Raw genomic sequence first — 137463 nt, forward strand, 5'->3', positions numbered from 1 at the left:
TCCAACGGTCCCTCCTTCCACCGGCCCCAACCTCCCTCCCTGCGTCCCTCAAATGGCTCTACCTCCACCTGCGCTCCCACCCCCGTCCCCCTCAACGGGTTCCCCCTTGCGCACCCCTCCTCCCTCACCCCTGACTTCCCCCTCATGGCTCTACCTCCCTCCCCGACGGCCCCATCCTCCCACCTACCTACCGGTCCCTTCCCTCTCCTCCCCATCCCCCGCCAACGGTCCGTCCCCTTCCCCCCCGCGCGACCCCAACGGTCGCCCGCACCCTCGCGCCTCCCAGTCCCCACGCGACGCGGCTCCAATCGGATTTCCCGGCGCCGGCTGCAGACGGCGTTTCCTCTTTCGCCTTTTCCGAGACAGGAGGTGGAGGAGAAAAACAAGTCTCCACACGGGGCATGACGACAGGGGCGGGAGAGCGGAACACCCGGCCCGCCAAGAACACCACGGCCCTTGCTCCTCACGACCGTCCTGCCAGAAAACCAGGCTCGTATACACCGCCGAACCCACCAGAAACACCACGGTAGCATTCGCCACCCCCGCCAGGAACCCGGTCCCCCACCCGGACGCCGCCATTACATACCGTTACACTCCTCCCGTGGGCCAGGGAAGAAGGGAAATACCGACAGTGGGATTTAACTCGAGGTAAGGCCCTGTGTGACTTGTCTTCATGATCATTGTCCCAACTTATTATTGTTGCAATGTGTTATATTACTATACTTCAACAGAAGTGGTAAATAATACAATCGGAAATAACGGCATGTAATGATGAACGGCATGCTGATATGATTTCGTTCCACAATCATAATTGCTATTTTATCCTCACATGGCTCTCAATTGCCATACTTTACGGTAAACTGTTTGTTTTCCCCCCGGGGTTTGACAGGAATATGATCCCGTTATTCCTGTCGCTGCGTTTGGCGGCGGCGACATCTCGCTGGTCCCGCCCCATGCCGATATCTATTTGTGAACCCATCACATCAGAGGCGGGTCCCAGCGCCAGTACTCATCCCTGATTCCTTGGTCCGCCTGTCACTTGTCCGAAAGGGCAGCTACACTGGCATTTTTTCACAGCGGAAAATAAGTTTCTGAAGTTTACTCGGGGATTAAAAACTTGAGGTAAAGGGGTAATCTTCAGTCTTCGATCGCCAGCCTGGAACATTGACGAAATTAAGGTCTCTAACAACTGCGTGGACAATATTTCTCGGCAAGACATTGACCGCTGGGGGAGAGGTTTGTAGAAGCTTTAAGTAATTGGTTAAAAATAACATTTCGTTTAGAGTTTGTTCATAAACCAAAGATTTGTGACGGGATTGGGCAATTTTAAGTAATTAAAATTTCAACAATATTTGCCATAAGGGGAAGCGGTTTGGCGACTGTATTACAAATAACAGTTCGCGGTGTTCGGTGGAAATGTTCAATATAATTGAATTATTTCGTTTCCTACGGTTTAATTCTGAGTGTACTGGTTCAGTCAGGGAAACTACGTAGCTTCAAAAAAATGTTTTTTTATTGGTGGGAATATAAATCAAAATCCTGCGTTCGCCAACTGAGATGCTGATTAAAAATATGTGAAGAATGTTTAATTGTCATATATTCTGGCAAGTGAACAATGAAATTCTTACTTGCTGCAGTGTAACAAGCCCGTTACACTGCAAAACACACAGATAAATATAATCAACAAATCAATAAAATAATAACAAATTATTGGTAAACAGTAAAAACGACGGTCGCCAAAAATGCTGGAGAAACTCAGCGGGTGAGGCAGCATCTATGGAGCGAAGGAAATAGGCAGCGTTTCGGGTCGAAATCCTAAAACGCCCTTCTCTAAGACAATTATCATTCTGATGAGAACAGCCTTACGATTTATGGGTACATATTATTGCTGTACAAGGGATATGAATTTCAGTGAATCAAGAATCGCGGAACCACCCAAGTGTGGTCGTCTTCGCTTTAATTCAAGTGCTGGAAACGCTTCATTGTAGTCTTTCAAATACAAGGCAGGGGCTTAATATTTTATGTTGGCAACATATTCACGCAAGGAGAGATATATGTATTTAGTTGAAAAACGTTTTGAAGCGTGTTTATGTGTACTATAGCCAGTGGAATGCTTTCCAAATAAGTCATCCGAGGATAATTGGAAGTCAGTTGGTGGAGCTCTTGCGCTTGATCTGGTGAACCACACATGATTTACTCGCATTACGCCACGAAGTGTCATCCTTTCCGTTGTGTTTAACCCCATTTTCCTGTGTCTGTTGTGCAGGAATATATTTCCTAGCGTTCTTGGATTGTTCTGCGTTTTCTGGGAAACCTTGCACACTCACCATGGTAGAATCTCGCTGTAGGTAGAGAAAGGGAACCCTACCCTACCCGAAACGTCCTTTGTCCATTTTCCTCCACGGATGCTGCTCGACCTTCTGAGTTCCACCAGCGGGTTGTTTTTTTTCTGATAGAGAAAATTACTTTGTATATGAGGTGGGAGAGTAGATACACAGTGAGGGTTTTCTATCGGTGGAGAAAGAGGAATAGTCGAAGTTTCATGTGGAGACCCTGCTTCAGGCCTCGCATTGAAGAACTTGTATCAGTCATCTCCTTCTGATGACCTAAATGTTAACCGTTTCTCGTTCTAGAGATGCTGCCTGACTTGCTGAGTTTAAAAAAAAAAAAAAAAATGTTTGTTGTTGTTACAATATTAGATATTGATTATTTAAAAATACACTAAATAACATTGTAATATGAATCCTCATAATCTCTCCCCACCCCTGTAAAAACTAAATATAGGTTGGAATGATATTGAAAAAGGTTAGTTGCTGAACTCACTTGGAGATGAAGGTGTTATACATTAATTGTTGATGTGGAGCACGGATGAAAATGGTAACATTTATCTAAGCATCAGTTAATTGTATTTTATTCTTTTGACAGATTTCTAATGTCCTGGGACTGGATTTGAGGAGTAAGCACTTTGGTTATTTCAAGATTCCTCCTACATCCATTCATAATAAATTTATTTTACGCTGGGAGAAAAGCGTCTGCAATTCCAGATACAGGATAGAAGACCCATTTACACGAGAAGGGAAAACAATGGAGAACATTTTGCTGGTAATCATATTGATTGCTTTGGGATCACAAAATCAAATAGGTAAATTGATGTTAAATATCTATTATCAGTAACCTGAGCAAACATTTAAAAAATGTACAAGTACCAAATCATTGATTGTTCATGAAACAAACAGGAATCAATTTGATGTAACTTCTTTTCAAATTTCTCAGTTTTTGCCATTTGAAGCTACCTCCAATTGAGAAAAAAAGTACAAAGAGCAGACTTACAAACTTTCTGCTCGAGATGCAAGGAACTACAGATGCTGCATTTGGTTGGGACCCTTCTTCAGACTCCAGTCTGAAGAATGTCCCGACCTGAAATGTTATCTGTCCATTCCCTCCTCAAATGCTGCCTGACTTACTGAGTTCCTCCAGCGCTTTCTTTTTTTTATACCAATTTTCAAGCATGGTTTGATAATAATTTATTTAAATTTTTTGGTTGAGGAATCTAAGGCTGAGAGAAATCATGCACCAAACTTAAAAAGATAGATAATTAGAATGATTTGTCTATCAGCATGTTCTTTGTTGTAATGTCAATATAGTCATTATTTAAAATGCATTTTTTCAAGAGATCATTTGTATATGTTTGCTTTTTTTTTGGCATTTGCTCTTTAGGTTCGAATCAAACAGCATGGAAACAGGCCCATTCAGCCCAACTTGTCCTTGCCAACCAAGATGCCACTTTGAAGCTAGTCTCATTTGGCTGTGTTTGGCCCATATACCTCCACAACCTTTCTGTCCACGTACCTATCCAAACGTTTTTTAAAGTTTACTAGCCCAAGTGGGACCTGTTGCCCATTTCCCCCAATGCAATAATCCACCATTCACCCGTTCCCCCGAAGCAAACCGCTTCCCCCAAAAAATTTCCCCATAGATTCCTATTAATCTTTCTTCTCTCACCTTAAACCTATTCTCTCTAGTTCTTGATTTACCTGGTAAAAATACTTTATACATTCACTTTCTATTCCATCAAAAAATCAAATGTAACAGCAGATAGACACAAAATGCTGGAGTAACCCAGCGGAACAGGCAGCATCTCTGGATATAAGGAATGGGTGATGTTTCGAATCGAGACCCTTCTTCAGACCTAATGGGCATTATCCCATTCCCTATCCCCGAACTCCATCTCTTACTGACCCTATTCCCGAGCTCTATCTCTTACTTTGTAGGGTACGTTGAACAATCCCTGTTCCAGGCGTACACTAGCCCTATCCCCGAACTCTATCTCTTAGCCTGCAACAAATGTAACAGCAGGTCAACCAAGCGCAATGTCTCACAAGTCCCCATTCCTGCTCAATCCCCTATCCCATGATTTCCTTAACATCTAATAATTTCAGTACCAGCCATGGCTAACTTTCAGTCATCATGGTCCTGTATGCTTGACCTCTAATTTTGAGATTGATCGTGACCAGATTTTTCCATCCAAAGGAAAGAGACTTGTGGCATCTAACTATATCAATTCCTTTATGTATTGAGCACCTATCAGTTTTTAAAATTTAGTGACTTTGGAATTTAGAGGAATCTGGCAATATATTTTATGATTCTTAACTGTTACGTTGGTATTTTTTTAAATGTTAAAGATCTGACTTAAGTTTGAATGCAGTTGAAGAGGGAGGTGATTCCTTGCCCTAACGGCTGGGAATGTTCATTTTTATTCAATGAAATCGAGTTTATTGTCACATCCACAATTACGATGAGGTTTAGGTTCAATGAAAATCCTGCTTGTAGAAGCATCACATGCACATGACTCGGATAACACAAAATATAAATTATACAGAAGATTAAGCAAGTAACCTCAGCTGCACGACAATCCTATGCTGTGATGTTTAAGAAGGAACTGCAGATGCTGGAAAATCGAAGGTAGACAAAAATGCTGGAGAAACATGGCAGGTGAGGCAGCATCTAGTTCAGTCTGAAGAAGGGTTTCGACCCAAAACGTTGCCTATTTCCTTCGCTCCATAGTTGCTGCCTCACCCGCTGTGTTTCTCCAGCATTTTTGTCTAATCCTATACTGTGATATTGCTTCGTTGCTGGAGGTAGTGTCTTGCAGCTGAAATATTAAACTTGGGTCCTGGTGCTGATGGATGGACATAAGTAATCCCATGATGAGTTCGGGAATTCTTGATAATTCCCTCCCCAAATATAAATCATATGATCACAAAACTTAATACTTTTGTCAGACCTTGACGTTATGTTTCCATCATTGGTGATCATTTCTGCCATTTTAGTGAAGTTTTCTTTTTTTCAGTCAATGTTACATTTATTTCTTGCACCTGATTCCCCTGAATGTCTTTTTCGTTAAGAATGGCATGATCTTTTAAATTCAGTTTCATAACTTGCTCTATTAGAATTTGATTTGATACTTCTTGAACTGTTATATTATTTCATGCTTATTCCCATTGTATAATATCTAATATCGATTTCCATAATGAATATCTGAGCACAAAAAGTAACCAATACTTATTATGAAATATTGTTTACACCATTTTTTTGTTACTGTACCCTGTTACATACCCAGCAGTATGAATATTGATTTCTCAAACTTCAAGTAACCCTGGCATCCCTTCTCTCCCCCACCCAATTTGTTGTACTCAGTTCAAAGTCGTCTTTTTGAGTTTCATTGTCTGTAACCCGTTTTCACTTAGTCCTTTATCATCGTTACATTTTTGCATATCTCTCATTAATTTGTTCTATATCACCGTCAATATCTCTCGTTTCCCTTTCCCCTCTGAAGAAAGGTCTCAAACCGAAACGTCACCTATTCCTTTTCTCCAGAGATGCTGTCTGAACCGCTGAGTCACTCCAGCTTTTTGTGTCTAACTTCGTTTTAAACCGGCGTCTGCTGTTCCTTCCTACACACTATACCCTGTTTAATCAGTGAAGAATTAAACATGCTGGAAGCGCCACAGTTAGTAGGACATGGTAAAAACTTGGTTATCTGGTGTATAATCATGTCTGGTAACTGGCATGTCTGTGGCAAGTACTGCATCTACAGAGTTAATTAGTTGATGGAGGAGTGTAATTAGCCACATATTTAAATGAACAGCACCTGTCACTTGGGGTATGTGCCCGATTATAGTGCTTTTACTGTACATGTCGCCTGCATTCCACAGAACCATGATTTAGTTGTTTAGGAACGAACTGCAAATATTGCTTTACACCAAAGATAGACACAAAATGCTGGAGTAAATCAGTTGTTTAGGAACGAACTGCAAATACTGCTTTACACCGAAGATAGACACAAAATGCTGGAGTAAATCAGCGGGTCAGGCAGCATCTTTGGTGAAAAGGTCTGCAGAAGGATCTCGACCCAAAACGTCACTTATTCCTTTTCACCAGAGATGCCGCCTGACCCGCTGACTTACCCCAGCATTTTGTGTCTACCATGAATTCGTTTTTTTCCCTCAGTTTTAAAAAGATAATAATAGCCATTTTAAGAAATCGGTTACTATTGCATTTTAAATGGCTGAATCAAACATACCAGGAAACATTGAGTTTGAGTAGTTAGGAAGAAATGGTTATGGGAGCCTCAACATTCATTCCACACTCCATGTACGATGTTAGCTGATATCAGCCCAGACTTAGTAATGGCAACAAAGGTGGATTTAATTTCATTACCTTATAGTTCCTGATCATTATCTGGTGTCCCAAACAGAAGTGCATCTATATTTGTAATGAGTGAGGGCAAGATTAGGCATGAGCTATTCAGTAACATTCTGTCAGACAGTGACTTAGATAGGAAATCCAAGAGAGAGTTGGGTGCTTTTGGAACTAGACCACAGCAGAGGTAAATATTGGGTAAGAAAAGGAAAGGGGGAAATTGGTGTGTATAGAAAAGTATTATTGCCTAAAAATAGAACTGGTTAACTTAAGCTTTCTTAGTATAAACATTAACACGCCAAACTCTATCATGATCTGTTGAAATGTCCTGGCTCACCTGCATGACAGAACCACAAAATGCAGGACAAATAAATCTGTGATTATCACAGTTTCACTCTGTTCATTATTTTCAGAAAAATTTGGGGAAATGCTATTGATAGTGGTGTAACGGGGCACATGTTTGCCAGGAACCTGCCTCTCTGATGCTTAACTTAGTCTCATCAGAAAATACTCATAGCTGAATATTGGTTACTATGGAATAAAGTAATTAAATAATGGCTTTACGAGTCCTCTGCATTAATTCCAGACCTTCATAATATCTCATAGCATCAAGTGAATTAGGGGAATGGAAACTTCCTGCTCATTGGCCCCTATTGCTCTCACTCGGCTGTTGAATTTATACTCTTGCAGTTGAATACCATTTAAGAGTAGCATTGAAAGTAGCAGTGACACAATATGCATGATGTAGGGGACTTCAGTGTGAATTTAAGTTAGCACCATGGCAGACCTGACTGACTGCACACTGAAGGACATAGCTCTCAGCATTTGCGGTAGGTGGTGAAAGAATAAACATTGTCTGTCATTAACAATGTATGTACTGCTCATACATCTATCCATAAAAATATTGAGAATAATAACTGCTACTTAGTCTTTATGGAGTGTGACAGCTCTAGCCTGGATCTATTAGTTGAATGCTGTGGGCCTACAGTAGTAGCAGCATTGCATTTCACCAACACTTGTAATTTGTAGTCTGGCATTTCCTTCATTTTGCCATCACTTTCAAGCTGAGGAAGCAATCTTAACTCAATGAGAAATGTTGAGGAGCATGGTAGGAGCAGCATTGGCTGCATCTGGTGAAGTTAAAACATAAATGACTTTTTAGTAAACACAAAGTCAATGGGCAAAAACTATCCTGCAAATGGTGCCTCATATCAAAGCATTGCACTTCTGACGCAGGCCTGGCCGTGAACAATTTAGCACTCCAGGGACACTCCTGTGCTCAACCACAATGGCAAAGATTAAGCTGAGCATTTGCAATGATTTTCAGCCAAAGGTGTAAAATGGAGATCAATTCTAGCCTCCTCCTAAATTCTCTGCCATCAGTCGGCCTTCAACCAGTATGCATCACTCTGCTTGATATCAATTAATGGCTGAGATCTAATGCAGCAAAGGACCACGTAAATTCAAAGGTGTGGTGGTCTGCATTGAGCTGTATTTCGAGCTATGTGGTTGTAGTAAAACCACCACATTAGTATTAATCTAGCAATATGAGAAATTTTCCATGCAATCTTGCACACAAAATGCAAGACAAATAAATCTGTGATTATGACAGTTTCACTCTGTTCATTATTTTCAGAAAAATTATGGGAAATGCTATTGATAGTGGTGTTTGCCAGGAACCTGCTTCTCTGATGCGTAGCTTAGTTTCTTCAGAAAATACTCGTGCCTGAATATTGTCTCATTCATGCTGAGATATTGCCAATGGAATTAAATATGGTGCGAATATTAACAAACATTCCCATTTCTGGCTTAACATGCCAGAAAGGTCATTGTTGATGTGGATGAAGATATTTTTATGCCAGAACCAATTAGATTACAGCTTGAGTATTGTGTTCAGTAAACATTTGATTTCAATGGAGGCAGAAGGAGGAAGTCAACGATGTCAGGACCAGAAACTTGTAGATAGGAGGAAAAATTGGGGAACAATTTATCTTTGGAACAAATGCAGCTGAGGAAAGATGTTATTGAACTGTATTTCAGTTGAACTGTATAGCAGTGTGAGCTGCAAGGAGGATGCTATGAGGCTGCAGGGTGACTTGGATAGGTTGGGTGAGTATAATGTGGATAAATGTGAGGTTATCCATTTTGGTGGCAAGAACAGGAAGTCAGATTATTATTTAAATGGTGTTAGATTAGGAAAAGAGGAGGTGCAATTTGTACATCAGTCACTGAAAGTAGGCATGCAGGTACAGCATGCAGTGAAGAAAGCTAATGGCATGTTGGCCTTCATTGCAAGAGGATTTGAGTTTAGAAGCAAGGAGGTCATACTGCAGTTGTTCAGGGCCCTGATGAGACCGCGCCTGGAGTATTGTGTGCAATTTTGGTCTCATAATTTGAGGAAGGACATTATTGCTATTGAGGGAGTGCAGCGTAGGTTCACCAGATTAATTCCCGGGTTGGCGGGACTGACATATGATGAAACAATGGGTCGACTGGTCTTGTATTCACTGGAATTTAGAAGGATGTAAGGGGATCTTGTTGAATCATATAAAATTCTTAAATTATTGGACAGGCTAGATGCAGGAAATATGTACCCGATATTGGGGGAGTCCAGAACCAGGGGTCACAGTTTAAGAATAAGTGGAGGTCATTTAGGACTGAGTTGAGGAAAAACCTTTTTCACCCAGAGATTTATGAATCTGTGGAATTCTCTGCCACAGAAGGCAGTGGAGGCCAATTCACTGGATGTTTTCAAGAGAGTTAGATTTAGATCTTAGGGCTAAAGGAATCAAGGGATATGGGGGAAAAGCAGGGGTACAGGGTACTGATTTTAGATGATCAGCCATGACCATATCAAATGGCGGTGCTGGCTCAAAGGACTGACTGGCCTACTCCTGCACCTATTTTTCAATGTATCTATGCGTCTATGAGGTCCTGGATGGTATAAATAAGAAGGATTTTTTCCCTCGACCAGAGTCAGTTTGAGTATTTAGTGGAAGGATTAGCAGAGAGGAGAAGAAAAATAGTTCCATCTAGATTGATAGGAGTCTGGACTTTGCTGCTTAAAGAGACAAAAAACCCTGATCACATGAAAAAGCAATTGGAGCTGTGGTTTGGCTATACATCGTTTAGAAGGCTTGATTAGATGGTCTGGGTTGTAGCGATTGGCATGGACAGGCTGAGTCTAGTGGCCTCCTGTGACTAGGGTTACCAACTGTCCTGTATTAGCCGAGACATCCCGTATATTGGGCTAAATTGGTCTGTCTCGTATAGCATTAAAATGGGGTATCTAGCCCACCAAGGGTGTTTGATGGTTGGTGCAGCTTTTTATGCCCCATATTTCTATCAATTCCCCCAGAATTCTCCAATTTTAGGTAACTTCCACAAAGACCTCTCCCCGCCCCATCCCCCTTTCTACACAAAGTCAGTTATCTAGTTCCACACTGCTCAACTTGTATCCCTCTCAGGATCACAACAGTTTCTATCCAACAGTCAACCTTTCAGGGAACTCCTTGCCTTAGATCATCTGTTGCCGGCCCTGAGTTGTCCTGGATTTTCTTTGTTTCCAATTTTCGCCCCCACTTTCCCTACTACAATTAGTGACAGGAAGGGTTCTGACCTGAAATGTCACCTATCCATTTTCTCCAGAGGTGCTGCTTGATGTGCTGATTTACTCCAGCATTTTGTGTCTATCTTTGGTATAAACCAGTTCCTTTTTCTAACATTAGTATTTGATTGGCGCTTTTCTATTATCCTAAATATTCACTATCACTGGAGCACAGTGACCACAGCGTTTACCATCTATAAAATGAATGGCACCTATCAGCTAAGGCTTTCCAACTTCTAGACCTACTCTTCTAGAAGGAGAAGTTCAGCAAGCACATATCATCACCTGCAAGTTCTTCAAGTGCATTCTAGTCTAACTTGAAATTTCTGCTTTCATTTGTTTGTGAGCATCAAGTTTTATTAGCACTCCCTGCTGCCATTAGGTTTATATTCCCCCCACCCACCCCCTTAACTGTTCTGTTAAAATACATTACATCGAACTTCACAAATTACATCTGTCACTAGTTTGCTCATTTTACGAGTGTGTCTATGTCCTTGTTGGTCTGTCTGTCTTGCTGCAGTCACTTAGCACCAGGGATGTGCAGTCAGGGGAGGCAGGGAGGCAGAGCCTCACCTGTCATACTCCCAATGAAAATAGCTGTTAAGAAAAGTAAAGAAAAAATAATAAAATAAAATAAATGTAAAGATGTTTCCACTGATCTGTGTTATAAATGTCATTTCTATATGAATCTAATCATTTTTTGTAGTAAAAAACGCAAATTTGCACAGCTCCGCTGCAAATACATAAAGAGAAGTGAGACAGCGGCGAGCTGAGCCTCCCCTCTGATTGCGCAACCCCTTCGAAACTGCATGGAGCGCGGGCAATAAGCATGTGCCTGTTATATCTCTATGTATGTCACCAAAGTAATGTGTGTAAACCCCTTCATTACATGTCCTTACCTTCCATAGTCCAGGTAACGTATTTCACATATAAAGATATTAAATTTGTGCTCGCTGGTCTCGCATAAAACTGCATTGAAAAAGCTCCAGGGGAGGCAGCGATCACGTCTGCCTCACAAGGGGGCATGTCTTGAGCCCAGTGGAGGAAGAGCGAGCGTCAATTACGTAGGCTCAGCCCACGTAATTGACGATACCTCACTCTCTCTCCACGTTAGCTAGCTTCAGCAGCGGCGGCGCTGACCAAAGATCATGGAACGGAACAAGATACGCCACTTGGGAAACATAGAAACATAGAAACATAGAAATTAGGTGCAGGAGTAGGCCATTCGGCCCTTCGAGCCTGCACCGCCATTCAATATGATCATGGCTGATCATCCAACTCAGTATCCTGTACCTGCCTTCTCTCCATACCCCCTGATCCTTCTCTCTGGAAGGTAGACTTTACATTAGAAAGTTATTAGATTAAAAAAAAATAATTATACTTATCACAATAATAAAGTCATCAATTTTTGTACTTCTGTACATTTTTGTTTAGCTCATGTAAGGCAGGAGTCTCCAAAATATGGCCCGCGGGACACATAAGGCCCACCACCTGATTTTTCAAGCTCAGATTCGAGTCTGGGAGCGGGGCGACCCGGGGCTGCTCTTAGTGTTGTTACCGGTTAGATCCCTCGAATTGTCAGAGCCGAGACATCACATGGCTGCCGTGAAGAAAGGTGCAATGGTGCGGTGGAGGGTTCGGCGCGGGTCAGAACGGCTGCGGGTTATAACATGCCATCGTTCCTCTCTCCCTTCTCTCTCTCTCTCTCTCTCCCCATCTCTCTCTCTCTCTCTCTATCTCTCTCACTCTCCCCATTCTCTCTCTCCCCATTCTCTCTCTCTCCCCATTCTCTCTCTCCCTTCCCATTCTCTCTCTCTCTCCCCATTCTCTCTCTCCCCATTCTCTCTCTCTCCTTCTCTCTCTCTCTCCCCATTCTCTCTCTCCCCCATTCTCTCTCTCCCCTCTCTCTCTCTCCCCATTCTCTCTCTCTCTCCCCTCTCTCCTCTCTCTCTCTCCCCATTCTCTCTCTCTCTCTCCCCATCTCTCTCTCTCTCTCCCCATCCTCTCTCTCCCCATCCTCTCTCTCCCCGTTCTCTCTCCCTCTCCCCGTTCTCTCTCCCTCTCCCCGTTCTCTCTCCCTCTCCCTCCCCGTTCTCTCTCCCTCTCCCGTTTCTCTCTCCCTCTCCCCGTTCTCTCTCTCTCTCTCCCCGTTTCTCGCTCTCTCTCTCCCCGTTTCTCTCTCTCCTCTCCCCGTTCTCGCTCTCTCCCTCCCCGTTCTCTCTCTCTCCCTCCTCTCTCTCTCCCACTCTCCCTCTTCTCTCTCTCTCTTCTGCCCTCTCTCTCTCCCCGTCTCTCTCTCTCTCCCTCTCTCTCTCTCCCTCTCCTTCTCTCTCTCCTCTCTCTCTCTCTCTCTCTCTCTCTCTCTCTCTCTCTCTCTCTCTCTCTCCCTCTCTCTCTCTCTCCCCGTCTCTCTCTCTCTCCCTCTCTCTCTCTCTCTCTCTCTCTCTCTCTCTCTCTCTCTCTCTCTCTCTCTCTTTCTCTCTCTCTCTCTCTCTCCCCTCTCTCTCTCTCTCTCTCTCCCGTTCTCTCTCTCTCTCTCCCCGTTCTCTCTCTCTCCCCATCTCTCTCTCTCTCCCCATTCTCTCTCTCTTCCCATTCTCTCTCTCTTTTCCCATTCTCTCTCTCTTCCCATTCTCTCTTCCCATTCTCCCTCTCCCTCTCCCTTCTCTCTCTCTCCCTCCCTTCTCTATATCCCTCCCTCCCAGCCACGGCTCCACCACTCTCTCTCCTCGGGGAGACGCGGTGATCAATACAGGGAGGGCCGGGCCAGCCATTGACCTCACCGCACGTCACTGCTTAGCACTATTTTCACTGCTTGCCACACTTCTAGGTTTAGTATCATGGCTAACTTTTAAATGTTATACCCTATGTATAAATTACTTTGATATTGCAACACATTAAAAAAAAACTCGTAGTCCTTTCGCTGATCCTTAAAAAATACAGCTGTCCACCATTCTCAAATCTGGAAAGCAAACACTTCCACAACTCATCATTTTCTGTTCTTGAGTTATTTTTTTTAGTCTAAGCTGGCACTTATCTTCCTATTACAGAAATTTCAATTAAAATTAATTTTGCTACCCTTTCAATATTGCAATCAGCGTTTCAATTACTTTGTAGGGGAAACCTAGGCTTATTCAGCACTTGTAATATCACAGCCAACTAACATGCGCTAAGGAAGATAAGAATCTTTCTGTTTAGCAAGTTGGGAGACATTTTGGTGCTGCTTGTTGCCAGCCAGTCTCGCCTTGTGTTTTTGTGTTTTATATTTACACATCATGTTGCGGTTCACACCCTGGTGTCTTGTTTAATGCCACCGTCAGCACTGCCCACTTATTCGATAGCTGTTTGATATTGGCGCTAAATCACTTTGTTTAAAACATAGTTGCGGTCATCCTTTGCTTATGTTCTTGTTTCTTTTTCAAGTTCAAGTTCAAGTTCACATTTATTTTCATATACACCAATTAAGGTACAGTGATATTTGAGTTACCATACAGCCATACAAGTAAAAAGAACGCAAAGCACAATAAATTTAACATAAACATCCACCACAGTGGAATCAACATTCCTCGCTGTGATGGAAGGCAATATTCAGTCATCTTCCTCCTTTGTTTTTAATCGGATTTATAAAAATTCTGTTTTTTTAATACTTTATTCATTCCTTAAACATGCCTTTTTATTAGTAGAAATAAAATTAAATGATTAAGGTAGATATTGGCAATGATTGCACCTGTTTGTGAAGCATAAAACAGCACAGTGCAAGCCAAGTTAAAAGTGAGAAGCATGCACTTCATTTGAAACACACTGTGTGGGAATCATTTAGTATAGCATTCTCTGCTTTACTATGAAGCCTTGCATAAAGTAATGTTGCCATTTATTTTCTTTTGTAGAATTATTTACATCATGATTTTTGCATGTTTTTCCTTTAATTTTTAATTGTCTCTTTTGTTGGTGATGGATGTTTTACAGGTACTCGCCAGGTTATGAATGGGTTCTGTTCTTCACAAACATCCATAAGTTGATTTTGTCCATGTCAGAAAATACATAAAATCATTTGATATGGTAACCATAGCTCCACCGTGTTCTAATGAATAGCGTTACGACTGAATAAGCCACTGGAGACTGAAGCTGGTGGATGTAAAAGAATAATTGCTATACCTTTAGAGCACAGAGGATCTGTCCACTTGATCCTGTTTGCCTTTTGCCTAACTTCTTAATTACACATTTGATGAAGATGGGTGTGGGGGCAGATGTTGTGGGTGAATCCCTTCAGTGTATTAAGATGTATGGTAATAGTTATAATTAGGAAATAATAACTTTATAATAATAGCTTTATTTATAAAGCGCTTTTAGACAACATCAGTTACCACAAAGTGTTGTACATGGGAAGTCAACAAAAAGTTATTACAAACTACTAAAACCATTAAGACGACAGGACTATAAAAACAGTAAAAATTAAAAGACATTAAAAGCACTAAAACAGGAACAAAGTCTCAGCCAGTGTCGAAAGCCAGTGAATAAAAGTGAGTTTTTAGGGAGGATTTAAAGATGGACAGTGAAGGGGCCTGTCTGATCTGCAGCGACAAGGTGTTCCAGAGTGCCGGGGCAGCAACAGAAAAGGCTCTATCCCCTCTGAGCTTCCGCTTAGACCTTGGTACCTCAAGGAGCAGCTGATCTCCTGACCACCGGGCAGGAGCATATAGGTGGAGCAGCTCAGAGAGGTAAGGCGGGGCGAGGCCATTCAATGATTTAAAAACAAATAAAATAATTTTAAAATGAAGTCGAAAGTGCACTGGGAGCCAGTGAAGGGAGGCCAAAATTGGCGTAATGTGCTCCCTCTTTCGAGTTCCGGTTAAAAGGCGAGCGGCAGCATTTTGGACCAACTGGAGACGAGCCAACGAAGCTCGTGAGACTCCAGATTAGAGTGCGTCACAGTAATCCAGCCGAGATGAAATAAAGGCATGGATTACTGTTTCAAAATGCTGCCGCTCGAGAATGGGCTTCACCTTTGCCAGCTTCCTTAGGTGAAAGAAGCTGGACTTAACCACTGCGCCTATTTGTTTATCTAATTTAAAATCACCGTCCATCATAAAACCCAGGTTTAAAACTGTTGGCTTTACGAACACTGCCAGTGGACCCAAGTCAACAAAGGGAGGTTCACGGCAGCCATTAGGTCCGAACAAAATCACTTCTGTCTTTTTTTCGTTAAGTCCCAGAAAGTTTAAGGCCATCCAGGACTTAATGTCCTCAAGACAAGATAGAAGTGATTTTAGGGAATAATTATCTTCTTTCCTGAGTGGCATATACAACTGGCTATCATCCGCGTAAAAGTGAAAGGAGATGCCATGCCTTCTTAAAATTGAGCCCAGTGGAAGTAGATAAAGGGAGAAAAGCAGGGGCCCTAAAATTGAGCCCTGTGGAACCCCATATGCCAAGGGAGCAGAGGAGGATTCAAAGCCACCAAGGCTTACACGCATGGTTCTATCTGCCAGATAGGACCTGAACCATCCCAGGGCACTGCCACAGATGCCCACTTGTTGCTGTAATCGGGAAATTAATATTCCATGGTCCACAGTGTCGAAGGCGGCAGATAGGTCCAGCAAGACAAGAACCACATAATTACCGGAGTCGTTTGCCAGGAGGATGTCGTTAGAGACCCTTAGCAAAGCCCACTCTGTGCTATGCATATGCATTTAAATATGCATTTAAATTTTGACAGATCTATAGAACATACCAAAGCACAATTTTTAGAATATTTTGCAATTACACAGTTCAATTATATGAAACCGGTAAAATAGTAAACTGTTCAAAGATACTATAAAGGAAAATAGTAGGCCCCCCTTGGTCATTAGTGATATAACACTTAAACAAAAGATCTGGAAATCTGAAATAATAACAGTTGCTTATTGAAGCATTTGTTATTTCAGTCCTCATCTCTTTATAACAAATTATTTTGATCTCTTCACTCTTGAAAACTTCTCAGGTTTTGGAAGGCATGTAAATCATTGCTGAGAGAAAAACCTTTGATATTTGAAATACAGTAAATTTTAAACCGTGGAAGACTTCAACAAACACTGCTGTATTTGTACACATGCATCAGCAATGACGTTTTGCTTGAATGAGCTTGATTTTTTTCATTACAATTCCTGTGTAACTTTGTGAACCAAGAATAGTAGTGTCGTTATTCTATGTCCCTCACAGAAGCTATTGCTTGAACCGGGCTCTTCCCTCTCAACTGTCATCCCTGTTGATCTTCCCTCTCCTGCTTTACCACATTTCAGCACAACTTAATATTTATAGCTCTGTTTGTTCAAAACAGAATGGAGAGATGGACAGTGAATGAAAGGTATAAATTGATAAGTGTTTGGAAAGAGCAAATGGAATAAAAACGCTTCTAGAAGACTGATAATAGCTTAGTTTAGAGGTAGGGTGTGGAAACAGTCCTTCGGCCCACTGAGTCCATGCCGAACAGCGATCCCCAGACACTAACACTATCCTACATGCGTCACAAACAATTTACAATTATACAAAGCCAATTAGCCTCCAAACCTGAACGTCTTTGGAGTGTGGGAGGAAACTGGAGATCCCGGAGAAAAACCATGCAGGTCATGGGGAGAACATGGGGAGAACATACGAACTTCGTACAGATAAGTACCCATGGTCAGGATGAAATCAGGGAGGTTCCTGGTGCTGTAAGGCTGTATATTGAGTATATCATATTTGCATGTACAAGTGCTAAATGCCCTGACTTCCTCTTCTCTGAAAAGTTCGATCAGTAATTATAATTTCTGCCGTTGCTACCCAAATTCAGACAAAACATTTAATACGAATAGAAAATCATTATTTACTCCAGGTAACTCCCCGGGAACTAACAGTATATATTTGCAGATCAAGTACCCTCCAAGTCAAATATTTATTTCATATGCACAAGTATGGTGAGGTACAGGTGCAATGAACATTTTGCTTGCAGCACCATCACAGGCACATAGACTCAGTTAACACAAAACATGATTTATATATACATTATGCAAAATGGCGAAAAGGAAAAAGACTGCAAAAGAAAGATATTAGTGTGAAAACACAATTACAAAACACGTCCATGATAGTACAAAAGGTCGTCCATGGTCTTCCATTATTGAGCTACGATTAGGTGCAGGAAGGCTCAAGAATCTGTTGGTTATAGGAAAATAGCTGATCTTGGATCTGGTGATGTGAGACTTCAAATATCTGTATCTTCAGCCCAATGGTTATTGATAGATGCCTGCTTCATGAAACAATGCCTCATATGGATGCTTTTGATGGTTGGGAGAGCTGTGCCCTTGATGGACTGGGCTGAGTGTACTACTCTCCACAGGCTCTTGAGTTATTGTGTGTTGGAATTGCTATTTTAAGCCACGTTGCATTTAATCAGAACACTTTCTACAGAAGTACAATGTTTCTGTAGATGTTTGCCAGGGTACTTCATAGCATGTCAAATCTTTTTAAATTCCAAGAAAGCAGGGGCACTGGCATGTCTTCTTTATGATTACATCTGCGTACTGGGCCTCGGCCAGATCATCTGAGATGTTAATGCAGGAATTTGAAGTTGTTTACTCTCTCCGCCGCGGACCCACCAGTGAAACCTGGCATATGGTCTTTTGACTGTCTCTTTTTGAAGTCAGTGATTAGTTATTTATATACAAATATTTGTGAAAAAGTACACTGTATTTGTACATACGGATTTAAAATGTTAAAATCATAAAATTAAAATGGATTCAATACATCATGTCGTGATTTTAGAGGGTGCATCAGGGCAGGAAGGGATAGATCTGACCTTCTGTTTGTCTTTGATTAGAACTTGTTTATGTTAAAAGCATTACCAGATATTGAAAGTTGATGATTTGATCCCTAGAGGAAATATATCTGAAAAATGATTGTACACGTCAGTCCTTGGATTGAAAGCTTTTATTCAATTGTTGAGTCCTGATGTCTTCAGTGACTTTGCCCGCAGGATCTTATTATGGCTTGTTTTTTATTTTCATTAAACAACACCAAATAATAAAATTACCTTATTCATTATAATGGCACCAAATAAATTGAAATACAGCCTACCCTCGTTATTACGGACCTCTTTATCACGGATTTTGCTTATAGTGGACGGACCATCCCCATAGTAATCAGACACAACTGTGTCTTTGACACTGCAGAGGCCAAATAAATTAGCTACATAGACAATAGGTGCAGGAATGGGCCATTTGGCCCTTCGAGGCAGCACCACCATTCAAGGTGATTATGGCTGATCATCCACAATCAGCACCCCGTCCCTGCCTTCTCCACATATCCCTTGATTCCACTAGCCCTAAGAGCTCTATCTAACTCTCTTTTGAATGCATGCAGTGAATCGGCCTCCACTGCCTTCTGAGACAGAGAATTCCACAAATTCACAACTCTGTGTGAAAAAGTTTTTCCTTATTTCAGTTCAAAATGGCCTACCCCTAATTCTTAAACTGTGGCCCCTGGTTCTGGACTCCCCCAACATCGGGAACATGTTTCCTGCATCTAGCGTGTCCAATTCCTTAATAATTTTATATGGTTCTGTATGATCCCCTCTCATCCTAAATTCCAGTGAATACAAACCCAGTTGCTCCATTCTTTCATTATATGATAGTCCCGCCATCTTGGGAATTAACCTTGTGAACCTACGCTACACTCCCTCAAAAGCAAGAATGTCCTTCCTCAAATTAGGGGATGAAAACTGCACACAATACTCCAGGTGTGGTCTCACCAGGGCCCTGTACAACTGCAGAAGGACCTCTTTGCTCCTATACTCAACTCCTCTCGTTATGAAGGCCAATTTGCCATTAGCTTTCTTCACTGCCTGCTGTACCTGCATGCTTACTTTCAGTGACTGATGTACAAGGACACCCAGGTCTCATTGTACTTCCCCTTTTCCTAACCTGATACCATTCAGATATTAATCTGCTTTCCTGTTCTTGCCAATAAAGTGGACAACCTCACATTTATCCACATTATACTGCATCTGCCATGTATCTGTCCACTCACCCAACCTGTCCAAGTCACCCTGCAACCTCATAGCATCCTCTTCAAAGTTCACACTGCCACCCAGCTTTGTGTCATCTGCTAATTTTCTAATGTTACTTTTAATTCCTTCATCTAAATCATGAATGTATATTGTAAATAGCTGCCGTCCCAGCACCAATCCTTGCGGCACCCCACTAGTCGCTGCCTGCCATTCTGAAAAGGACCCGTTAATCCCTACTCTTTGTTTCCTGTCTGCCAACTAATTTTCTATCCATGTCAATACCCTACCCCCAATACCATGTACTATAATTTTGCCCACTTATCTCCCGTGTGGGACCTTATCAAAGGCTTTCTGAAAGTCCAGTTACGCTACATCCACTAGCTCTCCCTTATCCATTTTACTTGTTACATCCTCAAAAATTTCCAGAAGATTTGTCAAGCATGATTTCTCCTTCGTGAATCCATGCTGACTTGGACCGATCCTGTTACTGCTATCCAAATGCGCCACTATTTCATCGTTAATAATTGACTCTAGCATCTTCCCCACCACTGATGTCAGGCTAACTGGCCTATAATTCCCTGCTCTCTCTCCCTCCTTTCTTGAAAAGTGGGATAACATTAGCCACCCTCCCAATCCACAGGAACTGATCCAGAATCTATAGAACATTGGAAATGCGTCCATGATTTTGAGAGCCACCTCTTTGAGTACCCTGGGATGCAGACCATCAGGCCCTGGGGATTTATCAGCCTTCATTCCCATCAGTCTACCCAACACCATTCCCTGACTAATGTGAATTTCCTTCAGTTCCTCCATCATCCAAGGACCTCTGTCCCCTAGTACATCTGTGAGATTGTTTGTGTCTTCTTTAGTGAAGACAAACCAAAGTACATTTTCAACTCGTCTGCCATTTCCTTTTGCCCCCATAATAAATTCACCTCTTTCTGTCTTCAAGGGACACAAAAGCAATTGTTTTGATCGACACTTAACTCTATTAAACAATGTAACAAACAGCTTTTAGTATCTTTTTGTAATAACAAAGATACATTTTTAGCTGTTAAAACGAAATTTGTACACTCAGCAGATTACTCAGCGTCTTTGGAAGAAGAAACAAAGTTAAAGTTTAAGGTCGATGTTTTTCACCCTGAATTCTGGGCGGGCAATTGGCCAAGGGAATCTCACTCAGAGCAGGACAAGGTTTCTTCACCCCACAACCCCAACTCCTCAGACCTCCCATTTTGTTCTCAATCTCTCCTAAGTGCAGGAATCAGCTGCAGGCACAACAGTTATTGCCTTTCCCCAGCTGTGCTGGACAAGGTGTTGCTGGGCGACCTTCTTGGGTTGCTGCACTCTGTGTGGCGAGGGAGGTCCCATTGGGCTCTCAGTGATGGGGCTCCAGGATTCTGACCCAGTGCCGGGGCAGTGATGTCAATGGGGGGAAAAACCCTTGCTCGATTATAGCAGACAATCTGCACTCTCCTATAGCAGACAATATTCCACTCTCCTATGGTCCATTACAACTCTTTACAATTTCTTGTGGTCTTGGGCAGAGTTGTTCTCAAACCGTGCTGAGATGCAACTCGATAGTATGCTTTCTATGGTGGGAGTGAGTTGGGAGGGGTGGGTGGAAGTATTGATTTTCTATTAATGAACCATATTATGGTTGTCAAAGTTGATATGCTGCCATATTGATCAGGCATGTTTCGATTTTACATCATTCAGCTTTTATCATATTGAATGTGATTTCTTAGTTTAATTTAATGTCTAACTATTGTGTTTTGGATTAAATATTACTTTGTGTGTAATAGGTGCTGCTCCAATTGAATGTAAAATTGAAAAAGTTGGAGTAAACCATCCTGTCACCATCTCACAAGTGGTACGATATTGCGTGTGCCGTGGCAACTCCACCACCAATGAAAATGTATACTTCTTTGATTCGATTGTTCCTCCCAGCGGATTCCCTCAGGTAGTTGATATATTTAAATAATTGCATTAAATTCTTTAGAATTATTGAATATTGCGGGGAATATGGGTAGTTCTGTTATCACATGTATTTCCATAACCCAAATTAGATATAATGCGATTGATGAATTATGGAACACTATTTGCATTACACGGGCTGAATTACCGGTAGTTAAAACACGATTTTGACCGTGATCTGGGAAACCAGTTAAAAGATATATTGGGAATTGAGAAGTAGAAAAAAGCTGCCTTGGGGTGAAAAACAACAGATTAGGGAAGAAAAGACTGTTTTGATGTAACCTCCCTGCAATAACCTCCCCAATTGTGCAATGATACTTAAACAATGTAACATACAGGCTTTAGAATTTTTAACCTGGAGTAACAAAAATAAACTTCTAGTTATTAACAATTCATTTATTTTTGAAAATCTTGTGGGGGTGCGGGGGGGGAATGTTATTGTGAGGTCTGAAGTTCTCCACCCCTCCTTTTCCCATTGACACAACAGGACTTTATAACACAATTTTCCATAATGGAAGATTTCTTATGAATTCAACTATCATGTTATACAGAACTACATATATTTTGTCAGATAGGTGCTTTGCCAAAAAGACACACTTATTTTGGACTCAATTTTGGTCCAAATTGATGAGCTGGCTGCAGGCACTAAGTTACACAATAGCATCACTGATTGGAAGTAATTTTAATGAAGCAATACATGCCAGTTCCACTAAGATTCTTGAAATTGAGAGAGTGCACCAGATTAATTCCCGGGATAGCAGGACTGACATATGATGAAAGAATGAATCGACTGGGCTTATATTCACTGGAATCTAGGATAAGAGGGGATCTTATAGAAACATATAAAATTCTTAAGGGATTGGACAGGTGAGATGCAGGAAACATGTTCTCGATGTTGGGGGAGTCCAGAACCAGGGGTCACAGTTTAAGAATAAGGGGTAGGCCATTTAGTACTGAGATGAGGAAAACCCTTTTCACCCAGAGAGGTGAATCTGTGGAATTCTCTGCCACAGAAGGCAGTGGAGGCCAATTCACTGGGTGTATTCAAGAGAGAGTTAGATATAGCTCTTAGGGTTAACAGAATCAAGGGATATGGGGAGAAAGCAGGAGCAGGGTACTGATTTTGGATGATCAGCCATGATCATATTGAATGGTGGCTCGAAGGGCCAAATGGCCTACTCCTGCACCTATTTTTCTATGTTTCTAAGAAACAAATTTGTAGTGTCCTGGCCGAAGCTCACTCAAATGTAGCATTATAACAGCCTCCGACCCAGAGTGGTGCTCATGCACTTGAACTTCATTCCAGTTTAAGATTTTGCCAAGAATGGCAAAAGAAAAATCCCTATCTGAAAGTGCATTTTAAAGGTATTGAGATCTGTTCATTAGAGTGTTTTTCATAAGTGAACCATTTGAAAATAGGTTTACTAAATATTAGATGAAAAGGGACTCGGCTTGTACTCGCTAGAATTTAGAAGATTGAGGGGGGGTCTTAGAGAAACTTACAAAATTCTTAAGGGGTTGGACAGGCTAGATGCAGGAAGATTGTTCCCGATGTTGGGGAAGTCCAGAACAAGGGGTCACAGTTTAAGGATAAGGGGGAAATCTTTTAGGACCGAGATGAGAAAAACATTTTTCGCACAGAGAGTGGTGAATCTCTGGAATTCTCTGCCACAGAAGGTAGTTGAGGCCAGTTCATTGGCTATATTTAAGAGGGAGTTAGATGTGGCCCTTGTGGCTAAAGGTATCAGGGGGTATGGAGAGATGGCAGGTACAGGATACTGAGTTGGATGATCAGCCATGATCATATTGAATGGCGGTGCAGGCTCGAAGGGCCGAATGGCCTGCTCCTGCATCTATTTTCGATGTTTCTATGACATTCCAATTTAATGTTGAACATTCATATCACAAAATATAATACTGACCAGTTGGCTGCAGGTACAATTTCATAGCATGGTAACTTTGGTTTAAACATAGCCCAATTAGATATCTTGCACTTAACTTTTTTGACACTGCAGAAAAATGTAGATCTCATCAATACTTTAATTTTTACACCTACACTTTAAGACTCATACTCAAAAGGAAAATTAGGTCACAGAATCAATATGGAATTATCAAATCAGCACCTGCATCAAGTCAAAGTACCCTTTGAAGAGAGGAAGAGAGGACTAATGTATTCCAAATAGTTTATGCTTGGTCATTTTTTAAAAATAGTCTGCTTAGTTTCCTTTTTGTTACCATAATTTTTAAAATGAATTGGATACATAAAGATATCCTAGTATTCATGTTACATTGTGTAAAAACAGATCAGCTAGACAGATCTTAAAATATACCAAGGCTGTGGTAATGGTCAACGTCTGGCAAGCACATAGCTGGCAGAGAGCCCAATGTAGAATGGAGCCGTCCTTATTAAAATGGAACCAAAGAATTACGGGAAATCAGTTTACATAATCGCAGTCAATTAAAATAAAATGTCCAAACAGAAAACAATTATATCTACAAGAAACACAAGCAAAATTAGAAACTGTGACCTATTTTATTTGTTTATTTTATTTTATTGACCCAGTTTTAGATGCGATTTGATCAAAAGAGAATGCTTTTCGATAAGAAATTATACCACTATTCCAAAATGACTAGTTTTAGATTAACTGTATTATTTTAAACTATGATTTGGCATAAAATGTATTAATTAACAAAACAAAAATAACTATTTACAGAAGAAAGCTATTTAATCAGATGTAAAACAAGAAATAAAAAAATATATACATTTTATGAAATGAATATTGAATGGCAGAAACGCTAAGTAGGATTTATTTGTTAGTATAGTTTTCCTGCTTTTTCATACTTGTGTGAGTAGACATTGCACACATTTTACACCACTATTTAAAAATTGCACACTTTTATGAGATATTCAATTAAACTCCATAAGTTTTAAGATTGTTTTGAATCGGGATAGATCTGGCTGAAGGGGAAGGGAGCTTAATTGGGGAAAAGCAAATGCAATTACGCAGGAGCTAGAGAGGGTAGATTGGGAATAGTTGTTATTGGGCAAGTCCACAATGACATATAGGAGTCCTTTAAAGGCCATCTGATCAAAGTGCAGGATTAACACGCTTCAGTAAGGAGGAGGGGTAAAGATGTCAAGGTAAGGGAACCATGGATGGCGAAGGAGGTTGCAAACATGTTCAAGAAGTAAAATGAAGCATATGCCAGGTTTAAGAAGGTGGCATTGGATTATGAGTAATATAAAGCGAAAGAACTCAAGCAACAACAAAATATACAATAACTGGACTAAGTGGGACGCGTTGGGTCCCATGTTCACACGGGAGGGCTGGTCCCCCAACACAATATTCTACCTCTCCACCAATTCCAATATTGGTGGCCAGTGAGGGGGGGGAGGGGGCTTTCTGGAGTGCTAGTATGAGTATTGTGGGCTGAAGGGACTGGTTTCCAGAGGGCTAGTATGGTTATTGTGGGCCAAGAGGATTCTTGGGGTGACAGCTCAGTCACTCAAGCCAGATGTGCTGGCAGCTCACTCACGGCTGGTGGGCTAGCAGTTGACACACGGCTATTCCTTGAAATTCCATTTCAACCAGGGTGCAGGGCCACCAAACTCAAGTGCAGTTTCATACCATTTAATGCAGGGTGCAAGGCCACCACATTCAAATGCAGTTTCATACCACTTCAAGCAGGGTGAAACCACCATAAAACCCACACAAAACACCACATAAACACCACACTCACAGTTCAGTAGACATTCAGTGTGTTCAGTTGATTCACAGCTCAGATAGTCGTGACCTCTCCCTCCCCCATCTTGCAGAGACTGAGTCACACCCACACTTCCGGATTTTATAATCCCTCCCACCTCTCACCGGAAGGGGCGTGGCCTTCATGCCGTGATTGACAGGAGAGAGATTCTCAACATTTTTTTTAAACACTAATAGCACTTTTATTTTTCATTGATGGAAAGAATCCTCTGCACCTGATGAGCGGAGGGGGACTGAGTAAGATGGCCAAAAACCACAGCCGTAAGTGGCAGCGTTTTATCTAAAATCAATGTAGAGTGCAAACAGGAAGTTGTCAAGTAACAACCATTTGCAGTGCAGCATTTCAAAGCAGTTACCACCACCAACAACCATTTGCAGTGCAGCATTTCAAAGCAGTTACCACCACCAACAACCATTTGCAGTGCAGCATTTCAAAGCAATTACCACCACCAACAACCATTTACAGTGCAGCATTTCAAAGCCATTTTATTTTCATTTTCAAACCACATTAAGGGTACTCACAGTTGAGTAGACATGTGCTCAGTGTTATTCACAGCTCAGAGAGACGTGACCCTCTCGCTTCCTCCATCTTGCAGAGACTGAGTGAGGCACAACACTTCTGGGTTTTATAGTCCCCCCTCCCACCAGCAGGGGTAGCAGAGAGAATGTCAACATTTTTTAAACATTAATAACTCTTTTATTTTTTATCGATGGAGAAAATCCTCTTGTCCTGCGCAGCGGAGGGGGACTCTGAGTAAGATGGCCAAAAATCACAGCCGTAAGTGGCAGTGTTTATTCAAAAATTATGAAACAGAAAAACAGGAAGTGGTCAAGATCTTACTTTTAGTAATATAGATATAATAAATCATCAATTATACTAGGTAACCTGACCATGATAACAAGCCAAAGTATGCAGTGTGACCTTTTGAAAGCCCATATTTGTAGGATCTTTCTATCTTACAGTATGTTCACATTTTCCCCCTAGGGTATGGGTAATACATTCCAGGAACTATTTTAAATGACATTTGTTTAAAATTGGCTTCTGAGTAACAAATATTGTTTAGCGGACTTGCCGAGGTAGCGTAGGTATAAATAGAGGCAATTCAACCTTCATGTCCTGAATTACTGTCGACCTCATTGGAGACCCTCAGACTTTACTGGCTTTATCTTGCACTAAAATTATTCATGTTATTCCCATTATTATGTATCCGTACACTACGAATGTCTTGATTGTAATCATGTATTGTTTTTCTGCTGACTGGAAAAGTTTTTCAGTGTACCTTGGTACACATAACAATAAACTAAACTCATTAACTCATAACTCAATTATTGATTTAATCACATGGTTTATTTGAACGTAGTTGGAACCAATAATAATTTGAAATATTTAAATAGTAAAGTAAGCCAAAGACATTTTTTAAGGCTGACAATTCAACTCAGAATTTGTATAAAAAGGAAACCATGATAGTTACATTGTATTTAAGAGGCTGATGCAATAGCTGGACCTTAATAGAGTAAGCTACCGTAAATAAAACAATATGTAATCTAGTCTAACTCCAGAAAATTGTTTATTCATTGTTCAGTTCCATTTACAAAAAGGTTGGAAGTGGAGATATTATATTGAATTCATTCGTTTAAATACAATCAAAAAGTGTAATGCATGAAACTGATTCAGATTTATCATTAAACTTATTGGATATTGTTTCCCATATTAAATAACTGTTAATGAACAGTAACCATTAATCAATGAAGAATTGATATTATTCATTAAATTAGACAGATGAAAACAGTTGTTGGGGTTCCTCTTGACAACTTGTTTTTAGAACATTGCAAGTACTACACATATAAAAGAAAACTGAGGTAAAGCCATTAAAGCATTATACTGATATTTCCTTTTTTTGTTGCTGAATGTGAATTTTCAATTTTTGCAGCACCTCACTTTTATTTTCATAAAGCCATGTACGGAAATTGTTCATTTTATACTTAAAACACTGTTGATTAAATGTTACATACTTCAACTAGCTATTTGTTATTTATCCTTCCAGATAGCATTGACTGTGCAGCCCATTAGTGTCAACAAGACAATGATCCTTTTTCTTAATAGTAACCAAGCTGTATTTTGGAATTTGAGTTCTATCAATATGCCATTTATAGCCCGTGTAAGTATTATATAGTTATTCATTTATATGTTGTTAATTACCATAATAACAGCATTTAGTCCTGCAAAGAAAGATATTTTTTAATGTCATGTATTTACGTTATTTTCTCAGAATAGTCTGATTAATTTGAACACTCATATTTACAGTTTTGTAAGTAATCCTTTGTTCATGATATTTTTGCTACACATGCACTTTCAGATTTATGAGAGACTTCCTCATTGCTTAGTCAGTTTCTGTCCCAGCAGATTATTACTGTGCACAGTGTTGGTCAGAATGCTACTTGCATAATTAATGTATTTAGCCTGTCAGCATTACTCATTAAATATTTAAAATTGGTCAGAAAGTATGAATATAAAAATGTGTAGCAAGTGTCAAAATTTCCTTCATTTCTTACTTGTTGGTGAAGAATTATATATTTGTAATGCAATCTCAGTTGTTCATCGAGTTTAATGATGGTCAACTGAGATAGCAATTAAGAGTTGCACAAAATGTGTAGATTCCGCACTAGAGCAACCAGGTCCTCTGGGCTGTACAATATGAACTCCAGTGGCATAATCTATATATAACTAAAACTCTGATCTTGTTATCTTCCGGTTTGTGCGGTCTTTCTATTTGCGCAAAAATGGTTCGCGATAGCGCTATGATTTTTTGCCAGTTCACTCACCATTCTCCTATGCTGTGATTGCACCGTTTCTTTCTGATCGGTTGAATGTCGTAAAAGTTAGCGAGGTTTAAAAAAATCTTAAAAAACGCGTATGCGCAAATCGATCTCTCCTCCTGCCGTTCAGCGACGCGTGGATTAGTCTCTTCTCCAGTCACTCACCGGGACGGTCCCCCCTACACCATCGCGTCTTTACTGGAGCGGAGGATGGCCGGCGGAGGATTCCAACCGGACACAATTTTCAGAGGTACACGAAGCAGCCCAGCATGGAGCAGCCCAGCATCGGAGACCCAGCGTCGGAGACCCTCCCGGCCCAGCCCAGCATGGGAGACCCATCCCAGCCCAACCCAGCCCAGCATGGGAGACCAGCCCAGCGTCGGAGACCCATCCCAGCCCAGCGTCGGAGACCCATCCCAGCCCAGCGTCGAAGACCCAGCCCAGCCTGTAGTTGGAGATGTCGCCAAACGGAAAGCGGAGACTCTGATCCCGGCGGAGGAGAACGACCAGCGACCACTGTGAGTCCTCATCGCACCGCCAATTCCACCCACTACCCCTCTGGTCCCCCTCGCAAGCTCCTCCCCCCTCCCCCGTAATACCCCCCCCCCCTTGCCCATGGCTCTTCCCTCCTCTTTTCTCCGAGCTCACTCCCCCCCCCCTTCGCCTCCCCGCCCACACACCCCTCTCCCCCCACAACTCCCCACACGCCCCCTCCTCCCACACAACACCACCCCCCCCGCCCAGCCCCACACATCCCCAACCCCTCTGCTGCCAACCCCCCAAGCTGACAATTTTAAATTTTGTCTTTGTGCCTGTCTCAACTACTTTCTATGGCAGCTTGTATACACGCCACCCTCTGTGTGAAAAAGTTTTCCCGCGGGTTCTTATTAAAACTTTCCCCTTTCACCTTAACCCAATGCCCTCTAATTCTAGACATGTTAAAGCATGTAAGTTTAGTTAATCTAGTTTACGACATGTAACCCAATAGATTGCCTACAAGCTACTAAATATGGGGATATCATTGGATATCAATTTCGTCCAGTTATTTTATACTTGAAGAGTATATTTGTTCTCCATCAACCTCAATCCCACGCCAGCTATAAGATTGCAACAATGGTGAGGGAAATTCCTAGCATGAAATAATATTCATGCCGTTGTGATTAATGTTTGTCATGAAAGGCGGTGACAAACTAAATCAATTATTCTGGTTCAAAATCACATTTGTGATCCAAAGTAATTCAGATCATATAACCCACAAAATACGCTTGGTCTTTCGGGCCAAATGTATATTCAATATTTTACTGTGTAGATTTGGGGTGATTGAGTGGAGGATTTTAGTAATGGGCCTATTTCAACAGTGTGCATCAAATTGTGAATATGGCATAAATCAGCTGCGATATCAGCAGGAGTGGTCTGGAAGTTATGAAGTTTGGGATGAGAGAGTATTTCAAGCATGGGTAGATTGTTGGGAGTTTAGCTGAAATTGGTGACCGATTTGTGGCACAATTTCCTTGAAAAATCCTGCAAGAACTCTTCTGCCATGCCTCCTTTGGTGTCCTGTGAAAGATTTTCCTGACAATGTCCTCACCTCCCGTTGCCAAGCCAGCAGGACTACCTTCAAAATAGCCATGTTGAAGAGCAATAAATTTAAAGTACTGTAGTGGGCAGTGTTTACCAAGCATCTTTGGGAGCTGATTTGCATTGGACACCTCAACTAAGCCACAAGTTGTTGCATACCTCCGACTAATTCACACACTGTGCATCGTTAAGACCAGAGGCTGGCCATTTGTTGGGATTTTTGTTTAGCACTGAAGGATAAGAGGAGGTAGAGAGGCAGAGACTGGCAAGGTTGTCTGTTTGTGTGTGTATAAAAGTGAGTGGGTGTGTGTGAGAGCGAGAGAGAGCGCAAGAGAGAGAGAGAAAGAGAATACAAGAGATAGGGGTTGGTGTGGCATTTGGAATGCAGGCATATAAAGAGAATGAACAGGTTGGAAAAAATACTATGTATCAAAGCTTGGTTTGAGTGTAGACTGGCCACGGGTCGGGTCGGGTCAGTCAGGCGCCAGGCTCCAATTCTATACTAAACAGACTTCATGTTGAAACCGCCCTGTTCCGTCGGTTGCTGAAGTTATGCCTTAATCAGACATATTAAATAGAACATTAAATAGATTTTGCCCAGTGATTTCTGACACCTATTCATGGTGTGTATATTCCTTTTCCTTGACTACAGATTGGCTGGCATGATGGATGCCTGAACCAGAGCATGGAAATGCTCATTAAAAATTTCATTAAGTTCAGTATACACTAGTTTTTCAGTTTGTGGTGTTTAAAATAACAAGATAGGATTTCAAGGTCTTGGGAAACATTTCATAGAAACCTGAGGGGCAACTTTTTCACAATAGGATGGTAGGTTTCTAGAACGAGCTGCCAGAGGAATAGATTGAGACACATACAGTAACAACATTTCAAAGACATTTGGACAGGTATATGGATATGAAAGGCATATGGGTTAAATGCAGGCAAATGGGACAACATTAAATTGGGCATCTTGGTTGGAATGAACGAGTTGGAATAAAGGCCGTATAACTCTTATTACATTGCATATTAAAATCACAAATGAATGCTTTAAACTGAATATAGAGCTTAAAATAGAATACTGATTAACAACTATTTTTGTGTACTTTAATGAAGAATATTGGCAATTTATTTTGTAAGTAATTTTAATATAGAAAACAATGTAGGAAGTTGTGTTGCAGAAGCAATCTCCTTAATATCCCTTACGTTAATTATTTTGTTATGACTTTGGATTATTAAAGGGCCTTAAAGTGGTTAGATTGTGAGCTGCTGATGCACAAAAGTTGAAAAGGTTATGCGTCCTGTCCTAGGAAGACGTTTGGCTCCAAACTATTCAGCTCAGAGTCTGGGTTCCATTATGAAAATAATCATGTTTTTTCTAATTGTGCCCAATAATAAATTGTCAGTTGTTGATTAAACAGTATTCTTTTCATATGACTTAATACAAATATTCCACATTGACTAATGCCTTCACAAGGACCAGCATTCACTGTCTGCTCTATGGTTTAGTTGAACTCCCAATCTGCAGTTCTAATTCCTTCAGTGTTGCAGTTCTAATTCCTTTAGTGCTGACATACACAGTGTACAGGGTATGTATGGTTAGATGTTGTGGGAGTACAATAAATATTTTACAGGTTTAAATTATGAACTTCGGAATTAAACCGATTAACGGACTGGGTGATGGGTGGGGAGAGAAATGAAGCAGGTATATCACTTTTTTTTCCTTCTGTTTTTGTCTTTTTATTTCTTTACGTTTTTCCTATTTCTTTTACTTACTCACTCTTCGACTACACTCATTTGGTAGTTTAGGGGTTCTATTCTTACACATTCACTTTCTCTTTCGTTCTCTTTCTTTCTTTCTCTTTTTCTATTTCATCTTTGCTAAAACTAAAATTGAAGCTGTACAATAAATGTATTATGTCATATATTGCGGTTTATACGTTTGTACACTGCTTCTAATAAAAATATTTAAAAAATAATAATAATAATAAATTATGAAATTTCTATCATAGTCTCGAGAGGTAATAACTTAGAAATTCTAGTACTGGTTGTGCTAGATGGGTGTTGGAGTGGGTTTGTTAATAACCGTTTTTGCTATGGGGCTGCGTTGCACATTTCAAAGGGCAATACATGACCACCCCCATGGAGCCAGATAACCTCTAATGGGAAACATTAGATAAGGACTGGGCCTGAGGCCATGTTGTAAATGATGGTAAATGGTCAGAGGGCAGAAGAAGATATCTCCATAATGTTGGTGCTTGGAGAGAAACCTTCATCAAAGGCTTATTAGGGTCAAACAAATCAGGGGACTACGGCGGGTCTGGGTGGGGAAATTTCCATCAAGGCTTGAGCTGAGCAGAATGTCTAGTGGGTGGAAAACATTTGGAGGAGAGGGGCAGAGGGTTGGGATAAGGCAGAGAGAGAGTGTCCACTTGAGAAATGATCCCTATAGCACTCTACCATTGCAATAAAAGGGTGGCACAGTGACGCAGCAGTAGAGTTGCTGCCTCACAGCAGCAGACACTTGGGTTCGATCCTTACCATGGGTGCTGTCTGTAGAGTTTGTACGTTCTCCCCGTGACCAGCGTGGGTTTTTTTCCGGGTGCTTCCGTTTCCTCCCACACTCCAAAAGACGTAGGTTAATTGGGTTGGTATAAATGTAAATTGTCCCCAGTGTGTGTAGGATAGTGTTAATGTGCAGGGATCTCTGATCGGTGCACTTGGTGGGCTGAAGGTCCTCTTTGCATGCTGTATCTCTAAAATTAAAAGATAATAAAATAATAAAAATAAACTAACTAAACCTCCCTCTAAGCCAATATATTACCCCGTATGCCATGATTTTGTATGATTTTTGTTACTTTTTGATTAGCACTGTCTCGAGTGTATTTTGGAAATTTAAATAGGCTACCTCCTGGTTCCCCCTTTAACCATCATGCTAGTTAACTCCTCAAAAAACCACAAAGTTTGTCAAGCATTATTTCCCTCTACATGGCCGTTTAAGGTACTAGGATATTTGAACAGCTGAAGATGATGGAATCCAGTGCCATGATAGTAAAGGTTGTATTTTCTGTAGCACCACGTGCAGGTTGTGTTGTTACTGCCTGTACTGTGTGCATGTACTGCCATCATGTGTTGGATCATGCCTGTATCTGCAAATGTTCAAGTGGTATTTGAGGGCTCGCTGGTGCAGACCAATTGTAACCATGCCTAGTTTTAAAGTGAAATGACACAATGTGCTGGAGTAATTCAACCGATTAAATCAGTTTGAGGAAGGGTCCCAATGTCACCTATCCACGTTCTCCAGAGATCCTGACCCCCTGTATTACACCAGCATTTTGTGTCCTTTCGGTGTGTGAAGAAGGGCTCTCTGGTGCATCCTGCGAGTCGGGGTGAGGTTGGAAGCTGGGGCTCTATAAACGGTCGGGAAGATGGTGCAAGCCGGGGATGTGTCGGCAGGTCCGCCCGCTATGTTTGACATCTGTTTTAAGGGGGGGTTCTTAAAATAAGGGTTTACTTTATTGACTGTGGAACAGTTAGGAGGGAAGATTGAGAGCATAGTTGATTATTTCACAACCGGAAAGAGCGCTCATCATTCACAATGCCATCTGTGGCCGCCCAGGGATTTTCAACTGAGCTCTCGTAATTTTGTCTGGATTATAGGGATGAGCGGACCATCAATTGCTGGAAGCTTGGTGTTCAACCTGTACTGGAATTTCACTTATAAATAGTGTAACAATTTGTTCCATTTGACCGCACCGAAAATAACCGTTGCTACTTAATCCATTTCTGAAATAAGAGTACTATTACAAAACGCATGTCATTTTAAAACGGTGAAATTGTTACAAATAAGTTTGATTATAAATGTGCAAGAAGGAACTGCAGATGCTGGTTTAAACCGAAGATAGACATAAAATGCTGGAGTAACTCAGCGGGACAGGCAGCATCTCAGGATAGAAGGAATGGATGACGTTTCGGCTCGAGACCCTTCTTCAGACTCTTTATTGATTTATCGATTATAAATGTGATTTATAGCCATTCTACTCATCCAAGCATTTCTTTATACAGTACCCAAACCATTCCATTGCATCACCTGGCAAACGAAAGACAAATTCAAATTCAGCTCATCAATTGAATCAATATAAAGGAACTTGCACTTCATTCACTACTTTTGCTAAGCCTGAAAATGTTGAAGCAATCATCATAAAAGTGAAAGAAGGTAAATGCGTACAGCTAATTTGATATTGTGCACATTTTTTTCTGTTAGCTAGAAATTTAAAAGCATAATGTCATATCAAGGATAAAATAAAGCTCCAGGGATTTGGATTTCTTTTTTAATACTTAAATTATATATCGACTTGGTGCATTTATAAATACTTACAAATCTTTGGAAAATCCTTGGAGGCTTTGGAAAGAGTGCAGAGGAAGTTTACCCGAATGATGCCTGGATTATTTAGTATTAGTTAGAAAGAGGTTGGACAGAGTTGGATTGCTTTCTCTGAATACCAGAGGGTGAGGGGGGACCTGATAGAAGATTACGAGCGGCATAGATAGGGTAAAGAGTCAGAACTTTGGTCCCAGAGTGGAAATATCAAATACTGGAGGGCATAACATTAAGGTGAAAGGGGCAAAGCTTAAAGGAGATGTGTGGGGCAAGTTTTTTTACACAAGGTAGTGGGTGCCTGGCACACACTGCTGTGGTGGTGGTGAAGTAGCATTTAAGATATGCACATGGATATGCAGGGAATGGAGGGATATGGATTATGATGCAAGCAGATTAGAGTTGCAGGCATCATATTCGGCACAGACATTCTGTTCCTGTGGTATACTGTTCTATGGCATCTTCAAAGACTGGCCTTGATAATAGTTCATGATCTGTATTAACCGATGCTGTGGAATTGTCAGATTTTCTGTTTTTAGTAATTTTTTAAATAAGCTTTTTGCATTTATAGTGTTATGTCCTTAAAAATTGCTCTGATTTGAAAAAAAATAGCCTACTTTTTTGTTTGATGTTGGTTTTTCCAACTTTTTCTGAATTTCAGATTTTTGGCATTTGTTCTTTAATTTTCATGGTCTCCATCATGCAGTGAGCTGAGTGATTAATACGCTGTAAGTGTCCATGATTTCAGGATCCATCAAGGAAAAATTTAATGAAACATTTAGGTTTGAATGGTTTGAAGAATTCTAATGGAAAAATATTTACACTGTAGGTTAAGGCCAATGTTTATTATTCTCATGTGTACTGTGTTTTCCATGCTAGCCAAACCGATCAGATATAATATGCCTAAATACAAATAAGTCAAACTTAAGTATATTAGATGGAGCAAAGGGTAACATACAGAGTTGTAGTTCTTAGCATTGTAGTGCATCAGTTCCATGTACAAAGTCCAATTTTGACTTGATTCTCCACTCTCAATAGAAAGCCATAGACTTCAGGAAATTGGGGCATCAATCGTTGTCCTAACTTTATAATAATTCATTGAAGCTTGGTATCTTTGCTGGCGTATAGGAATAAAAATGTACCCATCACAAACTGTCATGTATCATTATTGGGACGAATTAGGAAGAGGGTAACGTAAATAAATAACAATTTCTGTTTCCTTTCAGATTTTCAAATCAAAAGCTTATAACTTCTTTATTTTCAAATTAACTTGATTTTCAGTGAGAAATGTTTTAAAGACTTTTATGTCCAGTGTTATAGTTAGTGCTGAAACTTCCGAGGCTTAATCTGAATCTACTTATTTTTTAAACTTTTTTTAAAAAGGTGAAATGCTCTTTCCTAAATGTGAACAACAGCCTCCTATTAATACTGAATACTATAAAGATTATGAACTACTCCATCAAAATTTGCATGGTTGTGTGACATCTGATCAACATGCCACTTCTCAACTCCACATCATTATGGTAGCTGCATCAAGGTACAGAATTCACCTCTTGTTTTTGCTTGCCTCTTCTTTGTACATTTTCTGTACCGATGTGAAACAAATATTGCCTTGTATATAAGTGAAAAGTAATTGTAATGAATATCTAAAGCCAGATATCCAAGTAAGTTGATTGTAATTAGTGGAATCTGCAAAGAAATATGATTTAAGAATATATTTTTTATTTTAATAAGTTTTCACTTTTTTTTGGTACTGACCCACCAACAAAACGTGGAAATAAAGGATTATTTATAATGTTCACAATTTTGAGAATCCATTAAATAGTTAAAGTGAATAAAATGTCAGATTGTATGGAATCTTCCAATCTGACTGGTGTATATATAATTTTTTGTAATAAATAACAGACATATAATTAAAAAATTATAATATCAAAATAACACTGTGGTGTTCAGGTCTGGAGGTTTAACTGACATCTTCCTTCAACAACTGGTTACCTAAAGGAGCAACGTATCCTATTTATTTTCTCAAATTTTTTTCTAATTGTCTCAAAAATGCATGATTGCATCAATGTGAATATCAAATTGTGGTATGTCAATTTGTACATTATCTGATTTGGTTTTAAAGAATTTATTCAAGTATCATTTTTTATCCATCTAATTCTGAATGTACCTGTTTGTTACGAGTTCACTGGTTATTAACCTCCATATTTCTGAGCTCCTCTTCCAATAACCTGCTCTACTACATTTAAAACAGTTACAAGATTTTTGCAATTTGATGGCCTATTTTGGGTGTCATTCTAAAGAATTGTTGTACCTCTTCTACCTACCCCTTTCTATATAAGGGTGATTGTAAAGAAGTGAATCTCACACACTTGTAACTTTAATTAACTCTTTAATAAACACACAGATTAAACATGATCCAGCACTAACTGCACGCAGTCTGTCACCGTGCTGGAGAGAGAGAGAGATAGGAAGAGAGAGTGTTATTATACTTGATAACTAAGGCGTGGTTAGTGGTACTGAGGTAGCTACATTATTGGTTGCATGCATAAACTATCTACATCCTTCCCCTTAGAAATCAGAAATGAAATAGAGCCATGGCAGTGTGATTATATATAAAATATAAGAGTCTAAACAAAGTCACCATAGCGGACAGGCGGCTTAACAATGCGACCCGAACGCATGCATACAACACCTCCCCCCGAGGTTGTTGCAGGTGGAGCAGGAGGAAACTCGGTCCTTGATATATTTGGCCTTACCAGGCCAGTAGAATTGTCCCTGAGCGTGAGAAATAGTGGCATCGACCCCAGGATGACCGCTATGGGCTGCGTTGTAGTAGAGATCATACAGAGAGGCCGGAACCACGACCTTGTGGCCATTGACGATAACACCATCTTGGAGCACCAGCTCATCGCGGACGAGAAAGAACGGTTGGGCACCCGATGGCAAAGTTGTCCGTTTGTCGGGCCAGCTGCGCTTGATGACAGCTGCGAGCTGCTGCAACGCAGTGTCAGCGGCGGTGTGTTCGATCAGGCACTGAAGTTGCCTGGTTGGGACGATGTTGACGTTCAGCACCAAGAGGTCTTCTTGCTCGTAGGAGTGGCGGTCACAGGTGGCCCGTGGGGCACGAGATAGAGTATCGGCCACATGCATTTCAGTGCCCTTTTTGTAAACCAGATGGAAATCAAAACGTTGGAGCTGCAGCATCATGCGCTGCAGTTTGGCAGGGGCAACATGTATGGGCTTGCTAAGAATTGTCACTAGTAGCTGGTGGTCGGTCTCGACCGTGAATCTGCTGCCAAAAAGGAAATCTTTAAACTTGGAACAAGCAAACACAACCGCGAGGAGTTCCTTCTGGATTTGAGCATACCGTTGCTCCATGTCGGTCATGGTTCGCGAGGCATACGAAATAGGTAACAGCGATCCGTCATCAAAGAGCTGCAGGCAAGCAGCACCGAGTCCAAAACGGGAGGCATCACAGGTAACAACAATGGGACAGCGCAGGTCAAAGAATTTAAGTGTCGGGGTGCTGGTCAGCTTAGATTTCAGAAATTCGAAAGCCTGTTGGTGTTGTGGGAACCAGGACCAGGCAGTGTTTTTTTTAGTTAGTTGCCTCGGGGGCGAGCTCAGCTCGCTGAGATTAGGAATAAACTTACCGAGGTAATTGACCATGCCCAGGAAACGTTGCAGGCCGAGGACATCGGTTGGGGCTGGCATCTCGGAAATTGCAGCAGTCTTCTGCGGGTCAGGCTTTAGTCCATCAGAAGTGAAGATGTGTCCGACGTAAGGCACTTCAGAGATGCAAAATCTGCACTTTTTTATGTTCAGTTTTAAATTGATCTGCCAAGCCCGGTCCAGGACCCGACGCAGGTTTTTGTCATGTTCGGCGGCATTCTCCCCGTAGACTAGGATATCATCCACGATGATGGCGCACGGCATGCCAGCGAACAGCTGTTCCATGGACCTCTGGAACACCTCGCTGGCAGAGTTGATTCCGAATAGCATCCGCAGGAATTTGAATCTGCCATAGGGAGTAGCAAATGTGAGATCGGAGGAGCGTTTGTCGAGTGGTATTTGCCAGAAGGAACTTTTGGCATCGAGGACGGAGAAAACCGTGGCCTGGCCGACTTGAGCCGCAACATTTTCCACGGTTCTCATTGGGTAGTGTGGTCGCCTAATTGCAAGGTTCAGGTCCTTTGGGTTGATGCATACTCTTATCTCATTCTTGTCCTTTTTTAGCATGGCAACCATGGTGGAGACCCACTCGGTGGGCTCGCTAACTGCCTCCAGCACTACCATCGCGACCATGCTCTTCAGCATCGATTCAACCTTGTCCTTCATAGCGAGGGATACTCTGTGTGGTGCACGGACCACAGGCACCACCTTTGGGTCGGTGGCAATCTTGTAGACGAAAGGCAGTTTGCCCAGCTCATTATCAAACAGGTCCGGGTACTCAGATATCGGATCCAACATCACCCGCACCTCATGGACAGTGCGGTCGAACGAGACTAGTCCCAGGTCCTGGCATGCCTGGTTGCCCAACAAAGTCACACAATCAGAGTCGAGAACATAGAACGTGAGAGCCCGCGATGACCTCTGCAGCACACAATTGAAAATGGCCTTGCCCACTGGTTTCAGCACCTCGCCCCCGTAAGCATGTAAAGTCGAATGGTCAGCACTTAGTTGCTCATTATGCCTAATCTTTCTGAACAGGCTTGTTGACATAACATTGACCTTCGCCCCCGTGTCGAGCTTAGCAGAGAAGGTCGAATTGATGACAGTAACGAGGACCGAAGGATCCGTGCGTCGAGCAGGTGCGTGTAGGAGTGTGAAAACACTGGCATCTCCTTGAGAACTAATTGGCAGTGTCGAGAGAGGACTGGGAACCAAACTCGCTATCAACTTGCACCAAGTTGTTTAGAACTTGTCTAGAAGCTTGGGGAAGTTTCCCACGGGAGCGGCAGACAGCCGAGAAATGGTTCAATTTATTGCAGAAATTGCAGGATTTTCCGTAAACTGGGCACTGCGACTGCATTGAATGCACATAACCGCAATTAGGGCATTTTTTAACGCCTAGGCCGCCGGGGACGTAGATGGCCCGTGACATGCGTCTGGTGTTAACTATGTTAGGACGTTGAGACCAGTTAAATGAATCGATTTATTATTATATAAATAATATAGATATAGGCCCCGAACTCGGGTGGACTATGAGGGGGAGAACTGGATATTTTTACTGCCTTCCCTCACAGTGAATTCTGCTGTGGGGGGACGTTTCATGTTGATTTCTATAGTGTACTGTTCTATGTCTTTTTTTCTTTTTCTCTTTTTTGTTTTGTATGGATTTATTGACATTTGATCTGTTCAATTAATTTAATCAATCTCTGTAAAGCACTTTGGTTCAAATACTTGTTTTGTTGAAAAGTGCTATATAAATAAACATTATTATTATATTATTATTATCAGACCCCCGCTGTCCAAACAGCGGGTCGATGACTTCGGCTAACCTGCATGCGTGCATGGCTTCGGTTAGAGTAAGATCAGGTTTCCTTAGTAGCTCCGATCGTAATTTCTGATCGAGCATCCCCGTCACTAGAATGTCTCTAGTAAGCTGTTCAGTCATATTGTCAAATGGGTACCTTTGAGCGAGGTAACGCAGATCAGCAATAAAACATTCAACAGGCTCATCATGCTGCTGCTTTCTCGTAAAAAACTTGGCTCACTCTAAAATGCGGTTAGAGGGCAGGTCACAAAGCTCATCGAATTTTCGCAACAGACATACCGGGTCGTCGGCAGACTCAGCGGGTACTTGGACCTGATCATGTTCATCCCGGACCGCGGGACTGTAGGTGAAGGTTTGTGCTCTCCTCATGGCATCAGGACCAGCAAGATTTAGAAAAAGGGAAGCTTTAACGGCATCAGGATCGTTGCGATGAGCAATGTTCATGTAGTGGGTAAAATCCATCTCAAAAGTCGCCCAGCGCTCCGCTATGTCTGCATCAAAGACCAGGGGCGCGGGTTTGCGGCATGAGGATGCCATGGTGACACAAAGAGAGTAAAACTCCGACAAAGAAACAAACTCAAGAAATAAAACCCGATAAACAGGAGGCGCGAGAATTAACTTGCCGACACCATGTAAAGAAGTGAATCTCACACACTTGTAACTTTACTTAACTCTTTAATAAACACACAGATTAAACATGATCCAGCACGAACTGCACGCAGTCTGTCACCGTGCTGGAGAGAGAGAGAGATAGGAAGAGAGAGTGTTATTATACTTGATAACTAAGGCGTGGTTAGTGTTACTGAGGTAGCTACATTATTGGTTGCATTCATAAACCATCTACAGTGATAAACTGCAATTTGGGTCGGCATATTTAGTTAATTATAACTGGTAGGTGTTGTATTATGTAAGCTAATTGGTGCTACTGTCGTTTTTTCTCCTGCTTTTGAAAATTTGTGTAACTGCACCAGTCACAATTTTCATATAATTCCCATACTTTCCCAAATGTACCATTTTACTTTAAGCAATGTTGAATTATATTTTCTGGTCTCCATGTGTTCCTGCAATTTCTTGCATTGTTTCTCACAGTAATCCTTAAATTAGACATCTGCAGATTTTTATTTCTGAACCTAAATACACCACAATGAGTTTATTAAATATTAGTTTAGACCAAAACAATGAATCATTAGCAAAAATATCTATTGTTGCTTGTTGGAGTGCAGCAATTATGTAATCAGGACATGTTCACATTTAGATTCTATGATTAAATAGAACTATTTCATTCAAATATTTTTATTAATGACAAATATGACAAATGACAAATATTTCTCAAAATTTAAATAAATATTAAACTTACATTCCAATTTCTCTCATCATCAAAATATAAAATTCCTTTAGATGACCAGATTTATTATTTACTTGTATCTCTGCTTCAGCTTCAAATTTAAATTTGAATAAAATATTGGAAGACAAGATATGCTAAAATTTTGTATATTTGGACACACTGATTTTGTAGCTCTGTTACAATTTTTCTATTTTACAGTTAAAAATATAGTGCCTTGCATTGATGCAATGTTATACTTTTTTCTTGATAAAATTAGGGACGCAACAATGAAGCCTTTTAACATGGACGTAAAGTTTACGCATGTAAATAATTGCCATGAATGCAAAATCATGCTGGTTATACAGAGCACACAGCCCTTGACCTTGAACATCATCGGAGAAGTTCCCTTGTTAAAACTTAAGGTAACAAATCAATATCAGAATCCTATATCACCTAAGTTACCATAACTATTTAGATCACTTTAGGGAGAATTTCATTAACTATTCAATAGTATTTCATGTGCTAAGCATTGGTGCAACTATGTTTTGTAGTCTTTATTAGCACTGCCTAAAGTAGGATGTTGATGCAAAGAAAATGTTACGGATGCTAAAACTCTGAAATATGTACAGAATATGTTGAATATATTAAGATTCATAGACTCGTAGGTGTTGGGTGCCACTTCCCTGCCAAATTAATTTACACCCTCCTGTGTAGCTCTAGCAGATCTCCTCGTCAGGATATTGATCTCCTTCCAGTCAGGTGCAACTAACTCATCCTTCTTGTGCAGGTCACCTCTACCCCAACAGATATCACAAAGGTCTGAGAACCTGAATCCCTCGGGCCTCCAGGAGCTCTTCAGCCATACATTAATTTGCCTTTTTCTCCTATTCCTACCTTCACCAGTGCATGGCACAATGAGTTATTCCATTGTTGTCAGACAAATCTGTATTCTAAAATAACATAATAGCTCAGCACAGAAGGAATCCATTTGGACTATTAGCTGTTTCAAAGAACAATCCTGATATTGCTACTCTTTCCTGATATTCCTGTGGTGTGTTTAGTTTGGACTATGAATTCTAACTGTTTTTCCAAAAAATATTAAGTAAACTGCTCCATTCTCTCCAACTCTATACCTATCTAAATCCAAGGCAATACAAGATTCTCGTGTCAGCAGTGCAGAAGATATCACCTGGATATTTTCATCTCCTGAGACATCTCTATTTTCACAAGATGATACAATTCAAATTAGAGTAAATAATAATATTTGTGAGGAGAAAATTACAATAAGAGCTGGAACAGTTCTGCCCAAATTCATACCATTTGATCGTTTATCAATAATTATGCTTAAAACTTTCAAATATGGTGCATCAGTATTGTTCCGGGATGTGAAATGTGTTAATAATAAGACCATCATGCTAAATGTATCATTCACATTTGCTTAATAAAGTGTATTATATTTGTTTAATGCTGGATTAAACCATACTTATTGCTTGAAAAAATACAAAAAATAGAGTGGTGACATGGATAATGGAATTTGAGTGTTCAGGTTATTCTGAATTAAATGACAATAATGTATAATTTCTTAGGTATCTCATGAAACTAAAGGAATATCACCACAATTGGTAGAAATTAATCCTAATCTCCCGAAAACTCCACAAGACCTATTGAAATGGGCCAAAGACCATGAGTTTCCTGCTACGTCTTTAACAGAGATTCCATTGGTTGATAAGATTGAAGTTAAAATTAACCTTAATGGTAAGTGGAACAAGAGTTTAAAAATAGCCATTCAAAATATTAGTTAAATATTTATGTTGGCGTGTACATGATGATGTTGAAGAATAAAAATAGGATATGCTGGAAACATTTAGCAGATCAGGTGACTCTAGAAGGGGAAACAGTTAGCGTTTCAGGTCCAGGACCCTTCAATAGAAATATTTAGAACCTGGAGTGGTATGGCTAAGTAAATTTGGTAAAGATGTCAGAAACCTGGAATGGAAACTGAGGCGTTTGCTGGAGTGGCATTACAGGTGCAAAAAGTGTTCATTGAAGATATTAGTGAGTCTGGCATTGTTTGTCCAGCATGCTCCGAGCGTGAAATTAAATTGTATGTTTGTAATACTAATTAATTTTACAGATTGAATAAGGAAAACTGATTTATAGCGACAGAGGTGTTGGTATGCAGAAGGTACAAATTTCAGAAAGTTAGCAAAGGAAATAGAGATGAAAAGCAAAAATCTGCAAATGCAAGAAATCAAGTCAGAAAAGGCTGGAAATTTCAGTCTGTATGGAAAGAGAAAGAGTTATAGTGTTTCAGATCACTGATTTGAATGAGACGAGTTGTGATCTTGTTTGTGATGCAGTTTCCTGATGAGAGGGTTGAGTTTGTGTTAAGGTGAAAGTGAGTTCAAAGCAGACATTCAGAAAGGAATAATTCCTCAGATGATTATAGGATTGGCAAGATTACTTTGGGCAGATGTTGGGGTACTCAATCTAGTTGAATAGTCTTTCAGAGAGTTGGCACAGGATTTATGAGTTGAATGGTTCCCATTGTGCTGCAGAATTTTATGATAAAAATATCTGTTCCATTGTTGAAATGACAATATCTTAAAAAAAATTGATTTAAAAGTATATTTGGAAAAATAGGAATATCATCCGACAGTCCACAAAATCTGCCAGTCCGGCATCATCAAATTTCAAAGCATGCTGGATTAATAAAGTAAAACACAAAGTGCTGGAGGAATTCAACAGTCAGGCAGCATATGTGGAAGGAATAGACAGGCAAAGGTTTGCGGTCGGGTCCCTTCTTGAAACTGGAGTAAGAGTGAGAAATCTGGAAGAGTGAGATGAGGGTGAGGCATATGATAGGTGGATACAAGTGTCAGAGGTTGCCATAGACTTGAAATCACGGTTGATCGCTTGGGATCTTGTAGAATGGTTTCACCTAGAGATTGGTTGGAATAAGAACTCTACTTACCACATGCGCTACTTGATGAGAACAAGTAGAAGCATGAGAAAAAAAAAGAATAACGTGTGCCATGTGTAAACATTCTGTTTATGTATGGAGTTACAAACTTAAAATCAATTCAAATTTTAATATGAAGAGCCTGAAATGTTATCTGTTAATTCCATCCGCAGAGGTTGCCTGACCCACTTCTTGCATTCTGTTTTTTGCAGTTTCTTGTGTCTCAAATTTTAAGTTGCTTACAAAATATATTTTGTATTCTCTTCAAATCTCATGATGGTCTCCACAAATATAGATGAAATCACATTTATTTTAAGGTGCATCACTGGATCTTAGGAATCTCCCATATGATGTTATTGTAATCTTTTGGTTTTGGTTTGTCAAAAAATTAGAAATTAATTTTGCATTTAATGTAATAAATGTAGAATTTGGTTTTGAAATCAATGCAAAGTAATATTCTGAAATAGTCCCAACAAAGCCTTCTAATGTGATGAAAAGCAGTCTAAAATAGATTGTAATTGTCAAACACTAATTTAATGGTGCTCATACAGTTGTTGAACATTGTCATTCCGTGAGAACATTGTTATGCATGTGAAGTATAATTTTTTCTTATTCTATTGAAAATATAGACTTTCTTTTGAAAAAATGTAATTGACTATGTGCTATATTTGTTTCTTCAGTAAACGTTGATCATATTTCAACTTTGCAACCGGAGTCCCCAAGTAAATTTATGAAATCCGTTAGCTGCGGAGAAATGGGGATGGAAATCACTGTTAGTAAATTTAAGAAGGTAAGATGGAAAGATTCAGATTTTGTACCCCTGGGGCACAAAGTCACTGAAATCTCAGTTTCTGGCCCAACTTGAATGACATTAGCAAGAAGCAGAAACTCGGAAGAGCTCCTTTCTTCAGCTCACTAGTTGTATGAGAGCAGATATTGGTATGACTGTATGGCAAATGAAATTACTCGTATATTGCAAAACATACTTGGCTAATATATTATGATTATGATTATTATGATAGTTGGGCAGTTCCCAAATTAACATGAGGAGAGAAGCAGCCAACCAACCTGAGCCATGAAATATCTGACAAAAGTATTTGTGTTTTTTTCTTTTAACATGCATTAGTGTTCCTCATAGATTGGTACAATAGTGCAGAAATTCACACTCTGGAATGTATGCCTCAGCCACTTTGTGTAAATATTGCAGATATTATCTTGCAGGAGACCTAAGACCTTGCATTGCTTGCTTAAGAAACCTCGTGCCTGAAATAAGTGATAGGCAGCTCATCATTTACAAATCTACAAAAATTGCAGGAGTTGGTTGTGTAAGACATTGATTGTATTCTACCTAAGAGAGTTTGCATCTATAGTCGGACCATATTTCAGCTATTATTAACTTTCATACAAGAAGGTTTTGTAATGTAAGCTCTTCCATTCATTGGTCATCAGTTCAAAATACAGTAATCACATGGTACAATCTGAAGACTTTGTTGAATGTGATCTGAACTGTTGCTGATTGTTAAAGTCACTAAACTCTGGCACATACATTTATATTTGAATTTGTTTACTTTTTCCTCTCCTTTCAGAATTCAATTCTGGAAATCTCGCTATTGGATGACAAATGTAAGGGAAGCAGTAATGGAACGCACTTCTATCTAAAATACTTTCTTTACACTGAATGTAAAACCACAGAAAGTAGTCATAATTACACTAACAAGGTATGAATAATCTCTCTTACACAAAATATTTCCAAGTCAAGTTAATATTAAGACTGGCATAGGACTTTGTCACATTTTTATCCGATTAATTGTACGGGCACAAATCAAATCTATTTTAGAAAAGATTGTAATAATTTTGAATGTTATAAGTTAAATGATTTTTACATGATATAGTAATTCTCTTACCATATTTTATGTATTTGAATTGTATGCAAATCCCCTGGGGAAGATATATGTTTAATACCTGAGGTAATCTGAGAATATCTATCAATTACGAATGCATTAATGAATAGCATTCAAGCATGAACTAGTACGTTTATAACCATATGAACAATCAGACGGTTTATGGAAAGAACAGTGGGGGGAAAAAGTGAATAAGTGAATGTTTTTTTAATAGTTAAATGCTAGTATTAATTGCCTGGTGATTGTGTTTAGCGTTGACCTGAGAGACAATGCTATTTGTACATTTAGCAGCAATTAGTAGCAATTAATAATTATTTACTGGTTTAATGATGGTTTTGCATGTAATACCATTTCATCAGAACACTTTCCAAATAATTCTGTTGAGTAATGTTCAATCAATTGGGCGTGAAATGGGTGAGAGCAGTGAAACAACTGATAACATGATAATAGTTCAGTTACAATGCAAACCAATGTCCTTGCCAACTAGGAGCATCTTTGTTCAGTTCTGCATGTCATGAAGTAGGTGCCAAGAAAATTGGAACTGTAAACAGGAGTAGTTGGTATGGCCCCTATTCCACCATTTGATAAGATCATGATGGATATCCACCCAATGCACTTTTCTACTCACTCCCCAGTTTCCATTTTGGGTAAAATGTATAATTTGCAAAGTTGAATAAATTTATCAACTAGGTATTTAAAGGTTTACACTTCTGTGAATAAAGAAAAAATTCCTCAGCTCAGTCTTACATGACTGATCTTTATTCTGAGACAACAGCCTCCAAAGCACAGTGTCTTTTACTAGGGCAGGGGAATCAAGAATTAGAAAACATGGGTTTAAGATGAGAGGGGAAGAATTTAATAGGAACCTGAGAGGCAACTATTTCACTCAGAGGATGGTGGGTATATGGAATGAGCTGCCAAAGGAGGTAGTTGAGAAAGGTACAATAATAACATTTAAAATACATTTAGACAAGTACATGGATAGGAAAGGTTTAAAGGGATATGGGCCAATTGTGGGCAAATGGCATGAGCTAAGAAGGGACTTCTTAGTCGACATGGACAAGTTAGACTGATGGGCCTTTTTCAGTGCTGTATGACACTAATTACAGGAGCTCCAAATTGAGTGAGCAGCCTCCTTGTATGCTTTCAAGTAATCATCTTCCAATTCTTACATTTCAATGTGATCACTTCTTATTCCCCCAAATTCCAGTACCAAACGTAATCAATGTTTGCTGTTTCTTTTATTGTTTACCATGTGTTGACTTTTTGTGTTCACAAGTTGATACAAAATCCTTCTGCATATCAACGTTTACTAGTTTCTTACCATGTCATAAAATATTCTGCTTTTCATTCTATGTAATGTCACATTTACCCCATGTGAACTCCATGTGCCATTTCCTGCTCTTTTGTTCAGGTTGTCTAATATTTGTGAACTTTTTGCAAACTTTCTTAAAGCTCACTTCCCCTGGTGGTTCTGTAACATCGGCAAAATTAGATAATAACGTTAACTGTGCCCAATCACAATATCTAAGACCTCTATTTCCATCCTGTTAAAAGATTCCAGCATATTTCTGATAACTGTGTTATCAGATTTATCGTTTCATTCTTCTGATTATGCTGTAGTTCCTTCCTAAATCGGTGGTGTTTTTTTTTTTGTTTCCTATCTGCTGTGATTTCCAGAATTATAGTTTTCTAATAAATGATGAGATTCCATATTTGCTCTACAGGAGGAAAAACAAAAAGACAAAAAAAAATCCCATATTGCAACATCACCTTTGAAAGGTGTCTTCAATGTTAGTCTCAATGAAATGGTAATCTTTCAATTAGCCAATCAATTATAGATTACTACAGGTGGAAACACTCAAGTCTGGCACCCTTAGCTCGACAAAAAATCCAGACCACAAAAATTGCCCCTGATCCTCATACTTTGAGCAGGAGCATCGTTCTTTGTAATACTATGGTACTTTGTAATACTAGGGTAAGAGTTCCAAGAACGTTAAGTAGGAAACTCTGTCGTCCAAGATCGCCAAAGTTGCACAGATCGGTTGATTAGCTATAGATTAATAAAGATCTGACATAATTTTGGATTTTTGCTAGATCTTAGTTAGTTAATTAGTATTGATCTATATAATGGATTCAAAGTTGGCCAACCACAGGAGTTGCCGGACCACAGAATACTGGACTAAAGCAGCAATTGGTTTGGCTTCAGTTGACTTTTACCCAATCTCCCCCAACCGCCTCCTCCCCCGCCATGATCAAGTAATCCCTGAATGACTTGAGCAGGGTGTTAGGAGATTGTCAAAGCTTGTTGAACAGTGTGTAAGATGTTGGTGCTGGCAAAAGTTGACTAATATATGGGAGAGAAAAAGAACTGTCATATAAATCAAAATACATAAGTAAATATAGCAACCTCACTGACCTGATGCTTATTTTTATTTGGAATAATTAAAACCAGAAAATCAACTAATAAACTATTGTTTTCTACACAGCTAAAGATAAAGCTTAGCAATGGAGTTGAAATAAGTCATGATGTAAGTAATCTTTTGAACACATTTTTCCGATTAAATTAAATTGTTTGAAACAGCAGCTTTTACATTTTCAAAGTCAATCAAAACACTCATTGCGTAGCATAAACATTGTTCAAAATCCTTAGTTCTATGTGCATATTAGACGATTGTTATACCATCAACAAAAAATAATGACAAAAAATACCTGCCACCTGAATGCTCCTCTGCTTTGAAAATGAAAGGTATAGATGGTATATAGAAAGCTACAGATGCTGGAAATCTGAAACAAAAAAACCCACAGAAAATGCAGGAAATTCTCTGCAAACCAGGCAGCATCTGCGGTAAAAGGAACAAAGTGAACGTTTTAAGTCCGAGACTTCCTGTCAGATAATTCTAAAGTCTTGCCTCATGCATCCCGTATAAGTCAACCACAGAAAAATATACTGCACTGTAATCTGTGGGGGCAGCTATTACTTAAGTATCACATATTTCCACTCAAAAGGACACAGTGTTGGAGCCAGGCAGCATCTCTGGAGAACATGAAACTGAGAACACTCATGCTGCCTGACCCGCTGAGATATTCCAGCACTTTGTGTCTTCTTTAGTGTAAATATGTGCTAGTTATTTGTTGTTTTCATGAAAAATTGATTAATAAGTTGTAGAATATTGTGTATTCAAGTGGAACATGATAGCAGTCATTAAACAGATGGCTGGAAAATTGTGCTATATTTGGCATGTATTCTTATACCAAAAATTGTTAAATAGAAATGAACTTCTAATTAAAAATAAGTTTCCATTCATTGTGATTTATCATACAATATTTTCTAAACAGATACTTTGTCCTCGTGTACAAACAATTTGTGATATCCTCAAGCTGAACAATGTAAATAATGGAAGACAAATTAGAATTCACGAGCTTCCTGACTTTAAAAAGCCATCTGTAAAGCTTTACAGTTGCACAACTGTCTATGGAGAGGTATGATGACTAACTTCTATGAATTTGTATTGTGACTGGCTGCTCTTATCTGTTAAACAAATCTTAATATACAAAATGTGTGTTAACTGATTGTTCTATACAACATGGACCTTCCTTTGCCTTTATTGCACCGTTACTTCTTTTCAAGGTATTAAATTGTCTTTGAAGCATTTTGAAATATACTGAGAGTAATAACATAGTTTAAAAATGCAGACATTTTTAATAGAAAGTGCAAGATTTAATCAATTTATGGAATCTTGAATCTTTACTAAAATGTTCACTGAAAGGGGCATCATCAAAATGTTATATAAACTCACAGTACTCTTATTATCCTTACAATATAGTGTGCTGTCTTAATAGCCCACTTTCTGCCTCAACCATTATGCTGCTTTGACTGACAACTTCTAGTGATTTCCCCTTGCAAAAGATAATGGTAGGTGAGATTTTTCCAGTTAAAATAAATTTATAACATGTTATGATCCCCAATGCTTACATAAGAGTATAAGACAGCACACTATATTGTATGGATAACAAGAGTACTGTGGGTTTATATAACATTTTGATGGACGCCCCTTCCAGTGAACATTTTAGAAAAGATTCAAGATTTATTCCATATGACTGACAACTTCTTGTGATTTCTATTTGCAAAAGACAGGTAAGTGAGATTATTTCCGTGTTATTACTGATGAGCCCGGTCGGAGGAGAACAGGGTAGAAACAAAACCTATTTTGAATGCTATTCAGAGATTTTTCCAGTTAAAATACATTTATAAGTAAATCTTGCATTTATATTTCCAAAATATGTTGCTCAGCCTTTCATGTCTAATCCACGGTTTAATATGGTCACAATTGATCTGATTTGTAACTTCTTCTCTACATTCCTGTCTGCTCTGTGTAATCTTGCAGTATGTACGAAGATTGCACAACTATGGCCTGTCCCACTTGAGTGACCTAATCCGCGAGTTCTGGTGAGTTTGCTCTCGACTCATACTCGCAGCATGGTAGACACAAGGTCATAGGAGGTCTTCGTAACTCTCCTTCATGCTCGAGGGTGGTGTCCGCGTACTCGAGGCCTCAGCTAGGTCGCGGCGGTTTTTTCAATAAGTTAAAAAATGCCCACGAGTAAAATAAGGTCGCCATGGAAAAAAATCGATACTATTTTTACTCGTATGTTTAGTCGTAGTATGTCGGCATCTTAGTCTTAGGTAATTGAGGGTAGTCGAAGGTAGTCGTAGATAGTCTTCATCATAGTCGAAGGGAGGTCGAAGGAGGTCGTCTTCACTCTCCACTATTCGGTGTCCAATTTTCCCGAAGTTAGTCGTAGCTAGTCGTAGCTAGTCTTCAACATAGTCGAAGGAGGTCTTCAACATGTCTTTTTTTTTTAACTCTTCTAAACTTGCCAATTAGATCGCCCAAGTGGGACAACCCCTTTAAGCTTTAGCAAGAAAGAATTTCATTGTTCTGGTCCTGGTGCATTGTACATTAAACACTCTTGACTGCAGAAGATGATTCACGTATCAAATAGGACAGAGGCAAGTGATTATTCAAATTTACAATGCCTCAGAACAAAAGACTTCCTTGGTATTCCACCACCCTTTGTAATACTCTTTTAAACATTAGGTGTTTGTAGAGAATTGATTATGGTTTATCCTTGCTAGGGGTTCTAAATTAAAAATGATAAAATATGAAAGCCTCTTTTGTTTTACCATAAAAAAACTTTTCAGTATAATATACCACACAACTTTAATAATAATTTCATATTTTTACAGGTTTCAGTTGCCTCACTGACCCCGGGGATGTTTAAACAAATACAACATAACTGCTCCCTCATCCCGAAATTTACTACTAGTTCTGGACAAAAAGGTCTCAGACTTCATGACATGCCCTTGACCCTTACTAATCTGAAGCCAGATCAAGCCATGTGTGGTCAATCCGAAATCTTGTACAACCGCTTCCAGTTCACTTTCCATAATGTCTGGAGCCCTGTCGTTGAGGATGTAGTCATGGAATGCGATACAGGTTATTGCATTGAACCAGTAAGTTGCTGATACATCATTTTTAGAAGTAGTCATAGTGCACGGAAACAGGTCCTTCACACTAACTTGCCTATGCTGAACAAGATGACCCATCTACGCGAGTCTCACTTCCCTGCTTTTGTCTTTCTCAACCTTCCTATCCATGTACTTGGCCAAATGGTATAGTACCTGCCTCAACTACCTCCTCTGGCAGCTTATTCCATATAGCTAGCAGCCTCTATGTGGAAAACATTGTCTCTCGGATTCCTGTTGAATCTTGTTCCTTTCACCGTAAGCCTATGTCCCCTAGTTCTTCATTTCCCTACTCTAGGTAGGTGACTCTGAGCATTTACCCTATCCATTCCCCTCATGATCTTATACATCTCCACAAGATTACCATTCATACCTCCTGCGCTCCAAGGAATGAAGTCCTAGCCTGCCGAACCTCTCCCTCCTCTTTTATCCCCACCTCTACCTCTCCTGTAGCAACTGTACTCTGGAACTAGTAGCTGCCAGTCATGTTTCTCTCTTAGTTATGTTTCCAAACCGGCCACAACATCCCAATCGCACATACCTATCCGGACGCCGCTGAGTTAATCCGCCTTAAAATAAATGCGATTCAATCCTCCAGTTCTTCCCCACTCCCTGCCATGTTCCTGCCTATTCTGTCCACTGAACGTTCTTTCATCACCTTCCATTCTGAATGCCAAACTCTCACCTGTCTCGGCCCTGCATTGGATCCTGCCCCTTTCCAATTGAGTTTAAACCCACCCATTCATCCCAATGGTCCAAAAATCTGAATTCTCTCCCCCTGCATCAAATCCTCAGCCATGTATTCATCTATCCTATTTTGCTGTTCCTATCCTCACTAACATAGATATATAGATATAGATATGCCATTTATTGCCACTATACACGTACAATGAAATTAAAAGCAGCTCGTACTCAGTGCATACATATAATTTAGTACAAAAAACAAGAAACAGAAAACAAAAAACAAAAGGGAGAGGGGGGGGGGATAGGTGTACAATTCTGCGGCGCTATATACATATCTATAAAGGCAAAATGGTGAAGGAGATGTTTAAAGATTATCTTAAATATTAAAAATGTTTTTGAAAAATGTTAAAAATTACAGTTACAATACACATTACAGATCCAAAATTCATTACGTGGATATAATAGATGGAAGTCCGGGTGTTGGGCTGTGAAGTCAGTGCATGTGTGAATTAAGAGTAGTTATAATTTTCGAAAAACAACTATTCCTGAGTCTATTTGTCCTAGATTTGATGCACCTATAGCGCCTTCCAGAGGGCAGCAGGCCGAACAGTCTAAACGCAGGATGGGAGCTGTCCTTGATGATATTCTTTGCCCTGCTAAGGCAGCGGGAGGTGTAAATATCCATCAGGGAGGGGAGAGGGAAGCCAATGATCTTCTGTGCTGTCCTAGTTACCCTATGAAGCCTCTCCCTGTCTGCCATGGTGCAGCTGCCGTACCATGCTGTAATGCAGTATGTCAGCAGGCTCTCGATGGACGAGCGGTAGAAGGTCAGCAGCAGGTTAGAGTCCAGGTTGTGCTTCCTGAGGACCCTCAGGAAGTGCAGCCGCTGCTGAGCCTTCTTGATGACCGCTGTCGCGTTGTCTGTCCAGGAGATATCAGCAGAGATAAGGACGCCGAGAAACCGGAAGGTGTTGACCATCTCCACACACTCGCCGTTGATATGTAGGGGGACTAAGTCGGTGCTGTGCCTCCTGAAGTCGACAATGAGCTATTTTGTTTTCCTGGTGTTCAGAGCCAGATTGTTTTCTGAGCACCAGGTTGTCAACTTCAGGACTTCCTCTCTGTAGGCTGCCTCGTCTCATGTGACAACAAGAGTAATCTGGAGATCACTACCTTAGAGGTCCTGCTTTTAAACCTTTTACCGAACTCCCTATAATCATTTTACAGGACTTCATTACTTTTCCGACTCATGTCATTTGTGCCAACATGCACAACGACTTCTATTCTACCAGTAACTGTGCTAACATCATCAAATTTGCTGTTGGTGTTATTATTTATTATTTCTTTAGCATCCCTGAGGATGGTAAAGAAATGGACACAATTACAACTTCTAAAAGATATATTTGGGCAGATATATGGAAAGGAAAGGTTTAGAATATGTCAGCATGGACAAAATGGGTCAAAGATGGAAGATGGTTCCTACTGTACACCTCTATGATTCAGTAACATATTTCTGATTTATTTTTGTTCAATTGCATCCCTTTTAGGTATTTAATTAAAATAAGAAAATATCTTGAAAGAAACATCGAGTTTTCTGATAAATAATTAGTAAAACAGAATGAAAATACTAGATTAAATTATGTCACTCTGACAGCTTTGCAACTGTTTTGTCCAGCCAAATTAGATCAGAACTTTGATGTACAAAATGTTTTTTGTATTAAATGTCACTGCTTAAATATTTCCTGTGAATGTCGAGGGTAACAAAAAATGTAAATACAGTTTAACAGCATGAGGGAATTTTTGTACAAAACCACTTACTGAGACATGCAAAAAGTAAAGCCAAGATCTTGTTTTTTTCAGAACAAATGCCATTTCGTGGGGAAAATATCTAAAGCTTTGAAAATAGATAACAATAATCCAAAACAACTTGGTAAGTTGAACTTTTTGATGATGAGCATTTGCTATTATTGCGAGTCTATTTATTATTAAGCTATTTAATATTATTATTTTATTAGTTCTTTATTTTGAACAGCAGCATTACCCATTTAATTTGTCATGAAAGATAAAATAAAACTATTATAATAGAGGGTAAACTGACACATGAGGCACATGTGTCTCATTGTTCAGATTTAATGGAATGGTCTGATTACCCTCCTCGGATGTATGGAGGGTAACCAGAGAAAAGTTCTTAAGTGGGTACAATTCTTCAAATCAAAAGCTGGCAGCATCTAGCACTCAAAGTAAATAAAGTATTGGAATTAACAATACATACTTGCTGTCAGTGCTTTTATTTTGTGGACAAAAAGATGATGGTACACATATTAAAAATTAAGCTACACTTATTAACAGGGTCAATATACCTCTTCTGTTTTGATTTTGTGACCAACTTCTAATTTAATAAACTAATCACTGAAAAGTATAAACACAACACATGTTAAAAATTAATCATAATCTAGTGTTTATCTATTTAAATATGTCACAATGCCATCATAAAACAAGCACTGCTTGCAGACCTCTTTTGAAACTGGCATTAAGACGTTTTTTTTCTAACATTAATCAAACCCATTTATTATATATATTTTGATTTATGAACTGTGGAAGTATGTAATTTAATTTGTGCAATAAAGAGAGCTTTGTTTTACACATTCTATGGATGGAGATATCACGGTTGGAATGCATTTAGAGAAAAAATGTATAATGCTGACACCAGTTGCACTTTAAGTATAAAAATTCATATTTCCAATTTAAATATGAATTTTTCCAAAGGAATCTATTGAGAGGAGAAATATTTGTATGCTTGCACCATATTGTTTCCATATTCAATTGGATTCTTGTAGGTCTTCCTGCATTGTTTGCTTCACATCAGGGACTTCTGTCCATTTTTCATTGCTCGCAACCGTTGAGTTGAATTCTGAGAATATAATAATTTGCTAATAATAAACACTGATTTTAAATACTTCCTTCAAATGCAGTTGAGAGTGTCATGTGGTGGTGCGAGAGTTACAACATAATTGGTGAGAAGTTCATCTTTAGTCACCAGTGCAAAGCACGTGTCAGGTTTTCAACTGTCTGTTGGATTTGCAACCGTATTGACCGATTTCCTTGCTTGCATTTAGTTCTACGTTTAGTCAGATTTTTCCCCAATATATTTTCAGCTGTGGGAAAAAATATATTGGGCCAAAAGTCCACTCTCTTTCTGTGGAGGAAATCCCACATTTCTTCTCTCGGTATCTCTTAAGCAATTTGTTTCTTGAATGGCATTAAATTGATTTTGAAATTGACCATTTTGCTTAGTTAAATGACTTCTTCACCCTCCCCGGCAGTCAACAGATTTCTCAGATTGATTAGCTTTCCACCCTCACAAAAGCCAAATGACCTTCAGACACCTTTTTAATGGATATCTCCTGCTTTTTGCCCTTCAACCTCGCAGCAAATCTGCTTGTGTGAGCATTACTTTATAATTTTGAAAAGTTCAGATACTTGAATGCAAAATCTTATCTTCTCCAACATAAACACAGGTTTCTTTCTTTATATTAATTCCTCATGCCTAAGAAGATGTCACCAATGTTTTTCCAAATTCGTGTTGTTAAAAGAAAACATTAAAGTCCACAACTTTAACTAAAGACTGACAGGCATTACTTAGTGGGCAAAAAATACTAAACTGTGCTGCACTAAAACAAGTATATCACAATATGGTAATTTTAAACATGGGCTGATACTGAATAATCCTGAGCTAGCAAAGAATATATATTCCCAACATTCGTGATTTAAAAAGATAAGTCAAAGGATGATCCTTATGATTTTTTGCAAAAATATTTGACGGAGAACACATTTAAATTTTGTGTGGACATATTGGGCCTATGCAGGTTTTGTGTGAATATTATGCTGATACACAATATCGGCTCTCACAAACGCCGAAAAACTGCAGCAGTCGAGTATCAGTCTGATGAAATGGATTTGAAAAATGTCAAAGTGATCAAGAAAATCCAAAGAGTTACAAATGTAATCATTGGCCCAGGGGAGAAAGGATGGAGTCAAGATCGGAACAAATAATTTAGTGAGACAAGAGCAGGCTGGAAAAGTGTGTTTGCCCAGATAACTCTGCTTGTGATTCTTGGACAGGTTCACCTTCAGTCTGCAGGAGTGACCTTGAGCTTCTGGCTGCCTGCTCTTTAAATTCACCACCCCATTCCACTGTGACCTTTCTGTCTTTAGACTCCTGTATTGTTACAATGAGGTCTTACTCGGGCTTGAGGAACAACACCTCATCTTCACATCGGAACTGAAACTTTAACACTGTTTTTCTCTCAACTGTCTAATCTGCTGAGTATTTCAGATTTCTAGGAGTTGCAGTTCCCCGCCCCCCCCAAATCTAATAGAAGCCTGGGTTCCCTTTCTATTAAAGGTAGCAGACATGGAACTTTGGACAACTAAATTTGTCATTATTTTGCCCATTATATTCCAGTGAAAGTAGACATAGCTACATTATTATTAGCTCCAAATGTGTTTGAGAAAGATGAAGGAATGGTAGGGTGGAGAAGGGGAAATACAATCAGGTGCATTCAGAATTGTTTATGAAGTAGATGGAACCCTATAGTTAATTGTAAAGTTTGTTTAAGGTAGGCAGGTTTGTATTTACTAATATATTTGGTTCCATTGGTAATTCTGGAACTCTAGATTAGAAAGCGTTATGTAGTTTGTAATGTGCTGTTGTAATGATTGGAACAATGTATCCTGGTTTATATCCTTGCAAAACTATCAATGATCAGAAGCTTTGCAACCGACTTCCTTTCCCGGAAAACATGCACCACTGAGGTCATTTTATTTCATTTATTTTCCAAGTACTGTACTAAGTAACTATGGTGATGGGCTTGAAAGTTAACATTGGGTCAGGGTGGGATTGCCCTGAGGAAGAAATGGAAGATGACCTTGTTGGCAAGATGTCAAGCATCTCAAATATATTATGGTCAGAGGAGGGGGATGTAGGAAATTGTCTGTATCTTCCATATGGACAGATGCCAGAAAAAACAAATGTATTAATCCTAACATGACAAGAGCAAGTAAAGCTAAGATTAGGGCTTTTGTGATATGTCAATCCTTTGGAGCATAAGGTTTTGGATTTCTGACAAAGGCTTTTCCTGTCCAGCATCCCTCTAATATCTTCTTCTCCTGGACATTCCTCATTGTGATAAATTTATTCTTTTTATTCTCAGATGGGGAGCCTTAAATGTCCATAATATACATCAGAAATGCATCGTGTCTGAAACTCTATTAAGCTGCATTGGTGAGAATGCAAAGTCACAATACAGAGTGCTACAAAGTGATAATAGCATTCCTAAGAAATCTCACATTATAGAAAATCACATTCTAAAATAGTGTCAAAGGGAAAAGGCGATTAAGGGCTAGAGTTTCAGATCGCAATAACCAAGTTATTTTCCCGGAAAGATTTTTCTACAGCAAATCTTTTTATTGAGTTTACTTTTGTTACTGTAAGCCAGAAATAATAAAGGCTGCATGTTACATTGTTTCATAATTATATCATAAATGTCAATAGCAGTGATTGCTTGTCAACTTCAATGACCTCCCGTGGTGAAACTAGTAGATGTGTTCCCTAGTTCGCAATTGAAATTGCATTATAACCAATTTGACTCGCTTAATACAAGCAATGTTCCTTAATTCACTAATTAGCATTTTGAAACCCGTTATAGCAGAACGACCTGTACTGGCATATCCATGTGAACATTGCAAGGTCATTGAACAGCGTGGGTTTGTCTGATGTGTGTTCTGCCAATCTAGCAGAATCTTAAAATCAAACTGCAGTTGTTGGAAATCTAATGTAAAAAGAGAATGTTGATGAACGATCATGAACTTGAAATGTTAGCTGTTTTCCTTTCCCCTGAAGCTGCCTGACCTGGTGAATAATTATAGCATTCTCTGTATTACTGCACAATCCAGAGAGCTTTGCGAGTGGCTCCAGTTGTTTAATGACTAGAAAAATGATAGATTTGTGTCCTAAGGTCGCTTAATATCCTACCGTTTACAGTATATATCCTACTCTTATTTAATATCTCAAAATGCATCATCTCACACTTGTTGAGGTTAAATTCCATTGCCAATATTCCATCAGATCAATATCCTGCAGTGGCTTTAGACATCCTTCCTCACTATACAAAATGTTTGTGCCATCTGCAATCTTACTAATCATACTATTACAAATCAACGGTATCCTTCTGGTACCACTGCCTCCCAGCAGAAAACCCTTTTAGATTCAATAACCCAGCACACCTAGGATTCCATGTGTCTTAACCTTCTACACTCGCCTGCCGTGTTGGATCTTGACAATTGCTTTACAATGTCTACTGCCTTGCCTTGAAAAATATTCTTGCATACCTCCTCAAAAAAACTCAACTTAGTGAAACTGGATTTCCTCTGCACCGAGCCTTGATGACTATTCTATTCCTTGCAATTTTCTCCAATAATTCTTCTACCATTCATGTATGGGTATTAAGAATTCACCAGCTTGCAGTTACGTACTTGTCCCTGCTGTCCTTGTTAAATAAATAAACAATATTACCTATCCTATAGATACCTACTAACTCACCTCCGACTAATAAAGAAGCAAGTATCTCCGTCAGGGCTCCATTTATCTCCACCCTTGCTTCCCATCACATTCTATAATTGATCTCATTGTGACCTGGGGATTTATCCACCCTTATGCATTAAAGACATTTGACACCTCCACCTTCTTAATACTTACATACCCTTTACTACAAACATACCCCTCACTGAACTTTCTATCTTCTCCTTGGCGGATAGATGATAGATATTAATTTATCTATCCAGCCTGACACTGGGGGTGGAATTGAGAACAGGTACAGATCAAGGAATCAAGATAACTCCCATGTGTGCATCAATCTTTGCTGATTTCATACCACATTTATAGGTTCAAAAGGTGGAAGGCCTTTGTTACCTTGATAAGGAATGTAAATATCTGTGTGGATCATGTTTAATTATGCTCTGCATCCATGGGAAAACGTAATTATGGCAAAAATAAAAACTCTTTTGTTCAATTGGGAAGGCAACTAATTATCTATCATCTCATAACGTAGGAGGAAGCCATTTGGCACATTGAGTCTTCCTGGCTCTGAGCATTCCTTCAGTACCATACTTCCACTTGATTCCCTGTAAACAATTTTCTCTCGTGTGCGCTCCACCCCCTCCCCTACTTTCCCAAATATCCTACCTTGCACCTACACAATAGAGGGGTGGACTTCACCAACACTTATGAAGTACAGGTATCAGGATTCACAAAAGGTGTTTGCTGAAGTAACATAATTAGTTTTAATAAAATGAAAACATGTGGAATTGAAAATTGATGGCAGAATGGATACAAAATTAGCCGAGCGACAAAAGCAGTGTGATGATAAATGATGATTGTTTTATGTAGTGCTTCTAGTTGTGTTACCAGATTGATTTGGGACCACTGTTTTTTTAGTAAACAGTGAGGAGCTGGATAGATATTTACAAATAATTTCAAAATTTATAGACGACACAAAACCTGTGGTAAATATGAGGAGAGAGGATGATAATATTTAAAGCTTTCAGATTAGTCAAATGGACAGTAGATAAAATGTAATGTTCATATATTAAATTTATACATTTTGACAGAATATGAGGTAGAGTAAATTTACTAGGTCAGCGTGGATTTGTGCCTGGGAAATTGTGTCTCACAAATTTGATTGGACTTTTTGAAGAGGTGACAAGATGCCACATGTCTGGTCTGGAAGGTTCGTTCACATTGGATCCAAGGCGAGCTGGTCAACTAGATACAAAATTGGGTTGGTGGAAGCAGTCATAGGGTACTTGTTCAGAGGTCTGGGATTGTTGATGTGCCACAGGGACTGGTGCTAAGTCCACTGTTTTTTGTCAACTACATTAACTATTTGGATGAAAACATTGTTAACATGATTAAATTGATTGATGACCACAAAATTAATGATGTAGTGGACGGAAAGTTATCTAAGATTACAAAAGTACCTCGATGAACTTGGTATCCAAAAATCAAAAACAAAAAAATAAAATGGACCAAGGAATGGCAGATGGTATTTAAATTTGACAAGTGTGAGGTGTTGCATTTGGCAAGTTATACCAGTATAGAACTAATACAGTAAATGATAACTTGGGACCCAACACAGACATAATAGGCCAAATGGTCATTGTCTTACTATATTCTGGTTGCAGTGTTTAGAAAGATCATTTTTCTCCCATGAATTTTGCTCATTGATAAAACGTGGCTTTGCAACATAAAATATAAATTATTTTTTAGTTTATGTTCTTAACTGGAAAACTGATTGCAGTCAACAAGCAGCAAATGGTTATAGCAATAGTCATATCCTACATTTCCTTCATTTTTTAATATTTTTCCCAGTCTACAATATCAGAGTTCCACAAAGATTTGCGAAATAGTAATTGAATAGTAACTTGCATTTGCAAATAGTGATGAACGTCAAAAATTAACATCTAAAAAGACTTGCAAGATATAGTTACAAGAGATGTTTAATATAATTTACTCATTTATTTTTATTGTCTAGATTGTCCCAAATCCCAAGACCCCACAAATTCCAGGCCAAGAGGTGAGTCCTTTATCAGGCTGCTTCTCATTAAAAAAATGGTTGATTAGTCTATTATAGGCACATTTAAATATTTTATGGACTTATGCAAGGACATTTCAGAAAATCCAAGTTTCAAAAATTATATACGTACTAATTAAGTACCTTAGCTGGATCGATAGTTTGTGCAAGATATTAAATATGTGCATGCCGGATTTTTTGTCTTTGGATTCTTACTTAAAATCTCTCTTTATATCTGACAATAATAATGTTTATATCAAGAACATTCCCATCATTCGCACTTCAACCATAGGTCTAGATTTCCTCTATCATATTTAAAAAAAAACTATAAAAATATAATTGGATCTATGGTGGCTACAATCACTTCATTGTGGACCCAGTGTTTGCTTCATAAAATGCTAGTTAGCAAAAGAATAATGCAGTGCATTTTTGGTGGTTCAATTTGTCTTGCTGTGAACAGTATTATGATTTAGCTACACATTTTTAAATAGCATTCTAAATATTTTGAGTGCCCTTGACTCTTTTTGTGATTTGCTGGAGTTTAAAAATAAATTGCAATCTTTCATGTAAGTGTTCCAAGCACTCCACATTCCTTTCTTCACTGTTTTAATTTCTCACAAACTCATATGCTAGAACTAAAATGAAATGTTTAGAATTTTCTTTATTGCACGTTTAATCCTAACTTTATATATTTAAAATGCATTAGCATCGTTATCAGTATCTTCACTATATTGGAAGTTATAATTGGCCCTGTAATCAGGCCAGACTTTCTTCAGATTTGTGATTGAAAAATTGGCCTATATTTCTCATTCCCATTTCTAGTCATACTTGCGTGATCATTTACTCACACGACCATATATTCCCACCATCATACAATGAAAAACATGAGGAATTTCATTAGCCAGAGGGTAGTGAATCTGTTGAATTCATTGCCAGAGATGGTGGTGGTGACCAAGACATGGGTATTTCTAAAGGGGAGATTGATAGGTTCCTGATCGGCAAGGGCTTCAAAGGTTACAGGGAGAAGGCAGGAGAATGGGGTTTAGAGGGAAAAATAGATCACCCATGATCGAATGGCCGAGCAGACTCGATGGGCTAAATTGCCTAGTTCTGCTCCTATGTAACCCTCTTTTAAGATCAATGGTGATAATTGCAAGTTCTGCAGAATGCAGTTGAGTAGAAATACAATGGGTTTTTTACTGACTCGGAAAGAGATTGGGTAGGCAGATTCTGATTATTTTTTTTTCTCTTTTCTGTGCTATAGGTCCCTCTGATGTCCCAGGATTGGGGATGGCAGCTGTATTAGGAATTGTGTTTGGTGCCTTTATCATTGGCGCATTGCTCATTGCAGCTCTATGGTATATATATTCGCACACTGGTGAGTTGTAATTTCATATTCTCCTCAAAGTGTTTTGATGGATACCTTTTATTTGACATTGCTTCAGTATTTTTTAATATTGGTTTCCAGCATTTTCTTTATAATTTCCAGAGAATACCATAATTTGTTCTCCTCCATGCCCAGCTACTTGTGAGACAGTTCATTCTTGCAATTCCACTCTGGGTCACATCCACAAATAAGATTTTTTTCAAGTTAAAGATGAATTCTTCTTGATTCACCCCTCCTGAAAATGAATTCACCACATGATATAAAACAAAATCAGAAAATGCTGGAAATATTTAAGCAGGTGAAACAAGGTTTTTAAAGAGAAATACATTTCAGGCTGATGGCTTTTCAGCAGAATGGTTTGATATAGTCTAAAGCATGATTTCTTGGTCTCAGATGTAAAAGTTGAAATAAGATAACGTGTTCTCCTTTGGGGGGAAAACCCCCCAACAAATATGGGTAGAGTTACTCAGCTGCAAATGCTGTTGAAGAAGTAAAATTTGAAAACAAAATGTTGTATTCTGCAAAATTAGCAATCAGTGGAGAGAAAATGTATAGATTCTTCATCTGAAGTACAATTCATATAGCTTTAAGGTGAGGGCTAAGTTTAAAGGAGATGTGCAGGATATGTTTTTATTTACACAGACTGATGAGTACCTGGATTGCGCTGCTGGGCATGGTGATGGAGGCAGATACAATAGTGACATTTATGAGACTTTTAGATAGTCAAGTGGATATGCAGGGAATGGAGGGATGTGGATTATGTACAGGCAGATAAGAATTGGTCTTGGCATCATGTTTGGTATACCCATTGTGGGTCAAAGGGCCTAATCCAATGTTTAAAGTGGTGAGAGTGTATAAATGGCACATGAACTAGGGGGGTTAGCGTGATTATGTAGTTATTTATTCATTTGGGCTAACTTTCTTAAATTGAAAAATTATACACCAGTTAGATGGCATCATAAGAATGGAGATATTAAAGATGGTTACAAACATTAAGGAAAATCGTGCATCCAAATCCAGAATTGGCTAGATGGCCAAATAAATTGCAATTAAAGGCATCAAGATAAATATTCACCAATAAGTAGAAAAATAGAATATAGAAACTGGAGAGGGGATCTTTATAGGTAGTATACTGGGCAGATAATACACAAAAGATTGGCAAGTAATAGTAGAAAGTTCTTCACAAATATTTTAAATCTAGCTTTTCTTGCCGTACAAAGACCAAATTAGCCTTTTTTAGATTACCTGCTAAATGTAAATGGAATCCTCAACGGCAAGACCTCTGTACAGCAGCAATCGTGGGTACATGCTGCCATGTGGCTGGATAGAGTGTGGTACAGTTAGAGAGTACAGTGAAAAGCTTTTGTTGCGTGCTAACCAGTCAGCAGAAAGACAATACAGGTGCACAACCTTTTATCCGAAGATCCAAATAACGAAAACCTCCGAATAGTGGACATTTTTTCAGTCCTTGAAGAAAGGTACTTGAAAACGTTCACCGAGGGCGGCCCGCAGAGGTGACAGCGGAACCTCCGGTCGGTCCTCGAAGAAAGGGGAACTAAATCCCCATTCATAAAAGAGAAGGTGAGGGTATATTGCGCGGGAGGGTTAATAATTGACAATATGCTGCTGTCTGCCCGCTGAGTTAAAAAGTTCCCACGGTAGACTCACGATACACAGTGTATCGTGAGTCTTGCGTGGGAACTTTTTAACTCAGCGGGCAGGGAGCAGCAGATTGTCGCTCCCTTCAGTTTCACCCCACCTACACCCCTCTGCTTCCCGGCCATGTGTGTGACCCCTTCCCTCCCCTCTCCAGCTCCCCGCCCATTGCACCGGCGTGGGGGCTTTGCACTGTCTTCAAGTCGGCGATGCCAGCATACAGTGCCAGTCACCGGACACGTCAGGACCAACGGGACACCGACCCCCAGGCCCACTGCAAGCACGGAGATACCAGAGACCCACAGCCAGCAGCAGCCCAGGCCCGTTCCAACTCCAGAGGAAAACTGCAAACTAGCGGGAGACATCAGGACCACCAGAAGCCGCTCCCCGATGGGCCGCTACGGCGACAAGTGGCAGTTCGCCCACAGCCCGAGCTGTCCCCCCTCATCGGGACACCGACCCCCAGGCCCACTGCAAGCACGGAGATCCCAGATCAGCAACTCCAGCCCAGCCCCGCTCCAACTCCAGAGGAACACGCTCCCCGTAGGGGCAGAAGCTGATGGTGTGCAAGGTACGTCTTGTTCTTGGGGTGGCGCAGCTCGGGCTGTGGGCGAACTGCCACTTGTCGCCGTAGCGGCCCATCGGGGAACGGATTCCTCTGGAGTTGGAGGGGGAGGGGGGTATTGTGCTGTTTGATCGCCCCCTGCTATCCCAGGGACAGGGAGACAGGGCGTTCACCGAGGGCGGCCTGCAGAGGTGACAGCGGAACCTCCGGTCGGTCCTCGACGAAAGGGGAACTAAATCCCCATTCATAAAAGAGAAGGTGAGGGTACATTGCGTGGGAGAGTAGGAATCCCAAGACAAAGTTGAGTGAGCGTTCACCGAGGGTGGCCCGCAGAGGTGACAGCGGAACCTCCGGTCGGTCCTGGAAGAAAGGGGAACTAAATCCCCTTCATAAAAGAGAAGTGGAGGGTATATTGCCCGGGAGGGTATATCGCCTACCTGGAAGAAACCGGATATTTTTTCCAGGATGTCGTCTGCACACCAAAGTTCACGTTTGGCGCCAAACGCACTTCGCCTCTGCTGCACACGGATATAAGAGTGTGAAAATGTCGCCTTAGGCCGCCTAAGGGCATGTAGCCCCGCTAGGGTGACATGAGTGCGAGAGGCGATTCAATGCTGCGGTCACATTTACAAATTCAGGAATTCATTCAACACACTGCATTTCATACAGACATTTATTTTGCAAGAAAAAACTACATTGAAGACTCAAACTCGCGACCGAGGAACTGCCGGGATCAAGGCGCAAACTCGCGACCTTGCGGATATGAGCCGAGCACTCTACCACTGAGCCAGCCATTAAAATCTACGCTAAATAATTTCCATTCCGAAGGCCGACAAATTCCGAATTACGAAAAGTGCCTGGTCCCAAGGCTGTCGGATAAAAGGTTGTGCACCTGTACATGATTCAATCGAGCTATCTACATTGTACAGATATGATAACGGGAATATCGTTTAGTGCAAGATAAAGCCAGAAAAGTCCATTCAGAGATAGTCAGACGGTCTCCCATGAGATAGGTAGTAGTTGCCTGATAGCAGCTGGGAAGAAATTGTCCCTGAATCTGGAGGAAATAAACCCTGGCATAAAATAATTTGCATCCATCTATGTCTAAGCCAGGTCAAATCTGTCGAAAATGACAGTCAAGCATTCAAAAATCAAGGAAAAATATATTATTGCAGCATTTGGGAATTTTACAACATAGAACCTTTTAAAATAGTTAACCAAATTCAATTAATTCAGAAAATATAAATGACTGGGTTCCACAACGGTAGAGCCACTGTCTTACAGCACCAAAGACCCAGGTTCGATCCTGACTACAGGTACTTGCCTGTACAAAGTTTGTACGTTCTCCCCGTGACCTTCATGGGTTTTCACTGAGATCATTGGTGTTCTCCTGCACTCCAAAGACGTACAGGTTTGTAGGTTAATTGGCTTGGTCATAAATGTAAAATTGTCCTTAGTGTGTGTAGGATTGTGTTAATGTGCGGGGATCACTGGTCGGTGCACTCGGTGGGCCGAAGGGCCTGTTTCTGTGCTGTATCTCTGAACAAATCTAAATCCTGGCTGCCTAATGGCTACCTTTTGTCATTCCTGTGCAAATTCCATGTGCTGGCAGAAAGTTGTCGCAAAATAAGACCATTAATAGTAAACTGACAGTCATAGGAAGGGTGAGGTTCATTTGTGGATAAAACATAAATCTAGCAGAGGCAGAGGGCGTGTCTGTGATTTTTAAAAGACTACTTTGCTTCTGTGTTCACAAAAGAATTGGCAGCAGCCAATGTCAAGATGAAGGAGGAGAGAAATTGGTCTATTAAAGACAAAGAGGTACTTAAAATAGTTCAGCAGCAAGCTACAAATCATGTAATTCCTCTTGGGTTAGTGTGTTGCCACAGGATTAGTTTGCTGCATATATGCAACTGATAACAAGGAGCATATAAACCCAATGATGATAAGTTGGGGCCAGCCTTAAGTCAGTGATGAGAAAACATCTACAGTCTAGAAACAAGGCCAAATTGAAAAATGCATGGTTAAATGAATTCTAGAATGGAGTAGTTAACATAGAAACATAGAAATTAGGTGCAGGAGTAGGCCATTTGGCCCTTCGAGCCTGCACCGCCATTCAATATGATCATGGCTGATCATCCAACTCAGTATCCCGTACCTGCCTTCTCTCCATACCCTCTGATCCCCTTAACCACAAGGGCCACATCTAACTCCCTCTTAAATATAGCCAATGAACTGGCCTCGACTACCCTCTGTGGCAGAGAGTTCCAGAGATTCACCACTCTCTGTGTGAAAAAGTTCTTCTCATCGCGGTTTTAAAGGATTTCCCCCTTATCCTTAAGCTGTGAACCCTTGTCCTGGACTTCCCCAACATCGGGAGCAATCTTCCTGCATCTAGCCTGTCCAACCCCTTAAGAATTTTGTACGTTTCTATAAGATCCCCTCTCAATCTCCTAAATTCTAGAGAGTATAAACCAAGTCTATCCAGTCTTTCTTCATAAGACAGTCCTGACATCCCAGGAATCAGTCTGGTGAACCGTCTCTGCACTCCCTCTATGGCAATAATGTCCTTCCTCAGATTTGGAGACCAAAACTGTACGCAATACTCCAGGTGTGGTCTCACCAAGACCCTGTACAACTGCAGTAGAACCTCCCTGCTCCTATACTCAAATCCTTTTGCTATGAAAGTTAACATACCATTCGCTTTCTTCACTGCCTGCTGCACCCGCATGCCTACTTTCAATGACTGGTGTACCATGACACCCAGGTCTCGCTGCATCTCCCCATTTCCTAGTCGGCCACCATTTAGATAATAGTCTGCTTTCCTGTTTTTGCCACCAAAATGGATAACCTCACATTTATCCACATTATACTGCATCTGCCAAACATTTGCCCACTCACCCAGCCTATCCAAGTCACCTTGCAGTCTCCTAGCATCCTCCTCACAGCTAACACTGCCCCCCAGCTTAGTGTAATCCGCAAACTTGGAGATATTGCCTTCAATTCCCTCATCCAGATCATTAATATAGTAAATAGCTGGGGTCCCAGCACTGAGCCTTGCTGTTAAGCCTTGCTGTTAAGGTTATATCAGCCAAACTAACACTGAGTGCAATTGATATGCATACAAAATGTTGAAAGGTATTTAATAAAACACAATAATTATTATTTGCACATTTGAAAATATATGAAATGAGTAACTAAATGGATGCAAAACTGACCAAGAGATGAAGCAGGAAGAACCTGACATTTAAGTTCAGGTTCAAGCGTGAGCGATAGTTGGGAATTCTTTGCTGAAACGGAGTGAAGAATTTATTGTCATCTCTACAAATTATTGTGAACAGACTTACTTATCTGACCTACACCTTTTAACATTCTCATTTCATCATCTTGACACATATTTAGATTCAAATTCATTCCTCAAAACAAGGTTTTCTTCCATTTGATTTCCTTTAATGGGCTTTAATAAATTGTACCAAAAGGTTAAAAGATATTTCAGATAAGACTGCTTGATGGCAGTCTGAAGAAAGGTTCCGACCCAAAACAGCACCCATCCTTTTTTTCCCTCAGAGTTGCTGTCTGACCTGCTAAGTTACTCTAGCACTGTGTTTATCTTTGCTTTATGGCACCTCCTCCTCTCCATTTCGAATTAAGCAAACTAAATAATTATCCATGTAATTTCTCATTAGATTTTGGAAGTTAGCCCATTTATAGCTAGATTTAAATATTCAAACCTAATTCAGCAGTTTTAAAAATCAACCTACATATTCATTTTGGGTTATTGGTGGGATATTTCTCCTGTACCAAACTTCAGTAAGCAGTTTAATCTGAAATAGCATCTGAAATCATCCACTGGATACCTGATATATAGCTAACATACTGATGACAGAGCTTTTGGAAAATAATAAAGGAAGAAGTAAGTTATACAAACTCACAACATAATAGTAAAGGTAGAGAATGACTAATTTGGATCTGTTTCTGTGCTTGTAGGATCTTCCGAAAAGAAAGAGGCTATTCCTACCAATGCGCCTGCATCCGAGAACAGTAGCACCAACCACAGTATTGGTAGCACCCAGAGTACTCCATGTTCTTCCAGCAGTGTTGCATAGCCATCGACAAGACTTCCAACAATGGTTATAAAGTACTATTACATTTCATGTGCCATCTTTGGTAAATGCAGCAGCAATGTAGAAAATAGGTGTAACAATGTATTTTTTAACAAAGTAGCAGAAGTGTTATTACATTGCACCATCAACAACTTGCATAGAAGTCTCCCTACTCATGGGTGCCCGGGGTCGAGAGAATAATGATATTGGATAGTCATTATAATTCAGTAATTATTCACAATCAGTTCAGGTGATGTTTTAAACCCTTTACACAAAGGTAAACTATTTAACTCTATTGCCTGCACAGAGAACAAGAATTAGATAAAAAGTCAGTTTATTATTATAGTTGTAGTTAAATACAATTTAAATGTTTTTGTGGGGATTACATGGCTCCATATTTCATGCCAGAAAGCCTGTTGATTCCAGTGCCAATTAGAGGGGGTTATTTGTGATTTAATAGGCGAGAACATTCACTTGCATAGATTTCTAATTTTAATCTAATCTCTTAAAATGCAGCAAAGCACAACTTTTGCACAGTAAAATAATTTTAATAACGACAAATTCTGACTCCCAGCCGACAGCATTCAGATGTTCATTGAAATATGGGTGTTTCCTGGGACGTGGAGACATTCCTGCACAAATGCCATTCATTGACTGTATATAATTATTGGGACGTTTATTATCCTGTATATCTTACATTGCAGCAATATAAATAGTGACTTTTTTTGTAAATGGAAAACTGATAGATCTCCTGAAATAACTTAGTAATGTTACATTTTACAAATAATTTATGGTAAAAGAAAGTCCAGAAAGTCAAACCAAATTTTACAATTACTAGATAATTTTGTAAAATAATTAATAACCTATAACAGGAATGCTATTAAAACCCTCAATTTGTTTCATAGCTAATGCAAGGTCAATGGAATATTTGACAATGCTATTGATGGACATTAGTGATGATGATTAACGAGTTCATCTTTAAGTGCCACCACGGTCTAAACTCCTATCCAAAAGCTCATTGTATGAATTTACCAATAACAAATTACATTTTTATATTTAGCACTTTCTCCTCTTAATTTCTAAATCCCTGATATTTAAAGAAATATGTTTTGTCTTTATTACAATAGATACTCTGCAGGTTATTATATTAGTTAATGTAGAAAACCAGAACTTAAACCAACATTACTTTTTGTTTAAATAGGAAAGGTAAATGGGAAGAGACAATCTCTTTCAAAATTGAACAAAATGTAGGAGAATCTATTTACCATCATCCATGTGATGTTTGGCTCCTGCCTTAGTAATCCTTGACCCAATGTTTAAATCCATCAGTGGACTTGTACTTGCCATTGTCAATCTTTGCTGCCGTCTCCTTCCTCTGAAAACTTTGCTCGGCTCCACTGTTGGGCTCGTGGACTTTTTGCCCCGTTGTAAGCCTTCTTTAACGGCAGCCCAATTTCTGTTATCACCTTTCTCATCTCCCTTCAGTACAAACACACTTAATACCTACTGGTCTCTGGCTCAGCACCATCATGTCTCATTACTTTCTTGCTGCACCTTTGACATGTTTTATTTTGTTAATGATGCTAATCAAGTTGTTATTGACAGGATTAAATCAATATATTTTTTTGATTACTGGTAATACATTAACATGTTTAGAAATGATCAAATTGGATAAAGTTAAATTACAACAATTGTAGTTTTATTTCCACAGAAATAACACCAATCTTATCACCTTAGAGAACATTTCTGGTTGTGTCATTCAAATTTTTTAAAATAATCAGGAATAAGGATAATTTATGGTATAGAACATGCAAGATTTTAATGGACAAAAATAACAATGAAATCTTGTACAGCAGATAAACCTGTATTATGAAAGGTTGGAGGCAGAAATTGTATCCATGTCCTGTTATGGGTAATCATGGGGAGTAGCACGTAACTCCACTACTGGAGATAGAAAGAAAAGATGACTAATATGAACCAAGTGAAATTAGCAAAATCTGAGGTGATAAGAAGAACCCATGTTTTTAATATGTGTGAAGACACAAAAAGCATTCAATAGGACCACGGCTGCTAATTTACCACAATGTAACATTTCTGGCACCAATGCTCTCTTTTGATTCCCCGAATAATCAAGAATCTACTCAGATAAATTTGCATAACTTTTGCTACACCAAAAGAGAAGAGAGATTATCCAGAGGATGTGACATTCAACAGAACATTTGAGAATTCCTTGAACATTTAAAGTATTTTTTCAAAATGAAATCATGGCATTTGCACATTAATAATGCAACATTTCCTGTCCTTTGAAACAATCTTAACTTTTGTAAAATATAACAGTTAAGACACCAGACAAATGTATTGTACAGATAGCAATTTAACTGCAGCACCTAATAGCATGACATAAATAGAAGTTAAAACGGTTTTCATTGCGATCACCTCTACAAACGTTTGGTCATTGTTACACTGCATTCTCCACTGGCTATGATACCAATGATACACAAGCTTTGGCTTTGGTGGCCTACCGAAAGTTTGTTCCAAAAGCTTTCTCCTAGTTTGTATCAACTCAACACTTTGCAGTGGACTAAAGGGTCAGTGAGAAGGTTGTTTTGCTTTAATTACTGCTGTGGGTGAAGCATTGAGTGGTTCAAAACTAATAAGAATTTAATTCTGCTGGAAACTTAAAAGCAGTGATGGAGAAACTAGCAAAGAATGCAGGAATGATCGAGGTACAGCTTGTGAAATACTGCTATTGTGCTTTCAGTTAGTAACTTTTTTGGTTACATTTTAGATAACTCAAACATTTTGAGATTTGTACAACAGCAATCTACAGAGCTGACAACATTTTGCATTGTCACTAGATATTTTTATACTACCCGTTTATAATTCACAAAATTAGCATCAACATCAGCAGCAAATATATATACAAAACATACTTGGTCTATCCTTGAACTATTCAGTTATTCACAAGTTTGTCAAGAACTTTTTGCTGGTCCTTTTCCATTTTAAACTGAGCTACTGGCATTTCCTTACTTTGAAAATAAGTTTATACAAGTCAACACAAGTTTATACAAGATTCCCCAGTTTACCAGCTCTTTACATACAACCCAGCATTCAAAAACACTATTGACATGTATTTTCCTTACCACTTAAAGACCTTAAATAGACAGCATCAAATGTGGGAAACATTGCAAGCCAGTCTCAGCAGTGGGGGTAGGAACTAACATTGCAAAAAATATTGAAAGCAGATGAGATAAATATGGACTACATAAACATGTTGAAAAATATGAACTGAAAGGCATAAAAATGCCTACCTTCTCTAGAAGTCACCAGTGGCATAATATTTTACATGAAATTTACAGGACAGATGAAGCTCATTTGGTCCAACAGGTTTATGCTGGCATTTAAACTCCAAATAACCTCCACCCAACTCTCCATCTAAAATTTGTTTAAGAAAGAACTGCAGATGCTGGAAAAATTGAATCTAGACAAAAATGCTGGAGAAACTCAGCGGGTGAGGCAGCATCTATGGAGCGAAGGAATAGGTGACGTTTCGATCCGAAACGTCACCTATTCCTTCGCTCCATAGATGCTGCCTCACCTGCTGAGTTTCTCTAGCATTATTCTCCATCTAAACTGGTCGGCATATTCTTCCATTCTTGCACTCCTCCTTGCGCTTATTTAGATCTCCCATAAACTCACCTGGGAGTTTGTTTCACTACTCTTAGGGTTAAGACGTTTATTCTGAATTCTCCACTGGATTTATGAATTAACTTCATTTTTATTAGTTCCTAGTTTTGGCTTCCTAAAAGTTAAAATATCTCCAGGTCTCCCGTATCAAATCCCTATATCATATCTCCTGTAAGAGAACAAACATCAGAAGAAGGGTCTCAACCCAAAACCTCATTCCTTCTCTCCAGAGATACTGCCTGTCCCGCTGATGTATTGCAGCTCTTTGTGTCTATCTTTAGTTTCCTATATCCAAAACACATTCCAGGAAGCAGATGGCTCAGAATTTCTCAGATTTCTGAGTCTTATGTGTGTTTTCTCTCCCTTTATTTTAGAATGCTTGACTTTACATCAGGTTGGAAAATTTCTACATCTATATAATTTCAAAACAAAATGTTTGGTGATACTTGCACTTCTTTGAAGTGCAGATTATATTTTCACAATTATAACAAATACAAAACAACTTCAGATAATCCCCCATAATTATACCAAGTATACATAATGGTCATATGTATACTTAAAAGGAAATAACTGCATTCATTTTGTGTGCTATTTGGCTATTGTCATGCTATCAAGTTGATACCGCAAAGAAGGGACAGAATTACATTTACCACCAGAAGTGTTTGACTATTTTCTTCACTTCCAAAGAGAAAATTGTCAATTTTTATATTTCAAAATTATATAACATTTAGCAGTCTCTGAAGCTTTCTTTTTCAATAATACTTTGATATCAAAAATTAATTAAAAATTAAAGATCTATACGATCTCCATATTAATTGAAACTAGAGCTGGTCAACAATCCTAAATATATTGTTCATGTAAACTGTTTATAGAAACTCTTATCCTATGTATTTTCTGCAGTAATAAGTGATTCTAATGTCTTCGAAGAAGACTGGAAATTATTGACCTGTATCAGTCTTATACAAGAGATATATATATTATTACTCTGTGTAATGTTTGTTTTAACTATACAGAAATTGAACTTAGAATTATGTAGACTAAAATGAAATCATGTAAAGCCTTTTAAAATGTTGTAAAGTACATTGAATGAAAAGTTTACACACAGGACCAAATACTCTCATTAAAGTACTCCAAAACTCGAGGAGGATTTGGATCCGAGTGAGTTTGTCATCTTTCACGAGTCATAGTTATACAGCTAGAAAACAGGCTCTTTGACCCAACCCATCCATACCGACCATGATGTCCCATCTAAACTAGTGTGAATGGATAATCTGTGGCTATTGTGAAACCAATGGATAAAATCGGTCAAATCATGAGTAGTTTAAATATTAATTCCATAAATAAATGAAAGCAAGGCACAAAAAATGAAGAAACAAGGAACTGTTAGAGTTTTGCTAGCCCTTGCTGTCTCCTCCCCTTCCTTAACCCACGAGCTGTCTCCTCCCATCCCCCCACCCTCGGGCTCCTCCTCCTCCCTTTTTCCTTCCTTCTCTCCCCCCACCCCCCATCAGTCTGAAGAAGGGTTTCGGCCTGAAACGTCGCCCATTTCCTTCGCTCCAAAGATGCTGCTGCACCCGCTGAGTTTCTCCAGCAATTTTATGTACCTTCGATCTTCCAGCATCTGCAGTTCCTTGAACACTGTTACAGAAAGCGCTGGAATAACTTGGTGGGTCAGCATCTCTGGATCAGGACCCTTCAGACTGATTCTGTATGTCTGTGTGGGAGGAGGTGGGTGAGAAGAGAACTGGAAAGTAGGTGGGGAGGAGCAGGACAAGACTTTGTGAATTATAGGTGGATATGGTGAGGGGGTTTGATAGGCAGATAGTTGGACAAAGGCCTGAAATGAAAAGACAAAAGGTGTGAGTTAAGAATAGAAGTGTGAATTGTGATGTAGTCAGAGTAAGAAAGGTGAGAGAGGTGTCAGAGATAGTCCAAGTGAATTTGAGGGCAGAGTGAAAGTTAGTGGAAAAATTAATGAAATCAATTAATTCTGCACAGGTGCAGAAGGCAGCGGAGAACAAGTTGGGGTATGGTGTTTGTTCACGTTATAACTAGGACTGTTCGACATAACCATCAAAAAAGTATGCAAGTGCCTGTGGCTACACCTTTAACTTGAGAGGAGTCAAACGAGGAGTAGTTGAGGGTGTGGACGAGTTCCGCCAGGCGAAGGAGTGAATACATTTTTGTCTTTCAAACTCCTATTTAGGCTACTGGATGTAACAAAGATCATATCGTAAGTGATAGGAGCAGAATTAGGCTATTTGGCTCTTCAAGTCTACTCCACCATACAATCATGGCTGATCTATCTCCCCCTCCCAACCCCGCTCTCCTGCCTTGTCCCCATAACCTCCGACACCTGTACTAATCAAGAATCTACCTATCTCTGCCTTAAATATATCCAGACTTGGCCTCCACAGCCTTCTTTGGCAAAGAAATCCACAGATTCACCACTCTCTGACAAAAGAAATTCCTCATCTCCTTCCTAAAAGTCCTTTAATTCTGAGGACATGACCCCTAGTCCTAGACTCTCCCACTAGTGGAAATATCCTCTCTACATCCACTCCAACAAGCCTTTCACTATTCTGTATGTTTCAATGAGGTCCCATCACATTCTTCTAAACTCCAGTGAGTACAGGTCCAGTGCCGTCAAATGCTCATTATGTTAACCTACTCATTCCTGGGATCATTCTTGTAAAACTCCTCGGGACCCTATCCAGTCGGCATATCCTTCCTCAGATATAGTGCCCAAAATTGCTACAATACATAATTTGGTTTTATACCTTTCCACCTTTCGGTTATCGGAACTGAGGAACATGTCACCTGTGTACTAGGTAAAACTGCTCGCCTGCAAAGGTCAATGAGATAGTTACTTACCTGATGATCCACATTGTTAGAGAAAACCAAGAAACTTGGTTTAAAGTATATCCTCGAACACCTTTCTCTGTTACACTGTTTAATTACAATATTACAATTAAAACATAAGGCCATGGCAAGAGCAGTGTAAAAACATTTTGTTTAAGTTAGGTATTATTTGGAGAAGTGGTTGCCTAGTCTACGCTTGGTGTCTGGGGAGAAGGCAGGAGAATGGTTGAGAGGGAAAGATAGATCAGCCATGATTGAATGGCCCAACTCTACTTCCAAAGCTTATGAACATGAAATGATCCTCTACTCTACAAATACAATTACAGGGAGTGGGGTTGCCATCTAGGCTTATCCCATTTGCCTGCAATTGGTCCATTGCCCTCAAAACCTTTCCTACCCATGTACCTGTCCAAATGTCTTAAACGAAACCACCTAGATTAAATGTAGAATCCTTTCTTTCACCTCTTATTTTCAGCGATGTTGGAAGGGGATGAAATGAAGGCCCAGAGTTAACTGGCTGTCCCAGCACACATTCTCCATTCACTCACTTCCTCTACTACCTGCATTTAACGGAATCTGGAAAGCTGATCTTACTTAGCCTGAGGGTCCCAGATTGAGCAGCAAGATCATGAGAAGGGGCAGGGTCTTGAACCATTAAATGGAAAAGCCAGAACATGTCCCGCTGCAACTTCTCTGGAACGCTTTGACTGCAAATTACTTCCAGTTTGCCAAATGCCAAGATCGTACAATGTTTCTGAATATCCCTGATTTTAGAAACAGCTAAATGTATTAAAATGAAATAATTAACAACCAAATTAAGTCAAGAACAAATAATTTAAAGCAGAATGTAGCTTTCTTATCGTCTTTGATGCCGTCCAGCAATTCCCATTAACTGGAAGGGCTTGTGGATCAAGTGCTGAATCCAAGAACAGGTTCTCCAAAATTGTGGTTGTGAGCAAGATTCTACTCCAGTACTGACTCCATGAAGAAATTCAGTGGCAGAATACAGCCAAGAAATAGTTGGCAGAGCACAGCTCAATATGTTCCTTTCACATGGGTGTCCAGAAATTCTGACAATTCTCAGCATGTTATGTCAATATAATGATTTAGATTAACAAGTATTTTTAATTGAAAAATATCAATTACTTTTTTTTTGCCATTTCCAAACCAAGTTCTCAGGATTGAGTTATTTTGGAGTAAAGGTGATGAAGCCACTACAATGGACTACATGAACTAGTTCTGCACTGTTCTAGAGAGCTGACAGCTGACCAATATGGACAAAAGTGGAGCAAACTGATCTGTGCCAGTGTCTTCATAACAAACATAATTTCTCAGGCAGTTTGTGTTAAAAGAATAAAATAATCTTGGCTCAAAATCATTCTCGTGACTACATCTAATCCAGAAGATATTAAAAAAATTAAACGAATTAAACGAGTGGTGAATCTCTGGAACTCTCTGCCACAGAGGGTAGTTGAGGCCAGTTTCATTGGCTATATTTAAGAGGGAGTTAGATGTGGCCCTTGTGGCTAAGGGGATCAGGGGGTATGGAGAGAAGGCAGGTACGGGATACTGAGTTGGATGATCAGCCATGATCATATTGAATGGCGGTGCAGGCTCGAAGGGCCGAATGGCCTACTCCTGCACCTAATTTCTATGTTTCTATGAATTGGCAAATTAAATAGGATTGGCCTATACTTTTTGTTACTGGTAAGTCAGCTAGTCCTTGCATTTATAAAGTCACAGACAGGACAGGAATGATTTACTATTCCAGGATAATGTAGCTTCCGGAGAGGTTGTGAAGTACAGTTTAAATATTACTTGGGATTACCAACACATAATCAATTACTGATTTTGCCTAATGTATAGCAAGATTGTCACCGACTATGCAAAATGAATTTCACTGTATCTAGGTACAGTAAAGATACTAATTAAACTAACAATCTATACTGAAAACAGTTTAGTATTATTAGTGGTCTACTAGCAACAAACCAATTGTAGCAATTGAACACAAGGCTGAAGTGCTTTGGCCCTTGTGTACCCTTGATTAATTGTCCAAATACTGCCAGACGATTTTTCCCCAACAAGAAACAGTCACAATAATGCCCGCTAACACAACATTACAAAAGAAGGGTGGGACAGGGGAAGGAGTGGTTCAGCATGGGCAGAAACTCAACTTGGCCAGCCACTCAATACTTCTTAGGTAAAAAGAAAGCAATACTCTTACACCCCAACATCACGATTGCAACGGGGTTCCAGCTTAATGGCATCTTTTCATCTGCTGGGTGAGAGTGAACGCTTGTGCGACTAGCTGCCGCTCTCTCCAAATTATGTATTATTGCTGTCCCTACTACTTATCGCAATTTGAGCAGGGAATCTATCTGTCAACACACTTCAGCAACTTGTTTGCTGACTTTAATGGAATAACCTGCATATATTGACTATTATTACCTTCGTCTTTTGGTTGTTGGAGCTCATGACCTGACCTCCACTACCTGCCGCTCCTGTTTCTGGCCGCCGGCGTTTGGATTAATTGCTGGCCACAATGAGGATTAACTGGACTGTGTTGTCTGGATCACTCTCTCATCCATACTCGATCCTGTTACACCGATTCTCCAATACTCTGTCCACGATGGGGTTCAGATCCTTCAGCCGCGCTGCCCCTCACCTCTGGAACTCTCTCCCACTATCCATCCGCACCATAGAGTCTCTCCCCATCTTTAAAAACTCACCTATTCAGACGGGCCTATCCCACGTAACTCCACTTTCTATCAAATTCATGGATATGTTTTTTTTTCCATTTGATTTATATATTTGTAATTTGCTTGTTTTAACTGTAAGGTGTCCTTGAGTGTTCTGAAAGGCACCTATAAATAAAATGCATTATTATTATCATCATCTTTCCTGTTGTATATGACCAAAAATGAACACAATACTCCGTGCGGCCTAACCAGCATTGAAGGTTGACGTGGATAGAATCTCCATAAGCAATGGTATGAAAGAATAGTGATAGGTGGCAGTTTAGAGCAGAGATTATATCAGATCAGCCGTGACATTATATGGGAGAGCAGCTCCAGTTCTAATTTGTATATTTGTTAAAGTATGAACTGATTTGCATAAAACCAAACTTGAAAAAAGGTCAGATCTTTAATGATTTTACTTTAAATATTGTAGTAAAATTTACAGCAAAATCAAAACGCAAGACATAGGAATTATTTCCTTCATCAACATGAGCAATAAATCACTAAAATCATTTATACAGAAACAACGTTTGATGGCCTCAACCTGACAATGCATTAAACTTTAACTTATGTGGCGCATCTTTTAACAGAAACTTTAATAAGACAAAAATGCAATGACAAGACAAATTAATTTGTGAATATTTTCATGTTAAAAGTTGTGCATTCAAGAAACAGGAAACAATGCAGTCAATACTGCCTGCGTGATCCTTGCATGAAAATCACAGCTGTCTCAAAAAGACATTCTTTAATAAGAATTATGGCACTTTGAACAATTTCTCCTTCCCTGCCACCACGGTTCAAACTGTTCCTCAGCCTCTCCAACAGATTAGAATCCTCTTTAGTGGTTACTCTATTTCCATCATGGACATGCGCCTTCAAAGGCAGCAGCCCACTTAAAGACCCACTCAATAGCAAGTTCAATGACGTAAAGCAACACATCAAGGAAACAACCTTGACACAAAAACATGAGGGAGGTCTTGTTATTCCGATAACCTGAGCTTTTATTTTGGTCACCAATGATAATTATCAGTTAATTACTCTCCAACACAGTCAACAACTACGTTAGGTTTAGAGATGGGTTCACCATAAAATTAAATAAACCAAAAAATGCAGTCATGCTTCAAAAAATGAACCCAATTATTCGGTCAATGGATCCCTACATATAAAGCAGCTTGAACTCCATGCCCATTGTGGGTGGCACATATTTCATGTTAATATTCCATGGGGCATTATTGTAGAATAAACTATACAGCAGGTACTTTTTCCATGCACACAGGCACAAGGAAAATAGTACCTTAATTATTCCAGATTTTAACGCTACTACCAGGAACACAAGAGAGCAAGCTTGAATTTAAGATTTATTCTCCCTAACACAGCTGACTTGACTCATTTAAGTTTAATGATTTATTGAACTTCCACTTCACAATTAAAGTTTGAAAGCTACCCTTAAATAGTTTCCTGTTTCTACTGTCAACATTTAGATCCATTTATTACAGCCGGCTATTTTGGGAACTAACATTCCTCTTCAACTGCCAATTGCACGCAGCTCCAGACATTTTTTTCGGGAGGTCAAAAACAGAAAATTTGAACGCTCATCTTTTCCTGGATTCACAGATCATCTTATTCGTGTCACCAGTCTGAAATTTCAGAACATCTTGGAACCTGCTATCAAGGCTACTTTACAGTTAGCTCCTGGGGTGGAAGATTGCAACCTTATAACCATATAACAATTACAGCACGGAAACAGGCCATCTCGGCCCTTCTAGTCTGTGCCGAACACTTACTCTCACCCAGTCCCATCTACCTGCACAGACCATAACCCTCCATTCCTTTCCCGTCCATATACCTATCTTCACATGGTCCACCCTGTTTCAACTAATGCAATCAACCGACGTGCACAAACAAATAGATTAAATAGAACAAGTTGACCTACAACTTTAGGCTGTGCACGCCATACGCAAGACAAAGACGTTAGCTCCTGCAATATGAAAAGCAAGGCTTTCAGTTTGTCTCTGAGCTGCTGGTGGCCTGCACTTGGTGAACTCCATGAGTGGCAACGCAATGGGAATGAACACAAACTGAAACATGGTCTGCATACATTCGCTGTGTTCAAAGGGAACGTTACAACATCTCTGACTATAATGCTGCTGGGAATACACTCTGGATCAGGAACTTAAGACAGCATAATGGAACCAAAGCAATCATCAGTTGACAATGCTAAGGCCAGTCAACAGAAGTGCTCGTTGTAGACATTGACTCACAGTACTAGTTACACCATAGCCTTAGAGCCACTGCATTGGAATCAGGAGCAAGCACATTGTTCCTCAAGATGTAGAAACAAGGAACTGCAGGTGCTGGCTTACAAAAAAAAACACAAAGTGTTAGAGTAACTCAACGGGTCACAGGGATGCTGCCTGACCTGCTGATTACTGCACCACTTTGCGACTTAATTCTTCAAGTTAAATTGTCTTATTTAACTATGTGCATTTTACTCTCTGCACTAAAACACATTTACAGATTGTGCTTCAATGCTTATAGACGGTGGTAATTACTGAAGCTGCAACTGATCTCCAGCTGCAACAGCTCTACTCTAATTAACCACTAAATGATGTACAGAACTCCTCCTTTGATCTCTCCTGCAATCCTGATCTAAAATTCTCTTTTACCCTCTACGGTACTGCTGAGATTAAAATATACCACACAGTGGAATCACAAATGGAATGGTATCGAGCCTCATTTGGCACATTGCCATTCTCATTATAACCTGAATATGAACACATAACAGTGAAAGAAAGGTATTAACATGTTAGTTTGCATATGGTATAAGGCACATGATCTCTCCACAGCACAACATCCCAGAAAGTTCTTGGGAGTCAGTTCTCAGAACTCTGGAACAGAGGAGCTGAATCCAATTTGTTTTAAATTATTGCAGATGTTGATTCTATTGATATTTACAGAGATAAAGCGGATTGATTTAGAACTTCACTAGACTTCACCAACTCTGACCGAGCATGGAGCAGCAGTGTCGACAGGCCATCCACCTGCCTGCTTCCAGGCCTGACTTGGTGAAATCCCACTGACACAGCTTTCCACTGTCGTTCGCACTGAGGGGTGTTGCATAATTAAACCCATCCTGCTTTGTGTGTTACAGTTATCCAACAGCGAAACAAGTCTCAATTCACTCTGAAATGCATTGGGCTGCTCCGCTACGAGTTCACCGTTCAGACATTGTTGGTGGTGTGGGTTGTTTCTTTCACGTTATGATGATTTACAATGCCATCTTTTGGATGGCTTCAAAATAAATTCTGATAAAAAAGAGCCACAAAGTGCATTGAAGCATCCACCCCCCCTCCTCCATCTTGAGCTAGCAGTGCTTGGAAGGAAGCGATTGAGAAACCTCAGCCATTACCATACAAGCACTATCAGCCAAAGTTTCAAAGTGACACTACCCAGATCACAATCCCTGGCTCTCCGCCTTATTTGTAACCGTGATAATTAATTCTCTTTTAATAAATAATGCATGTGCAAATTTTTTTTTAAACTGTACATATTATTAGGCTTGAAAACTGGATGATCATTTCACACACTAATCATGCCTGAAAAATAAAATGCCATGATCCAATCACACATCTACTTTGGGCTGAATGAAAGCAAGAGTTCATCGCAGATTCTACCGGACTCAAGTTAATGGTGTCCCTTCACATTTCAAGTTATCGTGCTTGAATAGAGTCAAGTACAATCAATATCACATTGGACCTGGCAACCGTCCACCCATCCTCCTGAGAGGGCTGTGAAGCCATATCTGACGCACACACACAGTCGGCTTTTACTGAGACAAAGACTGGTCGAGAAGTTTCAGGCACCCGCCCACTAGGTGGAGGCTGCCCGTGATCAGGATCTGTAAGGTGGAAGCTTCCTTCAGTGCCATCGCCCCCGCGATGTGAAGGGGGGTAGCCAAGGCAGGCTGGAGGACAGGGTCACGACCTTGTGTCGCCCACTGCAAGCCCTTGTTGATGCAGGGGAAGACAAGTGCACGGGCCGTCATCAGCTCACATTCCAGTTCATTCATCAGCAACGCTCCCCCATCCAAGTCGCCCTTCTTGACCAACACGGCTGGGCTCTCCAGAGCACTTCCCAAAGAGCCCCACAAATTGTCCCGCTTGACCTCTGTCAGCTTGCACCAAGCGTGATGATTCTCAAGGCACCGGCTCAGCATATTCTCCAAAGACACAGTGTAATTTTTCTGATCTGAAACATTACAAAATTGTGTGTATCAAATCCAGACCTTGAAAAACTTTCCTGCACATTTCTTATGAAGGATGCCAAGCTTGGAAATAATTCATCAAAATGCTGCTGGGAGAAGAGGGCAGGCTCAGGATTCCACCAACAGCAAGGGGGAACTAGAACATAATTAGATTTAGGTCGCTTAAATATCAGCTGGTAAGAACTCGAGCCATCCACTTGAGATTCGAGAAGAGAACACAATCTTTCTCCCAAAATAGCATCTCCAAGAAATTACACAAATTTAGTCTTAAGCTACTGTTACGGCAGATAGTGCCGTAACCCACCACACACACACATTTCCAATACTAGACAATATTTTACAATGTTCACCCACGCAACACAACCTCAGAAATATTCGCCAACTTAGCTTGTCAAGGAGCCAATAAGAGCTCCAGTTTCTAGTCTAATGGGCCTGTCCCAATTACGCGATTTTTTTCGGCGACTTGCCGGCACTCGTCACAGTCGCAGCAGGTCGCCAAAAATCTTCAACATGTTGAAAATCCAGCAGCGACCAGAACAAGGTACGACTCTTTGGACAACCACTAACAACCATACAGGCTTCACCCCGTGACATGTCGCCAGGGTGTCGCGTGTATGGTCGTGAGTAGTCTCCTCAGTCACCCAAAGAGTCGTACCGTCTTTCTGGTTGCCACTGAATTTTCAACAAGTTGAACATTATTGGTGACCTGCAACGACCTATGACGGGTGCCGGCAGTCGCCAAAAAAGTCACGTAAGTGGGACAGGCCCATAATACTACAAGGAAACTGCTTATGAACAGTGGGCTTACCAGGATTCGGATTCTTCTGAGCTACATCCAAGAGGTTGGGGCAGAAAACAGCAAAATCAAATTGACATGGCTGAAAGAAACCACAAATCAGATTATGTTTTGAGCAGTAAACATTTCCTTTTCCCTACTTTCATCTGCCTGTGCCAAGCACCAACCCTGGATAAAAGAGGGACATTCCTTATAACCACCTCCCATGTCTAATCATTGAACAGCCATGGTCGTTGTTGCAACTCCCAAAATCAGCAATTTGACAATGCCATAGGGGCAATGATTACATCAAATGCGCGTTACTTTAGGAAGCTAACTTGTGACATTCACTTAAAGATTATCTTTCCAACACAAGTAACATTACATTTTTTTCTATTATTTGTAGCTTACACAATTTGGCGGAAAAAAATATATATTCCCCTCTCTCTTTATTGTAAACTTCACTGGAGTAGTACAATGTTACTAAGAAGGTTAAAGAATTGTTTTGTCAACCCAGCAGCCAAAAAAAGATTCAGAGCTACAAGAAATTTGTTCAGGAAGCTACACAGAAATGGTTCATATTTAGCATTCACCCTCACCGAAGGACTGACAACACAGAGGAGGGTTACTGCAGCTGACTCAAAGTTGATATTGATATCACAATTGATATCAGCAAGCTCCATGGCAAAAAACGGACTAAATACGATCGGTCTGGATTGCAGGAGGCAAATTAGCTGGTCTGGTAATTAATGATGCTGATCCTGTCCTTTAGCTCATCCCCACATTCATTTCCTTTACCAGTGGTGGTCTTGCCTTCAATCTTTTCCTTCTTTAAGATACTGATTTAAACCTACACATCCAACCAAACGTGGCATCTGCTGTAATATATCTGGGTGGAAATATTTGGGGATGAGGACAGATGCCAACCTGGTGGGATTGCTTTGGCAGGATGATGGATGCCAAGATTGCAGGAGCTGCACTCATCCAGGCAGTGGAAACATCTCATCACACTCCTGACACGTGTTGACTTAGAACTTGGGGAGTCAACAGGCAAATCACTTGCCAGATCTAGTTTCTATCCTGTAACTTGCAGTAACCGTGTGCGCTTGGACTGGTTACATTTCTGCTTGGTTTCCAATAACCTTTTATCATCGGCATATTTCTAAAGCCGATTTTCTCAGCCACAATTAATATTAGCCAGCTCCAAGGCTAAATGCGATCGGACTGGATTTCAGGAGGCAAATTAACTCCCAGCGCTGCCTCAACAAAGACAGTAAGGAACAGAACAGGATGTTTTGGGGGAGAGAAAGTAGAGGTCCCACCCAGACAAGAACTTGAGTAACTAGAGAAGGAGTGCAACATGTTATCACTTTCCCATAGCCCCAGCATTCAGCTCAATGCATCTGCTGCTCTATGGCAGGGCCCACTAACTGGGGGTCCGTGGCCCTGGGAGAGATTGGCAATGGTCTGTCACCCACACGAGGCAGAAGCTGCACTAGACGCAAGAAGCTGTTTTAATTTTATTCCCATGCCCAATCCTCACAACCCTGGATGTCCAAAATCTATTGATCTTCATCATCCAAGACTGGAATTATTCCCCAGCTGTGGAACTGTAAAGATTCATAATCCTCGGGTGAAATGAGACTCCTGGATGGATGAGGGAGGGAATGGATGGGTAGTTTGAACATGCTTGCCAGGTTAATACTTCCCCATCCGTGTACACTGCACCATGAATGTGCCGACTTCAAAGCTCAGGTCGTCACAAGGTGCCAGCACGCATTGCTGGCACTTGACAGGATCCAGTGGGTGGTGCAGACACCAGTTCACTGGGGGTCAGTCCCAACACATAGACACGGGACCTGCCCAAGCAGCTGACGTTCTTAGCCCAGCAGACTGGCCCAGCTTAGCGGCCGGTGTCATCTGGATAACTTTCCACACACAGACACACACACTCTCCTTCTCTGTTGTAAAGACAACCAGCCAACACACAAGCCCTTCAACACTGGGATACTACCATAAACATCAAGCAGGTCTTACCGCCAGCAGCTTGAGGAGTGCAGCAGCATCTCTCTCGCCTGTAGTGTTGAAAAGCAGCAAGCGGACCACAGGACCCCTATCAGAAAAAAGACAGAATCCAGGAAAACACCACACAGGTATTGGATACTTCAGCTGAGAGGAATGGGCAGCAACCCTTATAACCCTCCCACATAGAGAGTGTTACTTACTTCACTGATTTAGCTTCCTTCGACGATTGCTCCCGAAACCACATGACACAGGCCTGAAACAAGAATGGAGTTAGAACGCTCTCGTCAAAGAGCATCAATTCCCCACAACATATAGACTCTCCTCCCTGCTGAAATTCATTCCAACTCCCCTTCTCTCCAAAACACTGCTCAATACAACCCCTCCCACTATCCACCCCACAGTTAAGCACAAGTCCTGAATCATGTGTCCCATTCCTGTTAAGGAGATCTTCTCAGGGCAGCAGCGGAACTTGTGGGAAGAAAAGATCCAGTTATTGTGGCGCATGTGGAAAATGATTATGTGGACAGCACATAAGGTGGAGGTTCTGTGGAAGGAGTATGGAATGGTAAAGGTCACAATTAAAAATTACAACCACAAGGCAAGTCGGGAACAGATTGGCGCCATGTCAATTATTTCAGAGCGTTGACAACATGGCTCAAAGCTTCATCTGGGAGAAATGGGTTTTAATTCATGGGATAGGCTGGAAAACGATACTCGCAAAATGAATAACTACAGCTATGTAAAAGGCTTTATACATTTGGGTGCGTGTGGTGACAGCAGGCAGGCAGGGGGGAAATAAAGGAAGTCAAAACAAATGGATAGGGTGGTGAGATCGGTAAGGATAATCAGAGTATTTGGCGCCTCCTTCAAAGAGAGTGAGAATAGGTCCCATCAGCTGGGGAGCTACGACCCACACACAGTAGCTCAGCTGGTGAGAATGTTTATGCTGAATGACCCATGCCCTGGGCATGTGCAGTTGTAATACCGAACTCGCTTATAAACAACGCATTTAACAAAAGTGGGACAATAACAATCTACAAATAGATCAGGACTCTGAACAAGAGGCAGGGGTGCAGGGCTAATTCTTAAGGGCATGGAAGGGTTGGTTTTGTAGATCATTGCATGGAGGCTATTTTACATTTAATTTTCTAAAACAAGAAAGTATTAATTAGCAGGAGACACAAAGAAATGCAGATGTTAATTTACACCAAAAAAAAGTGCTGGAGGTCAGGCAGCATCTCTGGAGGACATGAAGAGGAAGCAATGATTTAATCATGTTGCTTTTAGAAAAGATTAATTGCAACATAATAGAATATTGCATAAAGCACTGAAATTAATTTAGTTTAGCTCAAAATGATTTTCTTAAGCCTATACAAAGCACATTACACAGGTGTGAGATGACTTTAAAAGATTAGAAAATTGTATTAAAAGAACCAACAAGGGAAAAAAAAGCAATGGCTAACACTTGAAGACTGAATACATAGCTTGGAGCAAACATCCCTCCAAAGCATAAACACTCAAGTGGAAAAGTTGTCCAGACGTCACAAACAACGTCATTTAAAGGCAGCATTAGATTGCAGGCAAAGGCTGAGAATATTGCCAAAACCAGCAAAGGCTCTGTGGGAGCATGGGGGCAGCAGAGAAGATGCAAGCAATGTTGACAAGCTAGGTTAATTAGCAGACATGGCAAATGGAATTTAATGTGCACAAATCCAAGGTCATCAATTTTGTAGAAGAAAAACTAAAGTGAAGTATGTCTCAATGACGTGAGATTAAAACGAGTTGATATTCAGAGAGATGTGGGCATCCTACTGCATGATTTACTGTAACTGATGTGAAGGAACAGCTAGCAAAGAGTCTGTTGGCCTTTACTGCAAGGTAAATGCGAAGATAACATTTGCACTGGCTGGATGTCTCAAAACACGGTTCTTTCTTGCCTGAAGAAATGGTCCTGACCCAAAATGTCACCTATCCATCTTCTCCAGGGACACTCCCTGACCCACGGAGTTACTCCAGCAATTTTTTTTTGTAAACCAGCATTCCATATTTCTACATCTCTCCTTTCTTAGTTGGTAATTAATCTTTACTGACATAAAAGATCAGCCGTCGATTTATTGAATGGTGGAGGTGGGTGTATGTTGCCGCATTTGGGGTTTTGTGTGCAGTTCTGATAGTCACATTACAAAGGAGAATGTGGAGGCTTCGAAGAGGGTGAAGGAAACATTTCCCAAGATGTTTGGCTGGGTTAGAGAGTATTAGCTTTAATGAGAGGTTGAACAAACCTGGATTGTTTTCTCTGGGGGGTGGAAAATCTGATAGAAATATGTCAAGTTATGAGAGGCATAGATAGGGTGAACAGTCAGAACCTTTTTCCCCAGGGTGGAAAGTCATAGGCTAGAGGGCATAGTTTTAAGGTGAGGGAGGCATAGTTTAAAGGAGATGTGCTGAGCAATTTTTTTTTTTTTTTTTTTTTAAAACAGAGTGGTGGGTGCCTGGCATATGCTGCTTGGGGCGGTTTAGTCTAGTAGTTTATTGTCATGTGTACTGAGGTACAGTGGAAAGAGTTTTTGTTGCGTGCTATCCAATCAGCGAAAAGACTATATGATTGCAATCGTGACATCCACGGTGTACAGATAATGATAAAGGGAATAAGATTTACTGCAAGATAAAGTCCAGGAAAGTTTCATTAAAGATAGTCCATGGGTCAAGCTCAGAACCCGCTCTTTATTTGATGGTTCAGTTGCCTGATAACAGATGGTGGCGGCAGATACAATAGTGTTATTTAAGAGGCCTACAGAGAGGTACATTTATATATAGGATCAGGTGCCGGCAGAAATTAACTTATCTTGGCATCATATTCCACACGTATGTTGTGGGCCAAAGGGCCTGTTCCTGTGCTGTACTACTCAATGCACAGCCAAACTTCAGCAGCTTTTCCCCTGCTCCGGTGAAGCAGTTTCTGGATTTAATTTGCAAGTGTGCACCATGGGCAAGTGAGTGATGGAGCTCAGTGTGTTGGGGATTGGGGGTAGTGGATGGATAGCACTTGAGCAAGATGCCTTAGAGGCAAGCTTTAACAGCTCAGAAAACTTCTGTATGAGGAGCTGATAAGGTTTGTGGCACTCAACAAACCATTCTGACACAAATACAGACTCTAAGCAGCTCTAATAAAGATGCAGACCCCATGTTATGCCAACAAACCTTTATACTACCAATCGTATGAGCACCATCAATGTAATATGTCACAGAGCCACGTTTCAGGATCTGCGAACGACCCAGCCATTCAGTATTGCGTAATCCTGGAATAAAATCAGAGACAAAAGGTTCACATGTCAAGTAAATCCCAGATCATCTTGTGGAGAAACATGCACTTTCATTGCAAATTCTTCATCTTCCACAAGAAATCACTCAAACATCTGGTGGGACACAGGTAGCACCTCCGCAGTCCCTAGCTCATAAATTCTGCAGCTAACGTCTGTCTGCAGCAAACGTCTACCCCTTCCGTACTCCCAATCCACTTAGGATCGTTGTCACTCAGTCCAATGAAAATCATTGCTCTCTATTCCCTGGTGATGGAGACACTCCTCCCTGGAATAACACCTCCAAACCTTCCTGTTGGATCCACAAGCCAAGAGTGACACAAGAAACAAGTGAATCCTATTCATCATTAAAGGTAAGCAAACTCCAACAGCAATAATAACCAGTGGAAAGAACCAAGCCAATTAATACGGCAGTCAGTCAAACAGATCTCCAGTGTAATTTATGTTCAACATGGACTTTCTCTTATCCTCTTCAGCTAACTTGCATTGCTGTTGTCATGTTACTGGATTATTAAGCAAGGGATCTGAACCACATGTGACCAGGCATCATATTCACATCCCACCATGGCAGTTGGAGAATTCAAATACATCTCACTAAATAAATCTGGAATTTAAAATCCTATGACTGTATTGGCAACATTTGAACCACTGGATTGTCGGAATCAACCGCCTGACTTACGAAATTCCTTTCAGGAAGGAAGTGTGTGATCTTTACCCAGACTGGTCCATACGTGATGTCTGACCCACAGCAAGGGGAACAAATCTTAGCTGCTCTCTATGATGGCCGAATGGCCTGCTCCTGCACCTATTTTCTATGTTTCTGTGTGAGATTCAAGGTGCAGCTCTGGGGTTTATTCAGCTCTAAGTTTATTCAGGAAAGGACAAAGACTGCCCTCACCAGCAATGCTCACATCATTGACCAAACCTGATAAAGCTTGAATACCATTCCAATTCAAAGCTCCAACTGCTCAGCTGGTTTGGCAACTGGATCATCATCTGCCCACATTGGTAATAGATTCCAGACTACAAGAATAGTGAAACCAAAGTAATGTGGCCAAACCTCAGGTGTTAATTATAGGAATTAACCGAATACATTTGACTATTTGCTTGAGTAAAGAAGAAGCTAATTGTGATCTAACTCATGCATGTAGAAGACAAAGACGTTTTCCCCTCCAGAATAAAGGGGCATGTTTACACTAAAAGCTGGGCCACCTGGGAATCAAACCAGGAAGAACTGATGCAGGAATCAGCTTGGTCCCTGAAACCAGCCTTGGGCTGATCCGCTTCCTGCAGCACTGGTTTGAAGCCAAACCACCGCACATCAACTTACTGTAAATATATCCCGATATAAATAACTCTGCTTTTCCATCTGAATGCAGCTTCTGTAACACGATGCTCTTCCAAACCATGCTGAATTGCACTTCTATTTGAACCCAATGTCATAAAATGCCCCACAGCCCATTTCAGGGAGCAGCATGAATTAAAGAACCTGCAAAGACTTGGTGGGCTGAATGGTGTTCTGCTTTAACAGTCTCTCTGTGCTGGGATTAAGCTGTAGTTATAAAGTGATTTACTACTGAAGTCCACTAGAAGGCAGCACCTGCATAAGGCTGTGTTGCAGCAGCTACTGTTGATCTGTCCTTTTCCTCACCATGCACCCACAGACCATCCACTGGGGTGCAATAACCAAGAGTACCATTATCACTCGATCCTTGACCAAATACAAAACATTGTGCGTTCATCATCCCACCAAGAACATATGGTAAAGTTGTGCGTTGCTGCCAGGGGAAGGGAGAGATGGGTGAAAGCCAGGCACGTGCCGGCACAGTAAGCAAGGTTGGCAATGCCTACCCCGACTAAAATTATAAAATGGTAATTATTAACTGACTAAAATTATAAAATGGTAATTATTAAATATAAATAGCAAAGGCATGGGAGAATTATACCTAGCTAAGAGATCGATCTCTTAGGTAGGCATAATTCTCCATGCCTTTCATCCGCAGTACATGTAATACGCGAACGTTTGTGCCGTCAACGCTGCTTTAAGCCGTCAATGACAAGGGGAGCTGACGGCAGCTGAAATTCTGCCTTTACACCGTGGACTGCATACTGCGCTTGGCGGGTTTTTCAAAGATGGATTGTCATTATCTTAAGAGTATCTTAGGAAACAAAGAGAGAAGAATGGAGTTTGTGTACCAATAATGTGGTAAGTAGATTTCTTGGTGCTAAATGTTTTTTAAATACTGTATTTCCCGGCAATGAAGATGCTATCTTTTACCCAAAAATAAGGCAACAAAAATTTACATGTGTCTTGGAAGCCGAAGTTGGAAGGTTGTTAGCCAAGAAAGATAGACTTGGCTATCCCTCAGTACATCAAGAACGATGCTGTTGTACTGAGGGATAGCCAAGTCTATCCCTCATTGCTGGCAGCTGACGGGAAGCGGCTGTAAAAGGACAGCGTCGCTGGGGGGGGAAAGAGTTCCTTTCACAGCGTGAGGGGAGTCTGGCCAGGGGTAAAGTTGCAGGGAGGGCAGGAGTGTTGGGAAGGAGGGGGTTGGGGATCATGCAAGCAACTCACTTGCCGCGACCTCCGTGCGCGAAGCCTACGCATTGTGGCCGAGGGAAGTAGCTCGGGTCGCTGTGAGCGGCCGCCAGGACCGGACAGCGGAACTGGCCACCACCTCAGCGCCTTCTGCCGGCCCGCTCACCTCTGGCAGTGCTCTCCATCTGCAAACCCCTCTCCTGCCGCTCGCCGGCCTCGCTCATGTCAGCCGCTTCCCGCAAATCCTTAAATTCTGACAGCGCGATCAAGGGACCAATTGAGGTTACTCGGCTGTCGGAATTTAAGGATTTGCAGAAAGCGGCTGACATAAGCGAGGCTGGCGAGCGGCAGGAGAGAGGTTTGCAGACGGAGAGCACTGCCAGAGGTGAGCGGGCCGGCAGAAGGCGCTGAGGTCCCGGCAGCCGCTCGCAGCCACCCAAACTACTTCACTCCCCGGCCACAATGCGTAGGCTCCGCACCCGAAGCACCATGGCAGTGGAGAGTGAGTTAATAGCATGATCGCCGACCCCCTCCTTCTCAACGCTCCTGCCCTCCCCACAGCTTACGGAAAGAACAATCTGCGCATGTGTGGTTTAAATTTTTTTAAAAGCCAACAGACTTCCTACCCTGAGTAATTACTCACGGCACATACCTGGTGAAAGCAGTAATCTTGCTAAACCTGCTCGATTGTCAAAATACACCAACTGGTTTACCGCATCATTGGAATGAAAATTACTTGTACTTTTAAGCAATTTTTTTTACATTCCTTTCCAAAGAATGTATCCATGTTTTATCACTAGGACGTATTCTGAAGTGTAGTCATTGTTGCAATAAGCCAGTTCGATATTCCGAAAACACAAAGAATCATGGGATTTGTCAAAAGTCGTAAGCTATAACGGTAAATAGATCTCAGCGCTATACATACAGTGAGTATACTTATGGTCTGAATTTTTCTCTTTTTTTCAGCGGGAGGGGGGGGGGGGGGGGGGGGGGGGGGGGGGGGACCAGGGGGGGGGGGGGGGGGGGGGGGGGGGGGGGGGGGGGGGGGGGGGGGGGGGGGGGGGGGGGGGGGGGGGGGGGGGGGGGGGGAGGCGCCCACAGCTTCATTCACAAACCCAAGGAGGAGTGAGGCCTACAGCCCCGACTCTGGGCTTGGGACTGGGCCAAGGGAGGGGGAGAAGGTTGCTGCTGCCGCCAGCACAACCATCACCAACAGTACCCGCAGTTCCGGGGCCACCCTCGACACCTCCTGACAGGAACGGGACACTGGGGAGGGGACGGGGACACCCAAACAGCACCCGTAGCGATGGAGAGCCGACCCCGACCCGACTACGGACGAAACACAAGCCTGCACACCGTTGCCAAGACTGTTTTATAGCTAGCGACCTATGACCTCGGCATGCGCAGTCAGAATACCGAACTCGCTTAGTCAATAAAGTAAATGCAGATAAATGGGATTTCCTCCATCTCTCCAACTACAACTGAAATAGCTCCAAATACAATGCCAAAGAGGCTCAAATAAAAGCACAGGCGGGCTTTCCTGGCCATTTAGTCAGAGGTTTTGCGCATGAGCTCAGGTAGTGAAGTACTCAGGTAGCACAAGTCAGCTGCGTGATCTTGAAAAGGGAGCAGCTAATTATAAAATTAATGTCAAGTTCCCCATCTTGTGAGCCCAATGACCCAACACTGGCAAGTCCAACACGGTGAGAGAGCCATCCTTTCAGTGGCTGCATGGTTAGAATGATTTGAGAGTGGACAGACCTGTATCAAGTGCCCCAAGTCAACTTCCCAGAAACATGCAGGAAAATCACTGGTGCTGCCCCAATGGACCAGAAATACTGCTACACTTTATAAATTCCAGAAAACTGGATGTTATGTGCACAGGGTCCTGAGGTTACAAAGCACGGAGTGCCAGGGACAGCTGTACACATGGGATTCATGAGGGTTACCTTCCACCATGGCTGTGCTCGGGCAGAAAGCTGAGCTGACAGGCAAGCTCTGTTTCAAGTGTTGCTCAGCATGGTCCTGCTTTCCCTGGAGTTGTGGGAAATCTGCAAGAAACAGAATTTCAAGATGTCAGGAACCCATCATCTGAAACAACCCAACCACTGAAAATCACACCAAAATTGACAGCGTCACATTCATTGCATAAAACATAAAATTACCCATCATTGCATACTGTAAGTCAGTCAAACAGTGTTTACCCCCACCCCCCACCTCGCTCAGTATTTGCAGCCAACTCTCCGAGGGACATAAAAAAAGGGTAACACTCTTCCAGCTCTGAGAAGGACTTGTTGCTGGATGTGTAGGAAGGGATGGGAAGGTGCTACAAAGGGAAGAGACCTCTTCAAAGAGTAAGGTTGACAAAGAAAAATGACCACAGGAAGCATGGTCTTTGTGCAGGGAGACCACAGAGACCTTGAAGAGATACATCCAGGCAATCTCTCAGTCACATGCGGTTTGAGGAAGGCTGTTCGTACAGGGATCTCCATTACACGTGCGGTCTCCTGCAGGAAGGTCTCTATAAGGATAGCTTTATAGGACGCCTGCATTTTGGGGAAGCCTGCAATGCAGAGAGGTGTCTGTGTCTGCTTCTGGGTGCTAAAGGGAAAGTAGGCAGTAGCTCTACCCCTTCAATGTGGAATTTAGGTGACCTCCCTCTTGCAGCGATGAGATTTGACAGAGACCATGACTCCGAGCTAGGACACCAGGAACGACCATGATCCTGATCTCCATCAGCAAAGTATTCAGTGTGTAGCAGGGACTGAGTTTCTCAATGGACATCAGTGAGGACAAAGAATGCTCTGAGTATTCGTCTTTTAACCAGGAGAGATTTGCCCGGCAGTTAATTCTTGGAAAAAAACCTGAAAATGCTGGAAATGCCAAGCAGGATATGCAGCATCTGAGAAAGGGAAGCAGGGTGGGGCCTTCACCAGAATGCTCTCACATGGGAGGGAGCCTGGTACAGACAGCATTTTAATGCCCATCTCAAATTACCCACGAGGTGGTGGCACTGAGCCACCTTCTACAGTAACTAGTCCATGTGGACATAGGTAGTCCCACCGTTGGGTAAGTTATACACATATGAACTTTTGTTGTTGACATTGTGCCAGACTTAAAGATATCATGTAATACCACACTTCTTCACCAACTGGTCATTTACTGTCTCAACACATGGCCATACTATTGCTACACAGGTAGTTCCACAGAAACCAAGCCGCATTGACCTGGGTAGCAGTAGGCAAGTCTCAGCTGGATTCCAACAACAGTGACATTTATTTTGCATTCCAACCCGACACACTTTGATCAGCAAGTTTAGAGTATTGGTCTCAATAATGGCAATCATAAAACTACTGAAGTGTGAAATGTGAAATGGGAGACATTTTGTAGGTATGTTACAAAACGTACCTGAATCGTGGCTGAGCATCTGCCCCTCCCCTTGTGTGTGATTTTGGAGCTGTTTGGAGGGGGCGGGTTTAAAACCCGATTTTTACTAGGCTGTTCCAATCGCAGATGTTCAGCCTAGTAAATCATTAACGGAGAATCGCTGCAAGACCCGGTCCCAAAAGCTATTATTAGTTTTATAGGCCTCGAAGAGTAGATATAATAAATTTAAAAGCTCTCGTTCATTCCGCAAGCTCTGGCAGACCCAGGGTTTTATAAAGCAAACAATTAAAGGTATGTACCTTATTTTTACATTAAATGGGGCATGTATATAACCCTATAATTATAATTTTCTATAGCGAGTAGCTCATTTTGGGCTTTTTATATCCCCCAGTATTTTTCTCGGCATTTGAGGGCACTAATCCAGCGCGATGTCAACATTCTAAACCTGCGCGTTCCACATGAACCCACTAGAAAACCGATTTATTTACAGCAATTGAACACTAAATTCCTTCCATTTGGCCTATAAATTAATGTAAATTAGATATAAAAATCATGTTATATTGTGAATTATTTGTGAATAATCTTTGGACACTTAGGCTATTTAAAAATGTTAATCTTTCCTTAAGAAATGTGCTTTTGACTATCTAAGATCACAGCTTTTTTGTAATGCCCATTGAAAATCAATAGGGAACAAGATGCTAATTTCCGAGTATGAAAATGGTCATAACTTTTTTAATACTTGAGATATGAAAGTGAATTTGGTGTCAAATTAAACTTATTGTTATGCTTTATCTGATGGGATAAATTGCAGACTTGATTTTTTAAATCTCAAAATTTTGTAACATTGCTACATTTTGTCAACTGTACCCAATCTGCCTTATAGGCGATTGATTGGAGGACACAACATGGAAACAGGTTCTTCGGCCCACCGAGTCCACACTATGTTCAATGTAACCCATATAATCAATATAGAACTATGTAATAGTTCTATGTAATCCCACTTTTGAATCCACTCCCAAGACGCCAGGGACAAATATACAGACAGCAGTTAACCTACAAACCTGTACGTCTTTGGGACGTGGGAGGAAACCAGAGCACCCGGAGGAAACCCACGCAGGGAGAATGTGCAAAATCCACACACACAGCGGCTGAGGTCAAGATCGAACCCAGATCTCTGGTGCTAGGAGGCAGCATCATTGCTCACTTTAAAATATATCCTCAAGTCGAAGATGATCATGGACGGACCTTGCCAGTGATACCAAGACCCGTAAACGAATAAGAAAGTAAAAATTACCCATGGGCGATGTCATCTCTCCAACATCACCTCACCCCTAGAGCAGGTCCAGCACTGTCTCTCCTTCCAGCCCAGAAACATCCAATCATAGAGTATGGAAGCTGTGAATAACAGTTGGACCCCTGGCTGATTTTCACCATTCAGCCCTCTCCTCTCTCCCACAGGACCAAGTATTGCCCAAACTGTGTTCTATCTTAATTCAAACTAAGCTAACTCATTATATTAAACCCACACATGTCCTCAATGTTCAGGTTACTATTACTGGAGGACAGAGTATATTGAGCAATTGTGATATGTGACTAGCAGGCAGGCTGTAGTTTAAGGTGCGAGACAAACATAAGCTGCTGGAGGAACTCATTGAGTGAGGCACCATCTGCGGCGGGAATGGATAGGCAGGTTTTGGCACAAAACCCTTCTTCAGAGTCTTCAAAGTAGCCATACCTTGAGAAGATTTTGCAGTGGAACAGTAAAATGGAGACTTGAGGAACTGCAGATGCTGGAACCTTCAGCAATCTTCAATTTAATCAGTGATTGGTCACTTTCCCGGATAGATTTTGCTGAGATAACAGAGGAACTGAACCCTGGGTTAATTATTGACTTTAGCCAAATATGGGGTGAAGGGGCCATGTTAAGCTTTGACTGGGCTGTGTCAATGTCCTTTCCCCACCTTCAGTTACTGTTTAAATAAAGACATGCATTCCATAAGAATAAGCAGAAGTAAATATAAAAACTGTAATCATTAACCCCTGTTAATGATTACCCCTGAAATACTATTTTGCAGTTGCATTGCAAAACTATCTGCCCACGCCTGGGTTTACGCCAAAATCAAAGATTAAAGTCTCCACTCTCTGCTGGTTACGGGAGCTGTGTGCAAAATGAGTCTGCCAATTTTTATCCGGGAACAAAAATTGACGTAATTTTGATTTGATTTATCAAACTCATTTGGGAGACCAGAAAACTGCAGCTGTAACTGTCTGAAGAGTGTCACTGACTAGATACTGCACCCAAAGGATGCAAGACCTCTTCTAACATTAGAGATTTTTTGGACACTGCAGCCAAGTTGTACGGCACCTGTTATCAGTCATAAAGTCAGGCATACAGTACAGAAACAGCCTCTTCAGACCTACTCAACCATGTGGACCAAGTTGCCCCATTTAAGCCAGTCCTGTTTGCCTGCATTTGGCACATATACCATTAAACCATTCCATCCATTTATCTGTCAAAGTGTATTTTAAATGTTGTAATTGTATCTGCATCCACTATTTCTTATGGCATCTCATTCTATATACCTACTACACTCCAAATAGAAAATGTTGTCCCTTAGGGTCCTAATAAATCTTGCCCCAATTATCTTAAACCGATGTTCTCTGGTTCTCGATTCCCCTGCCCTGGGAAAAGAACTCTGTGCATTCATCCTAACCCACACATCCAGACACTGTTTTTGATGTACGACCCTGTACAGCTGCTGGATGCTGCACCTAAATGTGCTAGACCTCAACTAAATGTTCTGGATATTGCATCCACATCAAGCCGTTCTAGACTTTCAGAATGCTACATCCAAATCATGTTATAATCCTGTTCAAGGTCTTCTTGACATTGGACTAAAAGCTTATTTGTGAAAAGTTCCACCCTCAAGCTTTGCTAACCTTTACCGCAAGTTCAGAATTGTTATAATTGTATACCTAATAATCGGGGTTGCGTTATGGGAGGTTAACATTTTTTTCTTTGGAGCATAGTCGGCCAAAGGGAAATTTTATTGAGGTGTACAAGTTCATGAGGATCATTATATAATAAACACTCAGTCTTTTTCCAGGGGAGAGGATTCTAATTCTAGAGGGCATAGGCTTAAGGTGAGAGGGTAGAGTTAGGAGTCACCTGAGGGGCAAAATTTTCCCCCCAGAGGGTAGTCCATATCTAGGATGACCTGCCAGAGGAAATTATAGAAGTGGACACAATTACGACTTTTAAAAGACATTTGGATATATGGATAGGAAAGTTTGAGAGAGCTCTGGGCCAAATATAGGCAACTGGGACTAGCCCTGTATACCAACTTGGTAGGCATGGATAAAGTGGACCAAAGGGCGTGTTTCCATATTGTACAGTTTTATGACCCAGCGTGTCAAGAGTGCTAGATAAGGTGCAGTTTAACCAGTGGAAGTTACCAATCTTAGAGGCACCAACATGGCGAAGAACCAGCACGGGAAAAATCAACGCAAGTGAGAGCCACAATGCTTTCTGTACAAAGGGGAACTTAGGTGGGTCCCTGACTGCTTAATGCAAGTGCTGGGATGTGGTCAAGGCGAGGGTTAGCAAGAAACCATATTAAGTGAAGCAATTGACCAGGACAATCAAATCCAAAGTTTCTCAACCCAAACCATAAGGTTTCCACATTCGATATACAATTAATAAACCACAGAACAAAGGCTATTGCAGACCTCTTGTTTTTCAGTTGACTAGTTAACACGCAACAAAAGCTTTCCAATGTACCTTGGTAATAAATAAACTAACTAACTAACCTGGGTGGTGATGATACTGGAGCCACGCCCGACATAGCTGCAACGCCAGCGATGCATTTAATTTCTGGTGGTTTCCGGCCAAACCCAAGGTCAGCTTCTCCCTCTCAGACTGGAAGTCCTCCAGATCTGCGCATAGCTGCAGAGAACACTGGGGACAGAAGAATTCAGGAGTAGATCAATGTTCATAGTGATTGCATCCCAATTAGTCTCAGCTCTTGTGACCAAACATCACCACTTATTGTCAGGTTTAAGAGGGGCAATCAGGTGAGGTGGTAGGTGAATTTCACTATTGTAATGTAGAAGCTACAGAGGTAACACAACCAGCATATGAAAAATTAGCTGGATTGCTTTTTTGTAACATTGTAATATGGGGGTAAATATTATTGAAATATTAAATTTCCAACTGAGATGAAAGGGCCTGATAAAAACATTTAATCTGAGAAACAGCACCTTTCTCAGCACCACACCAGAGCACATCTAGATCTTTGAGCTCAAAGCTTTGGCACGGAATCCAAATTCCGTTCCGACTCAGTGAGCACACGAACCATTGAGGCGAAAGCTGTGTCCAGTAAACATGGCATGAAGCATGAACTAGAGTCCATCCTGAGGTACAGCCAGGAAATGAGGAACATAGGTCAAGTGTATATTAACAGAATGGCTTCAGCAACCTGATCAAGGGAAACAAAGTTGGAGGTTTATCCATACCTCCTGAAATCTGTAAATGCCACCATTAACTTAATAGAATACTATGCCACGTCAATGCAGCAGACTAGATGAGGTTGAACCCATGGTAATGTGACTTTTATGCCTGGACCCACCATAGAGCAATAATAGGTACCTTCGACAGCCTCAAGTAAGAACTTAGGAACAGGATAAAATATGTTTGTTTTTTTTTAATTCTAAGAGACATGCATCTTTGATGCGTAATGACATGCAGAGGTCTCCGCACATGGTGATGCCATCTTTAGTTATTATAATGTTCAATTCCATTCACCACATCTCAGCTAATGTAGCAGCCTATGCTTCCAGGCAATAAGATTTGTGCCACCAAATTACCAGGCACTGGACACTTCCAACAATGGGGAGTCCAGCCACCCATCCCCTTGACCTTCAGTCCCTCACCATAAATATCTTGGGGGTCACTAATAATTTTGATTATTAGTGACCCTCATAGAGCAACAATAGGAGCTCTTCAACAACTGGAGCAGCCACAAAAATACTATGGCTATGAGGTTAAGTTTATGTGGCTGGGTATCTTGTTCTGAGTGACTGGCCTTCTGACATTCATAGACCTTTCAGCCATATGTAAGACACAAGCGAGAGCACAATGTAGTATGCTCCACTTGACTGTATGCATGCTGAGCTAACCACTCACAGTTTGCCACCATTCCAATGCCCAGAACATCCATTTATCCAGTGTATATCACTCCAAGTACACTGCAATTACTCACTCAGACCTGACAGCACGTCCCAGGCCCACAAACCTTACTACCAAGATGAACAAGAACAATGGGAACACCTACACCTAGTTTCCCTCCAACGTGCACATTGTTTTCAATTGAAAATATACTGTCCGTTCTTCATCAACTCTGGATCTAAATATGTAAATCCCTACCCAATAGTACTCAAGTCATACAGTGCCAAAACAGGCCCTTTGGCCTAACTTGCCCAATCTGACCAAGATGCCCATCTAATCCCATATCTCTCTACACCTTTCCCATCTGGCTAAATGTATTTTAAATGTGGTAATTGTACCTGCCTCAGCTACCTCCTCTGACAGCTTGTTCCATATACCCATGACCCACCATGTGAAAATGTCCCCTCAGGTTCCTATTAAAACTATTACCTCTTACCTTAAACCTATGCATTTATCCTATCTATTTCCTCTCATGATCTAATACACCTCTACAAGATCACCCCTCAGCCTCCTGCATATAAATTCCTAGCTGGCCTAAACTCACCCTAAAGCTCAAGCTCTTGAGTTCTGGCAACATCTTTGTAAATCTTCTCTGCACTCTTTTCGGCTTAATGACACCCTTCTTATAGCAGGGTAACCAAAACTCAACAAAATACTCCAAACGTGGCCTCACCAACATATTATACAACTGTAATGTAATATCCCAACCTCTAGATGCAATACCCTAACTGATGATGGGCAATGTATCGATTGCCTTCTTGACCACCCTATTTACCTATGTAGCAGTGCTCCTAGATCCCTCTGCTCTACAACACTCCCCAGGACCCTAGCACTGTGGGAACACCATCTTCCTAAAAGGCAAATGGAACTGGACAGTAAATACAGCCCTTTCAGGGGTAAACATATTATCAGTAAGACAGGAATACTCCGTTCTCAACCACTCCAATTTAACTTACTCCAATCTCTTTTGCTCTTTCAACGAGGACAGCCATTGGTCCACTGGGCTGTGGCACTGAGAATGCTGGGACTCCCGGCTGGAAAACAGAATGAAAACTAGACAGTTCACCACAGAAGTGGAAATTGGTGTTACTAAGCAATAGCAGAGGTGCAAGGTGCCACACAAAGAGGGAAAAGAGCAGGACTGTGGAGCAGCTGTAGATTACAGCACAGCAACCCGGGTTCGATCCTGATTACGGGTGTTTGTACAGAGTCTGTACGTTCTCCCTCTGCCCACCTGGATTTTTTCTGTGAGGTCCGGTTTCTTCAAAGACCTACAGGTTAATTGGCTTCTGTAAAATTGTAAATTACTCCTAATGTTGTAGGATAGTGCTAAAGTACAGGGTGATCGCTGGTCAGCGATGATTCGGTGGGCCAAAGGGCCTGTTTCCACGCTGTAACTCTAAAGTAAAAAACTACATTTACATGTCAAATTGATCCATGCCAAAATATTTTTGAAGAGTCAAAATGGCAAACATCCAATAAATACAAACAGATTTTTTTTAAACACTTTGAATGGTGTTCTGTAGGAGAGATTCCCAGCTTTCAAAAAGAGAGCTCTTGAGTACCCAAACCTGTCAGGCCACAATGTGAGCAGGGCAGGGCTGGAGATATGACGCTTACATTCAAGGTATTTACAGTCCATTGTTAGATTAGGCCTGGCAGCAGCTTCCTTTTACCTTGAATATTCCTCCTTTCTGCCATGCTATTTTCTCCATGGTGTCGCCCAGGATACTGACGTGATCTATCCCCAGTGATGACACTCCACACACTACGGGATGCCTGTACAATTCAAACAAACAGACAAGGAGAATATCACAGGGTGAATGAAGAAGACTAAATGAATGATGAAGACACAGCCATACTTAGATCTGCAATATTTGGTGAAAATGAGGAGGACCACCGGGGTGGCACAATGGCGAAGCAGTAGTGTTGCTGCCTTACAGCGCCAGAGACCCAAGTTTGATCCTGACTATTGGTGCTATCTGTAAGGAGTTTGTATGTCTCCCTGTGACCACGTGGGTTTTCTTCTGGTGCTCCGGTTTCCTCCCACATTCCAAAGACGTGCAGGTTTGTAGGTTAACTTGATTCTATAAGTTGTCCCTAGTGTTTAGGATAGAACGCGTGTATGGGCAAAGGTTGGTTGGCATGGATTCAGTGGCCCGAACAGCTTGTTTCCACCCTGTGCCTCTAAATGAAACACAGATGAAATTGGACATCACTGACACATCCCTGAGCAAACTGAAATCTATTACCTGATTATATTGGTACAATCATAAGCTCCACCAATTCCGACCTCTAATATTGCGACGTCAATCTGAAGAAACACGAGAAATAATACTTTAAAATTGTGTTCTTTTAATTATCCTCATAAATATTAGTCACATAATGGGCAGATCTCAAGACTACTCACCCAATTCAATACCTTACCTTTTCATGCAGGAAAATGTGGAAGGCAAGAATGGTGAGGAAACGGAAGTACGCAGGCATAGCCCCGGAGTCACGGTCCTGTGGAGGACATCCAGACAAGAGGCAGGGGTGGGGTAAAAAAAATAAGACCATTTAGTATTGGTTCATATCCTGCTTCTGGAGAATTCAAAAGTGCTTTATTCCAGGGCCTCCCAACAACCTTCATCGCTGCAAGACCACAAAATTCTTGTTTGTGCAACTTACATTCTGCAAGTCAAATCAGGAAATCATGCGATTAAAGACTTATTCCACAAAGGAAAATGTCACCCGATCTTCAGGAGTGCATCTTTGATGTAATGTATCGCCAACAAGATGATCAATGTGATAGAATTACCCAAGCTATAACACCTCTTCAATGTAAAAGAACTACCGATGCATGGGAAAACTCACTGACTATTCAAATCATCCCAATACCGAACAAATAAATTGCTAATGCTTTCATCATCACTGGATCAAGATCCACCCACGTTCGACCTTATCAAACTGGAAGTACCTTCAAAACACAGTTAGAAGCCAAACAAGTGAAAAAGGAATCCAAGGTTTCTCATTGGGGGAAGTATATGCTACGGCCAATAATCACAGTATCCACCATCCAGATCCAGAAGCATTCTTGCATCTCACAAATCTTGTGACAAAAGTTAATGCTTGCAGATAGACTGCAAAAAAAAACAGAAAATACCCAGACGAAAGATGACCTCTTACCTTTGTTTCTTCCAATCGGTTATACACTTGCCAGAAGTACTTTGTAAAGAGATCTTTGCTGATTGGTTTGCCGTTGATCCGAATTCTCTCCCTCACTTGTACCAGGTGTGGGGAACTGTTTATAAGAGATGATTATAACATGTAAATAGTAAAGAAAGCAGTAAGAATGCTCATGTGTACAAACAAGCACTGAACCAGACCTGCAATTTCATTGCATCCTTACGCTATGTTTCAGTGCAAATTTGTCATTGCTGCTGTTGAGAAAATGGAACAACCAGTTATTGCATGTCAAGCTCCAACAAATAGCAGCACCTAATGTCCTAAACCTGCTACTGTGTTACGGGTTGTGGGATAGATATTGGTCAGGTTTCTGGAAAACGCCTTTGCTCTTCTTGAAAATGCCGTGGGTCCTCCCAAGTAAAAGCAGCCTTGGTCTAATGTGAAACCTGAAAGATAGCACCTCCCTCACAACAGTATCCCCTCTGTATGGCAATGGAGCACCAATCTAGATTTCAGTTTGACATCTCACACAAGAACCAGAGTAAAAAAAACATGGACCAGGGAAAGAGAATGGTACGGCTGGGGCGTGGAGGTATAACATAAACACAAAATCCAGATAGCTAGAGCAAAGCAATCACAAGTACATCAGGGGAAGAATTTATGAATGGAGATATGAAACAAACATAAAAGGAGGAAAAGGGATTTTAAAAAAAGGAAGCATATGTATGTTTTATTATTAATTACCGCCTTGTGATTCTTTCAAAATATATACCAATATGTAATAGAAAATTGGCACAAAGCATGACAGTGACATTCCATCGTCAATAAAGTAGAAATAATCAATTTTTCAAACTAATTACAGCCACAAGCAACAGAATTATTCTAGTCTAGAAACAAGCATTTCTCTAACCCTGCCTGCCAACCAGCACCAGGCGCGTGATGATGAACAATCGTGATACAATGCATTCATGAAACAAACAGCTTCTGTAGCCATGTCAGCTCGTGTTTCTCATTAATGGTGAGATAATGATCTGTTCAGCTGCAGCATTGTAGAGTGGGGACACTCCACTTTCTGTCATCCTAGATTCATTACAAACAGGATTCAGTCTTCAAGCCAGCTGTAATGGTGTCTCTGTACCGCCATCATGAATCACCTTAATCCCTTCTAATATCTGCTCCTCACCATATCCAATATGAGTGCATCGGTTTCCTACACCAATTGAGATTGCCAAGGTCAATTTCCAAAGAAACATTTTGACCATGTACAAATAATTCTAATTTAAATATTAAAAGTGGTTTTAAAATGTTGTGTTGTGAACATATTGTTATTAATTGCGCTCAAAAACGGACATCTATATATATATATATTAGAATGGTTTAGAGGGATAGGGGCCAATCACAGGCAAATGGGACTAATGTTCACTATGCCAACAAAGTGGGCCGAAGGGCTGTTTCAGTGCTGCCCTATGACTTTGTTAAAGTACATCATAGGATACATTTATTAACTGGCAGTGACAAAGGTACACATTTTTGCCTAATGTTACCATGACCAAGTGCTTACGTGCAGGAATGTGGAATACCGAAAGTGATGAAATTACCTAGTACAAATGCCTCAGAAAAGACTACAACAAGCCCCCTCTACATAACCTGGAAACTATTAGTATTTAACATTTCAAGAGGAACAAGATCAAAACAAATCTAATCTTACCTGTAAAATCCAGTCTTCAATCCATAATTACGTAATATGTTTTCACAAAATGCACACGTGGAACCCTGTCATAAGCCAAAGAAAATCAAGTCACCAAAGGATTGACAACTACATACACAAAACAACAAGTGTGGATCATTAACTTCCATAAGTGATCTGCACAACATCAGGGCATTGACACAAAGATGCAGGTCCCACCTGCAAATAATAACCCCAGCGATCAAATAACAGTGGGCAAACAACAGCAGAGGTTAAAGCCACTTCCCCTTCACCTTCTCTCCATGCATTTCCCAAAGGGAGAGTGGATGCTCTTTTAAAATAAGGGACTTTTTCTCATTTCCTTCTACAGTTCATCTCAACCATATCTTCATCCAGCTCAGCTGAATTACAGCCCTTCTTCCAATGAGGCACACCCTCATTGCAAACTTTGCAAACCTCCAAACTGCCAAGACTTTGCCACTTAGCAGATTAGCTTGAGCATGCATTCAGGAGGGCCTTCCCTATCTCTCCCCACCTTATCAATTCCCCGAGCACATTCTTGCTCTTCAGTAAGGGAAAACACAAGATCTAAATGTTTAAGTGAGAGATAAATCAAGCAGTTTGAGCCCCCGAGTTCGTTCTGGATCAGGGTCATCACGTCAATTAGAACTTCAGTGAGTTCCAGATCATATAAACACAAAACATTGACTGAATGATGTGAAGTTGTATTTACGGTGCTTCTGTTAAGAACTGACCTTTCCCTTTGTCCCAGTCACATGAATGATGGCAAGCTGGTCCAGTTCTTCGATCTACCAACACAAGACACAGGTTATACACTGTTCCAAAAGAACAGACAAAATGAGGAAAGTACTGGACGATTTAATTTGTGATATAGAGACTGTGGAATAGACTTGGATTGAAATTATACAAAGCAGAATACGGGTGGGAATGGTTGATGGAGCCCCAAAACTGCCTCTCAATACATCCGTTTCTCATAGATGGGGAAATATCAAGGATATGTTTGAAAGGAACTGCAATATCATGGGACATTTTATTCTACAGATTAATTGGGACATTTCAAAGTGGCAAAGGTACAGGAGAAGCATTTGTGTAATAGAAACATAGAAAATAGGTGCAGGAGTAGGCCATTTGACCCTTTGAGCCAGCACCCCCATTCAATATGATCATGGCTGATCATCCAAAATCAGTACCCCATTCCTGCTTTCTCCCCATATCCTTTGATTCAATAGCCCTGAGAGCTATATCTAACTATCTCTTGAATGTATGAAGGTTTGCTTTTTAGAGCAGTACATTGCAGAGCCTACCCTGGAATGGGCTACTTCAGATTTGATTTTATAGAAAAAGGATGGATTAATAAGAGATTATGCATTTAAATATCCCCAATGGGGTAGTGCCCATGATATGATAGAATTCAAATGCAATTTGAAGATGAACACGATAAGTCTATAACCAGTGTCTACAATAAGAGCAAAGATATAAACCACAACCATTTCTCACATAATTTTCATGCAGGTGTAACTGAGCACCAATGAAAAGCAGGAAACTCTGGTTAATTCTCCCCTCTTGAAACATCAACAGTCACTAAGTTAATTGCCCTGACTATTGTCCCAGACATTCCTATCTTTGTTCTCTCGCCCTTCCACAACACACATTGCTTTGTTCTAAGTAGCAGCCATCAACATGCAAATTCAGCAAGATGGATTCAGCTGCTTAATCTCGGCACCCCATCCACAGACCATAGGTTTGAATGTTCCCAGTGACCGGCAGTGTAATATATTAGTACTAACAAGCTGCAATTTTCACTAATCTATTAATTCTTATTACCGTCATGCCAGCTCGATGTACGAAGGATTTCATTGCTTCCAACGTGCCCCGTGTTTGACCACGCTCCCGATCCCGGCGGATCTGCTCCAGAGTGCTGGCATTGGTCTGCAAGGTGTTCAGAGCCTGGACTGCATCCTAGAATTCAACATATTCAAAGTAAGCAATCTCTGTGTTGTTCATGTTCAATGGAATCACACAAAAAAAGTAAATTCTTGATCTTTCAATCCAGCCTGTTGCAGCCCTTGCACCTTTCCTTTATCTGCACTTTCTGTTGCTGCAATACTATATTCTACATTCTGTTTATTTTTTTCTTTTGCAATACCTGTTGTACTCATGTATGGTAAGATGTAGCTGATAGCACACAAACACGTTTTTTCACAGGAGCTCTGTAATAATAATCTAAGTGGATCCTATATCTAAAATAACTATCAGGAACAAAATGTCCCAAACGTAAGTTGCCACTGCCAAAGCAGCCATCTGTCAGGCTCCTGAACATGAAGAAAAACAAGTGGTTAAAAATAAATTAATCTAAATGACAGATGGGGGCTCACCACTGCTGTGTATTAAATTAACATGGGAATTGGCTAATAATCACTATTGATCAACATTCACTAATTCTCGCTGCAAAGCAGGGATAATAGACATTAAGAATCACATAGAGCGAGAGGATCAAAGGGCAACCGGCAACCATGGAGCCAGGCCATCAGCATTTCCACGACCTTCACTTAAAGAAACACATCCACAATCAGGTGTATGTAAATGTAGTTCAAGGCTGGATTTTTACATTATATTCCACCTCCCTTCACATCACTTTCACCAAAGGGAATATGCCTTCACATACCTCGGTCAAGAAATACAGAATAATTCACCCAGTGCTTTTCAAAAAAAAAGTGCTGGAGTAATTCAGCAGGGCTGACAGCACCTCTGGAGAACATGGATAGGAATGTTTTGGGTTGGAACCCTTTTTCTGACCAACTGTGGTGAGGGGAGAAAGTTGGAGTAGGAGTAGGTCAAAGTCTGGCAAGTTAGAGGTGGATGCAGGGGGGGGGGGGGGGGGGGGGGGGGGGGGGGGGGGGGTGAAAATTGGCAGATAAAAAAACAAAAGTGTGAGATAAGGATAGAAGAAGGGTGAATTGTGAAGCCAGAGTAAGGAATATAGGTGGAAGGTGAGGAAGAGAGGGGGAAAAAAGAGAGGCAGGAATGGTGTAGGTTAGTTACCTAAAATTGGAGAATTCAATGTTCACACTGTCCAAGAGGAATATGAGATGCTATTTCTCCAGTTTGTGTATGGGCTCTCTCTGGCAGTTGAGGTGGCCCAGATCAGAATGGGAATGGGTAGAGAAGTGAAAATGGTTTGCTAATCGACAGATCCTGATAAACTGAGTTCAAGTGTTTGGCGAAATCGTCTTGCCAATGTAATGAAGGCCACATCAGGGTGAGGTTAAAGGCGGTGCATATGAACCTCTGTCTCACCTTGAAGGACTCCCTGGAATGGTGCCTGGACTGATGCGAGTGAGGCAGGTGTTACATCTCCTGCGATTGCTCAGGAAAGATTTTCACCAATCTTTCTTTTATCAGTTTTGTCTCTTGTTCTGTGTGACGTTTTCATTTTTAGGTGATGTCTTAATGAATATGATTACTATTTATGCAAACTGTTTCTGACATGTGCAGTTATCAGAAGTCAAAAATACAGCATGGAACAGGATTATAAAATATTCTTCTCAAGCAAGTTCCAGGAATTTATTTCAGTTTTATCTCACGGGGAACTGACAATGCTACTATCTAGAATCAGGAGAGTCCCAACCCGAAACATCGCCTACCCATGTTCTCCAGAGACCCGCTAAGTTACTCCTGTACTGTTTTCTTTTAAACCAGCACCTGTTGTTCCTTGAGTCTCCACGTTGCTGTCTATACTTGCCACCCGCCAACAACCAGCTGATAAAGTATAATGTCTACTTCTCAAGGGAAGGATAGAAAGAATAATTGCCAAAGAGACACGGGAAATGACTTTGGAGCCCGTCCCAAAGCAACTCACCTGTATGGAGTACGCAATGTGAAACAAGGATCCACCCACTTTTGGAAAAAGTTGTTAACCGCACTTTAATAAAAGTTTACTGCGATTATAAGGTCTGTCTCCGGACCACCTGTCGGAACTCCTTCCTCTGCTGGTCACGGGGAGTTGCCAGGGGCGTTGAGGAGCAGCTGCCCCTCGGTCCGGCTGCCAGCGCCGCGGTCAAAGCCGCTGAGCGGGAAAGCGCGGGTTCCGCAGCTCATCCTTTACTGCTTGGTCCCGGGGGCAACTTCGCACCCACCTTGACCCCCTTTGCCCCTGCACTCCCAACAAATATCATCAGGTCTGCGGCACCCAGCCAACTTCTTGCCCCCACACCCCCCACATCACTCCCTCAGACTTTCCCGCAAGGTCCTACTCGGGCCCGGTGTCTCGGTACCGTGCGTCCTTCCCCCCCCAAACCCTGCCCGGGCGCCGGTCGTGTTCCCCGCCCCCCTGCCCGGACCCTCTCCCGGGTCCAATCTCCCCCTCCCGGCCCTGGACATCCCCATGGCCCCTGATCAGGTATCCCAGCCCAGCCTCCCTCCCCTGGACATCCACCGGGAGCCGGGCCGCTTTCCTGCGGCGGCGGCGGCAGCAGCGGGCCGACCGGCCTCACCTGGTAATCCATGCCGGGGATGTGCAGGGCGGCTTTGGTCGGAGCCGTGCTGTAGCTGGCCGGCCAAGCCTCCTTGGGACTGCCCAGCGCCGCCCCTTTCCTCCTCTCTTCAGCCTTCACTCGACGTCTCAGCGCCTTCACCAGCGCGCGGAAGAGCCGCGCCATCGTGAGCCGCACCGAGCAACACGTGGCTCATCGCCACCTTTGACCCCAGGCCCGCAGCTGCGCGGCGAACACTGCCCGCCATCTTTGATGCTGGCAGCGCCCTCCACTATTGATGGAAACTCAATTCATCTGGATCCTCACATTTAATTCATTGCTTTTCCCCACCCTCGTTCCCTTACATAATTAAGCCGTTCTGCCCATCAAGTCTACTCCACCATTCAATCATTTCTGATCGACCTTTCCCTCCCAACCCCTTCTCCTGCCTTCTTCCCATAACCCGACACCCTCACAATAAGCGAGTTCGGTATTCCGACTGCGCATACCCAGGTCATAGATCACTTGCTATAAACATTCTCTGCAACTGTGGAGCTGCATTATGTGCAAGCTTGCATTTCGCCCATGGTCGGGGTCGGGCCCGGGTCTCCAGCGCTGTTGAGATGCTGCTGGGCCGTCCCCGTCCCTTCCCGGGTGTCCCATCCCTGCCCAGGGTGGCCCTGAACTTGCAGCTGGCGCGGGGGGGGCGGGGGGGGCAGGCGCTGGCTCCAGCTCGGCTCTGCCTGTCCCGTCGGCAGCCATTGACTGTCCCGCCCCAGACTTGCAGCAAGGAGGGGGAGGGGGGAGGGGGGGGTTGGGGTGGCGCTGGCATCAGACGACCGTACGGTCCTCTCGTAAGTTAGGGTGTAATTCCAATGTCATTACAGATGTTGGACTTTCTCTTTGTAAGTATAATACTACAATGCTGTAACACTAAATTCTGTATTCTATTATTTTTCTCTTTGCACTACCTGTTGGACTTGTGTATTGCTTGATTGTACTCATGTATAATATCAAAAGTCAGGACTGTTGAATTGTCAAATGTTATCAAAACAGAACAATTAAATTCTTACTTGCAGCAGCATAACCGATATGATGACCTTGAGGTCGTATCTGGTTGTCTTGTTTGATTATGCATCACCAGACTTGAATGTCAGAGATCTGGATTGCCGGCCTCCTGGTTCATCAAAGACGTCTGGTTGGGGAATATTCAGACAGTTTTGGTGGAATACCTCGCCGCACATTTTGTTATGAAGTTGGTAACAACCATGGCATATTTGCTCATGTTTCCATGTCCTTGAACATCACCCAGTCTACCTCCTCCAAGCAATCCCAGTCGTTTTTCTTCCTCCCCTCAAAGCTTTAGGCAGTCCTCACTGTTGAGGATGCACTTTTCAGTCGCTGCCTGTACTCCGAGGGAACGAGCACAGCCACATGGTTGGATTTCCCAAAGTGAGAGTGAGGAATGCAGCGATAGGTGTCTTTGATGGTGGAAAAGCAGTGGTGGACGTTTGGTGCTTTGGTGCTGCTGGCAGTTTGGAAGTGACCTCTTCAAACTGGCATTGTTGAGGTTCCCAGCTATGATAAGAAAGGCGTCAGGGTATGCCATCTCGTGTTTGTTGACGAGTGTGGAGCTCCTCCAGTGCTAGACGAACGTCTACCTGGGATGCAATGTGGACTGCGGTCATGACGATGGAGGTGAATTCCCTCTGGAGATAAAAGGAATGGCACTTCACTGCCAGGTGTGCAGCGTAGGAGTTGGACAAGACCACTATGTCTGAGCCTCAGTTTACCATAAGGCAGACATCACCTCTTTCCTTTGCCGATGCCTCAGATGCCATGTGATGAATGGAGAAATCTTTGGGCTGAAGGGCTGAGTATGGGGAGCTTGCGATCAGCCATGTCTCAGTAAGACTGAGCACACATCATTCCCTTATCCGTCTTTGATAAAGCAGCTTTGCCTGAAGTCCTCAACCTTATTTTCCAGTGACTGTACATTTGATTTGACTGGCTAACAAAAGTAACAAACGAAAGCTATTCACTGTATCTTGGGACACATTACCATAATAAAGCAATATTCTAACCGGCAGTGTAACGCTCATACACAATAATTTGAGAAATGTGCATCAAATAGAGCAATTCATTAATTGGAGGTTTGACTGGTTCCTACCCAATAGTATCACCTAGGGTCGACACAAAATGCTGGAGTAACTCAGCAGGACAGGTAGCATCTCTGGAGAGAATTCTTTACTCAGGGAGTGGTAGCGGTGTGGAATGAGCTTCCAGTGGAAGTGGTGGAGGCAGGATCGTTGGTATCATTTAAAAATAAATTGGATAGGCATATGGATGAGAAGGGAATGGAGGGTTATGATATGAGTGCAGGCAGGTGGGACTAAGGGTAAAAAGTTATTCGGCACGGACTTGTAGGGCCGAGATGGCCTGTTTCCGTGCTGTAATTGTTATATGGTTATAAGAAATGGGTGATGTTTCGGGTCGAGACCTTCCTTTTTGCTGAACTCTTGTTGGAGAGAGAATTTCTTCAAAGTAGATACCTTGAGGAGATTTCGCAGTAGAGCGGACAAATGTGTAGGAAAGAACTGCAGATGCTGGTTTAAATCGAAATCAAAATGCTGGAGTAACTCAGCGGGACAGGCAGCATCTCTGGAGAGAAGGAATGGGTGATATTGGGTCGAGACCTTTCTTCCTAGTATTACCTAGGAACTGGAGTAGAGCTTTACAGGAAAACAAATCAATCTTCAAAACTGTTGTTTGTGCAGGTATAAAATTATAGGTAACACAAGGGTAAATGAGAAACAAATAGTAATTATCTAGAATTCTTCCATATGGTGCAGCAGACATGTATACAAAATATTCCAAGATTTTGTCCCTGCTCTGCATTTGAAACAACGCAAGAAGCCAAGAATTAGGATTTTACACATCAGGATTATACAAGGTGAAATATACCTTGGAGAATTAATATCTGTAAACACTGATTGTAAGGACAGAGTTAAATTTAATCAGTACCCTCCACACTTAAGTAGTCAGGTGACACTGACAAGGCTCTTGGCTGGTATGCACAAAGGCAAAAATAAAACCTGAAAATGGTCTTTCAGGAGATAGAATTCTAGAATGATTAAATGGTCATATGTAGAAATGAACAATAAAAGGTAGGGATAGGATCGAGGGCTCGAGTGATGATTTTTGAGGCTGTAATTATTCAAATAATACTTTAAATATTGTTCCAGACATCAAATGGCATTTGGGGCAAGGCAGAAGATCGCAACTGCATTATTAGGGCAAAAATAGATTTCCTATATTCAACACATTACAGCTATTTGTAACCCGATACACAAATAGTTCAATTTAAAACTGAGGTATTCACTGTAAATATTTGGAGTAGCCAAGACATTTGCTGATTGGCAGTTTGCAATGTATACTGATCAGAAAACCTACGGACAGATTATTCTCCTCTTCAAAGATAAACCTAGTCAGCACTTTAAAAGTAGCACCAAAATAAATATAAATAACTAAGACAAGAAATCAAAACAAAGCTATACACAGTGAAACAGCAACAGACCACAAAGATATGGAGAGTAGCAAAGGATTGTCTTAGAACAATTTATTTAAAAACCTAGGATTCGTACTCACTGAAGTGACTTTTTATAAACTGTTAAACATTTTGCATATGTTCTAATGCAGTATTGTACAGAGTAACTACATTTTGCATATGTTCTAATGCTGTATTGTACAGAGTAACTAAATCTTTTACGTGTACATTGTTAGAACGGAAGAACTGCACATTAAATATTTCTTAAACCACTCGAGGACTGAGACTAAATAGACATTCTGATCACTGGAATTCAAACATCTGGAAATACTGGCATTACACCAATAGGAACAGACTGTTTTATTCGGCCAGCGGACAAGATGCTTTTTGGTCAAGACGGAGAGTTGGAATAAAACAAAAAAACTGAAAATGAAATCAATAGCACAACTGCATTTTTTAAAATAATTTTCTTTTTTTTTTAAAATGTTCTCTGAATCCATCTTGCCGAAGAAACCCGAATCCTAATTCAACAGCAGTTCTGCAACTACTTAACTGAACCCTCGCATTGCCTTTTTTTCCAGAGAGCACAATACTCTCTGTAGCTAGAGCTAATGAAAACATTTAATTAACTAACCCAGTAAAGAGGCACACTGTCACACCATGAAGGGCAGGGGAAAGCTAACACTTCTCCGAAAGCTGCCGATGACATTGTCTAATTTTCATTCTACTCATTTTGCTTTTAGCCAGCGTAGGGCAGGCACTTATAGACTCCTCTCGAGAACAGGCGCAGCAATGAGGCAGTATCAGAACAGGAATCAACAACATGTTGGCGCAAACAGAATTTACTACAAAGTTTCAGTATGTACAAACCTCTATGAAGTATATCAACTCATCTGCAAGAAGAAATTTCACTTTTTTTTCTTAAATCCATCAATAATTGAAAAAGCATGAAATGTAAAAAACACCAATACCTCAAAAAGAAGCAAATTTCTTGTAATGTTTTTGGTTTGAGGAAACAAAGCCATAACCTCATTAATATTCTATAACTGACAAATGGTTTAGCAGTACTTTAACCTGTTCCAGGTGCTTATAAATGAACGGTTTTAAATACACTCTGATATAAGCTCATTAAAAAGTAATGACTCAGCATTCCAAGTGCCCTCGAGAGCACAAGCCTCCGGAAATAAAATCAGTTTCTTGTTTTTACCAAGAACCTCTTGCTTGATGAGCAGAACAAGAGAAAAGCTATTATCCAGCCTACTGTCTGTAATGCTTTGTTAAACACACTTGCTTGAGGTGAAATGATTTGACTTTTCCCATGTTCCTTTTGGGATGCTGTCTGGTTGCAATATACTCGGCGAGGGAAATCTGTCTACAAACTTAGATCCCAGGATAAAACAGAGTATGTATGTAAAGAGCCAGTTATTTTGCTCCAGGTACCGACTCGAAGGTAATTCAACATCAATGTTGGAATGATTGAACACAAATCTCTAGAATAACAAAATTATGCTCAACATAACTGGGGAAAACAGAAATCAATCCAAGACCGTAAAACAGAACCTCTGAATGTTACCTTTGGACCCACAGCTCTGGAGTACCTTTAGCATCCAATTAGTAATAGGCACAATTAATGTGTAACAGTTCAACATTGATTAATCACAAAACCTCAAATATGGCACTATCTAAATAAATAAACAACCTGCCTCGAGCAACTCTACAATCCCTAAACTTCAAACATTTTCAGAACACCCGATCAAATTCCGTCTGGTTGGCTGCAGCAGGATTCTTGTTCTGATTGGTTGACTGCTGAGGCATGTGACTGCCTCGCCTCCTGGGAGGGGCTAAATACTCAAACATTGATTGGTTGTGGGTGGAGAGCATGTTTTTAAGGTCAGAAGGCATGGGGTCAGTCCAGAAGAAATCGTGGTTCAGGGCATCATCACTGTCGGTCCTCTGGGTGGGATCGAGGACAAGCAGCTTGTCAATGAGGTCCAGTGCATAAGGGTCCTTCACGTAGGCTTTCAACCGGTCTTTAACTTTTCGCTTCTGACCTTTCGGCAGTTCCAGCTTTTGGTACAGTTCATACTTCTCAACATTAGGCCAAACCTGAAATCAAGCACATTGTTTATCTCCATTAAAATGAAAGGTTTGATTCTCACAATGTCCATCAACATTTTATAACTGGCAATAATGAATGCTACTCAATACTCATACCATTACAAAGTACTTCCCCTCGGCCAAAACTGATCATGACTTCATTCTAAAATGCAAAGATAATCCCCTTATTAATTGTCTATTTAATCCTTTCCGTTTTCATCTTCAAAAACAGGAGGATTTTTGTTAAAAAGATGAACACCAACTGCAACGATACCTCTGCTATTCCCTATGCCCAAGAAGCCAAATCTTCTCCCAGATCTCATCTTTCAGCAATTTCCACGGACATAACATCATACTTCATTCTGTTCATTAAATCCATCTTGTATTCACTCCACAAAGCAGACAGCCAACTTGCAGAGTTTCACCATTGTAGAGAAGACTACATTACTAGTGCTGAATGGAGTGACTGGATTGGATGATGTGCACTGGATTGGAAGATATAAAAGGACAGCCGAACAAGTTCCCACATTAAAGGTGTAATTGAAATTTGCACAGTACATTTACAAGCTGCCTTACACCCGAGAAATTATCACCAAGCAGATAAAGACTAATATTCCCTGGCAAGAACAGAGCCCAGCAGGACATACCTCGGCTGTAATGGAGCCACAGAGCTGACTGATCAACGTTAGCTGATGCTGTTCTGTGTTGCCCTGCATTATTGGACTCCGGGTCCACATCTCAGCCATGATGCATCCAGCACCCCACAGATCTATGGGTGGTCCATAGTCTCTCTCACCTGGAATTGGAGAAAGGGGAAACAAATACCTTATTAAAGGAGGTGAAGACCATGACTTGCAGATATGTTACCCTCTCCAGTTTCCCACCCTGCAAATACTACGATTCACTCCCAAGGATAGGTGGCCTTCAATAATTTATTCCAGGAGATGTTCTTCCATGTAACCCCACGGTGAATGCCAACTGATTAAATTACATCAAATCACAATACTATCCCATACAAACAGATATACTTCATCCAACATTGTGACTCCCTGGTTCATTTCCCCCCTTCTCACAGGGAAACAAAACCACCAAAAGAAATCCTCGCCAGAATTTGCTAATTGAGCACAGGTCCTAGGATGTTGTTTTATCCAGTTTTGTTGACAAACCCATGATAGATGTGGCTAGGCTATTCTCTTCCATAATGTATTATAGGAAAAATACTGTGAATACACAAGATCACTGATCAATCCTAAAGACCCAATGAATGAGGAATTAAAAGAGGAAGCCAGTTAATTCTTAGAAAATGCTTTTAAAAAGAGTTCCATGATTAACTTGAGAAATCGACTTATAATATTAAAAACAAAAGAGACGATTAAACAGGTTATTTGCAGGAGTTAGCTGAAAATCTCCAATGGTTTAAAAGTTGTTCCTTGTCTATGAATTGAAATCAGAACAGCTGCAGTAAATATCACGAGGGAAGAGAAAGCTGGTGACAACAAGAGAGACCTCTCCTGGCTACAAGATGTATACCCTCAGATTATTTTCTACTGTATTAGCACCTCCAATGGGCACTGCACATGCCCCAAATATTCACTGTACTATACCATAATTCCATATGTTAAAGGACAGTATCTGATACAAATTCTAATTAGCCCTGTATGAAAAATAAGATAATCTGTTATTGTGACTCTCACAATCATTATAAAGGTTTATTAAACCTTGGAACAGAGATGATTCTCACAATTATGACAACGTTATAAGGGTGGAAGTTTGCAACCTTCACGTGCTCCGCCCTGTTTCGACGAATGCATTCAACCTGGCGTGCACAATCAAATAAGATCAAATAGAACAAGTTGTTATTACCAAGCTAGACACAGAGCTTAGGGACACTTACCTAACAAGAGCTCTGGTGGTCGATACCACAGGGTCACCACCCTGTTGGTGTAGCGATTTGGCTGGCTGTTCTTGGCCAGACTGAATGCTCGAGCCAGACCAAAGTCGGCCAGTTTCAGCACACCATCCCGAGTGATTAGAACATTGGCTGCTTTCATATCTCGATGCAAAATCTACAAACAAAAATGCAAAGATAATGTAAAACTGTTACTAAAATGAATAGCTTTGCAGTTATTGAGATCCACACTTGAAATGGTGAGCCTTGCAGAGTTCATTATTACATTGAGGTGTCGCACAATTGGCCTGTTAAAAGAGACAGACTTGTATTTATCCAGCAATTATTTAGATGTGCAGTATCACATAGGGATGTACAGTGATCACCATGCACACCATGCACTACACAAAAAATGGCACACAGAATTGTTTTAATTCATTTAGAATTTGAGAACATCATTGCCATTTCCTAAATGAGAAACTGAAGGCACTGATGTGTCGTTGTGGGCTAATGCATCCTCTGTGGGGCGAAAATAGTCTCAAACTGCAAGTTCTTTTCACAACATCAAGACATGTAAAGCAACTTTACATCCAACAATACTGACCATTTAATCTATGCTGTCAGTTCAAAAGTCAAACCTCAGCCTTGAAACAATCCCCATTTAATAGAGCTCCAGGTAATTTTAGTTAACAAGATTAATATAAAGCAGGAAAGTACATTTAGCTTTACAGTGGTCAGCTACTTACATGGCTGTGACCAAGACTGCAAGCTGAGCTCTGCGAGCAACCCATCAAACCCCGCTAGGTCGCTCTATCTCACCTTGTTCCGATGGATGTAGTAGAGCCCATTCAGCAACATCTGCATCACCTTCTTGATTTCTGCCAAAGTGAACTTCACGTTTGCATTGCTGAGCAGTCCAGCCAGGTCATGCTCGCAGAAGTCAAAGACCAGGTAGATGCTGCCCTTGTAGCGATTATACTGCGTGGCTGGAGGGATTACACAGAAATAATCCATCACTGCCCCCTTTCAGCATCACTGTCTCCGCTACAAACCCCAATCTCATCTGTTTGAACTGAAACAACAGTGAGCTGGGAACAGAGACAAGAGTTGGAGGACATTTGGTTTGTTGAGTCTTCCTTACCTATACTTTCACCAGCCATTACTTCAGGCAATAAGCTGAACTGAGTGCAGTCCTCAAGCTAGATCAGTGATTGGCAAATCATTACTCCCATAAACAAACAGATGGGCAACAAAAAAGATCAGTCATCATTCACGCTTGCTATCCATCAGAAAAATACATGGCAGTTACAAGCATTGGATGAAGACCAAGTAAATGTCTATACAGACATTTTCAATCGGTCCCTGCAAACCTGCGCTGTCCCTGCCTGCTTCAAAGACTCCACTATTGTTCCCGTACCCCAAAATCCAAGGATTACTGGTCTTAATGACTACAGGCCTGTCGCCCTGACCTCTGTAATCACGAAGACCCTTGGAAGACTTGTGCTGGCACATCTGAAAAATATCACAAATCCCCTGCTGGACCCCCAGCAGTTTGCATAGATCAGTGGATGAAGCAGTCAACCTAGGCCTGCACTTCATCCAGCACCTAGAACTCCACGGGACCTATGCAAGGACCTATGCAAGGATTTTGTGTGTGGATTTCAGCTCTACATTCAACACCATTGTGCCAGAGCTACTACACTCCAAACTCTCCCAGTTGACTGTGCCTGAACCTCTCTGTTGGTGGATCACCAACTTCCTGAGACAGGACGCAGCATGTGAGGCTGGGAAAGCACATCTCAGACCCACTGACCCTCAGCAGAGGAGCACCGTAAGACTGCATACTCTCCCTTCTCCTTTACTCTCTCTACACCAACAACTAACTCCACAGACTCCTGTCAAGTTTCTCAAGTTTGCGGACGACACAACCCTGATTGGACTGATCCAGGATGGGGAGGAATCTACCTACAGACATGAAGTGTCATAGCTGGCGTCCTGGTGCCATCGCAACAACCTGGAGCTCAATGCGCTTAAGACGGTGGAATTGATTGTAGACTTCAGGAGAGCTCCCTCTACCCTTCCCCCATTCACCATCAACAACACCACAGTCATATCTGTGGAGTCATTTAAGTTCCTTGGAATCATCATCTCCAAGGACCTTAAATGGGGGGCAACCTACGACTACATAGTCAAAAGAGCCCTACAGAGGATGTACTTCCTGCGGCAGTTGAGGAAACACAATCTACCACAGGCAATGATGGTCCTATTTTATACTGCCATCATAGAATCGGTCCTCACCTTCTCTATCATGGTTTGGCTCAGCCACCAAGCATGACATCCGGAGGCTGCAGCGCATCGTTCGATTAGCCAAGAAGAATGTTAGCTGCAACCTTCCCCCAATTAAGCGAGCGGGTAAGATCATCTCTGACCCCTCTCACCCTGCCACCAACTTTGAAGCACTTCCCTCTGGAAGGAGAGTCCGGACTATCAAAGCCGCCCAGCCAGACATAAAAACAGCCTTTTTTTCCCCACAAGCAGTAGCTCTAATCAACAGCCAAAAGTCTGTAGCCTCCTTTTGCTCTGGTATTTTATTTCATTCTTCACATGTTTAAATTATGTTTTATTGTTAATTGTCTACTGTATGTTATGTTGTTATTACTTGCGAGCAAAGCACCAAGGCAAATTCCTTGTATGTATACATACTTGGCTAATAAAATGTAATCAATACAATTAAATTATTTGAGCTGAAATGATAGTAATTTTTAATGGCTTCACTGTTTCAGTCCATTCCCAAGCATGACCAGAGTATTAGATTTGATAGAGATGTAACACTAAATGAAGATTTTCAAGATTTAATATGCGTTCTTCCAACACATGGACCCTCACCAAACTGTTGATTTCCCCCCCCATTTCAGGGCACCATAATGTTTGGGACACATGGCTTCACAGGTGTTTGTGATTGCTCAGGTGTGTTTAATTGCCACCTTAATGCAGGTATAAGAGAGCTCTCAGCACCTAGTTTTTCCTCCAGTCTTTCCATCACTTTTGGAAACTTTTATCTCTGTTCATCAACATGAGGACCAAAGTTGTGCCAATGAAAGTCAAAGAAGCCATTATGAGACTGAGAAACAAGATTAAAACTGTTATAGAGACATCAGCCAAACCTTAGGCTTACCCAAATCAACTGTTTGGAATATAATTAAGAAGAAAGAGAGCACTGATGAGTTTACTAATCACAAAGGGACTGGCAGGCCAAGGAAAACCTTCACAACTGATGACAGAAGAATTCTCTCTATAATAAAGAAAAATCCCCAAACATCTGTCCGACAGATCAGAAACACTCTTCAGTAGTCAGGTGTGGATTTGTCAATGACCACTGTCATGAACAGAAATACAGAGGCTACACTGCAAGATGCAAACCACTGGTTAGCCGCAAAAATAGGATGGCCAGGTTACAGTTTGCCAAGAAGTACTTAAAAGAGCAACCACAGTTCTGGAAATAGGTTTTGTGGACAGATGAGACGAAGATTAACTTATATCAGAGTGATGGCAAGAGCAAAGTATGGAGGAGAGAAGGAACTGCCCAAGATCCAAGGCATACCACCTCATCTGTGAAACACGGTGGTGGGAGTGTTGTGGCCTGGGCATGTATGGCTGCTGAAGGTACTGGCTCGCTTATCTTCATTGATGATGCAACTGCTGATGGTAGTAACATTATGAATTCAGAAGTGTATAGACACATCCTATCTGCTCAAGTTCATACAAATGCCTCAAAACTCACTTGCCGGCGGTTCATTCTACAGCAAGGCAATGATCCCACACAGACTGCTAAAGCAACAAAGGAGTTTTTCCAAAGCTAAAAAATGGTAATTTTGAGAGGCCAAGCCAATCACCCGATCGGAACCCAATTGAGCATGCCTTATTTATGCTGAAGAGAAAACTGAAGGGGACTAGCCCCCAAAACAAGCATAAGCTAAAGATGGCTGCAATACATGCCTGGCAGAGCATCACCAGAGAAGACACCCAGCAACTGGTGATGCCCATGAATCACAGACTTCAAGCAGTCATTGCATGCAAAGGATATGCAACAAAATACTAAATATGACTACTTTCATTTACAGGGCATTGCTGTGTCCCAAACATTATGGTGCCCTAAAATGGGTGGACTATGTATAAACACCATGGTGAAACCAATATGTATAAAAATGGCCTTTATTGAAATCTGACAATGTGCACTATAACCACATGGGATAATTTCTATTACAAATCTCAAATTCTGGAGTACAGAGGCAAATAAATAAAGGACGGTTCTTTGTCCCAAACATTATGGTGGGCACTGTACTTAAGGTATGATCCTCTGAACGAGTTGCATTTTGAGAAAAACTCACCTTTAGTGCGGCAGATCTCAATAAGGTTCACCACATTTTCGTGCTTCAACAGTTGCAGGATTTTGATTTCTCTCAAGGCCGTAATGGGAAACTAATGAAAGTGTTTAAAAATAATTATTTGCATTGTACTTCTGGATGTAAACCTTTTCCTTTAACTGAAAAAATTTCACAAAATTGTTGCATCACAAAAACATTTATACTACGTAAATTTAACTTATCATTATTTCAGCACAGTTGGCCACTCGAGATCAAGCAAGACTCTGCTCTCACTGCCACCATCTTGTTCAGTTGTCGTCTAAGCACATTGATATACAATGCTTCTTTGTTAAGCAGTACCTAAATTTCTAAATTCTAACCCTTATTTTAAACCCCTGTATTATGTGAAGCCTATCTATTTCTGAATATACAAGAGCAGACACTTTCTCCTTTGTTATAGAGCCCTTGTGAAACTGAATCTGGAATGTTATATATAGGTCTAGTCTTCAAAAATGAAATATTATCATGATAGAGCGACTCCAGCAAAGGTTCACCTGGTTGATTTTGGAATTGGCAAGTATGGCATAAGAGGAGATTAAGTAGACTAGGTCTGTGGATGCATGTTTAATAGAGTGAAAGATGATCTCACAAAACATTCTTATGGGGGCTTGGCAACGATGATGTTTCCCACAGCTGGTATGTCTGGAACTAAGCATCAGAATCAAAAAATATTCGGAGACACGAAGGAATTTATTTAGAGGCGAACAAATCTGTAGAATCCTCTGCTTAAGAGGGCAGTGGAGGCTCAGTCACTGAGGATCATCAGTCTACAAATATTAAGGGAAATTAAATTAGAGCAGGGATGTGAAATGGTAAACATATGCCCTGGTCTTGTTAAATGATGGAGCAGGAGGGGCCAAATGGCCTATTTCTTATGTTACATTCCAGTTTTGCAATCACCAGGGAGAGCTTGTCTTCTATATTCTGACCACTTGCTTGTTCTCATGTGTAACTGCCCCACTCCTGTTGAGGTCTAGGTTCTGGCCTTTCAAGTCGAGTTTATTGTCACTTACACACATATGGTGAGCTATAGGCACAATGAAAATTTTGCCTGCAGGAACATCACAAGCACAGACCTTTATTTCTTCCCTAACTGTCTCTGTCACTCTTTCCCTTTTTAAGATGCTCCTTAAGATACTGAGTTGGATGATCAGCCATGATCATATTGAATGGCGGTGCAGGCTCGAAGGGCCGAATGGCCTACTCCTGCACCTAATTTCTATGTTTCTATGTTAAAACATGTGCCTGATCAGGTTCTTGATCACCTTTCATTGTTATTTATGTAGCAATCTTCTGAAGTGCGTTTCTTACTTGTTTTAACATTAAAGGCACTAAATATCAATATATATTGTTGAGGTTAGGATTTCCATCTCACCTGAACTAACAACTTAGGATAGGACAGGTACCAGCACAGTAAGAAATGCAATCACAAGAGAACTGCTCAAATATCAGGTAAAACTAGTAAAACATTTGATTGACTGTGTTATATGCATACAATTTCCTGCCTTTCTGCCACAAAAGTTTCAACTGATAATGGTACCTGGCTCGTCTGGTAAGTGACACAAGCTGCATTTTCCTTGGTTTGATAGGAAGTCCGCCAGACGAGATTGAAACCAAGATTGGAAGCAACTCTCCCAATTAATGTTTGGAATTTTGGCATCTGCTAAACGACTATTTATGGGCACTGTCTAAGCTCACACAAGTGGTGATTTGGTTGAGGTATCAAAGCCTTCAAATTGTAATCTGCAATTCAACTTCCCCAAAAGAAATGGTCAATTAGAAAATATGCACACAACGCAACCAACTGAAGCACCATAGGAGACAAAGTTAACTTTAATAATCAGACTGACGATAAAATATTGGGAACATACATACCCCTTCCTTTTCATTTTCCATAAGCACTTTCTTCAAAGCCACTTTTTTTCCTGTCTGCCGATGTCGTGCTTTAAACACCTCCCTGTAAAGCAATTACAATACTTTTAGCCAACACACTCCAGTGACCAACAAATCCCTTACACTATTTTCCAATTGCTCATACATTCAATGTGCTGAGATGAGAAGCAATTCAGGGAAATAGCACACTGCATTTCTATTCCACAAAGGTTGTAGTCAGTACAAGAGCAAAGTCTTCCGATGCACAAGGCATGTTCAATTCTTTTTCACAAAAATATATTATTTTAATTCCCAGAATGAAATGTTTATTTAATGAAAGAAAATTGAGTGGAGTGACTCGTCCAGAATGAGTCCAGATCGTACAGACATTGAGACTTTCACAGGGTGGATGATAAAGAAACTGGTTATCCCGGCTAAATTTCACAGGACAGTCTAATAATCGGGGATAGACTATTTAGGAATGAGTTATGGAAGAATTTCTTCATGTGTTAGGAATTTTCTATATCAGAAAATTTCGACACAGGCATCCAAGTACGTTTGTTGGTGAAATAACAATGATTTCAATTGAAGGGAATTATAGCAAATGGAGATCAGAAAGGAATATGAAGGCAGAAGTTCATCCAACACTGCAAAGCAGAACCAATTCTTCATGCTCAAATCTTTCCTCTAGAGGCAATAAGATCATGACCAGATAAGTCTTTTTGATGTTTACTCAAGGTTAAAAAACATTGTAGAACCGAAGTATTCTGATCAGAATACCATGTGATCTTTCATATCGATGGCAGATAGTTTCAGATCAACATCTCCTGCGAGAGGCAGCTCTGATCGTGCGGCATTTCCTCACGACAGTGGCTTTGTGCCTTTTAAGTCTCTAGAGGGAATGAAGCTCACATCCGGCCAACTCAGAGTAAACCCAGGGAAGGGAAATCCAGAACCAGAGGACAAAGTGAGAAGAACCTGAGGTGCAACATTTTCACCCAGAAGATGGTGGGTACATGGAACAAGTTGCCAGAGGTGGGGGTTGAGAGGTACAATAACAACATGTAAAACATCATTTGGACGGGTACAAGGAGTGGAAAGGTTTAGAGGGATATGGCCCTCAAACACTGGCAAACAGAACTAGCTTGGACGAGTTCCGTGCTCTATGACTTTGTGATCGAGTGGATCGAATTATGTTCCTGGTGTGACTGGTACGAACGGGGAAGGAGACTGGTTTGACCGGGTAACCCGGGTGCTTCGAGCCGGTTATCCTCGGCCCCATTTGCGGGCATCGGGCCTAGCCTCCCCATCCCTCCCACCCTGCCCTCGCCTCGCCTCGCCTCGCTTCTGCAGCCGGCCTCACCCGAAGGTGCCCTGCCCGATCTTCGCCATCTTCTCGTACTTGGCGACCTCATCGCAAAACTGGAAGTCCAGCACCTCGTAGTACTTCACCATGTCGGCGCTGAGCCGGACCCCCATGCCGCTGTCCGGGCACCGCGCCATCCTCCACTGCGTGCTCGGAGGTTCCGGACCCCCTCGGCAGCGGCTCCAGCGGCTGGGAGCGTCGCACTGCAGCCCAAAGATCTTTGCTACAGCCGCCTTGCGGCTAGACCTCACCGGCAGCCTCCAGCGGCCTGGCGCCGCACTGCAGCTGGACCTCACCGGCAGCGGCTCCAGCGGCCTGGCGCCGCACTGCAGCTGGACCTCACCGGCAGCGGCTCCAGCGGCTGGGCGCCGTATTACAGCTAGACCTCACCGGCAGCGGCTCCAGCGGCTGGGCGCCGTATTACAGCTAGACCTCACCGGCAGCGGCTCCAGCGGCTGGGCGCCGTATTGCAGCCGCTGTCGCTTCAAACTTGAAGGTACACAAAAATGCTGGAAGGAAATAGGTGACGTTTCGGGCCGAAACCCTTCTTCAGACTGAAGAAGGCCTTCTTCAGACTTTCCTTCGCTTATAGCAGAGCTATAGGATCTTTGGTTTCAACAGTTGCAAGTTATTAACCTTTACTGTGAGGACTAATTATTTTTTGTCTCCATAAACCTTATTTTGCCTCTTTTATCCATTTTGTACTTATTGTAGATTTTCATCGATAAAAGGTTGTGCTGGAATTATTTGGCTGGTTAATATTTTATTAGCCAATCATTAATTTTCCTATGTTAAACCCCAAGACATTCAGATAAGGTGCAGAAAGAAAATTTAATTAAATGATAGTTTCCATTAAAATATGCCTGAAATGCTCATAAGCTCAATTATCATTTTACGGTGAAATTCTTTACAAGAATGTAGAAAGAATAAAATGTACAAGTCCTTCTAAGACTTTCAAAGTAGATGCTTTGAGCAGTTGGAGTTTCAGGAGCTAAGGCACGCCGTCTAAAAAAAATCATCATTTAATACAGAGATGTTGCAAACATTCTCACCTGAAAAGCAGTGAATCTTTGGAACATTCTATTCATGAGGGAACTGTTTGTCCAGTACGATATTAAGAGTGATCAATAGGTATTGGGATATTAAAATTAAAAGGTTTTGGGATATTAAAAGAATGCAGGAAAATGGTTCTGTTGTAAAAGGTCAGACATTGGACTACTCCTGTTTCTTTTTCATATATTTCTATATTTTGACAAGAGTTAAGAATGGTTAATTGTCATATGTACTGGCAGTAGAACGAACAAATTCTTACTTGCTGTATCTTCTAAGGCATTTATTGCTTTGGACTATTTTGATATTGACCAACACAGGAGCACTAACATAACCCAGGACCATGAGCAACATGTATGTTTTGTGGATTTAACCTAAGAAAAATATTGCAAGTTACTTAGTATGAAACTAATTTGTGAATCAGTTACCAGGATGGCCACAAATGCAAAATGGGCTCCTTGCTGTAAATGTTTATGATTAACCATATAACCATATAACAATTACAGCACGGAAACAGGCCATCTCGACCCTTGTTAAATAGATTGTTAAATAGATGAAAAATGACACTGAATGACACAGACTCAGTAGGTCAGACAGCATCTCTGGAGAAAAGGAATAGGTGATGTTTCGGGTCTAGACCCTTCCCTCTCGTCTCGAAACATCACCTATTCTTTTCTCCAGTGATGCTGTCTGACCCACTGAGTTACTCCAGCTTTTAGTGTTTATCAAAAAGAGAAAAGAATAGCTTGAGGAGCAGCCCATGGTTATTCAGTGACAGATGGCCGATCCATTTGTGAAGGGGCTCCAGCAATCTTTGAGACCATAATCTACTCTAGGCTTCCAGTTGTGTTGATAAAGGCACCCAATAACTTCCATATTACTTTGCAACACAGAATGAAGCATTTCAGCCAACCTAGTTTACCATGATTTACAGAGCAAAACATTCCCCGACTAATTTTCCCTGCAACCTATTCCCATTAACCTTTCCCCGAGATTCTACCACACATCCATATTAGGAGCAATCTACAGGAGTCAATTAATCACCAACATTCAGGAATTTGGGATATGACAGGAAACCAATACAGTCAGAGGAAACCCATGAAGTCAAAAGGAAATATGCAGATCCATACACTCAACAAGAAGTCAAGACTGAACCCGGGTCACTCTGTAGCCTTTGTTTACTGGCAGGATGTTCAGTCATATACATCAAGACCGAAGATGAAAGTTAAAATGTATTTTGTGTGCAAGAACAAACTCCAGGAAATTCCTTTGGGCACAATGGAAAAAGGGAGTTGTCACCTACAGTCTGAGATTTGTATTCTTCAAAAATAATTTGGATGGTGAAAAAGCATTGTAAAGTAAACCTATTACTGATGACATTATGGCTTAACAATTAAAGTGTTCATCCAGAGTGGTGGTTTATGTATCTGGTTCAATCCCAGCATGATGGTATGGGATAGTGAATTCATCTCCATGACAAGAGTAAATTACTGGATTAGTGTAAAACCCAAATCTTCCACTGATGGTTTTTGCAACAATAATCTAGCATCTGGGATGTAGTAAATCCTGCTGTTCCTATCATGATCCCAGTGACACACTGCGTTATTTACTCAGTATTATAGTAATGGAAAATAAATGGCGTGCAACTTGCATGCAAAAGTCATAGGCAATGTCCAACGGACAAGTCTTCTGTTCAAATGTCATTAAACCATGGTGGATGATCATAGCTCTATGGGATTTGTAAACGGATATGTTGACAAACAGTGTAACAGTTGAGGCTTCTATCTTCGTTAGAAAGATGCACTTGCTGTGCACTTAAGCACAAACAAATATAAGAAATAGGAACAGAAACAGACCACACACCACATGCATGCTCTGAAATTTGGAAAGTTCATGGCTGATTGTCAACTGGAATTCCAAACGATTGTCGTAACCCATGGATGTCTCTCATGAATTCAATATTCCAGCAAGGATTATTATGGAGAAAAAAAAACACATAACTGCAATTGTTACAATTCTTGTCAGCATACCCGTTGAAAACCTCAAAAGATGGAATGAGGATTAATAGTGCCCTGACAAAACATCAACATTAATGATGCATGATGCATTCTTTCTCATGCATAGTTTTTTCCCTGTCTCCTGGTGAAAAGTGTTTTCTTTTTGACATTAGTGACATGGAAACAAGGAACAATTTGCATTGATATACCATCTGTTTTTGTTTTAATATTGTAAGTAGCATGAAATGCAAGAAACATATCAGTGCATTGGCACCCATCAGTTCTCCTAAACAACAATAAGATAACGACAAAGTAAAATAACAACATGTTTCAATCATGTTGAATGAAGGATAAATATTAACTACGACATGCTCCTTGTACTCCTCCTTTAAAATCTATCTGAGAGCAGACGAGTCCTTTCTTAAAGACCGTACTTCCAACATTGTTGCCCCCTCGAAGCACTGAACTGGAGTGTGGGAAACTGAAAGTCAGTCGAGTGAGTGGGACATGAGGTCTACATTGAGCAATGAAACTACCGATAATCTGTCAACTGCAATCTCAATCAAACACTAATTGGACAGCAAAGCTACTTCATGTCGACAGCAAAAATCCCTTCTCAAAGATACAGCTAATTCAGCAACTCACCAGCCTCTTGATCACAACCTCAGTACAGAAGCTGTGATAAACATCCCACACCTTCTGTTGCTCAATAGCCATCTGATCCATCACAGCTGTGGAGGATTCTTACCAATTTTCTTGAAACTTAAAAGGATCCTGTTGACAATTTGTGGGCAATATTACCTTGCTGCCAGATTACTTTCATTGACAGAAAGTAGCAACGTTGATACCTTGATCAAACAATGAGGGAATTGCCTGAATAAGAGTATTATAAAATCTGAATTAGATTATTGGATTCATTTTGTTTGGATGTGCAGACTTTATGGAGAAGATTCTTAGATTTAATATAGCCAATACTCTGTGGGAAGACACATTTACTGCTTAAATATAGCTCTGTCTCTCTCAGTATCAACATGGGGTCAAGGAAAGAGCGTTCACATCGCGGCCCTGTTTCCACCAATCTTTCCACCACAAGCACAAGATGCAGAAGAAACGACAAGATAGACACCATTGTATGCAGATGCCGAGAAGTGTGTTCAGCTCTGGCTGAACAACTTCTAATCTTGTGTGTGGACTCGATAAGAAGAAGACCCATCAACATAAATAAAGTTTGAAAAATGAAAATTTGAAAGAAGTGTGTTTACTTAAAGAACTAATTGCATTTATTTTACCAGTAGTATTTATTGAATACTCCATTTTGTTTTATTTTCTGTTGCCTCAATAAAGCAAGCAACAACTCTTTTATTTTCATCTGTAAGCGCTTTAATAAAAAGATTTTATTAACAGATGATAGGAGATAATGGCATTCTCTGAAAATCTGGATTAGGTCATTCCATTATTTGCTTTTCTGCACATAACCAATGTTGTCAGCTCTAATAGACTGCTGTCATATTCACTTCCAATACAACAAATTATGATCATTGTGCAGTCAGGACAGTCGCAGAGTGGAACCTCTATTAGCTAGTAGATTGAAAAGAATGATCTTTTAGGATTGGCGTCAGAGAATACTGAATAACCCAAAAATGTAAACTTTTGATTTTGAATGTGCATAAAGTAATAGACTAGGCAGAAAAATGAAAAGTGTAATTTAAATTGAATGCAATGGACTGTGCAGTTGGTTTGTGACAGGCAGGAGATTGGTGTTAGTACTGCACAATGTGATTCGTGTTTGTGCAAATCTTGTCATTCTGCCAGAGAGGAAGAGGGATAGTTTGCGCAGATGGTGGAGGATTCTACTCATTTACTATCATCTCATTAGTGGAAATGTAGACACATAACACTGTTAATACTGCAACTGCTTCAACAGTAGATTTGGAAATCATTGAGGGTGTATGTGTGCGCGCAGGAAATATATTTTCAAACTAAACGATGGAGGCCTGTTTACTCTTGGAGGCTGAATTGGAAAACTTTCAGGTGAAAATTTATCCCTGGCAATAGCACAAGACAGACAAGAGCCGTAGGGAACCCCTAACATGCCACTGGCATCATGCAATTTTAGTGAACAGGAGGTGGCCACTGATGTCAAAGGCACATCTCCACCCCTTTAAAACGCAACTGTATTGAATTTGGGACCCACTGTAATATTGACTTTTAAGCCACTATTAGGTTCGCCCTGAATAATTACAAATAAGTACAGGAAATTACCCAGACTCCTATATGATGTAAATATATAAAATGTGTCAAGTTTGCACGTTTTCCCTGTGACCACATGGGTTTTCATTAGGGTTTGCATCATGCCAAAGATGTGCAGCTTTGTAGGTTAATTGGCTACTGGAAATATTCCCTTTTGGAAGGCATGGATGGACAAAGGACAAAAGGACAAAAGACATTTATTGTCACATACACCAATTGGTGGGGTGAAATTTGAGTTACCATGCAGCACACAAATAAGATAAACACAACACTATAGAATTTAACATAAAACATAAAAACATCCCCCCATCAGGAGAATCAACGTTTCCCACTGTGAGGGAAGGCAACAAAATTCAGTTCTGGAAGAACACTCTCAGAGGCTTGTTCACCCGTGGTCGGGGCCTATTGAGGCCTCTGCAGTCACCGCAATGGCGGCTCGATGTTTCAGGCCCTCTCGCGGGGATGATGGAGCTCCGGCTTCGGGATGGAAGAACACTCTCAGAGGCTTGGAGTTTGCAAAACGGCTGCTTCCTATCGGAGACCGCAGTTTCCGAAGTCCACAGGCCCGAGCTGGGCAGAGCTCCAACACTGGCAATCCTCGGCGAAAGATCCCAGGCTTGGCGATGTTAAAGTCAGCGCTGCCCACGGCTGGAAGCTCAGCTGACCACAGCTCCACGATGTAAAGTCGGCAGACACAACATTCCGGAGCTCCTCTAAGCACCGCCCACTCTGTGATGGTAAAGTGCTGCGCTGCTCGCTGAAAATCTGGCCGGTCTCCGTGGGGGGGGGGGGCTGAAGATCTAGCGACTTAGGGCGTGAAAAGGATGCCCCCGACTCGGAGAAAAGATGCCCCCTCGACCAGGTAGTGACTGGGAAGACGGTTCCCCCCCCCCCCCCCCCCCCCCCCCCCCCACATAAAAAAGACTAAAAGATCTCCAAAACAAAACTTTTAGACAGACTGAAAATAACAAAAAGGGTGAAAGGACAGAGCTGCTGGCTAGGCTGCCACACCCGGTGGCACCACCACTCGGAGGTCATATCCCAAATGAGAGATTGGGGTAACAAAGAACTGGTGTGAATCGGTAATCGGTAATCAATGGTCAGCATAGATCTCGTGAGCTGAAGAACCTCTTTCAATGCTCTAAACTATGATCCACTGTTAAAACAACAGCTGAAGAAACAACAAATGAACATAGACTGTGGCCAATAATAGTTATGTCCTGACTAAATTCTCTCTCTAGTTCTGGGGGAAATGCCATCAGATGATGGAATCACTTAAAAGAGACATAAATTCAGCAAGGGGCAATTTGAGGTTAAGTACATTTCCTGTTTTTGAATTTGAATTCCATTATACTCTCAATAGTCAATAATGTCATTTCCCAAACCTCCTCATGATCCACACCAGATAGAGTGGACTATTTTGCATTAATAAAATAATCTGTCCAATCCATGTCAAATTAACATTTTCAAAGTTACTGATCATAATAGGACACAGACTCATAAAATGTTGTTATCGGCCCACAATACACAGTGATACAGCACCAAGCCTGAAATAGGCACTGAGACTCATTACTCCTCCAATCAAAAAACCTTATAGGCGAATGAGAAGCATGTCAGGCCTTATGTGCTGTGCCATCTGAAAAAGTTATCCAACTTAATTTCTTACCCTGCTCTCCTCCCACAATCTACAAACTTTCTCAAACACATGTGCAGCCGACTTCTTATCTTATCTTATCATCCTTTATTGTCATCTTGCAAAGCAACAGTTGTACAGTGCAAAATGAGAAGACGTTTCCCAGGGAATACCGGAGCATCACATATAAAAACTTAAACATTTCATGCATAAAATAAAAACGATAAAAAAAAACAATCCAGTTCCTGATAAAACAGTACGATTAGTTAAAACAAGTGCAGGTAAAATCAGCAACATTAAAATACAAGTAAAAACAGTCATAAAATGTTCAGGGCAGCTGATTTAAGTGGCCTGAGCCAGTGCCAGAGTTATTACTCAGTGCCAGTTATTAAATTGTCAGTGCAAAAGCAGCAGAATCAGGTGGAGTGACTGTTTAGCAGCCTCACAGCCGTGAGCTGTTAAGCAGTCTGGTTGTCCGGGCTTTGATGCTACGGTATCTCTTTCCTGATGGCAGAAGATCTAGATGTGTGTGGAGTGGGTGCAGTCTGTCCTTTTCTGAAGGTTTCCGTGGAATTTATTGCAGCACAGTTCATGTATTCCAGATCAAAACGACCCTGCGCCTGGAAAACATTCTCCTTATCTGCTTTTGGTTCTTCATCCAATTATTTTAAATCTCTGTCTCTGGCTGTGCAATCCTTCTCCTTGTTTGCCTCAGCAAAACCTGAAAATGCTTTCATTTCTACAGGTGGAAAATCAGCATATTCAGAAATAACCAAATAATATCCCAGTTCCCACCAGCAGGTACTCTGCTTACCCCAAGAACATGTCTGCACCAAATTAATTTTATATTAGAAAACCATGCCCTGGAAATGTGATTTCTGGTGAAAAATAACTTTCTGATGTTCTATTTTAGCAGCTTATTATATATTCTAATTACACTAACATGAAACACTTATTTTAAAAATACAACTTTGGAAACCATCTGTTCACCTCCACACTTTGTGTACAACCAAAGGTATTGTCTAATGAATTATCTCCAATTGTTCTTGTTCAGACTTCCAGCTAATTTGTGTAGTTCACATCATTTTGGCCACCATGACCACTGGTGAAAATGTACAGGAGCTTAAAAACCCACCAGATTTAAGAACTGCGTCTTCCCAGCAAGAAGCTTGTTCCTCAGGCTTTTGAACACTGCACAACATTAACCTCAGCAACTAGGATCTAGAGAGTTTCAGACTTGCAATAACAATGTTTTCCCCAAGCAGGATTTTCAAAAATGAAGGCCTTTTGAATAGCAATAAGTTTATTTTTGTTACTGCAAGCTAAAACTACTAGAGGCCAAACATATGTCACATTGTTTAATAGAATAGCATTGCACATGCATCAAAGTATCAAAATAAGTGATTAATTGTCATTTTTAATAGCAGCCTGCAGTGAAACTGACCAAACTGTGATCATAAGAGTCAACGGTGTCTGATTACTGTGGGGAGATTACATGGAAACTATTTTTCCCTTGATTGTTACATTCTTTACAGCTTTTTTCCCTGCTTGTCAATATACAAAATAACTTAAGTGGTTTTACAGATCTTGCTCAAAATCGTGTTATTTCCACGTAAAAAAAATAGTGTGCCCTAATTCATCACTTGTGTTATATCCAATTCACGTCATGGGAACAGATGTTATGTTTTTAAAGTCACAGCTAATGTGCCTATAACCAGTCTGAAGAAGGGTCCCAACCGGAAATATTGCCTTTCCTTTCTCATCACAGACGCAGCTTGATTAGGTGATTCCTTCAGCACTTTGTGTTCTGCTCAAGATTCGAGAAGCCGCAGTTTATTGCGTCTCTAATGTATCGGTAAAGCTCCAGCAAGCAAGAATTTAACTATTCCAATTCCTATTCGATGCACATACATAACAAATATGTACATGGTTCTTGCTCTTCCACCATCAAGGACCAAAGTCAATAATTCCCACTTTGCAGTATCATAGATTGACCACAAGGTGGTGGTCTACACCAGAAATTGTAATTCTATTCTCCACATCAGCAACCGCTGGGAAGCTGAATGACTTGCTTCCCACTCTAGTTCTGTTCAAAGATCCTATAGCGGAGCAAGATAGACCACTCCTGCTAAATGCAATGGGCTGACGTGTAGTACGCAACAGAGCGGAACGTGGGCCTTTTTTCATCCATTTCAGTAACCCGACCCGACCCGACCCGACTCGCAGTGTAATCAACGTTGTGGGGGAACAGTTTGTGTTAATAAATTATAATTCTGAAAATGAGGAGAAGATTTTTACCAAAGAACTTTTATTTTTACGAGGATGTTTCCGTAACCGGTTTCCGTCTCTGCACTAGTATCTTTGCTCCGCTGTGGGATCTTTGGTGCGGAGACAGAAGCCGGTTACGGAAATGGGGCTGAAAATTACCCCTGAATCTGCCCATGACTGTACTACGCCTTTTTCGTTGAGTGATCTATCTTGCTTGCTATAGGATCTTTGTACACTCTGAGGTGGCCAATGAAGCTACTGTGGGATTGCCAAATCCAGCTACGGGTGAGGCAGAAGTGCCTGCCAGATGGATGATTTCTTTGGAAAGTGGTGTCTTAGTTTGGAGATTAGTGACACAGCATGGAAACAGATCCTTTGGCTCACTGAGACCATGCCGACCATCAACCACCTGTTCACACAGTTATATGTTTAATATGTATATCCGATCCTGAATACAGTGCTGTCTGTATGGAGTTTGTACGTTCTCCTATGATCGCATGGGCTCCTGCCTGGTGCTCCGGTATCCTCCCACACTCCATAGACAAACAGGATTGTAGGTTAATTGGCTTCAGTAAAGGTTGCAAATTGTCTCAAGAGTGTAGGACAATGCTAGCGTACGGGATCGCTGGTCAGCACAAACTTGGTGGGCCGAAGGGCCTGTTTCCATGCTGTATCTCTGAAAAATAAAAACACTGGAGCCAGATGTGCGTAATTGCAAATGTAATTGGAGCATTTTCAAAGTGCAAAAAACAATGTGCCGGAGGAACTCAATGAGTCAGCCAGCCTGGTCCTGATGCAAAATATTGTCTCTCCGTTACCTTCACCGATGCTGCCTGACCCAATGAGCTTTTTCCAGCAAGAGTAACACTTAATTATACTCTCAATTAATTTCTAGCATTCAAAGTTTTATTTGCGTAAACACATGCAAACGCACATGCCCATCGATATTAGAATGAACAATGCACTACTGACAACAGATGTAGGACATGTCATTGACTCAGTCCATTTCCTGCCGGGTGGGTAAACTTACAATGATCTTATTTGTTTATCAACCAATCTACAACTCAGCCCCTCCACCACCAGTGCACTGTGACCACAGTATATACTACTTTCAATTCGCACCACAGCAATTCACAGAGCTGAGTTTGATAGTGACCCCTGATCCTGGTAACGAACATGGACAAGATTATAAATATACGGGAACATTCCTTCAAGCCACGTGCCTTACTGGCTTAGAACGTAGAGAAGTAAGGCAAGGCAAGGCAAGTTTATTTATATAGCACCATTCGTGCAAACAGCAATTCAAGGTGCTTTACAGGAAAGAAAAAATATAGTCAATAATTAAAAATTGCAAAATAAGGAATACGACAAATGTATGAATAATAAAACAACGTCAATGAAACAATAAAACGATTTTAAGTAGCACATAAAAGGGGTTAAAATTAGACGGTTAAGATTACCTGCATGTTGGGTTAAAGACAAGCTATAGTAAACAACAGTGTTTTTAGGCCTGATTTAAATGCGCTTACAGTCTGTGCACACCTCAGGTGTTCAGGGAGCATGCTCCATAGGTGTGGAGCATAAAAACCGAAAGCTGCTTCAGCCTTTTTAGTTCTGACCCTGGGAACACAGAGTAAACCTGTCCCTGAAGACCTGTGGAGTCTAGGCGCCTCATATACAACAAGTAGGTCAGAGATGTATTTTGGACCTAGACCATTCAGTGCCTTGTAGGTCAGTAACAGAATTTTCAAATATATCCTCTTACACACAGGGATAGCACAGGAACAGTCTCTTTGACCCACAATGTCCGTGCCGAACATGATGCCAAGATGAACGGATCTCCTCTACCTGCATATGAATATATCCTTCAAATTCCCTGCATATCCAGGGAGTTGGAAAAATTGTCATCATCGCCGGCTGAAATGTTCTCAGCTGATACCAACACTACTGGCCACGCTCTCATGTCACCACTACCGTTGGGAAGTATATGATTCTGAAAACTGTGATCTCCAGGTTTAAGAACATCTTTTCTTCCCAGCATCCATCTGGCTCCTGAACACTGCACAATATTAACCTCAGCAACTCTAATCTTTCATGTTCTTTTGTGCCTATTCTTACAGTACAGGCTTTTGTGCCTTTTGTTACAGTACAGTACTGTGACTTTTGTTATAGTACAGACTTTGGTTTTGCTCCATTATGGTTATATAGTATTACGGTTATTAATTTATTGCTGTATTAATTATTATATATTTATTTGAATGTTGTTACATTAAAGGCCTGTTAAGCTGCAAGAAGTAAGAATTTAATTGTTCTGTTGCTCATACATATGACAATTAAGCACTTTGACAGGATGTAAGAGTAGTTCAAGATGGCCCCTGTTCCTTTCTCACACCAACCAGAGAGATAAATGACATACTAGTGGTGGGATAATGCAGTAATTAAGCCACCTAAGAACAAGGAGAATGGAGTAATTATTCATCCTCAAAGCTTAGAAAGAACCTAAAGGTTAATTTGGAGATACTCAAGAAACTGTAGAATTAGTTTAGTGATACAACGTGGAAACAGGCCCTTCTGCCCACCGAGTCTGCACCAACCAGCGATCCCCGCACATTAACACTATCCTACACACTAGGTATAATTTACACTTATACCAAGCCAATCGACCCACAAACCTGTACATCTTTGGTGTGTGGGAGGAAACCGAAGATCTCGGAGAAAACCCGCGTGGTCACGGTGCAAACGTGCAGACTCCATACAGACAGCACCCATAGTGGGGATTGAATCTGGATCTCTGGCTCAGTAAGGCAACAACAACATTACCGTTGCGCCACAGGAAGAGATAGAGAATTTTGTAACATGGTGTAGGATAATAAGCTCTCCCTCAATGTCAACAAGATGAAGGAGCTAGTAATTGACTTCAGGAAGCATGTTGGAGAACATTCCCCATTCTCCTTTCATGGTGCTGATGTGGAAATGGTTAAAAGCTTCAAGTTTCTTGGTGTAAATATTACTAAAAATCTGTCGTAAACCAACCATATACACACAATAGCCAAGTGGGCACACCAAAACCTCTTCTTCCTGAAGAGACTGAGTGACTTCAGCATATCTACATGGACTCTTACAAACTTCTACAGATTAACCATGGTAAGCATACTGTTGGGTTGCATCGCAGCTTGGTTTGGAAATAAATCTTCCTAAGACCACAAGAAATTGCAGAGAGTTGTAGATGTAGCTCAATCCATTGCATAGAACCGGAGGTCCCACCATTGACTCCATCTAAACTTCATGCCGTGTCGAAAAAGCAGCTAACATAATCAAAGACTTGTCCCACACTGGTCATTTCTTCTTGCTCTAATTTGGCAAAAGGTGCAGGAGCTTGAAAGTGCACATCTCCAGATTCAGCAGAACATATTCCCCTCTGTTAACAAGCTTCTGAATGGTCTTTCCATAAGGTAGGATACTGTTCGATTCACCTCTACCCCATTGTGGACATTGTACTTTGTTTATGGAACTGCTTCACTACAATGCTGTGAACTATATTATGTACTCTGCATCTTCCCCTTAGCACTATCTATTGTACTTGAGTTTGACTTGGTTTATTTATATATTTTATATCTGATTTGTTTGGATAGGATGCAAAACAAATCTTTTCACTGTACCTCAGTACAAGTGACAATAAACCTAAACCCAACAGTAGAGAAATTTCTGTGATTAAATAAATCTGGAATAAAAAAAGTAGTATCATTAATATAAAAACTCATGTGGTTTACCACTAACCAGGGAATGAAATCTTCCTTCTTTGCTAGGCTTGACCTAAATGTGACTTCAGCTCCATTAGTGGAGGTTGGCTTAACTGCCTCTGAAATACTCAGCGAGCCATTCAGTACAGAGGCATGTTCAGAGGAACAGTGAATGCCAGCTTTGCCACTTCCGCATCTCAGGGACAAATGAAGTACAGCTGCCTTTCAGTAGAGGTCACAGGCTGGTGATCAGGAGCCAGGCTGTTCTCTCGGAGATGAAGACACGTCTTCTTGTGTTGACTTGTTACCTAACTTGTGCTATTTGAGAGGTTCAATGGCCTCTAATTGGGATGTCAACCATATATTGGCACATTTCCCATATGCTGTGCTGTCTTGTTATCTGGAAGCAAATGATGAAACAGGCAAAGAAATTGAGAACATTTTGAAAGACTGGTATCTGGCGGAAAAAAGATCATTATCGTACTTCTTAGGGAGCAGGTGATCAGCAGGTAGGCAAATTCTTGCCAATTAGGTGCAGGTGCAGGTGCAGGTAGTTTCTAATCCATGCCAATGGAACCAATTTGATCACAATATGATATCCTGCCTTTGCATCACTCTATAAAACTGCTGGCCAACAACGTCAGTGTAAGCTTGGGCTGTGACACTAGCTCCTTCTGTATATCCAATGGATACGATGTGAATAGCTCCTCCAAAATAACAGTGAAAGGGTGTTCTATCGAATTTGGCATTTGGCATCTTACACACTTACATACAACTTTCTTTAAAAGGTGAAACAAACCACAGGGTCTGTCCATGTATTATTTGAACTCGATTATCTGACATGAATGTTACAAATGTTCAGATTTATGACCTGAACAAATCTAACTGAAACTTACAAAGTTCCCTTTGTAAGTTGAATTGGAACTTCCAGTCCCGTTGGTTATCCACCTTGGCTTCCACATGGATTTCATGGGATCAAGTTCACTTCATGGAAATGCTCATGATGAGACAGAATGCTGCCTGAAGTAGAGGGTTTCAGTGAGAGGTTGGATAGACTTGGAATGTTTACTCTGGA

At 41.0% G+C, this 137463-nt stretch overlaps 3 protein-coding genes across 7 annotated transcripts; 1 reads left to right on the top strand and 2 right to left on the bottom strand.

The window, feature by feature from the left end:
- The first annotated feature begins 281 nt into the window (after positions 1-281).
- LOC129711977 (endoglin-like) lies at positions 282-71639 on the top strand. Of its 3 annotated transcripts, none has more exons than XM_055660066.1 (17): positions 282-648; positions 2926-3102; positions 21134-21291; positions 27115-27228; positions 33527-33677; positions 35223-35376; positions 40941-41085; positions 42250-42418; positions 44306-44415; positions 45212-45343; positions 48016-48057; positions 48866-49009; positions 50778-51044; positions 53601-53670; positions 60332-60373; positions 61635-61748; positions 67966-71639. In XM_055660066.1, exons 4-17 carry the CDS (start codon positions 27154-27156, stop codon positions 68082-68084), a joined length of 1734 nt encoding a protein of 577 aa, XP_055516041.1. In that variant the 5' UTR covers positions 282-648; positions 2926-3102; positions 21134-21291; positions 27115-27153; the 3' UTR covers positions 68085-71639. The 3 variants fall into 3 exon arrangements, with proteins under 3 accessions (XP_055516041.1, XP_055516039.1, XP_055516040.1); XM_055660064.1 differs by having other exon boundaries at positions 287-648; positions 2926-3142; XM_055660065.1 differs by lacking the exon at positions 282-648 and adding an exon at positions 829-1236 and having other exon boundaries at positions 2926-3142.
- Positions 71640-77755: 6116 nt separating this feature from the next.
- On the bottom strand, positions 77756-108487 carry fpgs (folylpolyglutamate synthase). 2 transcript variants are annotated; one of them, XM_055660067.1, is made up of 16 exons: positions 108278-108487; positions 105609-105743; positions 104519-104572; positions 103785-103849; positions 102077-102191; positions 101336-101413; positions 101161-101222; positions 100585-100687; positions 99865-99942; positions 97492-97639; positions 92244-92345; positions 87634-87731; positions 84633-84685; positions 84445-84520; positions 82441-82510; positions 77756-81616 (listed from the first exon to the last, which is right to left on the bottom strand). In XM_055660067.1, the coding sequence occupies exons 1-16, from the start codon at positions 108440-108442 to the stop codon at positions 81195-81197; spliced, it is 1824 nt and encodes a 607-aa protein (XP_055516042.1). In that variant the 5' UTR covers positions 108443-108487; the 3' UTR covers positions 77756-81194. The 2 variants fall into 2 exon arrangements, with proteins under 2 accessions (XP_055516042.1, XP_055516043.1); XM_055660068.1 differs by lacking the exon at positions 108278-108487 and adding an exon at positions 107644-107929.
- Positions 108488-111860: 3373 nt separating this feature from the next.
- Positions 111861-123625, bottom strand: cdk9 (cyclin-dependent kinase 9 (CDC2-related kinase)). Of its 2 annotated transcripts, none has more exons than XM_055660069.1 (7): positions 123448-123625; positions 122088-122169; positions 120177-120267; positions 116608-116774; positions 115795-115966; positions 114548-114696; positions 111861-113909 (listed from the first exon to the last, which is right to left on the bottom strand). In XM_055660069.1, exons 1-7 carry the CDS (start codon positions 123585-123587, stop codon positions 113544-113546), a joined length of 1167 nt encoding a protein of 388 aa, XP_055516044.1. In that variant the 5' UTR covers positions 123588-123625; the 3' UTR covers positions 111861-113543. The 2 variants fall into 2 exon arrangements, with proteins under 2 accessions (XP_055516044.1, XP_055516045.1); XM_055660070.1 differs by having other exon boundaries at positions 123425-123544.
- Between the last annotated feature and the right edge of the window lie 13838 nt (positions 123626-137463).

This window comes from Leucoraja erinacea, chromosome 31 (genome assembly GCF_028641065.1).
Source record: "Leucoraja erinacea ecotype New England chromosome 31, Leri_hhj_1, whole genome shotgun sequence".
Lineage (NCBI taxonomy): Eukaryota > Metazoa > Chordata > Chondrichthyes > Rajiformes > Rajidae > Leucoraja > Leucoraja erinaceus.

Bases quoted from the DNA above. Each gene is read 5' to 3' on its own strand.
- cdk9 (XM_055660069.1), bottom strand. From the start codon at position 123,587: ATGGCGCGGTGCCCGGACAGCGGCATGGGGGTCCGGCTCAGCGCCGAC. The intron at 115,967-116,607 runs GTGAGATAGAGC...TTTTGTTTGTAG, and splicing joins ACTACATCCATCGGAACAAG to ATTTTGCATCGAGATATGAA. The intron at 113,910-114,547 runs GTATGTCCTGCT...GCTTGATTTCAG, and splicing joins GTGGCTCCATTACAGCCGAG to GTTTGGCCTAATGTTGAGAA.
- fpgs (XM_055660067.1), bottom strand. From the start codon at position 108,442: ATGGCGCGGCTCTTCCGCGCGCTGGTGAAGGCGCTGAGACGTCGAGTG. The intron at 101,223-101,335 runs GTAAGGTATTGA...GTGTTTCTTCAG, and splicing joins ACATTTTCCTGCATGAAAAG to ATTGACGTCGCAATATTAGA. The intron at 92,346-97,491 runs GTTAGTTAGTTA...TGTTTCTTGCAG, and splicing joins CCAGTATCATCACCACCCAG to ATTTCCCACAACTCCAGGGA.
- LOC129711977 (XM_055660064.1), top strand. From the start codon at position 3,085: ATGGAGAACATTTTGCTGGTAATCATATTGATTGCTTTGGGATCACAA. The intron at 48,058-48,865 runs GTAAGTAATCTT...TTTTCTAAACAG, and splicing joins GAGTTGAAATAAGTCATGAT to ATACTTTGTCCTCGTGTACA. The intron at 61,749-67,965 runs GTGAGTTGTAAT...CTGTGCTTGTAG, and splicing joins GTATATATATTCGCACACTG to GATCTTCCGAAAAGAAAGAG.